A 144,179-nucleotide genomic window follows, 5' to 3' on the forward strand; every position below is an offset into this window, starting at 1 on the left:
ATAAGCTCCCCTAACCCTATATGCTCTCCTCCATAAGCTCCCCTAACCCTATATGCTCTCCTCCATAAGCTCCCCTAACCCTATATGCCCTCCTCCATAAGCTCCCCTAACCCTATATGCTCTCCTCCATAAGCTCCCCTAACCCTATATGCCCTCCTCCATCCTCGCAGGAGAATAAACATAAAAATTTATTTATTTATTTAGATTTACTAAGAACAAAAGAAACTTTTTAAAATATAATAATTAAAGAAAATACTTTTAATTTTCTTGATTCAAACGCAGGAGGTACTGAAGATGAATTCGTATAATGTTTTTCATTTAAATTACGCGAACTTTGGTGCTCATTTATATGATCACTTTAAAGTTAATTTATAACTTTTTTTTTGTTCAAAGTCATCTTTAATATCAGATGACAATACTTTGTTTCTTTCTGCTTTCTCTCTGCACTAATTCATATATACTCAAAATATCCAAATGTAATACTTCTTTTTTGTTGTTTTTTTATACAGAGAAGAGGCAAATGACCTCATGGAGTATTCAGTCAGTGAACCACAGCTTTCTGAACTCATCAGCGGCTATGCGAGTCAAAGCAGTAACGAATCAGGACCCTGTTACATCGATCAAATACCAGAAAAGAATGACATTCCCCACTGCTCGTATGATGAATCAGGTAGTGAATTAAGATTAGAATTTCGAACACTTTTTGATGATGATTATTCTGACTGGTGTTATTTAAATTGTTACTGTTGATTTTATTTCTGGTGCAAGGTCTACTTAGGTCATATTGCGCCTATCAACGATAGGGAGGCTATATATATGGTCACTCTCATGAGACCAATCAGAAATGATTATTTAATTGCATCCGTTTTAGAAAGCAGAAAAAAACTTGAACGCAAACTTGAAAATGGCAAAACATCAAAGGTTCTTTGAGATTTGATTGAAACTAAACTAAGCTCGTTAAATGACATATTTTTGAAATTAAGAAATTTTATCATCACTTAAAGAAATTCTTAAAGCATTCACCCTTTGATTTACATACATGCCTTAAAGAATTTTAACCATAATTCAAGTGATCAAAAACTTAGAATTCTTCTACATCTTTTGCAGATTCAACGGCTCGAGTGTTTTCTGTACTTGAAGATGCAGCGAAAGATGTAATAGCAAGAAATGGTAAATTCAGAACATGTGTGTCGCCATTCATGTCCTGCAGAAATTATCTTTGTAAGTCGGAACAAGAGAATGCCGCGCAGTTCTTTGATATAGAAGACGAATCCTTTCCATACAACTTGGAACTTGATGGTCTAGCGAATTTGGAAGGGTACGTAAATCATTTGTTGTGTATAAGTCTGTTATAGTAGCATGATTTCAATAACTTCAGTTTTCCTTTTTTAGATCTGTGAAATCCCGAAAAACTGATTTTAATATTTGCAATTATCTTTCATTATTTTTGTCGAGCCCTTTAAAAAGTCGCAAAGAAGTAGAGAACAAATAGTTTTTTTTGGCTGTTGATTAAAGAGCAGTTCTGCTATCTCGCCACTCTGAGTTCTTACACTAACGACAGGCAACCGCTCCAAAATAAACGGTGATTTAATTTTGGCACAAGGGTGGTACAATTAACTTAGCAGGGGATTTTTCTTCGCGGTGGCTTCGCTCCTTCCCTATCTTCTGTTTGTCAGCTGGGGGAGGATTCTGTCATATCTTACGACTATGCTGCAAGTGCTGTTAACAAAGCGACTTCCGCCTAACGGAAGTCGCTCAGATATAACGTAAGAACGATGATACCTTGATATACCTCTGAAGAAGTTAAAAAGAAAACGTTAATCGCGAGTGAAACAAAATACTTGGAGATTTCTCAAAGAGAATAGATTATATATCAACACTAAGCTGGTTCTCGTTCTTTTCGCGTAATTAGATCCGGTACTGAATTAAAACCTAGATTTCAAATTTAAGGTTAACGCATCACACCTTAACCTGCCTACTGCATTACGATTAAATTTAATGTGGCCATAAAAAGTAACTTACAAATACAGAAGAATAACTTGAACTACACGTATCAGCGACCTTAATAGTAAACGATTATTATTCGTATAATTTCGTAAATAATAAATTAATAATTATTATTAATTTAACTGCAAAAGATTCCTCTTCCATATTGAGATGGAAAAAGGGTCTAGCAATAGATGCACCTGATTTTGGAGTAAGGCTAGAAGGCTGCCCAAGAATTAAGGGATATAATGAGTGAATTGCAATCGTTTTATATCATTTAATGAGACACCATTTAACTGCAACGTTTGGTGCATTAAAGAAGAATAGAGTTTCAGTTAAAAATAAAATGACAACTTTTGAATCACCCAACAAAGTTTCACACTTTTATTGAGGATTCGTTAACACTAAAAATTAAAAATGAAGATTTAATATTATTTCGTTTGATTTTTTAATGGCGCGTTGGCAGCTTAGGCCATAAAAATTAAGAGTATGGGAAATTCTACTTTCACTCAATCTCTGCTCATTGCAATGTCGATTCTAATAATACTGGACTGCTTATGAAAATAAATTTGCTGGAATTTATGGATGACGGGTATCAGTAAGATGCCTGAAACGTCACATTAAATGTTTAGTGGTTTAGGCTATAAGCTTAATAAACTATATTATTAATTTCACGTGGTATAAGACTGGTTATTAAATATAGTAATTAATCTTCATAAATTAATCTACTTTAAAAAAAAATAAATACGCCATCAGATCAAAAATCTTCATTATATAACTGTCCTCTTTTAGTCAGTGTTTTCTTATATACAATTTGGATCGTCAGTTACTATTCAATAGTTTATAATTCTCATAAACTGTATAAAGGAAGAGCTGCACATTTGAAAATTTTTAGAAAAGCTTTTAATTAATTTGTTTCTTTTATGATTATCCATTTAGGTTACTATAAAAGACGCTCAAAATATCTCCCACTTACGGAATTCATCTCGAATATTTAGTATCATGACGAGATCAGGATCAGTTAGAGTGACCAAAGTATGCACTGTACAGAAGAAGAAGAAGTGAGTGATGTCACTAAGGTCGTGGATCATCAGATCGAAAGCGCATAATGAGTATTCTTTCTCCATTTGAAATCTTGAACATTTCCAGACTAAATATGTGATATTATGCGGTTATTTTATCACGCAGAAATATAAGAATTTTGAAAATGTGATTTGGGGGAACAATATAATTGGTACAACATAAAGAAAATAATTTCTAATTTTTATAACTTTTTACTCCTTTTTTAAAAATTGTGATTTTATTAACTTGTTTTGTGTACAGTCTTTCAGGACTAAAATGGAAAATGTACAGAATGAATGATTTTTTAAATAATATACGCATTTTTGTAACTTTCACTTTATAAATAAATTATAAACTATATTTTGAATTTCGTATTTATTACTATAATTCTGACTACTCATTACACCAATCAGCCAGTCAAAAATCACTCACCGTCAGACATTGATAACATTTGAATGCTTAGAAAAAGATTAAATAAAATTTACTTTTCGTAACCTGCAAGGGCTGAAGTACCTTATCTATGCTACGTAGGTCGACTAACTGCGCACTCTCTTACCTCACGTGGTCAACGGGTCGCATTCAGTTTTCATAGGGGTGGTCATAATTCAGTAATCCCTCAGTGTATATCGTCTGTAAATTGTGTGTGTTCTTAAGTAGATTTTCTGTTTTGATGAATAAAAAACCCAAATTTCCGGGAGAAAAACCATGATATCCTCACCTGAGACCGATTAACTCAGCCACTTTGTGAAAAATGCCATAAAATTACTCCCGTCATCGACGGAACTCGAACTGAGGTGTTTTCCACCTCGTATGGGAAGGTCAGCGATCCTACCAACTGTGCTACCCACGAGGGCGTTGAGTGTCGGCAGTTCACAGTTTCAATCAGATCTCAGAATTTTAACCCATTTACTATTTCCGATGATCCAACAGCAGTTTCCAAATTTTCTGTACGCGAAAGGCTAAGGCTTAGTTCATCGGCTGATTTGTTAACGATTGTCAGATTGGTGTTGTTAGTATTGTAGTTTGGGGATTTTATACTATAGAATCTTTAATTGAAGTAGAAAATCCCATAACGGCATGGTGGTTGTTGTTGAGTTTTAGGAGCATCAGCAACTAAGGTCATGTTACTCTGTGTATATGTCTGTAAACTGCATGTATTCTGAGGTCGAATTTCTGTTTTCTGGAAGAAAAACCCGAATTTCCGGGAGTAAAAAGCATGCTACCCTCGCCTGAGACCGACTAACATAGGCACGCTGTGAAAAAGAAATATAAAAATTCCTCCCGTCATCGACGGGATTCGAATTCAGGTCTTTTCCACCTGGTGTGTGGAGGACGGCGATCCTACTCGCGAGGGCCGACATGGTGGCACTACCCTTGCAGTTTACAAATTGCGGCACAAGTGCCTCTTAGGCCAAATTACTCCTAGCTATGATTTATTTAATGTCTTTATTCCAAAATACAGTTAAATTCGGCCATTCAGAGGAATGCACTTTAAGTGTCGAGACAGTCAATTAGCATGATGTACAAGAATATATGGAAGATGAAATGTTTCTGAATCGGAATATTAAGAAACGTAGATAAATTTGTTCCATTGCACCTACTTTCACTCATTTATTAATGGTAGAACACAATTATGAAAACAGCTAGTAAAATATAATATACAGAACCTTTACGGGATTTAAAATATGCATTTAATCCTGTTCTGAATACGGGTCAATGCGTAGTACTGTAATTTACTGTCCAATGCGATTTCATTTATGTAACACGATTCGTCTTACTGAATATTGAGCTTGGTTGTACTTAGGAATGTATAAACAAATTTAAAAATATAGAATCAAGGTACAGAGCTTTATATTTTCAGTTATTATAAAGTTTTTGTTCATTAGAATTTAGCAAATTCGTAAGACGGACAGATTTGTATATTGACAGTTTTAACCTTAGAATCTTTAAAGATTCAAGACAATCGTTAGTGAATCAAAAGCATTAGGATCGTTAAGAAATCGCGACATTTATATTTCGTTTTATCGCAACGGAAAGTGATCTTGTAATAGGCCAATTTGTATTTTTGAGAAAAACGAAAGATCTAAAACTAAATTTTCCATAGCCATACGATTAGTACATGACCCTATGGAATTAATCAAAGCATAAGCCCTTTCTCCAGCATCCCAGTCTAATCGGATGAAGACCTTCTTTACTTTTGCCCACTTTCTAAGAAGCCTTCTCACTTCCTTACAATGATGTGTCAGGAGCGTTTCTGAATGTCTGTCTAAAAGTATTCTTATGGGATTGCCTTCTTCTTCTTCAATAGTTATAGGCCTTTCAAGCACGTAAGATGTCCGATAAAAGTTCTCCAAATTTCTGCCATACGCTAAACATGCGTATAATTTTATGGCGGCTTTCGTAATGTGTTCGCTTGCAATGTAGCATGAATTGCTCTCACCCATCTGCTCAACATATCCTGATGCTAAATATTTTATGAAGGACAAAATTAGTCTGCCTAATGACGTTGGGGCTCGTTTTGTTCTTTTCCGGATTTCTAATTCTAAATTCAGCAGCTTGCTCTTGAGGTTTTGGGTGCAAACACTAGAAGCGTGGTCCTTTACGCATGATCGGTGCTCAAGTAATAAATTTGCTAAAATATGGTTAGCCTGAGTTCGTACCGTCAAATGCCTACCAGGAAAAGTGCTATCTATTAGGTTTATTAAACTACTTGCTACTAAACGCTGCCTCCCTTTTGAAATAGTTTTCCGCACATCAATCAATTCTTCGGCTACTACCCACGGAAAACTAAGGAAACCCGATGACTTGCTGTAAGTTACCATATACCAAGCAGACGCCATTTTCCTCTGAACTTCTCTAAATTCATTTATCCTCAGTCTATTGTCAGAACGTAAAGCATCTAACTGCTCCCTAAATTTCATTTTTGTTCGGTGCTGTAACTTATTAACTTCTGCTTGTACACGAGAAAGAGGAATCCTTTTATCACTGTGATCATATGCACGTACCATTTCATCATAAATACATCCCACAAGGACGTCTTCTTCTCTTTTAATTTCATAAAAATTTAATATAGACATTAATTCTTTCTCATATTGCTTCTTCGCTTCCACGGCCAGAGTTTCATATTCCTCCCATCCAGGATAGGCAAATTTTAAATCACATTTCACAGTGATGTTTTTTCTACGCAAGTCACAAAGCGTAGCTACCATGACATTAGCATTTTCGTACAAAATTCCGTTAATTCTATGCGATAAATAGGAATTATTCCTCCAACCTTTTTCCATGAAATCTGGATAACAGATAGGTCTCTCGTGTTTGTTCAAAGGAGCCGATTCTCCCGTTTTACCAAAGTCCAAATAGAATGGGTATTTTCTGGCTATGCTAAGACATTTTGGAGAAAAAATGCCCTCAGGCTCACTGTCAGCAAAAGTCAGATGTGCGCTTCCTGCTCTTCCAACACAGTCCTGTTGCATATATTTGCAGACGAATTCTGCCATGTCATTCACCTGAAATAAGAACAACTAAAATGAGGAAAATCATCACACGATATTAGCATAAAAGAATTCGATTAAATGATTTCAATCACAACAGATTTAAAGTGGAAATCAGCGAAAGCAGAAATTTTGTTCTAAATTTGATACAAATTTCTTAAGTGGTTCTTAATTTAAGGATTGTAAATCTGTCAATTATACTGTAAAAGTCATGTAACTAAAATTTTTGGGTCAGTCTCCAAAGAAAGCTAAAAAATTATTTCTGCAGTGACTGGCACAAATTCACAAAAATATCTTTTTCTCTTGAAGGAATTTTATATTGTATATTTTATGAACATTTAAACAACTGCCCTTAAATACTCGAACGCTGATCAGTCTGAGTTATTAATATATAGTAAGGAAAATAATAGGCGAAAATGGGTGTTCATAAAAGACATTACATGAGTAATCTAAGAAATTTGCTTCTGTTCGTGCTACAGACTTACCGTAAAAGGTTTCTTTCTGGGTAGTTCTGACTTACTATCAGGAAAAAACATCGGCACATGATGAGGACCTGGAAAGATAAGATCTCTGAACCATATTACAGCAAACTCGTCCCCATCAAGATCGCCTCCTGTAACAAAAAAATTAATTTATTTTTATTAAACTGTCTGTAATAGTGGACATAGCGTGCATAGAGTGTGTTTGATAGGGGGTTCCTGTGGTTCCCACAAAGATGTTCACGGCGCAGGCAGAGACAGTAGAACAACATCTGTGATGCTGCCTGCAATAGTGAGAATGAAGGAGCCAGCTGAAAGGAGTACTTTAGAGAAAAGATGAAGGCAGAGAAAGCATAGGGACGCAGCAGAAAGGAAGGAACGCCAATGCGAAAACAAAGGAGGGGAAAATGCACGCTACAGATAGGGATGTTCCCAGAGAAGGACAGAGAAGTGCAAAAGCGTGAGTAAAAGTGCTGCCTGCTGCGAGAAATCATCTGGGAGGTTGAAGTATCGGTTGAATTTGACTACGAAAGTGTTCAAATCTCTCTCCAGCACCAGTACCAGTCACTGGTACTGGTGCTGGAGACTTGTCTGATGGAATGATCCGGGTGGTGGAGCAGAGCAGAGGTCGACCGTCAGAAAGGCCATCAAATTCCATCAGGGTGTTCTCTGGTCAGCTGGAAGATGTTGTTGTTTACGGGTTTTATGACGGAGCAGAAGCTGAGATTATAATACGCCAAGTGAAAACTGTATAAAATAAAATAAAAATGGTACAATGTTTTTTTTTTTCTTTTAAGAGTATTAGCGACTAAGGCCATATTGATCCGTATATGCTGTCCGTATTTTAAAATCGAGAAAGGAGTTCGACAAGGAGACACAATATCTCCGAAGCTGTTTACTGCTGTCCTTGAGGAAGCTTTCAGAAGATTAGACTGGTCGCAGAAAGGAGTCAATGTGAACGGAGAGTACCTAAACCATTTACGATTTGCAGATGACATTGTGGTCATAAGCCACGATCCCAAAGAATTAGAGGAAAATCTTAATCAGTTATGCACAGTTAGTAAGGATTTTGGACTAAAGATGAATATGGCTAAAACAAAAGTAATGATGAACAAGTATGCCACGGAAAGGGAAATAATGATTGAACGAGCAGTAATTGAAAAGGTGGAGTCATATACTTATCTGGGACAAGTTATTAGCTGTAATAATGATAAATGGCTGGAAGTCAAGAGAAGAATAAATTTTGGATGGATAGCATTCAGGAAATATAGTCACATACTGAAGAGTAATATCCCAGTTTGTCTGAAACGTAAAATAATGAATCAACGTATACTCCCCACCATGACTTATGGAAGTGAAACTTGGGCACTCACCAAAAGAATGGAAGAAAAGCTAAGAACTACACAGCGAAGAATGGAACGAATTATATTGGGAATCAGACTGTTAGATAAGAAGAGAAACACATGGATTAGGCAGCAAACTCAAGTAAAGGACATTCTTATCAAAACTAAAGAACTAAAATGGTCTTGGGCAGGATACATAGCTCGAAGACATGATGACAGATGGACTAAGAAAATAACAGAATGGTACCCAAGAGGAGCTAGAAGAAAACCTGGAAGACAAAGGCGGAGATGAATAGATGAAATTCATGAGTTTTTGAGTAGTGAATGGATGACCAGTGCTCAAAACAGAAGGAACTGGAAAGTTGCTGGAGAGGCCTTCATCCTGCAGTGGATTGAAAATGGCTGATGATGATGCTGTCCGTAAATTGCGCTTGTTCCGTGGTTGAATTTCTATTTGCTGGAAGAAAAAACCAAGCTATCCTCGCCTGATATCGACTAATTCAGCCACGTTGTGAAAAAGTTCCACAAAAATTTCTCCCTCACTGACGGGACTCGAACTCAGGTCTTTTCCACCTGGTGCGGGGACATCGATTTTTCCAACTGTGCTACCCACGAGGACATAGTATAATTAGTATAATATAACTAATATTATATTATATTAAAGAGTATACGATATAAAACAATAAAACATTCTAGATAAAACTGTATAAATTAATAAGGTGTACAAATTTTAAATATATCTGACATATATTCATTACCCGACAGACGATAAAACACCAAGCACGATAGATACCAATACGTCAAGTGACAGTGTCCTATAGGGAACCGAGTTATAACAGCTTTCGGTTCCTGCGCAGACTTGACTGACAATGTTCGATTACAGCCTTCATCTCGTATGACTTCCTTATAGCCTGCCCGTGCTATGAGTTTTGCTGGGAAACCCGGTTTCTCACTTATTAATTGCCTGCATTTTGCACAAAGAACTAGCAGGTAAGAGATAAAAAGTGTCAGGGATTTGGCTGCGGTGTCTGCCAAATAATTTCCTATGATCAATATGGTTGGAGATCTACCATAAACAAACGTCACATTTAAAGTGAGAAAGGAAGTGCAGCTTCTGCTATAACCGGGACAGGACTGGATGAGGAGTGAACCTCATCGATGATAAGGCCTGCAATGAACTGAGAGAATCGGTATGCGTAGTACATTTTTGGTTATGGATGGTTTCTATATATATTAGGCAACTTTGAATGTTGTTGACAGCATGCCCTTTATGCAGTTTTCGAATGACAAGGTATGTTTGTACTTTTGGTGGGTCCATATCTGCTTTCTGTCTCCTGTATTATCTGTATTATTTATAGGTCGGGCTTTCTCTTGAAGCCCTGAGGTAGCAGTTATTTTACTACTCATGTTTACTCTTTTGGCCCTGGGAGTGTTACTTTCCTCTCCCAGGTTTCCAGTCCCCCAACGTGGAGGCAAGAGCAGTGCCACCTAGTGACCAAGCGGCTACTGCGTTAGATAGATCAGTAAAAGTGAGAATAAGAGAAAAAAAGAAAGGTGAGTTTCCTTTTTGTGTCTTCACTTAGTAATTGTAATGCAAAGAGCTGTTTTACTAAAATAAAACGGAGTTAAGGATGAAAATTAATAAACTGGTATAGTTATCATTACTAATAAATCGCTTGGCACCTGGAACAGAGGGAAAGGGAGTGGACGCGGACGATCACTAATTTTCTGTTTTGAAATGGACATTGAGCAGTTTTCAAAGTTCATTTAGCAATCAGTGGATTCTAAATGAATATCACTGATTTTATTACGTATCATACCATCATTACAAATGCTTACCTCCCATCTCGTCTGGATGCGGCCTGTTACCGAGCGAAGGAAACACGACGCAGTCTTTAATGTGGCGAAGTTCAGGCACATCAATCGCTCGAAGTTTGCGAATATCTCCTGGGTGTAAGGAAGGACTTCTGCTCACTAGCACAGGCCCTGCATAAAAGAGAAAAATAGACTCTTTTAGAACTGTTGTGGAGGTCCTTGTCATTATCATTAAAATAATTAGTTTCTGAATCTAACCTGTTAGATTCAAAAACTTCCCAAAAACATGAAGCATGATGTGCTATTTCTATCAGATGAATAAGTACCTGAAACTTAGTATAAGGGAGTCAGCTAGTAGATGAAATCATAATAGTGCCCCTAGGCGATGTCTGTTTCTTGTGGCAAAGCAGAACATAGTGGTGGGAGACCAGCGTAGGACAACAGAATGTACAATCCCAGCCTCCAGACTAAATTTCTGAACGCGCCACTGGTGACCACCACAGGAAAATTGACTGAAATTGTATGTTTTGATGGTTAGGTTCTACCTAACCATCATAACGGAGTCATAAAGGTGGTAACTACTGTGTCATTCTTCTCTGATTAAGGCAAGGACCTCATTTCAGATTAATGAAAAATAATTTAATACTGCATGCAACAGGGAAAGAGATCACTGCTTAACAAATTATCACAGCACATACCTGAATTCAATATATGAATGATGTCCATGTAAGGAAAAAAAAAAAACAGTAAATACCGTTGCGATAACAGACATATTTTATTGTGCTATCATTGCACTTTTTATATAAAATCCAAGAGATAGCGATAACAGAGATCTCATACCGGACATTAGTGTTTTTAATCTTTGGACATTGTAATAATGTTCAAGGATTAAATACACGAAATTATATGGACTTCCGATATTCTATAGTTCTATATGCAGTTAGCCGTATATAAGATTCTTGAAAGAACAGTTCAAAATTAAGAGCCATATCAGCTTTTTGTCTACTCATGAAGCTGACATCGTCACAGTTTTGAGTACTTGGAAATATATATTCTATAACCTGCTCAATCGGAAGTGTTAGTAATGAATTCCTGCAACAGAAGGCAACTGGCCATTTTACTTTATCTGTAAATTTTTAGATCATTTGTAAAAATTAGCTATATTATATTTGAATCAGAACATAGAGATGACGATCAAAAAGGTTCTTTTATTTACTTACCATTAAGAATAAGAAGTTCTGATGAGTTGTTTCCCAGTTCTTTAGAATACTGGACAAAGACCTGGCCATATTTCAAGATGCCATGCTCATCCAGAACACCAAGCATATTTCTTCCGTACAAAGGTGGCACCAAAATATTCGATCTGGAACGCATGTTTACTGTAAACAAAAAAAAAAAAAAACAAATTAATAAGTATCCACATGAACCTTGGAGCTGCGAAATCAATCAAAAGTATTCTGGTGGTGTATTACACATTACTACACGAACTGCTCTCCTGATTAATCTGTTACCAGTTACACCGGCGTGAATGATAACAGATTTTCATACACGTTATTAGATTTTTTCAGGAGATGCGAGGTGATGGCACTAAAGAGTCTAACGAGATTCTCCTGGAAAGCAGTCCCCAATTAATGTTCTGAGGGATGGATGACAATTTGACATTTGTCTACCAGATGTTGTTCTTGTTATGGTAGTTTCAGGCGCAAGGGCTATTTGAGCCATATTGCGACTCCCAAAGTAATTGAGGTTACATAAGAAAACTATCCGGTGAGCGGTTATAAACGGTCATGCATTTGAATTTGTTTCAAACAGAAAAACAATTAAGGCAGATTTGCGTCTTTACCTGTGATGCGGTTGAGTGAAAAAGGTCCTTGCAGTTCTGATTGTGTGTTTGGGGATTTATTAGGCGCATCGCCATATGTGGCCATAGTGCTCCATACGTGTGGTTAGTGTGTATGCTATTTCTTCTTGGATAAAGTTAACAGTAAAACTATTACCAGTAGATTTCTTTTTAACTAGTTAAATGAGGTGGTATACATTAATCATTTTGAGAAAAGTAAAAATGCTCGAGACCTTTGTTTTATTATCGAAAAGTGAAGTAGGTGTAAGAGGGTCTTCTGTTGTGGCTGGAGTAAAAAGATTCTGGCCTTCTCTTGTATATTTTGTGCATTCAACAAGGATATGTTTTACTGAAAGCACAGTGTTACGGTGATCACACTGAGGGAGTATCTCTCCCTTTAAATTATAATCATGAGTAACATTAGTGTGACCTATTCGCAGACGAGCTAGTATCACCTCTTGTTGTCTAATTGAACTGATGCTGGAATGCCATCGCTCAAGATTTTGTTTAATACTTCGAAGTAGATTTATTTTATAGTCTATACTTCGAAGCTTATTGTTAAGTTGTTACTGCCATGATAACTGCAATTGGCACACGCATTTTTCCTGGATTATTGGTCTATAGTCTTAATAAGGTTGGTTGGTTATTAGGAGTTTTATGGCGCATCAGCATCTAAGGCTATTGTGCGCCAAGTCTAAAGGTATAAAATATAAATATATAAGAAATATGTAAAAATACACAATAAAACAGCATATGGCATAAACACAGTTACAGTGTATTAAATATTGAAGAAATCTAAATAAAACTATACAGATTAATTAGTTGTAAAACCTTGACACATTGTCGTCGTCCGATAAAATCTGCCTGAGAGTATAAGGCCCAGAAAGATGGATAAAACATAAACGGCGTTAATTACTAAAAATTTACATTCTACTAAAATATGACGAATAGTTAAACTTGCTTTACAATGTCTACACACAGGACGATCATCAACCCTCAGAAAATACGAATGCGTCAGGTGAGAATGTGCTATGCATAGCCTAGCAAGAATACTTCTGCCCGGCGAACACTGCACTGACTAGAATGCCAATGCATTATTACAGGCTTAATTTCATTCAGCTTGTTGGTAAGGCACCCATTCCAAGACTCTTCCCAACGCGCTCATAAATTTTTGTGGATCAGTTGCTTGCAGTCTGTATAGGGGACTGATTTTGATTTAATTTGATTTTTTATGGCGCATTGGCAGCTAAGGCCATAATGCGCCAAGTCAAATTTAAAACGCTACTAAACATTTTGGTAGCCAAAGCTACCACGTCAAGCAGTTAATTATTGTCAAAAGATACAAAGTAAAAGTATAAAAAGTATAAACCTTAGATACTTGTATAAAAATTAATAGATTGTAAAAAGGTAAAAACGTCGGACATATTGTCTCTGTCACCTATAATCTGACTGAGTGTCACCTATAATCTGGCTCAGTCAAATTATTAAAAGCATTAAAACACAAGCGACGTGCTTCTATAAAAACAGGACATTCTATAAAAGGATGACTAGCGGTTAAAATAACGTTACACATCTACCACATAGGTGGGTCATCCGCCGTCAGCAAATAGGAATGTGTTAGATGACTATGACCTATGCGGAGCCGAGCAAGAACAACTTCCTCTCTTCGGACCCTGCGTAGACTGGACTGCCATTGCGAAATTACAGGCTTTATGTGATGTAGTTTATTTGTGGCCTGTCCGTGCCAAGAATCTTGTCATTGGGAGAGTAAATTAGAACGTATTATTTGCCTGTAGTCTGTATAGGGGACTGACAGGCAATGATTATCCAGGGAAATGGCTGATTTGGCAGCGGTATCAGCTAATTCATTTCCCTGGATCCCAATGTGGCTTGGGATCCAGCAAAAGCGAATATCAAATTCTAATTCCACGAGAGAAAAAAGAATCTTCCGGATCCTGGACAGGATCGGATGAGGGTTAAAACTCACCGATACTAGAGCCTGTAATACGCTCAATGAATCGCAATAAATCATATACCTCTGGTAGTCGCAATTTTTAATGTGATCTAGGGCTGTTTGTATAGCATGCAACTCTGCAGTATAAATGCTAGTTTCTTGTGGGATCTTATAGGATAATGTTTTGTGAGGGAACACAACGGCAGATCCTACATAGCATTCTAACTTTGAGCCATCTGGCAGAAAGTCAGAATACTGCTGTCTATGTAATGCAAAGAGTTGCTGGTAGACAGATGGCGGTGTAGTAGCCTTCTCCCAGATCTTAAGGGAGAAGTCACAAGTTGAAAAATAAGCATGCCAGGGTGGAAGGAATTGCCTTGGTGACTGGGCAACGTTGTCTACCGTCACGTTTAGCTCATTCAGCAGCCCTTGAATGCGAATACCAAAAGGTTTGTTGGCAGTTAGACGGGGGTTTTCCCAGCGCGGCTCAAAAACGGATGAGGTGGCGAAGCGTTATGTAGAAAATGCCATCTGGTCCAGCAGAATTATTTCTAGAATTCTGGAGAGCTTCTTTGAGTTCATTCATAGTGAACGGAAGGTTATAAGAATAATATTGTTTTGTAACAAAGTTAATTTTATATTTTTCCACGGACATTTTTTTGCGTCTAAATGAGTCTTCATAAGATTGAGATGATAAAGTGACTGCAAATGTTTCTGCTAAAGCCTCTGCAATATCAGTTGGAGAAGAAATATCTGTTCCTTTCCAGAACAGGATTGGGGCTTTGGTTTGTTGACACTTTCCACTGAGAATGCGGATCTTTCTCCAAATTATTCTGGGGTCAGTGTTTCTGCTGATGGTAGAACCGAATCGAATCCACGCATACTGTTTAGCTTTTCTACGAATTCGGCGTGCTTCAGCTTTCAGCCGTTTATAGTTTATAAGGTTCTCCATTGTAGCATTTCGGCGAAAAATGTTCCAAGCTTTGTTTTGTTTCCTTTTGGCAAGATAGCAATCCCTTGTCCACCAACTATTATACCTTTGTTTCGTAAGGTAACTTTTGGTATTGCGCTGACAGCAGCTCCAAGTAGTTCTTCTGCTATATGTCTAGTGGCATTATTAATAGGTGCAGTAAGAATCAAATGGTTATCAAACTGCACTGTTTCGAAAACTTCTCCCAGTTAGCTCGGTGAAAATTCCACGTAATTCTTTGGTTAGATGTATAGTTTGTATCCGTCTGTATTTTGCAAATTAGAGGAAGATGATCACTGTTGTGAAGGTCAGTTAATACTGTCCAATCAAAGCTAGGATAAATGGACGAGGAACATATGGACAGATCCAGAGCAGAGCTAGAATCTGTAGGCAAGTGGATATAAGTATGCACACATTCAGTAGTGTTAAGTGATGGTTATCAAGTACAGTTTCGATCATAATCCCTCTACGATCCATGTTCGGGGAACCCCACAAAGGATGATGAGCATTTAGATCACCTAGAAAGCATACACGTTGGGGCAGTTGATTAAGTAAGTTGTCAAGTTCTGCAATGGAACATGAAACGTTTGGTTATATATAAATGGAGATAAGAGTGAGATTAATTCCTAGAATACGAACGGCTACTGCTTCTAGATTAGTGGAAAGCTGAACGGGTTTAGAAGGTACATTACTACGAACTAATATTGCTACTCCTCCTCTTGCTGGAGACTCAGAACATCTGTCACGTATATATAGCGTATACCGTGAGAAGTGTGGGCTATAATCTGATGATAAATAGGTTTCCTGTAGACAAATACATGCAGGATCATGCTGGGGCTGTTGTTGTTGTTGTTGTTGTTGTGTTTAACGACACATAGGCTGCTAGGGCCATATTGTGTCTTTCTAATAGTGAATATAACTATATTTTATGGTATATTCCTATACGATTTAGGAAAATAAATAGTTCTTTTTCATTAGAATCATCACCCAGAATCTGTAATAAATTTATTGATGACTGTGTATTAGCTATTGATTTAAAGGTGTTTAAGCGGATATTTTGAAAGTAGGGACAGTCCACTAACAAATGGCGAATGGTCAGTTGTACTTGACAGAATGTACATTGTGGAGCGCTGTCACTAGTTAATAGATATAGGTGAGTGAGGTGCGTATGCCCAATCCTTAGCCTTCCTAAAATTATTTCATCTCGCCTGTTTTTGCTGAAGCTGGATTGCCATAGCTTTGGTTCCGGTTTTATTTGGTAGAGTTTATTTCCTGAATAACCTTTCCAGATTAATGACCAACTGTTATAACATGCTTTACGGATAATGTATTTGTAATCTGTATATGGAACTTGAAAATTCTGCGAAGTGGTGGTTTCTGGTTGTTTGGCTGCATGATCCGCTCTTTCATTGCCAGCTATTCCAGAATGACCTGGGATCCAGCAGAATGTCACAGTTTGGTTTAATTCCTTACAGGCAAGTAGCTTAGAATGAATCTGTTTTATTACAGGGTGAGAAGAGTTGTTACCACTTATTATAGCAGTGACAGCACTGAGTGAGTCGGTGTATATTAAACTGGTTGTAATTAAAAATTCAGTTATCCGGTCGAGAGCTAAATTAATAGCATAAAGCTCAGCAGTAAAGATACTGCATTCTGTTGGTAATGAAACAGAAATGGTGAATGAAGGGAAGACTGCTGCAGCACCTACTTGAGTCTCAGTTTTTGATCCATCTGTATAGATTTTGCAGGCCTCTGAGTTAGAAGAGTGAGTTTCATGTAATTGTGCAATATTGGAGGGCGACAAGGTGTTCTTACCCCACTGTTGAAAATAACCGTCGTAATTAACAGAAATATTTGTCCAAGGCGGATCAGGAGGTGTCATGTCCTGAAATATATTGCTGATGTCTATATTCCATGCTTGAGTGAGTTCTCTAAGTCTAAGTGCAGCAGGTCGGTTTTCATTTGGCTTACTGTTGTAAAATGACTCCCATTCGGTATTATACAGATATTTCCAACTAGGGTGGGAGGGCAAACTGCGAATTTTTGCGGCAAACATCAAAAGTAATGTTTTCCTCCGAAGATGTAAAGGTGGCTCATGAGCTTCGATATAAAGGCTCTGAACAGGGGAGGTTCTGAAAGCTCCTAGAGAAACTCTCAGCGCACTGTGCTGGATCGTGTTTAATCGCTCTAAAGTAGTTCTTCTCGCAGAGTCATACACTGGAGAGCCATAGTCTAAGCGGGATCTGATGAGGGCTCGATAAAGATGGATCAGGGTATGTCGATCAGCACCCCATGACATAGATGACACACACCGGAGAATATTCAACTTTTTCAAGCAGATAGTTCTAAGATAAGATACATGTGCTTGAAAGTTCAGTTTCTTATCAAGTACGAGGCCAAGAACACGGACAGTGTGAACAAGAGGAATTGAAATGTTATTGATCTTTAGCTCAGGATCGGGATGCAGTGACCGTAATTTGCAAAAATGAGTAGTGGTGGATTTCTGCTCAGCTAGGCGGTATCCATTACGTAAGGTCCACGATTCTATTCTGGAAAGAGCAATTTGTAACTGTCTTTCAACAGTATTCATACTTTGTGACTGACAGGATATGGTGAGGTCATCTGCATACATGTATATTTGTATGGATTTTGGAAGTTCTTCCAATATGTGGTTGACCCGAATAGCAAATAGGGTAGCACTCAGTATGGAACCCTGAGGAACACCCTCTTCTTGAATGTGAGTTGCTGATAGCATGTTTTGGTATCGGACTTGAAAGGTGCGTAACCTTAAAAAGTTCTGGATGAATTGTGGAAGGTAGCCTCTCAACCCCAACTGATGTATATCTTTAATAATACCATGACGCCAAGTGGTATCAAATGCTTTCTGAATATCTAGGTTCACCATCACCAGATGTTGTCTCATGACAAAAGCGTTACGTATGTTAGATTCAATTTTGAGTAGTAAATCTAGGGTAGATCTGTTTTTACGGAAGCCATATTGGTGATCGGAAAGAACGTTTTGGGAGTCTAGCACCCACATGAGCCTCTTATGCACCATCCTTTCAAAGATTTTGCCCAAACAGCTTGTCAAGGATATTGGTCTGTAATTCTCAATTATGGAAGGATCTTTACTTGGTTTTAGAATAGCACAAATGTAGGAATGACGCCATGAGAGAGGATATGTATTTTCTGAGAAGATCCGGTTATAAAAGAGTAATAGTATGTAGAGATCGGCTTCACATAGATTCTTCAGCATACTATAGTGAATGCCGTCTGGTCCTGCTGCACTATTTGGAGATTTGCTCAAGGATTCTTTGAGTTCAGCTATAGAAAAGGGTTGATTATACGGAAGTGAGAGTCTAGTTGAAAAATTAAATTTATGACGTTCCTCAACAGATTTAATGCGTTGAAAGGAGGTGACATAAGAAGAGGAGGCGGAAATGTTATAGAAAGATTCTGCTAAAGCATTTGCAATGTCAGTAGAAGAGGATAGGTCCTGTCCATTCCATTGTATTATCGGGGACTGCTGCGGAGGAAATTTTCCATTGAGAGCTTGTATTTTTTTCCATATAATTCGTGTGTCAGTATTTTTGTTAATAGTTGATGCAAAGTTTATCCAGGAGTCACGTTTTGCTTTCATTCTAATTTGCCTTGCTTTTGCTCTGAGTTTTTTGTATAAAATTAGGTTGGCAGTAGTTGGGCATTTGCGGAACCGGTTCCAAGCACGGTTTTTTTCTACTTTAGCTTTAGAGCAATCCGTATTCCACCATTGGTTTTTGTGTACATGTTTGCATTGGTCTGATTTTGGGATGGAAATTTCTGCTGCATATAGGATTTGGCTGGTAATGTGGTCAGTTACGTCATCAATATGTTGATGTTGAACATATTGAGTGTCGAGAAGGACACAAGCTGAGTAGTTTACCCAGTCTGCTTTATAAAAATTCCAAGAAGTACGGCCTTTTGGACATGACACAGCTTGGGTTTCAATTGAATTGATAATAGGAAAATGGTCGCTGTGGAATGGATCATTCAACACTAACCATTTCATGCTTGCAAAAAGAGATGCTGAACAGATGGACAAGTCTATGGCTGAGGTTGTACCTGTAGGTAGTTGTATATAAGTTGGAGAGCCAGAATTCAGCAGAGTCAGGTTATGGTTATCCAGGAATGATTCAATTAATTGGCCTCTCCTATCCATGGTGGAAGATCCCCACAATGGATGGTGGCCGTTGAAATCGCCGAATAAGCAGACAGGAGGCGGCAGTTGTGCGATTAGATTGTCAAGTTCAGCCTGGGAGCAAGGATAATTGGGCGAGATATAAATGGATGCAAGCGTTAATGATATTCCCAATGCCATCCGAACTGCAACAACTTCTAAGGAAGTTTGTAGCTGGAGATGTTTTGACGGTATAGTAGATTTTACAAGAACAGCTACGCCCCCACGGGCAGGACCATCAGAATCTCTGTCTCGTCTAAACATGGTGTAATTTTTGAATCTGAGAGAGACTTTTGGTGATAGAAATGTTTCCTGTAGGCATACACCTACTGCATTTGTTTGAAAAAGTAAATCACTCAGGTCATCAAAATTACTACGTAATCCTCTACAATTCCATTGTATGAATTTATTCATTGTTTGGATTTGATTGAATAAGATTGATCTGACTGTTTTTTCTGAGAGGGTTTCAGTCTGCTTTGTTTTGATTTTTCATTCTTTGAAAAGGTTGGGCGTCCTGTTTCTATGGTATCATTAGCATATAATTCTAAAACTGACTCTTCATCCTCTGGTTGAATATCAATTTCCATTTTCCTATTGCATTGTTTCCCTTTTTCTTGGTCTTCAACATTTGCTGATTTTACTGTTTCGGGCAATGATGAGATAGCATCACTTGGGATACTAATTGGTGTATTGTTGGTCTCATTGACTGTAAGTTTCTTTTTGGATGTTAGCAGTGCAGTTTTGGCCCAGGTGGAAAAAGAACTGCTTGGTTCTATGGAGACATCTGTTTGTGTTGCAATTGAGCGGCTACTTCTGGTCACTGATGCGTATGATCTGCTAGGCATGGTTAACAGCACTTGCTTTCTTGCTTCAGGATATGTAACTTTATGCTCCACTTTATATTTCTGGATTTTTTTCCCTGTTTTCCAGAGGTCACATGCTTTAGAAAATGCAGGGTGGCTTTCTTTACAGTTTGGGCAAGTGGGAGTGGAAGCTGTACAGTCTCCTTGGGAATGCTCCTTGGAGCCACAAATAGGACACACAGCATCGCCTCTGCATGCAGTCTGTGCATGGCCGTACTTCTGGCACTTAAAACAGCGAATGGGATTCGGGATGTAAGGTCTAATCTTGCAGTTTAAATAACCTGCTTTGACAGAAGATGGAAGATTCGGAGTGCTGAACGTCAAAATAATGGACCTAGTTGGTAGTAGGTTGCCATCTTTTTTGGTCATTATTCTCCGTGCATGTGTCACCTTTTGTTCGCTAAGCTCTTGTACTATTTCTTCTTCAGAAACAGTTAATAGGTCCCATTCACTGATAACGCCTTTAGACGTGTTCAGGGTGTTATGGGGCGTAACTGACACTGGAATATTGTTGAATGTTGTTAAATTTAACAATTTTTCCGAATGAGATGTTTTTGAGGTTTCAATTAAAAGGTCTCCTGATTGGAGACGCTTCACCATTTTAGGGGATCCAACAACCGATTCTAAACATTTCTGTATCAGAAAAGGCGATAGCTTGCCGACAGGTTGTGTGGACAATGAGTGCATTATGAGAAATGCTGGCATATCTGAAATCTGTTTTTCCGTCCGAAGTCTCTTCGGACGATTGGACTCGTGTTCTGAGACAGAGTTAACAACTTTGCCACCTGTGGGCTCCAGAGATGGATATTCATTACAATCCATCGTTGCTCCTTTTAGCCCTGGAAGAGGGAAATCCTTCTCCCAGATTACCGGCCCCGCCACGTGGAGGCAGGAGCGGTGCCAACCAGTGACCAAGCGATCAGCAGAAGAGGAGAGCAGTACGAATGCTGGGGCATTAAGTATTTTAATTCGTCAAGATTTCTTCTTAGTCCTCGACAATTCCATTGAATAATTTTCTGCATTACTTGGGTTTAGGTTAGGTGGATTGATCTGATCGTTTTTTTCCCTCGATCCTGTTTATATTTCTCTCGCTTTGAAAATACTTTGCGAGTAATATCCATCTCATCATTAGCATGAAGCAGGAGAACGGCATCTTCATTATCTAACTTCTCATCGATTTCCATAGTTCGTTCAGTTGGTTTATTTTGTGTACGATGAGCATCTTTCTCCTTTGATAATGTGCCTGAGTTGGGAACGTCTTGTGGCTTGGATGGCTTTGTATTAGTAACATTTGATGGACCCTTTGTCTTTGTTGCTGTCAGTGTCTCACCATCCGCAAGGATGGATCTAGCCCATTGAGTAAGAGATAATTTAGGAGGAATAGTAATATAAGTCTGTGTAGAAAATTCTTTAGTGTTTTTGACTGCATTGGAATATGTTTTGGCAGGCATCACATTTAGTATCTGTTTACGTGCCTCTTGGTAAGATACATTTTTGTCTGCCTTGTACTTCATTATTTTCTTTCCCATTTTCCATAATTCGCAAGTTCTAGAATATGCGGGGTGAGTACCCTGGCAATTGGAACACTTTTGCATTGCTGCTGTACATTCAGTTTGCGAATGGTCTGATGAGCCACACTGGGGACAGATTGTCTTACCTTGGCATGCTGTTTGAGAATGACCATACTTCTGGCATTTAAAGCATCTAAGTGGATTTGGTATATAAGGTCGGATCTTACAGGAAAGGTAGCCAGCTTTTACTGATTCTGGGAGATTCGAACTGCTGAAGGTAAGGATAACATTTCTTGTGTGTGTAAGGACACCATCTTGTTTGGTCATAGTTCTCTTAGCACCGACAACACGTTGTGCTTTAAGTTCTTCGGCAATTTCTTCCTCAGAAACATTAAGGAGGTCCCATTCCGAGATGACTCCCTTTGAGGTGTTCAAAGTTCTGTGCGGGGTAACCGAAATGGGAAGGCCTCCGAAGGTCGTTTGCTTCAGGAGTTGTCTAGAATGACTCGGATTGGAAGTCTCTATAAGAAGATCTCCTGAGCGAAGGCGTTTGACAATTTTGGGAGTATCTGCTACAGCCTCTATGCTTTTCTGCACAAGAAATGCCGATAAGCTACTAAGAGGTTTCGTTGATAAAGAGTGTAAAATTAGAAAAGCAAGTCATGTGAAAATTAGAAAAAGTAGGTCATGTGAAGAATCATCTTTTTTGATTCTTTTTGCTTGAGATGACTCAAGTTCATGCGAGCACGTAGGCTCTACAGTCGGTGATATTAATGGATCCATAATTGCTCCTTTTCGCCCTGAGTATTGGATTTATACTCAGACTACCAGCCCCGCCACGTGGAGGCAGGAGCGGTGCCACCAGTGACCAAGCGATACGAGATTAGTGGTTAGTTTGTTAGAGAAATTGGTTATATATATATATATAAAAGAGAAAGGTGTCTTTCCTTCCTTTATACGAAGCTTAGTTCTTTATTTAGAAAAAGGCAAAATTAAATAACTTTAAATAAAAAGGGTTTTAACAATCTCTACAATCTGTCGCTTAGAGAAAAGACGCTTTCAAATCACTTTGGAAATATCGCTATGATCACTCGCTTGGCACTCGGGGCGGCCATGAGGTTTGTTATGGTTGATCTATTTGCGACTGCGAAATGGAACTGTTTCGGCTTCTGTGGCATTAGCTTTTTGTTTAATGCTGGAAGGAGTACCTTTACAAGAAGTCTGAGGAGGGTGGAAGAAGTTGAGATTGTTCTGAAATCTTTTAGGCTTGTTGGCGCTTTAATTTTGGGCGGTGGCCTCAGAGAGTATTCCATTGAGCAGGAAAAACTCGGGTGGAAAGAACAGAGTTGCAGATTGAGAATAATGCATCTAGGATATAGGGGCTAAGGCACTTAATTATGAAATGAGGTATCTTTTCACGGCTTGCAGTACTAGATGGACGCAGCGAGTTAACAGCATATATCAGTTGCTGTCTTGTGAGGGAAGTTTTGAAAAGGTCATCAGTAGGAGCAAATTGAGAGTTTTGGAGAGGAATTTCAGCAGAAGCGGAATAGGCTTTGAATCTTGAAATGTAGTCCATCCAGTTATCTAGATCAAGATTTGAATTAATGAGACTGTGTCTGGATGAGTATGGCGCTTTTCCTTTAGACAAGGTAGCATCGGTGTATCTCTTTATTGCTGGTGCCTTGAGTCTTCTATAAATCACACGGAAAAACGCTTGGCACTCGGGGCCCTCCGGAACGACCGCAAGGTCAGGGCAGTTTCCAAAAATCAATCAGTACAAATGTTAATCGTATTTGGTAGTCCCGGGCTTGAACCCTGGTCCACTCAAAGAGCGTGTATTACTGCATTTGCGCTCCTGACTATTCGGCTACGTCAAGGCAGTGGACACTGCATCCCAATGATGCTAATCTGGAGATACAGCAGCAGCATACTGGGTGATCTTTCAACATGTACAAGTGCCCATATTGAGGGGAGGAGTTTATCATATGAAACACATGAAAGTTATTATACACTCTGAATAATGGAAGTATAATCTATATAATAAATCGCTTTATAGCCCATGCTATAAAAACGTCACAATATACGTACTAGTATTCTTTAAATTTTCGATGAATTCAAAAGAGTGTGTGTGTGTGTGTGTGTGGTATGGTTGTTTATTGGCACATTAGCTGCGATGACTATAGTGCGCCTATTCATAGTTATATCAGAAAATAATAAAGAACGTAACAATTCAAATTCATTTTAGTTCCCAGAGCTATTCATAAAAGATTATACACTCTAATTTGTTTCAGAAAGCAGAAAAGTTCCTTAATGTTGGCCTCCTCTCCCATGATATAATGTAGTGCCAGCGGTTCTTGAAGATTAGCCATATTTTGAAGTGTTGAAGAACGATGTGGTTGATAGTGTGGACAGTCAATCAAAATATGTTTGACTGTTAGATGTTCAGAGCAGTGTGAACACTGAGGAGAATCATTGCCGGTGAGAATTCAAAAGAATCTTGAGGTTCAGTAAATGGTTAGAGGATACAAGAAACGACAAAGATCGGAGATTAATAATAACAACTAATTATGAACAAGGTGATTATTATTTCGATAATCTTACCCATTATGTTCTTGTATACTGAAAGCAGCAGGGACCGAAAGAACGGCTCGTCTGTGAGTGAAACACCACATTGAACAAGCTGCCTAAATGGCATCTCTGTGCTAATCGTACTTTTGAGTAGGTCTGCTGCCTTGCTCTCATAAATTAGGGCATCGGTGAGCTGCAACACCGCATCCTGCTGCAACTTGATAAACGCAACCTTTGGCACTCCAAGTTGCTCTAAAATGGTAATGAGCGGCCTGTTCAAGTACACAGCTCCTACAAAAAAAAGGAAAGTTATTGACATATGGGTACCGTTGAATAAAAAATAAATTAGACATAAAAAAACAATTTAGGCAACCCATTCAGTACGTTGCATTTCATGTGCATTAGATATTTATTTCTAAAATTAATTGATTTTTTTTCTCTTTTATAAATAATTAACAGAAGTAAACAATAAATAAAGAACTACGTTGTAAACTAAGGGGAGTAAATTGTATCTTGTAAATTAATTACTCAGTAATGCACTAATAATATGTAAAAGTAATTGTTTTCACTACCCCCCGTCTTAAGTGGTGTATTAGAACTGGACCCCTCACCCACATGGATCCTCGCTTTCTGATAAGTTAATGGATGATGGACGATTCGGTGTATTAAAGGTCAAGATTAAATTGCGGGTACGGATCAGATTGCCATATTTTCTGGTGGAGATTCTCCACTGGTCTCAGCGCACAGCTGCACACGCCCGATTCTAATGATATAAACCCTGAAACCAAGACAGGAGGGTTAGATCCCAGTGATACTAATCTGTAAGCAGAGAAGCATCACTGGGAGGTCCCCTCATCACGTACAAGTGCCCATGTCGAGGGGCTGAAACCTCGGCTGTTAGCGTTGTATCCCGGTGACATATGAAATTGGTAAGGTCGTCAACATATACATATGTTTGCACTGTTTCTGGACCCCTCGACGTGGGCACCTGTACGTGGTGAGGGGACCTCCCAGTGACGCTGCTGGACTTCCAGACTAGCATCACTGGGATCTAACGCCCACACCTAGGTTCCGGGCTTACATCAATGGAATCCGGCGTGTTTGCCGTGCGCTGCGACCCGTGGAAATTCGGAAAGGGGGATCCTGGTGGTTGAGGGGCCCACCAGCTTCAATACACCACTTTGGCCCCTGCTACGACAAGACGGGTGGTCCTGGAAGGCCCGGCTAGGATCAATCGGCTAGTAGGATCGCCTGCGAGGGTCAACCGTGTCAATGCCACGCCCATACCCCTCACGGTCCGAGGGACAGGATTCAGGCTGGCGGCGGTACGGGTATAGTGTCTGGGTAGCCCTGGCGTCCCACTCCCGAGCGCATTTATTGCATGCCGGGTAGTGGGCGTCCCTTTGGGCTCCGTGGTGGGTGGGGAGCCCGGGCACTGAAAAATTTAAAAATCTCTATGAATCCTGAGAAACATATTCCTTCAGGGGCCCCAACCCGGTCCCTATCTGAAACTATAGAAAACGATACTGATAGCAGTATTGCTACAAAGAGGCAGCGAACAGAAATATCATCAGGGCCTGTTCCAAAATTTTTAATTATTCATTCCACCACTGAAAAACCGATTGGCAAAATGTCGCCCTTCTTCATACAGAAAGGGCTAGATGGGTTAGTAGGGTCACCCAAATCAGTTAAGAGGCTCCGTTCTGGAGACCTCTTAATTGAAACCAAAACTGACAGGCAGTCTGAGCAGCTACTCCGTGCAACATCAATCGGAGGAGTACACATAACAGTGACACCACATAGAACACTCAATTCATCGAGAGGTGTCATTTCGGAATGGGACCTTCTCGACGTAACCGAGGAGGAAATCTGCTTAGAATTGAAACCACAGGGAGTTATTGCCGTGAAAAGAATTAGTGCGCGTAGGGATGGGAAACTTGTTAAAACCAGGAGCATTATCCTGACTTTTAACTTGCCCAAACCTCCTGATGAGATTAACGCTGGCTACATCAACTGTCCAGTACGTCCATATGTTCCAAATCCTTTACGGTGTTTTAAATGCCAGAAATATGCTCATTCCCAAATGGCCTGCCGTGGAGTCCTTGCATGCGCTCGATGTGGTGCAAAGGACCACGAAACAACAGCATGTTCAGCCGCAAAACCCACCTGCATTAATTGGGAGGGAGAACATCCAGCCTACTCACGAGCATGCCAGAGGTGGAAAGAAGAAAAAAAATTCAACGGCTGAAGGCAGAGCTAAACATATCGTACCAGGAGGCAAGGAAAGCGGTTAAACCTCTCAACATCAACAAACCTACCTATGCCCAGAAGGTAGCAGGGCGATGCTCCATTGGAACTCAGACGGACATTGTTGTTGTTGTTGTTGTTGTTGTTGTTTTTTGGTGCAAGGGCTGCTTAGGCCATATTGCACCTATCACTGTTATAAATGGTACATATGCATGGTGGTTGTGATGGCATTACTTAAAAACGATCATATAATTCGATAATTTTTGTGAAGTGAAAGAACTCCAGTAGATTAGCGTCGTTACCTATGATATGGCAGAGTGTCAAAGTTTCTTTAAGGTTTGGTAGAAAGCTAAAAGAGACTTGGCGGGCAGTAGTGTATAAAGTACACTCAATAAGAATATGCTTTATTGTGAGTGGACAATTGCACTGTGTGCATTGTGGAGGATCATTACCTGTGAGGAGATAAAGGTGGGTAAGGTGACTATGGCCAATTCGCGCTCTAGTTAAAATTACTTCCTCCCTCCTGTTCATACGGAAACTGGAGGTCCACGATTACGGTTCAGGTTTTATTTGGCGGAGTTTATTTTGCGTTTGGGCTTGCCATTGAATTCTCCATTGTTCTTTACACATTCTTTGAATGTTACTTTTGTAGTCAAGATATGGGACGTAATGCTGTGATAATTCTCTGTCGGATGGATGTTTAGCGGCATAGTCTGCACGTTCGTTTCCTAGTATCCCAGCATGGCCTGGGATCCAACAGAAAATGACCACTCGTTGGAGTTCTTGAAGATGCATCAGTTTGGATTTTATGAGCTTTATTAAAGGATGTGTTTTAGAAGAATTGTTCTGTAAAGCTATAATCGCACTCTGGGAGTCTGTATATATCATGCTTTTATGGATGGTCAGATGGAGGATATTTTCCACTGCAATTTTGATGGCGTATAATTCAGCTGTATAGCTGCTGCATTCATTGGGAAGTGATACAGAAAAGGTTTTATGAGGGAAAACGGCTGATGCACCCACTCCACTCTCAGATTTTGATCCGTCAGTATATATTTTTGAAAAATGCAGATAATTTTGTGTATGGGCTATATGGAGTTGTTGTATATTAACATTTGCAAGAGAGTGTTTTCCCCAGTTTAGAAAATAACTGTCACAGAGTGGCATAATACACCTCCATGGGGGATCCGTACTGCTTAAATCTTGAAGAACTTTATCGGGATCTATATTCCAGGTTCTGATAGTGCTTGAGCTCTGAGAGCAAAAGGTTGAATTGCTCTTGGTTTATTTCTATAGAATGTTGTGAACTGTGGGTAGTTAAGTATCGGTCTAATGGGATGGGTAGGTAGACTTTGGATTTTAGTTGTATAGTTAAGAATTAACATCTTTCTTCTGAGGGTTAGAGGAAGTTCATGAGCATCAATATAAAGACTTTGAACTGGTGAAGTTCTATAAGCGCCTGTAGAAATCCTCAGGGCAGAGTGTTGAATTGGTGCAAGTCGCGCTAGCACACTTTCTCTAGCAGAATCATACACCGGGGCACCATAATCAAGGCGAGATCTGATTAGGGCTCTATACAAATGCAGTAACGTGTGCCGATCTGCACCCCATGATGTAGAAGAAATGACTCTGAGTATGTTCATTTTTTTCAGGCAAGACGTCTTTAGATGTTTAACGTGCTCTATGAAGTTCAACTTACTATCAAAAGTCAGACCAAGCAGACGAATGCTGCTCACAACTGAGATAGTTTGATTTGTTAAGTGTACTTCTGGATCTGGATGCATCTTCCTTTTGTTGCAAAAGTGAACTACTTTAGATTTTGAACAAGAGAGTCTATACCCATTCTGTGCCATCCATAACTGAATATTATTAATTGAAATTTGGAGCTGCCGCTCAATGAAAGTCATGTTTTGAGAACTGCAAGAAAAAGTGAAATCATCGGCATAGAGGTATGAATTCACAGTGCTGGGCATATATTTAGTCATATGGTTTATTCTTATTGCGAATAAGGTGGCACTGAGCACAGAGCCTTGTGGGACCCCTTCTTCTTGTATATATGTTTGAGAGAGAACTTGTCGGTATCGGACTTGAAGGGAATGCAGATCTCTTAGGATACCAAAACGCCATGTGGTGTCGAAGGCTTTTTCTACATCAAGGCATACCATGACGAGATGCTCATTTCGAATGAATGCATTCCTGATGTTTGTTTCCGCTTTGACCATGAGATCCAGGGCTGATCGATTTTTCCTGAATACAAATTGATTGTCAGAAATTATATTTTTAGAGTCGAGAAACCAAGTAAGTCGACGGTGAATTATTTTTTCCAGGGTTTTGCTTAAGCAGCTGGTGAGAGAAATAGGTCTATAGTTTTCAGGAATGGAATGATCTTTTCCTGGTTTCGGAATTGCTATTATATAGGAGTGGTGCCAGGAACTGGGGAAACAATGTTCAAGAAAGATGCGATTGAAAAAAGTGAGCAGTGAACAGACCGATTCTTTATTTAAGTGTTGGAGCATTATGTAGTATATTCCGTCGGGGCCTGCAGCACTGTGTTTTGAGCTAGATATGGCTTCTTGAAGTTCAAGCATTGTAAGCGGCTGATTATAAGGTAAAGTACATTTACTCGTAGATCTGAAGTTCAGTTTGGACTTTTCAGCTAATGCTTTGATCTTCTGGAATGATAGATCATATGCTGTTGAGGCAGATAACTGTGAAAAAACAGTCCCTAGGGCATTGGCTATATCTGCAGGAGAAGAAAGATCCTGTCCATTCGAGTTCAGAATTGGAGAGGATAATTGGGGAGCTTTGCCACTTAGTTGTTTTATTTTCCGCCATATTATTCTTGAATCAGTATTCTTATTAATCGTGCTCGCAAATCGAATCCAAGATTCTCTTTTAGCTTTCTTCCTAATGTGACGGGCCTTTGCTCTGAGTCTCTTGTAGTTTATAAGATTGGCGGTGGTGGGATATTTTCGAAACAGATTCCATGCTCGGTTTTTTTCTTTTTTTGCACCTTTGCACTCTTCGTTCCACCAATAGTTTGTGGTTCTATGGGTTGTTGACTGTGATTGTGGAATCGCAGTGCATGCAGCAGCGAGTATTTGTCTTGTGATGTGATCGGTAGCTGTGTCAATAGGACAGGTTTCGATGATCTGTTCATCAAAGGACACTCGGGAAGTGAATTTTGCCCAATCTGCTCTGTGAAATTTCCATTTTACATAGTTTTGGGAAATTATGGATTGTGCTGTTTGAATTTTACATATTAGCGGAAAGTGATCACTATTTAGCGGGTTGTCGAGGGCCGTCCACTCAATACTAGGGAAGAGGATCGGAGAGCATATCGAAAGGTCTATTGCAGAAGTTGTACCCGTAGAGAGATGGATGTAAGTTGGCAAGCCAGTATTTAGTATAGTCAGATTTTGTCTGTCAGCAAGCTGTTCGATAAGTTGTCCTCGTCTATCTGCATTGGGAGAACCCCACAATGGATGGTGTCCATTGAAGTCACCCAATAAACAGATAGGGGTTGGCAACTGCTGAATAAGATCTTCCAGTTCATGGATGGTATAGGAGTGATTGGGCGAAAAGTAGATAGAAACAATTGTCAAAGTAATACCAATCACAATACGTGTTGCAACAGCTTCGATGGAGGTTTGTAAAGGAATTAATCTGCAAGGTACTCGTGAGTCTATGAGTATGGCTACCCCTCCGTGAGAATTATTTGTAGCAGTTCTGTCCTTTCTAAAGAGTGAATAATTCTTAACTGAGAGTGATACATGACATGTTAAATTTGTCTCTTGTAGGCAAATGCCTACGGGATGGTAGCGATCAATTAACTCGTGAATATCATCAATGTTACTGCGAATTCCTCTACAGTTCCACTGTATGATTTGGTGCATTATTTGGTTTTGTTACTTGAGGAAGATTCTGAGTCTTTTTTATTCCCAGGCTGTTTGTGGCGATCGAGTTTCATTTTCTCTTTTCTTGGAAAGGTTGGGCGTCCGGTATCCAAGACATCTTCTGCATGAAGATCTAGGATAGGTTCATTTGGGTCAGTGTTGTTATCAGTGTCCATATTTTCTGAAGTGATATTGTTTGTCTTCCTATTTGTAACTGAGTCCGTTTTTGACTTTGAAATATCTGATGGTCTATGTGGGGTTGCTGGTGGGACTGTGACAGGGGTGTTGTTGGCTCTATCTACTACCTTTTGTTCTTTTGGAGTCTGTTTCACTGATGGTGACAGTATAGATCGGGCCCAATCTGCAATCGACATGGTTGGGGGAACTGATACTTCAGTTTGTGTTGCTGTTGTTTGGTATTTTTGCATTGCTGCTGCATATGTGTTCTTAGGTGCGTTAAGCATAATTTGTTTTCTTGCCTCTTGGTATGTGACTTTTCGTTCTACCCTGTACTTTTGGATTTTTTTTTCAGTTTTCCATAGATCGCATGACTTGGAGTAGGCTGGATGCACGCCTTTGCAGTTCAGACAGTGCGGTGTTTTGGCGTCACAGTCTGTGTGCGAATGTTCTTTCGACCCACAGTTTGGGCAGACTGGATCTCCTCGACAAGCCATTTGTGCGTGACCAAATTTTTGGCACTTATAGCATCTTATAGGATTCGGGATAAAGGGTCGTACTCGGCAGTTGAGATAGCCGGCTTTGACACTGGATGGCAAGATAGGTGTTCCGAATGTCAGGATGATGTTGCGGGTGGGAACAAGTTCTCCATCTTTCCTGATCATGATGCGTTTGGCTTGTATCACTTTCTGATGTTTGAGTTCTTGGGCCAGTTCATCTTCTGTTACATTTATCAGATCCCACTCTGCAATTACTCCCTTGGAAGTATTTAGTGTTGCATGAGGGGTAACTTGAATGGGTAGTCCGCCAAATATTGTTAGTTTCAACAGTCTCTCAGAATGTGCACGACTCACTGTTTCTACCAAGAGGTCTCCAGATCTTAGTCTTCTCACCATTTTGGGAGAGCCCGCCACATTTTCCAAACATTTTTGTATAAGAAATGGTGAGAGAGTGCTCATAGATTTGTCCGACAGACTATGTAAGATAAGGAATGATGGGCATTCCTGTTGGTCTGTGTCTGTACGCAGTCGTTTAGACTTTGTTACATCGTGAGAAATTTCATGATCAGCATTGTTGATGGTACTGGATGAGCGCCTAGGCTGCTCAAGCTCTGGGTAATTGTCGTAGTCCATGTTAGGCTCCTTTTTGCCCTGGGAGGTTGACTTTCCCTCCCAAGTTTCCGGCCCCGCCACGGGGAGGCAGGAGCAGTGCCGCAAGGAGGCCAAGCGGTTAGATAAGTTAGTTGGTTAGTAAAATAGAGTAAATATATGTAATGAAAAAGAAAGGTGAGTTTCCTTCCTTGTTCTTACTTGTGATTTATCAAGTATAGAACTGAATTATAAATGAACTTCCAGTAAAAAACGATATAACTTAAAATGAACTTTTATCACTGGGAAAGATCGCTATATATTCGCACTTTGAACGCTTGACCTCGAATTCGCTTGGCACCCGGGGCCCAGACGGACATGTCCATCCCTCCAAAAGAATCCTTTACACCCATCGCACGTTATCTTTTAAGCTCCGAAAAACCTGCACAGAAAGACCAATCAGCTGCCACTCCTATATCGGTACCTCCTAATGTTCCACAAGTAACAAAAGCAAAAGAAAAGAATAAGAAAGGGGAAGTACCACCTAGTACCCAGGAAAACATGGATGTCGAGCAGAAGGAGGTACATGATGAGTCAGTTTTGGAACTCTTCGCTGAGGACGAAATGGACACAGGACAGCGTCCATACTTCCCCAGGAAGGATAAATCCAACACTGACAAAATTAAGCCCTCAGCACCTCGGAAGCCGCCTGATGGACCCACCAAGTCCAAATAATGGCTAAATTCCTACAGTGGAATTGTCGTGGATTCCGACAAAATACAAACGACATCAAGGCACTCCTGCAAAAGCACAAACCAGTTTGCTTTTGCATACAGGAGACCTATTTAAAGGCAAATGATGACCCCACCATGCATAACATTACCATCATTCGTAAGGATAGAATTGTGAATGGTCCTGCCCACGGAGGAGTCGCAATCCTCGTCGGCAACCAGATCCCATTTCAGCCTTTGCAGCTTACAACTAGCATTGAAGCTGTAGCAATTCGCCTTACAGTGGGGTTCTTATTAACTGTCTGCTCTGTTTATTTGCCACCTGGGATTGACATCCCCCAGAAAGACCTTGATGATCTTATCATGCAATTGCCTTCCCCTTGTTTAATTCTTGGGGATTTCAATGGACATAATACTCTGTGGGGTAGTGCTGACATCAATGGAAGGGGACGAGTCATAGAGCATATGCTCACTGACAATGATCTCTCCCTCCTAAATGTGGGAGCAAACACCTACTTCCACATGCCTACCGTACTTTCTTTGCCATTGATCTTTCTATCTGCTCCCCTTCTCTCCTTCCTTCATTTGTTTGGGAGGTGGAGGAGAACCCATATGGAAGCGATCACTTCCCCCTTGATAATCACCCTAACTAGTGGTAGACCATGTCTTCCCTTTAGATTACCGCGGTGGAAGCTTGATCAGGCTGACTGGAATGCCTTTCAACATCTGGCAACGTTTAATACCACTATAGTCGGCCAGGAGCCAATTAATGAGGCAGTAAAACACATCACAGAAAGTATAGTCCAGGCAGCAGCAGTTGCAATTTCAAGGACATCATCCCGGTTTCCACTTTTTCCAAAACCATGGTGGAATGGAGAATGCACAGCAGCTAGGAAGGCTCAAAACAAAGCATGGGGAATATTTCGTCGTTACCCCACCACAGGTAATTTAATAGCCTTCAAACGTGCACGTGCCAAAGCACGGTACATTAGACGTCAGAGCCAAAAGGAATGTTGGATCAAATTTTCATCCTCCCTTACTCGGGCCGCCAATCCCAAGGTCATCTGGGAAAAAGTTCGGAAAATGAATGGTAAATACAACTCACACCCTTCATCGATCCTGGAACATAATGGATGTACAATTGCAGATCTAACTGCAATTGTAAATACTCTCGGGGAGACATTTGCTGAAGTATCCTCAGAAACATCCTACCCCCCAGAGTTCCTCGCAGTCAAACAAAGAGCAGAGAAACATCACCTGAAGCTCTCCTCTAACAATTGCGAGGAATACAATCAGCCCTTTACACAATTGGAGCTGAAAGCGGCACTTTTACTATCCAAGGCGAGTGCTGTTGGTCCAGACGACGTCCATTATGAGATGATCAAACACCTTTCATCGGAATCCATGGATCGTTTGCTTTGTCTCTATAATAGAATCTATATTGAAGAGACTTTTCCGGACTCATGGCATATGGCAATCATCCTTCCCTTTCCGAAACCAGGAAAGGATCCAAAAACACCAAACAATTACCGTCCTATTGCTCTGACGAGCTGCTTGTGCAAGATCCTGGAAAGAAGGGTCAATGCTCGTCTTTTGTGGTATTTAGAATTTAACGACCATCTTTCCAGGATACAGTGTGGCTTCCGAAGGAACAGGTCAACACTTGACCATTTAATCCGCTTGGAAACATCTATACGTGATGCTTTCCTGAAACGTGAGCACCAGGTGTCGGTTTCTTTTGATATGGAAAAAGCGTACGACACGGCTTGGAGATATGGAATTCTAAAAGACATACATAACTTTGGTCTTAGAGGATACATTGCCCTCTTTATCAAAAACTTTCTTAAAGACCGGTCTTTCCAAGTTCGTGTAGGATCCACCCTCTCCCGGCCATTCTGCCAAGAAGAGGGAGTTCCACAAGGATCAGTTTTAAGCGTTACGCTTTTTGCAATCAAAGTTAACTCTATAACTGAACAACTTCCTCCAACCGTAAACAGTGCCCTCTTTGTAGATGACTTTAGCATCTTTTTGCAATCATGCAATATGAGGGTCATTGAAAGGCAATTGCAGCATGCTATAGACCACGTCAACCCTTGGGCAGTGACTAATGGGTTTAGGTTCTCGCCACAGAAGACCGTCTGCGTACACTTTTGTCGCAAGCGGAACCTTCACCCTGAACCAGAACTAAAACTCGGACAAGACATCATTCCAGTAGCACCCGAGGCAAAATTCTTGGGGCTCATTTTCGACAAGAAGTTGACATTTTTACCTTATATTCGTCAACTGCGGACAAAGTGCACAAGAGGGTTGAATCTTCTACGCTCTATTTCCTCGAATAAATGGGGAGCAGACCGCTCCACTTTACTCAGCCTCTACCGTGCACTTGTCCGATCTAAACTATACTATGGGTCCCAAGTGTACGCATCGGCTAGAAACAGTGTACTTAGGTCGCTGGACCCAGTTCACCACCAAGCCATCCGCATTGCTACTGGAGCATTTAGAACATCCCCTGTCCAGAGTTTATATGTTGAAGAAAAGGAACCGCCACTGTCATTTCGACGAAAGCAATTGTCTTTAAAATATACGCTTAAATTAAAATCCCTGCCAGACAACCCTACGTGGACATCCGTTTTCAAGCCACGATGGGAAAACCTATATAACACTCGTGAGACTGCCAATCGGCCTTTTGGTATCCGTGTCCAAGAGCTGCTCAGAGAGCTCAACATCATGGTAGACAATGTTGCCCAGTCACCAAGGCAACCACTTCCACCCTGGCATGCTCGCCTACCATCGTGCGACTTCTCCCTTAAAAATTGGGGTAAGCCCATAACTCCATCTTCTATCTACCACCAACTCTATGCTGCCCACCGGGCCGAATACTCCGACTTCCTGCCTGTCTTCACTGATGGCTCGAAGTCGGAGTTGTCTGTTGGATCTGCTGCTATCTTCCCAGGTCTTTCTATATCTGGAAAGATTCCCCAACAATGCAGCATATATACAGCTGAGTTGTATGCTATAGAGTTAGCCTTGGACCACATTAAAACTCATAGGTACCAAAAGTGTATGGTGTACGCTGATTCTCTAAGTACACTGCAGGCTTTATCGGGTAGGAGGCATAATCCTCATCCATTTGTGACCCGGATTCAGCAGACGTTGAATTCCTTGTTTGAGTGTTCATTTGACATTCGTTTCTGCTGGATTCCAAGCCACATTGGGATAGTGGGAAATGAACTGGCAGATGCTGCGGCCGGGTCACCCGAACCCCAAAACAGTTATTGCCTGTTAGTCCCCTATACAGACTACAGGCAGTTAATGCACGATAAATTACTGTCCCAATGGCAACAATCCTGGCATGAGCAAGTCACAAACAAGCTCTATCAGATAAAGCCTGTAATCCGACATTGGCAGTCTAGTCTGCGCAGAAATCGCAGAGAGGAAGTTGTTTTAGCTCGGCTCCGCATAGGACACAGTCATCTTACCCATGCTTGTTTGCTGAGGGCAGATGACTGTCCTATGTGTGAGAATTGTGACACCTATTTAAGCATACGCCACATTTTAACGGAGGGTCCACGTTTTAGACACGAACGTGATTTTTATTTTACCGCTTTTAGTCCTCTGGCTGAGCCTTATACACTCAGTCAGATTTTATCCGACAATGACAATGTGTCTGCTGTTTTTAACTTTTTAACATCAGTAAATCTTTTTAATCGAATTTAAAATTCATTTGGCATTCCTTTGCTCATATGTTTTGTACTTTTACCTCTTTTATATCTCAACCTGGTGGCCTAACTACTTAGGTCACTGAATATTTTCACTTTTTATATATGACCGGTATTTGGCGCATTATAGCCTCAGTTGCTGATGCGCCAATAAACCCCAAACCAAACTGTTTCTGGAATAACTTCTTTGATAGGATTGACTTTCATTACGAATAGGGTTGCACTGAGGATTGCGCCCTGGAGTACTCCTTGTTTTTGATTGTATATTTGACACTGAATATTAAGGTAACGGACTTGAAAGGTCTTTTGCGAATGGAGTGCTGGATGAATTTTTGGTAGATGGTCTCGTATTCTTAGTTTGTTCAATCCATGCAGGATGCCATACCTCCAGATAGTATCAAACACGCTCTCATCAAGAACGTGATGACAATCACGATAAGATGTTCATTTCGAAGAAACGTACTGCGTGTAGTTGCTTCGATCTGTATCATGATGTCTAGCTTTGATCTGTTTTCTGGAAAGCATATTGGCTCTAACTAAGAAGATGCTCTAACTAAGAAGATTATGCGAATCAAGAAACCATGTTAACCGGTCAATCGGCATTTATTCTAAAGTTTTACTAGTTACTGAGGGCAACAACGCAATAATTATTTGGATTTGAGTGGTCCTACCCTGGTTTTGGAGGAGCCAGAACAAACGAGTGCCGCCAAGAATCTTAATTTGTATCCTCAACGTATATTCTATTATAAAGCAACAAGAGGGACTTTGATGAAATGATTAATCATTTGGTAGTGGAATTCATCTGAGCCCTGCATTTGATTTTCGTTTTTCTGAGACTCCACCCTCTTATTTTTATATCAAACGGTTGATTCATTGTATGGTATCTCATGAGTTATGTGGAAATTAATTTTGGATTTTTGAATGTGGGTTTTATATTTTTGAAAGATTGGTCTATGTGACGCTGTTGCTGACAATTCTACAAAGGTTTCTCCTAACAGATATGAAAATTTTCTAATTCCGTTATGTTATGACCTCTCCAGTTCATTTGCTCGATGTTTCTTATTCGAATTAAAGAAAAAGGTTGAGCGCAAGATGCATTCAAAAGACTATTACACCGATAAGAAGGTAGTGAAAGTTTCTTACGAGGAGCACTGATTTTGACAATCTCCAATTGGGCTAGGCTGCGGGATTTGAATTTTATCATGCTCGGCCGAATCGCCATTTTGCAATCCAATTTCGGATCTTCGGTTAACATGCCCTTGATTCCTCCGTATCGCACTTGGTAAGCGGAAGGCTTATACATGTCAGAATATCTTCTGGCAGAGCTGAAATCCTGCTGGTTTAGTTCATCATTCTGGCGCTTTATTTGAAGAGCTTCTCGAATCTAAAACAGATAATACAATTTCCTGTATAATTAAGATGAATAAAACTTATTAAAAAATTACAGCTAATACGCAAACTTTTGAGTCTCAATCAATGGTTTTCTATTGATTAGTCGTGTGTGAGTGTGTGTTTTGGGGGTTTAATGGCACGTGAGCTGCTGGGGCTGGCCCCGAGTGCCAAGCGAGTGATCTAGCGATTTACAAAGTGAATTTGAAAGAGTTTTTTCTAAGGAGAATTTGATAAAGAGATTTCCAAAAGCTTTACTTTCAAAGTTATTTATTTTCTGGCTCTTTGTAAATAAAGAAGGAAGCCTCCTACAAGAAAGGAAAGACACCTTTCTTTTGTATATATAACTACTTTTCTAACACACTAACCACTAACCTTTATCGCTTGGTCACTGGTGGCACCGCTCCTGCCTCCACGTGGCTGGGCCGGTAACCTGGGGGATAAATCAACCCTCGGGGCTAAAAGGAGCACTAATGGAAACCAATGAATTTCCACGTCTAGAGCCCAAGAGTGCTCAATATGACAATCATGAACCCGACCATGACTTCTCTACCTCGAAGAGAATGAAAAAAGATGCAGGCAGACAGGAATCACCAACCTTCCTAATTATCCATTCTCTGTCGGCACAGCCTGTTAGCAAGCTCTCCCCTTTCATAATCCAACGATGTCTGGAACATGCAGCAGCATCACCAAAAATGGTGAAACGTCTCCAATCCGGGGAGTGTGTGTGTGTGTGTTATGGGGGTTTAATGGCGCATAAGCTGCTGTGGCTATAATGCGCCTATTCACATGAAAATGCTAAACACAAAATTTAAGCATAGCTAAAAACATAATTTAGGCATAACAGCTTGGTTGCGTTTACAGAGATACTTTAGAATTTATCATAAAGTCCAATTATTTTCAGATAAGAGAAAAACTCGTTGATGTTTGCATCATCTCCAATAATATGTTGCAATGTCATTGGTTCTCGTAGATTTCTCAGGGAACAGAGGACGGATGTTCTGTCCTGTTGATATTGAGGGCAGTCTATCAGAATATGTTTTACTGTTAAATTTTCTGAACAGTATGGACATTGAGGAGGATCTTCGCCTCTGAGCAGATGGAGGTGGGTCAGATATGTGTGTTCAATACGTGCCCGTGCAAGAACCACTTCTTCTCTTCGCACTGTTCTGGTGCTAGAGCGCCAATGCTTTGGATCCTGCTTCAACTGATAGAGTTTATTATTCTTTTGTGTGTGCCATAGCTCTTTCCACTTCGCGAAACCTGCTGCTCGTATGATGTGACAGTAGTCAGAGGCTGGAACTGGACTGGAGGTTAAATCAAAGGTTGACGGATTTTTAGCATTTTCATCAGCAAGTTCGTTACCCTTTATCCCCGAATGTGCTGGGATCCAGCAAAAGGTCACTGATTGATGACGTTCTTCAATTTGTAATAGGAGTCTTCCGATTTGATTTAACACAGGATGAGCCTTGTAGGAGGAGTTTTGCATTGCAGTTATTGAGCTGAGAGAGTCTGTGTATACAACATATTTTACAGATGGGTTGAGATTCAGGTTTTCTAAAGCTAATTTTATTGCATGAAGTTCTGCGGAGAAGCTGCTGTACTCAGGTGGAAGGGCAGCTGAGATGATAGTAGAGGGAAATACTGCCGCTGCTCCAACGGCTGAATGTGATTTGGAGCCATCAGTATATATGGGCAAAAAATCAACGTATTTCTGAATATGGCTTGCATGGAGTTGCTTCATATTGAGTGTTGGTAGACGATTCTTTCCCCATTTGTCAAGATAAGTATCGAAATATAACTGAGGAGGCGGAATCCATGGCGGTTGGGAGTAATTCATTAAATGTTGCCTGTTGAAAATCTGAACATTCCAACTCTGCATTAATTCAATGAGGCGTAAGCCTGCTGGTCTTATTTTACTGGGTTTATTTCTATAGAGGTTTTGAAGTGGTGGATTAAAGAGGTATGGCTGAACAGGATGATGACCACAATTTTGTATTCGGGCTGCATACTTTAGAAGCAGCGTTTTTCTGCGGAGGTGAAGGGGGGGCTCATCAGCTTCAATGTACAAGCTATGAGTAGGAGATGTCCTGAAAGCACCAAGTGCAATCCGCAATGCGCTATGCTGTATAGGATCCAGCCATTTCAATGTACTCTTACGGGCGGAATCATAAAGAGGAGCACCATAATCCAATCGGGATCTGATCAATGCTCTATATAAGAGCAACAAAGATGTACGATCTGCTCCCCAAGACAAGGCAGATAAAGCTCTTAGTATGTTCAGCTTTTTGAGGCAGGATATACGCACAGATTTAATGTGCTCAAGGAAATTCAGTTTCCTGTCAAGGATTAAGCCCAAGAATTTGATGCTGTTAGTCACTGGAACAGTAAAGTTTTGCATCTGAAGTTCGGGATCTGTATGCATTTTCCGTTGATTACAAAAGTGGATTGCAACAGTTTTCTGCTGTGATAGATGATAGCCATTTAACTCTGCCCACCTTTGGACTTTATTTAAACATATCTGCAGCTGCCGTTCAATGGATCTCATATTCAGAGAATGGCAAGAAATAGAGAGATCATCGGCATAAAGGTAGGTCTCAACAGTATTTGGAAGATCTTTTGTGATGGAATCGATTCTTAGGGCAAACAGGGTTGCACTAAGTATGGACCCTTGTGGCACTCCTTCTTCCTGTAAAAATGTCACAGAAAGCGAGTTGCGGTATTGAACTTGGAACGAACGAGTCCTGAGAAAGTTCCTGATGAATATAGGAAGGTTGCCTCGTAGACCTAGAGCATGGAGGTCACTGAGAATGCCACGACGCCAGGTAGTATCAAATGCCTTTTCTATGTCTATGGAAACCATAACAAGATGTTCGTTTTTCACAAAGGCATTACGAATTGCAAACTCAGCTTTGATCATGAGATCTAAGGAGGACCTGTTCTTTCGAAAGCCATGCTGATTATTGCTAATTAGTTGTTGCGTTTCGATGATCCAAACAAGGCGATTATGGATCATTTTTTCAAGTAATTTACCGAGGCAACTGGATAGAGAAATAGGTCTATAACTGTTAGGACTGGTAGGATCTTTACCGGGTTTCAAAAAGGCAAGAACTGTGGCATGATGCCAAGAGCTGGGATAAATGTTTTCCATAAATATCCGGTTATAATAGACCAGCAGTATTTGTAAATTTCTCTCACCAAGGTGTTGTAACATAATGTAAGAGATTCCATCTGGTCCAGCGGCACTGTTGCGTGTTGTTTTAATGACATGTATAAGTTCATGATATTGCAGAGGCTGATTATATGGAAAGAAAACTGAAGTTCGAAAGTTGATGGCTCGTTGTTCAGTCTTGGTCTTTATTTTCTGGAAATCCGGAGAATAATTTGATGCCGCAGAAACTTCGGCAAAAGTTTTAGCCAAGGCATTTGCAATGTCTTGAGGAGCAGATAGTTCTTGCCCATTCCATGAAAGAATTGGTGAAGGGGTGGTTGGAAATTTTCCAGAAATCTGCCTGATTTTCTTCCATATTAACCTGGAGTTAGTGTTTCTGTTTATGGTGGATGCAAACCGAATCCAAGAATTTTTCTTTGCTTCTCTTTGAGTGCGACGTGCTTTTGCTCTTAGTTTCTTGTAATTGATAAGATTAGCTGTGGTTGGGGATCTACGAAATAAATTCCACGCTTTATTTTTTAACTTCTTAGCTATTGTGCATTCTTGATTCCACCAATAGTTAAGGTGCCGTCGGGATTGGGGATTCGACAATGGAATCGAACATTTAGCTGCAGATATTATATGTGAAGTGATATACTCTGTGGCTTCATCTATCGACTGTGTTTGTATATATTGTTCATCCAGGGTGACAACTGATTGAAATTTGACCCAGTTGGCTTGAGAGAACTTCAATTTCCTGCAGGGTATGATTAATGGTGGTTGTGCAGTGAGCAGGTCGCAAATAATCGGAAAATGGTCGCTGCCCATGGGATCGTCTATAACAGACCATTCTATAATTGGATACAGAATCGGGGAACATATTGATAGATCGATTGCAGAGGTTTGTCCAGTTGGTAGTTGTATGTGAGTAGGTGCACCAGTATTAAGAACAGTAAGGTTTTCCTTATCCAGAAAGGTTTCAATTAAGCGGCCATGGATATCTAATTTTGTCGATCCCCATAAGGGGTTGTGGCCATTGAAATCACCCAAGAGACAGACAGGGGGTTCTAGTTGCATTAGCAGGTTTTCAAAGTCTTGGTAAGAGAAGGTATGACTTGGTGGGAGATAGACTGATACCAGTGTTAAAGCAATCTGGGTTATCAAACGTACGGCGACAACTTCAATTGTAGTTTGCAAAAAAATTTGCTTGGTCGGGATATTTGAGCTGACTAAGATGGCCACACCCCCACGGGCAGTATTTGAATTATTACGATCGTGCCGATAGATTACATAGTTCTTTATGTTGGTGGAAATTTGCGGAGTTAGATAGGTTTCCTGTAGACAGAAACCAACTGGAGAGTAGCGGTTAATTAAGACTTGAATATCGTTAAGGTTGCTACGAAATCCTCTACAATTCCATTGTAGAATGTAAGGCATTACTGATGTTTAGTAGAAGAAGCTGCTTCTGACTGTTTTTTTAATGTGACTGTCTTGTGACGTTCAGGCCTTGGTTTATCTTTTTTTGGGAATAATGGTCGACCGGTGTCCATTTCTTCTTCCGCATATATTTCTAAGATCGGTTCTTCCTGTCTGGATGAGTCAATAGTATCCATAGACGTTTCTTGGATATTCTTTTTTAAATTTGAGTTGCGATTATTCGGTATAGAAGAAATCACTGGGGAAGGAGAAGAAGTTGTAGCTGGTACTGTAAGTGCAGTATTACTTGCCTGGTTCAACTGTTTCGGGACATTGGACTGTTGCTGAGAGAGAACAGTCCGAGCCCAGTCAGAGATTGAGGTGGTAGAAGGGACTGTAACATCAGTTTGAGTGGCTACTGATTGATATTTTTGCGTAATATTGGCGTACGTACGTTTATTCATACTGGGAGCAATTAATTTCCGTGCTTCCTGAAAGCTCACTTTATTTTCAATCTTATATTTAACGATTTGCTTTTCAGTTTTCCATCTATCGCACGTCCTTGAGTAGGCAGGATGGTTTCCCTTACAGTTGGGACAAGTCATTTCTTTTGCCAAGCAGTCAGTTTGGGTGTGGTCAGCGGACCCACAATTAGGACAAACCTGGTTTCCTCTGCATGCCGTTTGAGAGTGGCCATACTTCTGGCACTTAAAACATCTCAATGGGTTAGGAATATATGGTCTAATGCGGCAGAGTAGGTAGCCTGCTTTTATCGATGGTGGTAGATTTGGCGTGTTAAAAGTTAGAATAATATTCCTTGTAGGTGTGAGTATATTTTCTCTTTTCACCATAATTCTTTTCACAGCAGTGACATTTTGATCTTGAAGCTCTTGTGTTAACTCCTCCTCCGTGACATTCAATAGATCCCAGCTGGATATAACACCCTTAGATGTATTTAGGGTGGCATGGGGAGAAACCTTTACTGGAATTCCAGCAAAACTTGTAAGTTTTAGCAGTTTCTCTGAATGTCTACTGTTCGCTGTTTCCAATAGCAGGTCGCCTGATTGTAATCTCCTGACTGTCTTAGGAGATCCTGCCAAACTTTCCAGTTGTTTCTGGATAAGGAACGGAGAGAGCTTACTGAGAGGCTAATCTGCAAGAGAGTGCATTATAAGAAATGCAGGACAATTTGTCGCTGAGGAAGTGGTTTTCAACCTCTTGGGTTGCGACGTATTATGGTCAGGGTCTAACTCTGGCCGAGAGCTTGTCGGCTCGAGAGGCGGAAAGGCATGTTGATCCATGTTTGCTCCTTTTAGTCCTTGGCAGATGAGCTTTTCTGCCAAGACTTCCGGCCCCGCCACGAGGAGGCAGGAGCAGTGCCCGGTGTGACCAAGCGTAGAGTATTAAGTGTTAGTAAAAGAAGTATGAAAAATAAAGAAAGGTAGCTTTTCTTTCTTGCTCTGTACAAGTACTTTTTGTGACAGTAGCTGATATAAAAAATAAATTTCTTAAGGGCAGTAACTTAATATAACTTTAAATCGCTTTTATATAATCACTTTTTAAGCACAGAGAAAACGCTCGATCACATTCGCTTGGCACCTGGGGCCCCAATCCGGGGACTTGCTAATAGAGACTTCTCTCCCAAGACATTCTGAACAACTATTGAAACTCACCACTTTAAGCGGAATTCCAATACAAGTTACTCCACATAACACCCTGAATTCGTCCAAGGGAGTGATTACTGATTGGGATCTACTGAACGTGTCTGAAGAAGAAATAGTACAGGAACTAAAGACACAAAATGTAACTCAAGCAAAAAGAATCATGATACGAAAAGATGGTACCTTAGTCCCAACACGTAACATAATTCTAACTTTCAATTCACCGAATCTACCAGCATCAGTCAAAGCAGGTTACTTAAATTGCCTTATTCGACCCTTTATCCCAAATCCCCTAAGATGCTACAAATGCCAGAAATTTGGTCACTCCCAGACAGCATGCCGTGGCGTTTCAACATGTCCAAACTGTGGCTCCACAACTCATACCCAGTCAGAATGCAAAGCACAAACTCCGCAGTGTCCTAACTGCAGGAGAAGCCATCCAGCATACTCTAAAGAATGTGATCTCTGGAAGATAGGCAAGAAAATTCAAAAATATAAGACTGAAAATAAAGTCTCCTATCAAGAAGCTAGGAAACAAATCAAACTGATCATGCCAAATAGCTCTTATGCCTCGGTTATCCACTCTCACCAATCAGTAGCATGTCAGACGGAAGTGTCACTCTCTCCGGATAAATCGATTGCAGACTGGGCTCGATCAGTTCTATCTACCCAGCCTACATCAAAGCCAAACACAGTAGATCAAAGTATGAATACGTCTCTCTCAGTTCCAACCCAAATCATAACCCACGATAAAGTAACAGAAAAACTGCAAAAATCGGATCCTGTTAAGGTTAATCAACCACCCTCAACAAGGATGGATACCGATGATATGACCACCCAAGACCTTCTTGAATTATATGCAGATGGTGAAATGGAAGATAACAATGATTCAACACGCCCCAACCTTCCCAGAAAAGAAAAACCTAAGCTAGATCGTCACAAACAACCCATTTATAAAAAACAGTCAGATTCATCTTCCTCTTACAAATCCAAGTAATGGAACAGATCATCCAATGGAACTGTAGAGGCCTTCGCAGTAACATTGATGATGTCCATGAATTAATTCAACACTACAGACCTCTTGCAATGTGCTTGCAGGAAACAAATTTGACACCTCAGATATCAATCAAAATCAAAAATTATACCATGTTCAGACAAGACAGAGCTGGCCCTAACAGTGCTCATGGAGGAGTAGCAATACTCCTGGATTCAAGAATCCCCTCCAGACGCATCCATTTACATACCGATTTAGAAGCTGTTACCACTCGCGTTTGGTTTGGTTTGGTTTGGGTTTTATTGGCGCATCAGCAACTGAGGCTATAATGCGCCAAATACCGGTCATAAATAAAAAGTTAAGATCTTCAGTGACCTAAGGAGTTAGGCCACCATGTCGAGCTATAAAAGGAGTAATAGTACAAAACATGAACAAAGGAATGACAAATCAATTTTAAATACGAGAAAAAAGGTTTACTGATTTTAAAAAGTTAAAAACAGCAGACACGTTGTCATTGTCGGATAAAATCTGACTGAGTGTATAAGTCTCAGTCAGATGACTAAAAGCGGTAAAATAAAATTCACGTTCGTGTCTAAAACGTGGACACTCAGTTAAAATGTGCCGTATGCTTAAATAGGTGTCACAGTTCTCACACATAGGACAGTCATCTGCCCTCAGCAAAAAGGCATGTGTAAGATGACTGTGTCCTATGCGGAGCCGAGCTAAAACAACTTCCTCTCTGCGATTCCTGCGCAGACTAGACTGCCAAGGTTGGATTACAGGCTTTATCTGATAGAGCTTGTTTGTGACTTGCTCATGCCAGGATTGTTGCCATTGGGACAGTAATTTATCGTGTATTAGCTGCCTGTAGTCTGTATAGGGGACTAACAGGCAATAAGTGTTGTGGGGTTCTGGTGACCTGGCCGCAGCATCTGCCAGTTCATTTCCCACGATCCCAATGTGGCTTGGAATCCAGCAGAAACGAATGTCGAAAGAACACTCAAACAGAGAGTGTAGCGTCTGCTGAATCCGGGTCACAAATGGATGAGGATTATATCTCATACCCGATAAAGCCTGCAGTGTACTTACAGAGTCAGTGTACACCATACACTTTTGATACCTATGGGTTTTAATGTGGTCCAAGGCTAACACTATAGCATTCAACTCGGCTGTATATATGCTGCATTCTTGGGGAATCTTTCTAGATATAGAACGATCTGGAAAGATAGCAGCATATCCAACAGACATCTCCGACTTCGAGCCATCAGTGAAGATAGGCAAGAAGTCGGAATATTCGGTCCGGTGGACAGCGTAGAGTTGGTGGTAGACAGAAGATGGAGTTGTGGACTTACCCCAATTTTTAAGGGAGAAGTCGCATGATGGAATGCGAGCATGCCAGGGTGGAAGTGATTGCCTTGGTGACTGGGCAACATTGTCTACCGTGATGTCGAGCTCTCTGAGCAGATCTTGGACACGGATACCAAAAGGCCGATTGGCAGTCTGACGAGCGTTATATAAGTTTTCCCATTGTGGCTTGAAAACGGACGTCCACGTAGGGTTGTCTGGCAGGGATTTTAATTTAACAGTATATTTTAAAGACAATTGCTTTTGTCGCAATGACTGTGGTGGTTCAGATGCTTCAACATATAAACTCTGGACAGGGGATGTTCTAAATGCTCCAGTAGCAATACGGATGGCTTGGTGGTGAACTGGGTAAAAAGCCATCTAAGTACGCTGTTTCTAGCCGATGTGTACACTTGGGACCCATAGTCTAGTTTAGATCGGACAAGTGCACGATAGAGGCTGAGCAAAGTGGAGCGGTCTGCTCCCCATTTATTGGAGGAAATAGAGCGTAGGAGATTCAACCCTCTTGTGCACTTTGTCCGCAGTTGACGAATGTAAGGTAAAAATGTCAACTTCTTGTCGAAAATGAGCCCCAAGAATTTTGTCTCAGGTGCTACTGGAATGATGTCTTGTCCGAGTTTAAGTTCTGGTTCAGGGTGAAGGTTCCGTTTGCGACAAAAGTGTAGGCATACGGTCTTCTGTGGCGAGAACCTAAAACCATTAGTCACTGCCCAAGAGTTGACGTGGTCTATAGCATGCTGCAATTGTCTATCGATGACCCCCATATTGCATGACTGCAAAAAGATGCTAAAGTCATCTACAAAGAGGGCACTGTTTACGGTAGGAGGAAGTTGTTCGGTTATAGAGTTAACTTTGATGGCAAAAAGCGTAACACTTAAAACTGATCCCTGTGGAACTCCCTCTTCTTGGCAGAATGGTCGGGAGAGGGTGGATCCCACACGAACTTGGAAAGACCGGTCTGTAAGGAAGTTTTTGATAAAGAGGGCAATGTGTCCTCTAAGACCAAAGTTATATATATCTTTTAAAATTCCATATCTCCAAGCCGTGTCATACGCTTTTTCCATATCAAAGAAAACTGACACCTGGTGCTCACGTTTTAGGAAAGCATCACGTATAGATGTTTCCAAGCGGATTAAATGGTCAAGTGTTGACCTATTCCTTCGGAAGCCACACTGTATCCTGGAAAGGAGGTCATTAGCTTCTAAATACCACAAGAGACGAGCATTGACCATTCTTTCCAGGATCTTGCACAAGCAGCTCGTCAGAGCAATAGGACGGTAATTGTTTGGTGTTTTTGGATCCTTTCCTGGTTTCGGAAAGGGAAGGATAGTTGCCACATGCCACGAGTCCGGAAATGTCTCTTCAATATAGATTCTATTATAGAGACGGAGCAAACGATCCATGGATTCCGATGAAAGATGTTTAATCATCTCATAATGGATGTCGTCTGGACCAACAGCTGTTGTTGTTGTTGATTAAGGGTTTAAAGACACAAGGGCATCAATGGCCAAGATGTGTCTTTCCAAGTTTGATGGAAATCAAACATTAGATTTGTTTATCAAATCTGATTTGCCGAATAAAATTAAGTAATTCATCTATATTCGCGGAATTGTCTAAGATCTGTTGAAGGGTAACTGGATTCTGATTATTGCATGAACTCTGAAAACAAAGCAATCTGGAATTTCTGAATCGAGGGCATACCAAAAGAATGTGTTTTACGGAAAGCTGAACTTGGCATTGGACACAGCGTGGGGGATTTTTGTTTGCCAATAGATGAAAATGAGTAAGATGAGTATGGCCAATTCTCAGTCTGGCAAGTATTACTTCTTCTCTGCGACTCTCTCTGATGCTTGAGTTCCATATTTCTGGATTAGGTTTTATTTCATGTAGTTTATTGTTGACTTCATTTTTCCATATTTGGGTCCATTCATTTTCACTTTCTCTAATAATGATTGGACTAAAATCAGTGTGTGGAACTAGCATTGTTTTATTTGGCAGTTCTGATGCTGCCTTGGCTGCAATGTCTGCTTTTTCATTGCCTTCTATTCCGCAGTGTCCTGGGATCCAGCAAAGTGTTATATCAGATTGTTTCTTTTGACATATGTTGATTAGAAAGTCAATTTCTTGTAGGAAAGGATGATGAGAATGTCGTTTACCCTGTATGGCTGAAATAGCACTGAGTGAATCCGAGTAAATTAAGACAGAGAGGGACGACTCTTGACATATTTCACTTAATGCAAGCTGTATAGCATATAGTTCTGCAGATAGAATGCTGCACTCAACTGGAAGGGATTTTGAAATTACATGCGATGGGAGCACGGCTGCTGCACCTACATGTGATTGGCTCTTAGATCCATCCGTATAGATTATGAGTTTCCCAGTGTGTTGCGAAGTATAGTTGGCATGCAACTGTCGGATATTACATGGTGGAATGGTATTTTTTGACCACTGAGCAAAATAAAGATCAATGTTTATATGATGTCTATTCCATGGGGGTAAAGGCATATTTTCATTTTCCGCAATTTTATTGAGATCGAGTTTCCACTTTTTTATTATTTCTTGAAGACGAATCCCAGCAGGTCTGGGTTCATTAGGCTTAGATTCATAAAGTGTTGGCCATAAAGGTTGGTTAAGGTATACCCAACAAGGGTGAGTTGGAAAGCTTCTTATTTTGGCAGCGTATTGGCAGAGTAGGCGTTGTCTTCTAAGATAAAGCGGAGGGTCGTGTGCTTCTATATACAAGCTTTTTACAGGCGAGGTTCTGTAAGCGCCTAGTGCTGATCGAAGGGCACTGTGTTGAATGGTGTTCACAGACCGTAAGATGCTGTTTTTAGCTGATGCATATACTATGGCTCCATAGTCTAATCGTGACCGGATTAGAGCACGATATAAATTGAGCAGTGACTGTCTGTCAGTACCCCAAGATGTTGAGGATACTGCACGAAGGATGTTTAGTTTCTGGAGGCACGTAGTTCGTAGATAGGTCCATTTTTACGAAAATTTAATTTGGTGTCTAAATTCAGACCCAATAATCTCATGGAGTCTGTCATTGGTATTTCTCTGCCTTTCAGTTTTAATACAGGTTCCGGATGAAGCGAGCGTAATTTACAGAAGTGTATTGCTGCTGTTTTCCCCTCGGTTAATTGATAGCCGTTGCTTTCTGTCCAAGTTTCAATTTTGTTTATTGCTATCTGTAGTTGTCTTTCAATGGTAGCCATGTTGGATGATTTACAGGAAATAGCAAGATCGTCTGCATACATATAAACTTCTACCGTGGATGGGATATCTCTTATAATGCTACTGGTACGTAATGCAAAGAGTGTGGCACTTAAAATCGATCCCTGAGGTACTCCTTCTTCTTGTGTGTGAATTTTGGACAGCTCATTCTGGAATCTTACTTGAAAGGTCCTGAGGTGAAGAAAATTCTGAATGAATCTAGGCAGGTTACCTCTAAGTCCAAGTTTGTATAAGTCTTGGAGGATTCCATATCTCCAGGTTGTATCGAATGCTTTGGTAATATCGAAAGTTATCATTACCATGTGCTGTTTTTTAAGAAAAGCATTTCGAATCTGAGCTTCGACCTTGACGTGGACATCAGTTGTAGATCTATTACGGCGGAAACCAAATTGATGGCATGATATGGCATCTTGATCTTCAACAATCCAAACGAGTCTCTTGTGTATCATCTTTTCCATTATCTTTCCTAAACAGCGGGTCAAAGATATAGGACGATAACTATTGGGAGAGGAAGCATCTTTCCCGGCTTTCGCTATGGCTACCACAACTGACTGATGCCATGTATCAGGGTAAACATTCTCCTCAAAGATTCTATTGTAAAATTTCAGTAGTATAGATTTTGAGTTTGAGTTGAGGTGGCAAAGCATTATATAGAAAATGCCATCTGGTCCAGCAGAACTATTTCTAGAATTCTGGAGAGCTTCGTTGAGTTCATTCATAGTGAACGGAAGGTTATAAGAATGAGATTGTTTTGTAACAAAGTTAATTTTATATTTTTCCATGGAAATTTTTTTACGTCTAAATGAGTCTTCATAAGATTGAGATGATGAAGTGACTGCAAATGTTTCTGCTAAAGCCTCTGCAATATCAGTTGGAGAAGAAATATCTATTCCTTTCCAGGACAAGATTGGGGCTTTGGTTTGTTGACACTTTCCACTGAGGGTACGGATCTTTCTCCAAATTATTCTTGGGTCAGTGTTTCTGCAGATGGTAGAACTGAATCGAATCCACGCATCCTGTTTAGCTTTTCGACGAATTCGGCGTGCTTCAGCTTTCAGCCGTTTATAGTTTATAAGGTTCTCCATTGTAGCATTTCGGCGAAAAGTGTTCCAAGCTTTGTTTTGTTTCCTTTTGGCAAGATAGCAGTCCCTTGTCCACCAATTATTATACCTTTGTTTTGTAGGGTTAACTTTCGGTATTGCGCTGGTAGCAGCTCCAAGTAATTGTTCTACTATATGTCTAGTGGCATTATTAATAGATGCAGAAAGAATCAAATGGTTATCAAATTGCACTGTTTTCGAAAACTTTTCCCAGTTAGCTCTGTGAAAATTCCACGTAATTTTTTGGTTAGATGTATAGTTTGTATCCGTCTGTATTTCACAAATTATAGGAAAGTGATCGCTGTTGTGAAGGTCAGTTAATACTGTCCAATCAAAGCTAGGATAAATGGACGAGGAACATATGGACAGATCCAGAGCACCTGTAGGCAAGTGGATATAAGTATGCACACCGGTATTCAGTAGTGTTAAGTGATGGTTATCAAGTAGAGTTTCGATCATCCTCCCTCTACGATCCATGTTCGGGGAACCCCACAAAGGATGATGAGCATTTAGATCACCTAGAAAGCATACAGGTTGGGGTAGTTGATTATGTAAATTATCAAGTTCTGTAATGGAACATGAAACGTTTGGTGGAATATAAATGGAGACAAGAGTGAGATTAATCCCAAGAACAATACGAACGGCTATTGCTTCTAGATTAGTGGAAAGCTGAACGGGTTTTGATGGTACATTACTACGAACTAATATTGCTACTCCTCCTCTTGCTGGAGAATCGGAACATCTGTCACGTCTATATAGTGTATACCGTGAGAAGTGTGGGCTATAATTTGATGATAAATAAGTTTCCTGTAGACAAATACATGCAGGATCATGCTGGTGCATTAGGTATTTTAATTCATCAAGATTACTTCTTAGTCCTCTACAATTCCATTGAATAATTTTCTGCATTACTTGGGTTTAGGTTAGATGGATTGGTCTGATCGTTTGTTTTTCCCTCGATCCTGTTTATATTTCTCTCGTTTTGAAAAGACTGGGCGAGTAATATCCATCTCATCATCAGCATGAAGCATGAGAACAGCATCATCATTGTCTAATTTCTCATCGGTTTCCATGGTTCGTTCAGTTGGTTTATTTTGTGTACGATGAACATCTTTCTCCTTTAATAATGTGCCTGAGTTTGGAACGTCTTGTTGTGGCTTGGATGGCTTTGTATTAGTAGTATTTGATGTACTCTTTGTCTTTGTTGCTGTTAGTGTCTCACCATCCGCAAGGATGGATCTAGCCCATTGAATAAGAGATAATTTAGGAGGAATAGTAATATAAGTCTGAGTAGAAAATTCTTTAGTGTTTTTAACAGCATTGGAATATGTTTTGGCAGGGATCACATTTAATATTTGTTTACGTGCCTCTTGGTAAGATACATTTTTCTCTACCTTGTACTTCATTATTTTCTTTCCCGTTTTCCATAATTCGCAAGTTCTAGAATATGCGGGGTGAGTACCCTGGCAATTGGGACACTTTGGCGTAGCTGCTGTACATTCAGTTTGGGAATGGTCTGATGAGCCACACAAGGGACAGATTGTCTTACCTTGGCATGCTGTTTGAGAATGACCATACTTCTGGCATTTAAAGCATCTAAGTGGATTTGGTATATATGGTCGGATCTTACAGGAAAGGTAGCCAGCTTTTACTGATTCTGGTAGATTCGGACTGCTGAAGGTAAGGATAACATTTCTTGTGGGTGTAAGGACACCATCTTGTTTGGTCATAATTCTTTTAGCACCGACAACACGTTGTGCTTTAAGTTCTTCGGCAATTTCTTCCTCAGAAACATTAAGGAGGTCCCATTCCGAGATGACTCCCTTTGAGGTGTTTAAACTTCTGTGCGGGGTTACCGAAATGGGAAGGCCTCCGAAGGTCGTTTGCTTCAGGAGTTGTCTAGAATGACTGGGATGGGAAGTCTCTATAAGAAGATCTCCTGAGCGAAGGCGTTTGACAATTTTGGGAGTACCTGCTACAGCCTCTATGCTTTTCTGCACAAGAAATGGCGATAAGCTACTAAGAGGTTTCGTTGATAAAGAGTGTAAAATTAGAAAAGCAGGTATGTCATGTGAAGAATCATCTTTTTTGATTCTTTTTGCTTGAGATGACTCAAGTTCATGCGAGCACGTAGGCTCTACAGTCGGTGATATTAATGGATCCATGTTTGCTCCTTTTCGCCCTGAGTATTAGATTAATACTCAGACTACCAGCCCCGCCACGTGGAGGCAGGAGCGGTGCCACCAGTGACCAAGCGATAAGAGATTAGTGGTTAGTGCTTGGTTTGGTTTGGTTTTGGTTTTATTGGCGCATTAGCTACTAGGGCTATAATGCGCCAAGACCATGTCATTAATAAAAATTGAAACTTTCAGTGACCTAACTAGTTAGGTCACCATGTCAAAATAAATATTAACAAAAGTATAAAAGATAAATCAATTGAAAAGCACAATAAAATGTAAATTTTATATGGCAGTAAAAATGTTTATTGATTTTAAAAAGCTAAAAACAGCAGACACATGGTCATTGTCAGATAAAATCTGACTGAGTGTATAAGGCTCAGCCAGATGACTAAAAACGGTAAAGTATAAATCACGTTCATGTCTAAAACGTGGACATACGGTTAAAATGTGATTAATAGATAAAATGGTGTCGCATTGCTCGCACATAGGACAGTCATCTGCCCTCAGCAGAAAAGAATGTGTAAGATGACTGTGTCCGATGCGGAGACGAGCTAGAACAACTTCCTCCTTACGGTTCCTGCGCAGACAAGACTGCCACGGTTCAATTACAGGCTTTATACAATATAATTTATTCGCAGTCTGTCTATTCCACGAGTCCTGCCATTGGGAATGTATGTTTTGATGTATTATTTGCCTGTAGTCTGTATAAGGGACTAACAGGCAACGGTTATTATTGGGAATTGCTGATTTGGCTGCGGCGTCAGCCAAATCATTTCCCCTAATCCCAATGTGGCTCGGAATCCAGCAGAAGCGGATGTCATATTCACGATCATGGAGAACGTGAATCTTCTGCTGAATGCTAGACAGAACTGGATGGGGATTATACCTCACAGATATTACAGCCTGTAACATGCTAAGAGAGTCGGAATATAAAATGAACCGTTGGTATTGGCATTTACTAATATAGTCCAAGGCTAACTCTACAGCGTGCAGCTCAGCAGTAAATATGCTGCATTCAGAGGGAATCTGCTCTGAGATAGTGCTGTCTGTGAAGACAGCAGCAGATCCCACATATGATTCTGACTTCGAACCGTCTGTGTAGACTGGCGCGAAGTCGGAATATTCAGTTCGGTGTGCTGAATGGAGCTGCAGGTAGACGCATGATGGAGTGTCCGACTTTCTCCAGTTTCTAAGCGACAAGTCGCATGCCGGGACACGAGCATGCCAGGGTGGAAAGGGTTGCTTGGATGTTTGGGCAACCTTGTCTACCTTGATATTGAGTTCGTTGAGTAGCTCTTGGACACGAATACCAAAAGGACGATTGGCAGTCTTACGGGTGTTGTACAAGTTTTCCCATCGTGGCTCAAAAACGAAGGGCCACGTGGGATGGTCTGGCAGGGATTTCAGTTTTAAAGCGTACTTTAAAGACAACTGCTTACGTCGAAAGGATAACGGTGGTTCGTTTGCTTCGACGTATAAACTCTGGACAGGAGATGTTCGAAATGCTCCAGTAGCAATACGTATAGCCTGATGATGGACAGGATCCAGCCATCGAAGTACACTGTCTCTGGCTGAAGAATATACTTGGGACCCATAATCTAATTTGGATCGCACAAGTGCACGGTAAAGCCGTAAAAGGGTGCATCGGTCTGCACCCCAGGATAAGGAGGACAGCGAGCGGAGCATATTAAGGGCTCTTGTGCACTTTGTGCGAAGTTGGCGAATGTGATCCAAAAAGGTCAATTTTTTATCGAATATGAGTCCCAAGAATTTTGTGTTCGCTGCTACTGGAATAGCATTTTGTCCGAGCCTTAATTCAGGTTCAGGATGAAGATTACGCTTGCGACAAAAGTGTACGCAAACGGTCTTCTCCGGCGAGAACCTGAAGCCATTAGCAAGTGCCCAGGAATTCAGACTATTGATGGCTTTCTGCAGTTGTCTTTCAATAACCCTCATGTTGCATGACTGGCAAAAAATGCTAAAGTCATCAACATAGAGGGCACTGTTTACAGTTGGAGGAAGTTGTTCTGTGATGGAATTTATTTTGATGGCAAAAAGCGTGACACTTAATACTGATCCTTGTGGTACTCCCTCCTCTTGGTTAAAGGAGCGAGAGAGTGAGGATCCCACCCGAACTTGGAACGATCGTTTGGCGAGAAAGTTTTGAATAAAAAAGGGGAGATGCCCTCTAAGGCCTAGATTATGTAAATCTTTTAAAATGCCAAATCTCCAAGTTGTGTCATACGCTTTTTCCAAGTCAAAGAACACCGACACCAAGTGTTCGCGTTTTAGGAAAGCATCCCGGATGGATGCTTCCATTCTAATAAGATGGTCCAAAGTGGACCGGTTCCTTCGGAAGCCGCACTGAATGTTGGAGAGAAGGTCGTTTGATTCAAGATACCAAATTAAACGAGAATTAACCATTCTCTCCAGGATTTTGCACAGACAGCTAGTCAGAGCAATAGGACGATAATTGGTGGTGACTTTTGGATCCTTTCCTGGCTTAGGAAAGGCAAGAACGATAGCCTTTCGCCAGGAGTCCGGAAATTGCCCTTCAGTAAAAATTCTGTTATACAGAAGGAGCAGACAATCCATAGATTTTGATGAAAGATGTTTAATCATTTCATAATGGATGCCATCTGGTCCAACGGCACTTGCTTTGGAAAGAGCGAGGGCCCTTTTCAGTTCCAAAATAGTGAAATCCCCGTTGTAGGGATAAATACTCTTATATTTAAAGCTAAGTGCCTGTTTTTCAATTTTATATTTCAGGACCAGAAACTCTGGGGAATACGAAGATGTTGCAGAGATCTTGGAGAATGTTTCCCCAAGAGAATTAGCTATTGCAGTTGGATCTGCAATAGCGCATCCATTATAATCTAGGATTGAAGAAGGGTGGGATGTATATTTTCCCTTCATTTTCCGGATTTTATCCCAGACTACCTTAGAGTTGGTAGACTGGTTAATAGAGGTTGTAAAACGGATCCACGATTCCTTTTGACTCTGACGACGGATGTTACGTGCTTTGGCTCGTGCACGTTTGAAGGCTATAAGGTTGTTCGTGGTAGGATATCGGCGAAATATCCCCCACGCTTTGTTTTGAGCCTTTTTTGCTGTTGTGCATTGTGAATTCCACCAAGGTTTAGGAAATGGTGGAAACCGGGCTGATGTTTTTGGGACAGCATTAGCAGCTGCTTGGACAATATTTTCTGTGATGTACTTAACTGCATCATTGATAGGCTCTTGACTGACTGTACTAAGATCAAAATTTGCCTGGTGTTGGAAGGCAGTCCAGTCAGCCTGATCAATCTTCCACCGTGGTAGCCTGAAGGGAAGACATGGTCTCCCACTGTGTAGCAAGGTTATCACGGGGAAGTGATCACTACCGTATGGATTCTCCTCCACTTCCCAGGTGAGTGAAGGGAGTAGAGAAGGGGAGCAGATAGAGAGATCAATGGCAGAAAAAGTACGGGTAGGCATGTGGAAAAAGGTGTTTGTTCCAGTATTTAGAAGGGAAAGGTCATTGTCATTGAGCATGTGCTCTATGACTCGTCCCCTTCGATTGATGTTAGCACTACCCCACAGGGTGTTATGTCCATTAAAATCCCCAAGAAGTAAGAAAGGGGGAGGCAGCTGCGTTAGAAGATCATCAAGGTCTGCCTGGGAGATGTCAGTCCCAGGTGGCAAATATATAGAGCATACAGTTAATAAGAATCCCACTGAAAGGCGAATTGCAACAGCCTCTATGCTGGTTGTAATTAGCAAGGGCTGCACTGGGGTATGGTTACCCACAAGGATAGCCACTCCCCCATGTACAGAGCCGTCCGCAATTCTATCCTTTCGGAAAACTGTGATGTTGTGCATGGTGGGATCGTCATTTGCCTTGAGATATGTCTCCTGCAAGCAAAAGCAAACTGGCTCGTGCTTTTGCAGGAGGGCCTTGATGTCATCTATATTTCGCCGGAATCCACGACAATTCCATTGTAGGAATTTAGCCATTATTTTGGCTTGGTGGGTCCATCAGGCGGCTTCCGAGGTGCTGAGGGCTTACTTTTATCTGTCTTGGATTTGTCTTTTTTGGGGAAGAATGGACGCTGTCCCGTGTCCATTGCCTCCTCCGCAAAGAGTTCCAAGACTGACTCTTCGGGTACCTCCTTCTGCTCAACATCCATCCTTTCTTGGGTACTAGGTGGTACTTCCCCTTTTTTGTTCTTTTCTTTAATAGTTACCTTTGGAACTTGTGGAGCGTTAGGAGGTACCGATATAGGAGTGGCAGCTGATTGGTCCTTTTGTGCGGGTTTTTGAGAACTTAATAGATACCGCGCGATGGGAGTGAAAGACTCCTTTGGAGGAATGGTCATGTCCGTCTGAGTTCCGACGGAACATCTCCCTGCTACCTTCTGGGCGTAGGTAGGTCTGTTGGTATTCAGGGGTTTGACCGATTTCCTTGCCTCCTGGTATGATATATTTAGCTCTGCCTTCAGCCGTTGAATTTCTTTCTCTTCTTTCCACCTCTGGCATGCTCGTGAATAGGCCGGGTGTTCGCCTTCACAGTTAATACAGGTGGGTTTTGCGGCTGAACATGCTGTTGTTTCGTGGTCCTTTGCACCGCATCGAGCGCATGCAAGGACTCCACGGCAGGCCATTTGAGAATGTCCATACTTCTGGCACTTAAAGCACCGTAAAGGGTTCGGAATGTATGGACGCACTGAACAGTTGATATATCCAGCTTTAATCTCATCAGGAGGTTTAGGAGTGTTAAAAGTCAGGATAACGCTCCTGGTTTTAACAATTTTTCCATCCCTTCGCGCAGTGATTCTCTTGACGGCAATGACTCCCTGTGGTTTTAATTCGGAGCAGATTTCCTCCTCGTATACGTCGAGAAGGTCCCACTCCGAAATGACACCTCTAGATGAATTGAGTGTTCTGTGTGGTGTCACTGTTATAGGGATACCTCCGATTGATGTTACTCGGAGTAGATGTTCCGATTGCCTGTCATTTTTAGTTTCAATTAAGAGGTCTCCAGAACGGAGCCTCTTAACTGATTTGGGAGAACCTGCTAACCCGTCTAACCCTTTTTGAATAAAAAAGGGCGACATTTTGCCAATCGGTTTTTCATTGGTGGAATGCATAATGAGAAATCTTGGGACAGGCCCTGATGGTGATGTTTCGGTTCGCTGCCTCTTTGTTGCAATAATATCTGCCTCTCCGTCTATGTTTTCAGATAGGGACCGGGTTGGGGCCCCTGAAGAAGTAAGTTTATCAGGATTCATGGAAATTTTTAAGTTGTTCAGTGCCCGGGCTCCCCACCCACCACGGAGCCCAAAGGGACGCCCACTACCCGGCATGCAATAAATGCGCTCGGGAGTGGGACGCCAGGGCTACCCAGACACTATACCCGCACCGCCGCCAGCCTGAATCCTGTCCCTCGGACCATGAGGGTAGGGGCGTGGCTTTGACACGGTTGACCCTCGCAGGCGAACCTACTAGCCGATTGATCCTAGCCGGGCCTTCCAGGACCACCCGTCTTGTCGAAGCAGGGGCCAAAGTGGTGTATTGAAGCTGGGCCCCTCAACCACCAGGATCCCCCTTTCCGAATTTCCACGGGTCGCAGCGCACGGCAAACACGCCGGATTCCATTGATGTAAGCCCGGAACCTAGGCTGTGGGCGTTGGATCCCAGTGATGCTAGTCTGGAAGTCCAGCAGCGTCACTGGGAGGTCCCCTCACCACGTACAGGTGCCCACGTCGAGGGGGGTGGTTAGTGCGTTAGAGAAATTGGTTATATATATATAAATATAAAAGAAAGGTGTCTTTCCTTTCTTGATACGAAGCTAAGTTCTTTATTTAGAAAAAGCCAAAATTAAATAATTTTATAAATAAAGAGGGTTTTAACAATCTCTACAATCTGTCGCTTAGAGAAAAGACGCTTTCAAATCACTTTGGAAATATCGCTATGATCACTCGCTTGGCACTCGGGGCCGGACCAACAGCACTCGCCTTGGAGAGTAAGAGTGCTGCTTTCAGCTCCCACTGTGTAAAGGGCTGATTGTATTCCTCGCGATTGTTAGAGGACAGCTTTAGGTGATATTTTTCTGCTCTCTGCTTGTGTGCGAGGAACTCTGGGGGATAAGCTGTTTCTGAAGACACTTTAGCAAATGTCTCCCCTAGAGTATTTGCAATTGCAGTTAGATCTGCAATTGTACATCCATTATGTTCCAGGATCGATGAAGGGTGTGAGTTGTATTTGCCCTTCAATATCCGAAATTTGTCCCAGATGGCTTTGGGATTGGCGGCCCGTGTAAGGGAAGATGTAAATTTGATCCAAGATTCCTTTTGGCTTTGACGTCTAATGTACCGTGCTTTGGCACGTGCACGTTTAAAGGCTATTAAATTATCTGTGATGGGGTAACGGCGAAATATTCCCCATGCTTTGTTTTGAGCCTTCCTAGCCGCTGTGCATTCTCCATTCCACCATGGTTTTGGAAAACGTGGAAAGCGGGACGATGTCCTGGGAATTGCAACTGCTGCTGCCTGGACTATACTTTCTGTGATGTCTTTTACTGCCTCATTAATTGGCTTCTGGCTGACTATGGTGGTATTAAACGTTGCCAGATGACGAAAGGCATTTCAGTCGGCATGATCGATCTTCCAACGTGGTATCCTCGACTGGTGACATTGTCTCCCATTTGAAATGGTGGATAACACGGGGAAGTGATCACTACCATAAAGGTTATCTTCAACCTCCCATGTACTCAGAGGCAGGAGGGAAGAGGAGCAGATGGAAAGATCAATAGCAGTAAATGTACGGGTAGCCGTGTGGTTTGTTTGTTTGTTTGTTTGTTTGTTTGTTTTATGGCGCATTAGCGTCTAAGGCTATAATGCGCCAAGTCAAAAAGATGTAGAATATAAAATTTAAATTATTTGTATATTATTTTAAAAGAATATACGATTTAAAATGTTCATGTAGTATAAAATGATAAAAATATTTTAGATTGAATTATTTAGATTAATAAGTTGTAAAAACTTAAAAATAGCTGACATATTGTCATTGTCGTTTAAAACCTGTCTGAGTGTATAAGGTTCAGACAGATGGCTAAAACATAAACGGCGGTCATTATAAAAGGACGGACATTCAATTAAAATATGACGGACTGTTAAAATGGTGTCACAATTTCTACACATAGGACGATCGTCTGCCCTCAGCAGATAGCAATGTGTCAAGTGACAATGTCCTATGCGGAGCCGAGATAGAACAACTTCATCTTTTCGGCTCCTGCGCAGACTAGACTGCCAATGTTCAATTACAGGCTTAATCTCATATAACTTGTTTGTAGTCTGTCCATGCCAAGAGTGTTGCCATTGGGATATCAGTTTCTTTCGAATTACTTGCCTGTAGTCTGTATAGGGGACTAACAGGCAAGAGTTAAATAGGTTCGCTGATTTGGCTGCAGTGTCTGCCAAATCATTTCCTGAGATCCCAATGTGGCCTGGGATCCAGCAGAAACGAACATCAAATTTGAATTCTGCTAGGGAGTGCAGCTTCAGCTGTATCCGGGTCAGGACAGGATGAGGGTTGAACCCCATCGATGATAAAGCCTGTAATGAACTCAGAGAATCGGTATATATAATATATTTTTTGTAGTGGCTGGTTCGCATGCGATCTAAGGCTAGCTCAACCGCATGCAGCTCTGCAGTGAACACACTGCATTCGTTGGAGATCTGCTCAGATACAGTGGTATCTGGGAAAACAGCTGCAGATCCGACAGACATTTCTGACTTCGAGCCATCTGTGTAGATGGGCAAGAAGTCAGCATGTTCCGAGCGATCAGCTAAAAAGAGCTGCAGGTAGACGGTGGACGAAGTATTGTCCTTTCTCCAATTGTTAAGGGAGAAGTTGCAGTTTGTGACACGAGCATGCCAGGGTGGAAAAGGTTGCCCCGGTGATGGGGAAACATTGTCTAATGTGATGTTCAAATCGTTGAGTAGCCTTTGGATACGAATACCGAATGGTTGATTGGCAGTCTGGCGAATGTTGTACAGATTTTCCCAACGTGGCTGAAAAACGGGTGTCCACGTCGGATGGTCTGGCAGGGATTTCAGTTTTAAAGCATACTGTAGAGACAACTGTTTCCTGCGAAGCGATAACGAGGGCTCATTCGCTTCGACATAGAGGCTATGGACAGGAGAAGTTCGAAATGCTCCTGTGGCAATACGGATCGCCTGATGGTGGATGGGATCCAGACATCGGAGTACGCTGAGTCTAGCGGATGCGTATACCTGGCACCCGTAATCTAACTTAGATCGTACGAGTGCACGATAGAGGCGCAAAAGGGTACATCGGTCAGCGCCCCAGGAATGTGAGGAGATTGCACGTAGGATGTTCAAACCTCTCGTGCACTTCGCACGTAGTTGACGGATGTGTTCTAGAAAGGTCAGCTTTTTATCGAATATAAGCCCCAAAAATCTGGCCTCAGGTACTACTGGGATAGCATTTTGTCCAAGCCTCAGTTCAGGTTCAGGGTGAAGATTGCGCTTTCTGCAAAAATGCATGCAAACAGTCTTTTGTGCAGAGAACCTGAACCCGTTATTCGCTGCCCATGAGTTCAAATGGTCAATGGCAAGTTGCAGTTGCCTCTCAATTACCCTCATGTTGCAGGAATGACAGAATATGCTAAAATCGTCAACATAGAGGGCACAGTTTACAGTTGGAGTAAGTTGTTCTGTAACGGAATTCACTTTAATGGCAAAAAGCGTAACACTTAAAACGGATCCTTGAGGTACTCCCTCCTCTTGACTGAAGGAACGAGAGAGTGAGGATCCCACACGAACTTGGTAAGATCGATTGGCTACAAAGTTTTTAATAAAAATGGGGAGTTTCCCCCTAAGGCAAAGGTTATGTAAATCTTTTAAAATGCCAAATCTCCAAGTTGTGTCGTACGCTTTTTCCATATCGAAGAACACTGACACCAGGTGTTCTCGTTTTAAAAAGGCATCTCGAATGGAAGTTTCGAGCCTGATTAAGTGGTCCAAAGTTGACCTATTCCTACGGAAGCCGCACTGAAATCTGGAGAGGAATCCATTAGCCTCCAAATACCAGATAAGGCGGGCATTGACCATTCTCTCCAGAATTTTGCACAGACAGCTAGTCAGAGCAATAGGACGGTAGTTCGTTGGGATTTTGGATCTTTTCCTGGCTTAGGAAAGGCAAGCACGATTGCCTTATGCCAGGAATCCGGAAACTGCTCTTCTTGAAATAATCTGTTATATAGAAAAAGCAGTTGGTCCATGGATTTTTCAGACAGATGTTTGATCATATCATAATGGATAAGATCTGGTCCGGCAGCACTTGCCTTGGTAAGAGTTAGAGCTGTTTTTAACTCTTCCGTGGTAAAGGGCCCGTTATAGGGATGAGACCTCCTTGATTTAAAGTTAATTGGTTGCTTTTCACATTTATCTTTCCAGACCAGAAATTCTGGGGAGTAAGCAGATGTTGACGAGATGGCAGAAAAAGTCTCCCCAAGTGCATTGGCTATTGCAGTTGGATCTGCAATAACGCATCCATTATACTCCAGGACCGATGAAGGGTGCGATGCATATTTACCCTTCATTTTCCGGATTTTGTCCCATATAGCTTTACTGCTGGTTGACTGGGTAATGGTGGATGTAAAGCGGACCCAAGATTCCTTTTGGCTCTGACGACGAATATATCGCGCTTTCGCGCGTGCACGTTTGAAGGCTAAGAGATTGGCTGTGGTAGGATATCGTCGGAATATCCCCCAAGCTTTATTTTGTGCCTTTTTTGCTGCTGTGCATTCAGTATTCCACCAAGGTTTTGGAAATGGCGGAAACCGGGTAGATGTTTTCGGAATTGTAGCTGCAGCTGCATGGACAATGCTTTCTGTGATGTACGCCACTGCGTCATTGATAGGCTCCCGACTGACTGTACTGACGTTAAAGTCTACCAGGTGTTGAAAGGTGTTCCAGTCAGCCTGATCAATCTTCCATCGTGGTAACCTAAAAGGTGAACATGGCGTCACTTTAAGTAGGCTCGTTATCACGGGGAAGTGATCACTCCCATAAAGATTCTCCTCTACCTCCCAAGTGATTGAAGGAAGGAGAGAGGGGGAACATATAGAGAGATCAATAGCAGAGAACGTACGGGTAGGCATGTGAAAAAAGGTGTTAGTTCCCACATTTAGAAGGGATAGGTCATTGTCATTGAGCACATGCTCTATGACACGTCCCCTTCCATTAACGTTTGCATTACCCCACAGGGTGTTATGTCCATTGAAGTCGCCCAGGAGTAAGATAGGCGTAGGCAGCTGCACAATGAGATCATCAAGGTCTCTCTGGGAGATATCAGCCCCAGGTGGCACATACACTGAACAGACTGTTATTAAAAACCCTACCGTAAGGCGAACCGCTACCGCTTCTATGTTGGTGGTGAGCGCAATAGTTTGATATCGGGTGTGGTTGCCCAGAATTATAGCAACACCCCCATGAGCAGGTCCATCGTCAGTTCTGTCCTTTCGAATGATAGTAGTGTTACGAAGCGAAAGGTTTTCATTTGGCTTCAGGTAAGTCTCTTGTAAGCAAAAGCACACAGGCTCATGCTTTTGCAGAAGGGCCTTGATGTCATCATTGTTTCGCCGGAATCCACGGCAGTTCCACTGTAGGAATTTAGCCATTATTTTGGCTTGGTGGGTCCATCAGGCGGCTTCCGAGGTGCTGAGGGCTTACCTTTTTCAGTCTTGGATTTATCCTTCCTGGGGAAGTACGGACGCTGTCCAGTGTCCATTTCCTCCTCAGCAAAGAGCTCCAAGACTGAGTCTTCTTGTACCTCCTTCTGCTCTACATCCATCTTTTCTTGGGTTGTAGGTGGTATTTCACCTTTCTTATTCTTTTCTTTCGTGATTGCTTTTGTTATTTGTGGAGCATTAGGAAGTACTGATATAGGAGTGGCAGCTGATTGGTCCTTCTGTGCAGGTTTTTGGGAGCTTAACAGATAGCGGGCGATGGGAGTAAATGATTCTTTTGGAGGGATGGACATGTCCGTCTGAGTTCCAATGGAACACCTCCCTGCTACCTTCTGGGCGTAGGTAGGTTTTTTGATGTTGAGAGGTTTCACTGCTTTCCTTGCCTCCTGGTACGATATGTTTAGCTCTGCCTTCAGCCGTTGAATTTCTTTTTCTTCTTTCCACCTCTGGCATGCTCGTGAATAGGCCGGGTGTTCGCCTTCACAGTTAATACAGGTGGGTTTTGCGGCTGAACATGCTGTTGTTTCGTGGTCCTTTGCACCACATCGAGCGCATGCAAGGACTCCACGGCAGGCCATTTGAGAATGTCCATATTTCTGGCATTTAAAACACCGTAAAGGGTTTGGAACATATGGACGCACTGGGCAGTTGATGTAGCCAGCTTTAATCTCATCAGGAGGTTTGGGAGAGTTAAAAGTCAGGATAACACTCCTGGTTTTAACACGTTTCCCATCCCTACGCGCACTAATTCTCTTGACGGCTATAACTCCCTGAGGTTTCAGTTCCAAGCAGATTTCCTCCTCGGTTACGTCGAGAAGGTCCCATTCCGAAATGACACCTCTTGATGAGTTTAGTGTTCTATGTGGTGTTACTGTTATGGGTATTCCTCCGATTGATGTTGCACGGAGTAGCTGCTCAGACTGCCTGTCAGTTTTGGTTTCAATTAAGAGGTCTCCAGAACGGAGCCTCTTAACTGACTTGGGTGAACCTGCTAACCCATCTAACCCTTTCTGTATGAAGAAGGGCGACATTTTGCCAATCGGTTTTTCTGTGGTAGAATGAATTATTAAAAATCTTGGAACAGGCCCTGATGATATTTCTGTTCGCTGCCTCTTTGTAGCAATAATGCTATCTGTCTCTCCGTCTGTATTTTCAGATAGGGACCGGGTTGGGGCCCCTGAAGGAGTAAGTTTATCAGGATTCATAGAGATTATTTAGTTGTTCAGTGCCCGGGCTCCCCACCCACCACGGAGCCCAAAGGGACGCCCACTACCCGGCATGCAATAAATGCGCTCGGGAGTGGGACGCCAGGGCTACCCAGACACTATACCCGCACCGCCGCCAGCCTGAATCCTGTCCCTCGGACCGTGAGGGTAGGGGCGTGGCATTGACACGGTTGACCCTCGCAGGCGAGCCTACTAGCCGATTGATCCTAGCCGGGCCTTCCAGGACCACCCGTCTTGTCGAAGCAGGGGCCAAAGTGGTGTATTGGAGCTGGGCCCCTCAACCACCAGGATCCCCCTTTCCGAATTTCCACGGGTCGCAGCGCACGGCAAACACGCCGGATTCCATTGATGTAAGCCTGGAACCTGGGCTGTGGGCGTTGGATCCCAGTGATGCTAGTCTGGTAGTCCAGCAGCGTCACTGGGAGGTCCCCTAACCACGTACAGGTGCCCACGTCGAGGGGGTAGCCGTGTGGAAAAAGGTGTTAGATCCCATATTTAGAAGGGCCAGATCATTGTTTTCAAGCAATCGCTCGATAATCCGACCCCTTCTGTTGATGTCAGAACTACCCCATAGCGGATTATGCCCATTAAAATCCCCTAATAATAGGAAAGGGGGTGGCAGTTGCTTAATGAGATCATCAAGGTCTGCCTGGGCGGTGTCGTTCCCAGGTGGCAAATAAATGGAGCAAACAGTTAGTAAGAACCCTACTGTAAGACGAACTACTACAGCCTCTAGATTAGTGGTAAGAATAATAGCTTGAAAGGGGTTGTGGTTACCCACAAGGATAGAAAATCCTCCGTCGGCAGGTCCATCCCCAGCTCTGTCTCTGCGAATAACTGAGCAGTTACGTAAGTAAGGATCTTCTTTTGCCGTTAAATACGTCTCCTGTAAGCAAAAGTAAGTTGCTTCATGCTTACTCAGGAGGGCCTTGATGTCATCTCTATTTCTACGAAATCCACGGCAATTCCATCGGAGAAATTTAAATGTACCCATTATTTTGATTTACTGGGTCCGTCTGGTTGCTTCCGAAGGGCTGAGGGCTTCATTTTCTCAGTCCTGGGTTTATCTCTCTTTGGAAAGACTGGACGTTGGCCTGTATCCATTTCTTCTTCGTCTTTCGCAAAGAGTTCCAGGACAGGGTAGTCCTGTACCTCCTTATTTTCGACATCCATTGTCTCTTGAATTGTAGATGCCTGCTCCCCTTTCTTCTTGGTTTCTTTAGTACTCTGTTTTGGAAGTGGTGGAGCACTAGGAGGTACGGATATAGCAGTGGCAGCTGACTGTGATTTTTGGGTGGGCTTTTCGGAACTTAATAAATAGCGCGCAATTGGGGTAAAAGACTCCCTTGGTGGAATACTCATATCAGTCTGAGTACCAATGGTACTTTTCCCAGAAGCTTTCTGGGCATATGAGGGCTTGGCGCTATTTATAGGTTGGATGCGTCTTCTGGCCTCCTGATAGGAGATGTTTAGCTCTGTTTTTAGTTTCTGAATTTCCTTCTCCTCTTTCCACCGCTGGCATGCTCGAGAGTATGCAGGGTGTTCCCCTTGGCAGTTTGTACAACTTGGCTTAGAAGCTAAACATTCCTTGCTCTCGTGGTCTTTAGCACCACAGCGAGCACAGGCGGGGTTGCCACGACAAGCTGTTTGAGAGTGGCCATACTTTTGGCATTTAAAGCACCTCAGTGGGTCGGGGATATAAACCCTCACTGGGCAGTTTAAATAGCCTGCTTTTATGGAACTTGGAGGCCGTGGGGTGTTAAACGTTACGATGAGAACTCGGGTAGGGACGAGATTCCCATCCTTCCGCATCGATATTCTTTTGACAGCCGTCACTCCTTGCTCTTTAAGTTCAGAGCAGATCTCTTCTTCAGAAACCTGAAGAAGATCCCACTCTGATATGACACCGCGTGAGAAATTCAAGGTTTTATGGGGAGTAACGATGATCGGTAATCCCCCTAAAGATGTGGCTTTCAGTAGTTGCTGTGCATGTTTTTGGCTTGCAGCCTCAACTAAAATGTCTCCAGAACGTAGCCTTTTGACAGATTTTGGGGGTCCTGTCAACCCTTCTAATCCTTTCTGGATGAAAAAGGGTGACATTTTCCCGAGAGCCTGCTCTTCGGTGGAATGGAGAATGAGGAAAAGCGGTGTCACAGATGGTGGTGTATCCTCAGTTCTGGCTCTTTTTGGACAAGTGTTTTCTGTGGTTTCGTCTCGATTAGGTAGGGGCCTTGTTGGGGCCCCAGAAGAAATAGAATTTAAATTACTCATAAGAGTAAAGAAAAAGTGTCTGATGCCTAAGTACCTCACCCACCACGGAGCCCTACGAGGGGGCGCCCACTCGTGAACTAGCAGGTACTGCGTACACGAATGGGACTCCGAGTTCGCTTAGAACACCATACCCACGTTTCCAATAAGTCTTTATCCCGTCCCAGGACCAAAGGGAGGGAGATTTATTGGAACGCAGTTGACCCTAGCAGTATAATACCACCCGCCGATTGATCCCAGTGGGGCCGGTCCGGGACCACCCGTCTTGTCGAAGTAGGGGCCAAAGTGGTGTATTAAGGCTGGGCCCCTCAACCACCAGGATCCCCCTTTCCCTTCCACGGGTCACGGCGCACGGCTGCACACGCCGGATTCCAAAGATGTAACCCTGGAACCAAGGTATGGGCGTTAGATCCCAGTGATGCTAATCTGGGAAACCAGCAGCATCACTGGGAGGTCCCCTCACCACGTACAGGTGCCCACGTCGAGGGGTGCCACTCGCGTTGTAAATGGTATTACACTGACACTAGTTTCAATATATCTTCCGCCAAATCAACAATATACCATTCAGGAAATCGAAGATCATGTTTTGCAGTTACCATCTCCATTTTGTATACTAGGAGACTTTAATGCTCACCACCCAATATGGGGTTCCCCTATATCAGACAGACGAGGGAAGCTTATAGAAATGTTGATAGACAGGCTGAATTTAACTTTACTAAATACTGCCACTCCCACGTATATTCATCTCCCTACAGGTTCAACATCTGCAATAGACCTTTCCATTTGTTCCCCAATCCTCTTTCCAAGTATAGACTGGATATCTCTAAGTGATCCTTATAGCAGCGACCATTATCCGATAATCTGCAAAATTCAAACATCTTGTTCCTTCCCAACAGAAAATCCAATTAAATGGAAATTTTCAAGAGCTGATTGGACAAAATACAGAACGCACATATCATTTGACAACCACATTATTCAGTCCTCGCCCATTGACAGTGTTACTGAGCACATCACCAACCAAATTCTGACAGCCGCATCCGCTACCATTCCACAATACCAAGTAAGAAATAGACGAAAAGCAAATTACTGGTGGAATGAAGACTGTAATCATGCGAAAAAAGAGAAAAATAAAGCGTGGAACCTTTTCCGCAAACACCCAACCACCTTCAATCTCATTAGTTATAAACGTCTTAGAGCAAAAGCCCGTTTCATCAGACGTAAAGCGAAAAAAGAAAGTTGGATTAAATTCGCCTCATCAGTAAATAGAAATACCGATACCAGATTAATCTGGAGAAAAATAAAATGTCTAAACAGCAAATTCCCTTCTTTATCCACCCCACTACTGAACTGGAATGGACAGGAGCTTACTACTCCTACAGAAATAGCAAATGCACTGGGGATCGTATTTTCTCAGTTATCCTCTTCAGCTGCCTATGATCAAACATTTCAAAAACTTAAAACGGTTGCAGAGAAATCCAGACTAAATTTCATTGGAAATTCCGCTTTATATTATAATAAACCATTTACCATGCTTGAGCTGCAATAATCCCTTAACAACTCAAAAAACAGTGCTGCAGGCCCAGATGGGATATATTATGTAATGCTGCGAAATTTGGATCAGAGCTCACTCTCCTTACTGCTCATATATTTCAATCGAATTTTTTCCGAACATACCTTCCCAAGTTCCTGGGGTCATTCTTATGTACTAGCAATTGCAAAGCCCGGTAAAGATCATTCTGCTCCACAAAATTACAGACCAATATCCCTTACCAGCTGTCTAAGCAAAACCCTCGAGAAAATGTTACATCGCCGTCTCACTTGGTTCCTGGAGTCCCAAAACTTGATTAAAAACAACCAATTTGGATTCCGGAAAAATCGATCTTCTTTGGATCTCATGATCAAAACCGAGACAAACATTAGAAATGCTTTCATCAAGAAGGAACATCTCGTCATGGTCTGTCTTGACGTTGAGAAGCCTTTGACACTACATGGCGCTTCGGCCTCTTAAAAGATCTGCATTCCCTTGGCCTGAGAGGTAATTTACCATACTTTATTAAAAATTTTCTTCATCGGAGAACCTTTCAAGTTCGTTACCGGAGAACCCTCTCTAAGATCTTTACCCAAGAAGAAGGAATTCCGCAAGGGTCGGTTCTCAGTGCCACTTTATTTTCAATGAGAATGAACCATATAATTGAACTCATTCCGAAAAACTGTAGATTCGTACCTTTTCGCAGATAATCTCTCAATATCCTGTCATTCTCAAAACATGCATTATATTGAACGCCAGCTTCAAATATCAATTAATCGTATCCTGACATGGATGACACAAAATGGTTATAGACTGTCCAGCCAGAAATCTGCTGCCATACACTTCTGTAACAGACGCAATATGCATCCTGAGCCCGAGCTCCACTTGAATAACCATCCTCTTCCCATAGCTAATTGTATTCATCTACTAGGATTATTTTTCGACAGCAAGTTAAACTTCCAAAAACACGTTGAGTATCTCCGGACAAACTGTCAAAAGAAACTGAACATACTCAGAGTTTTATCAGCGACAACATGGGGAGCAGATCGTTACACCCTTCTTCACCTATAGAGAACGATAATTAGATCACGCCTGGACTACGGGGCGCCTGTTTTTGATTCTGCTAGGGAGAGTGTTTTATCTCGCCTCAATCCAATTCAACATTCAGCTCTTAGAACAGCATTAGGTGCGTTCAGAACATCTCCAGTGCAAAGTTTATATATTGAAGCCCATGAACCTCCTCTAAATATCAGGAGAAAGATGTTGCTGTTAAACTATGCAATCAAGATCCAAAGCCAGGTTACCCATCCTAATTGGTCAATACTTCATGATCCGCTGTATATGACCCTGTATAGAAACAAACCACAGACAGTTCGGCCTGCTGGTATTAGGCTAAAACATCTAACAGAAGATTGGGATATACACTTCGATAAAATCTTGCGAGATTTTTTTTTTGAGTTTTGATTGAGTTTTTTTTTGGCGCATCAGCAGCTATGGCTATAATGCGCCAAACCCTAGTTATAAAAAGTAAATGTCAGTGACCTAGTGAATTAGGTCACTACGTCACATTATAAAAACAAGTATAAACTGTAACAGTAGTAAATCTTAAAAAATAATAAGATTTTTTAAATATGAGTAAAAAGGTTAACTAATTTTAGAAAATTAAAAATAGCAGACACATGGTCATTGTCGGATAAAATCTGACTGAGTGTATATGGCTCAGTCAGATGGTTAAAAGCGGTACAACGGATATTGCTAAAATCTCGACATTCAATTAAAATATGATGAATAGATAAAATGGTGCCACAGTTCTCGCACATAGGACAGTCATCTGCCCTCAGCAGAAAAGAATGTGTAAGATGACTATGTCCTATTCGGAGGCGAGCTAGAACAACTTCCTCCTTACGATTCCTGCGCAGACTAGACTGCCACGGTTCAATTACAGGCTTTATACGATATAATTTATTCGCAGTCTGTCTATTCCACGAATCCTGCCATTGGGAATGTACCTTTTGATGAACTATTTGCCTGTAGTCTGTATAGGGGACTAACAGGCAGCGGTTATTATTGGGAATTGCTGATTTGGCTGCGGCGTCAGCCAAATCATTTCCCCTAATCCCAATGTGGCTGGGAATCCAGCAGAAGCGGATGTCATATTCACGTTCATGGAGAACGTGAAACTTCTGCTGAATGCTAGACAGAACTGGATGAGGATTATACCTGACAGATATTAAAGCCTGTAACATGCTAAGAGAGTCGGAGTATAAAATGAACCGTTGGTATTCGCATTTACTAATATGATCCAAGGCTAACTCTACAGCGTGCAGCTCTGCAGTAAATATGCTGCAATCAGATGGAATCTGCTCTGATATAGTGGTGTCTGTGAAGACAGCAGCAGATCCCACATATGATTCCGACTTCGAACCGTCTGTGTAGACTGGCGCGAATTCGGAATATTCAGTTCGGTGTGCTGAATGAAGCTGCAGGTAGACACATGATGGCGTGTCCAACTTTCCCCAGTTTCTAAGCGACAAGTCGCATGCCGGGACACGAGCATGCCAGGGTGGAAAGGGTTGCTTTGATGTTTGGGCAACCTTGTCTACCTTGATATTAAGTTCTTTGAGTAGCTCTTGGAAACGAATACCAAAAGGACGATTGGCAGTCTTTCGAGTATTGTATAAATTTTCCCATCGTGGCTCAAAAACGAATGGCCACGTAGGATGGTCTGGCAGGAATTTTAGTTTTAAGGCGTACTTTAGAGACAACTGCTTACGACGAAGCGATAACGGTGGTTCGTTTGCTTCGACGTATAAGCTCTGGACAGGAGATGTTCGAAATGCTCCAGTAGCGATACGTAGAGCCTGATGATGGACAGGGTCCAGCCATCGGAGGGCACTGTCTCTGGCTGAACTATATACTTGGGACCCATAATCTAATTTGGATCGCACAAGTGCACGGTAAAGCCGTAGCAGGGTGCAACGGTCTGCACCCCAAGATAAAGAAGAGAGCGAGCGGAGCATATTAAGGCCTCTTGTGCACCTTGTGCGGAGTTGACGAATATGATCCAAAAATGTTAATTTTTTATCGAAGATGAGTCCCAAGAATTTTGCGTTCGCTACTACTGGAATAGCATTTTGTCCGAGCCTTAATTCAGGTTCAGGATGAAGATTACGCTTGCGACAAAAGTGTACGCAAACGGTCTTCTCCGGCGAGAACCTGAAGCCATTAGCAAGTGCCCAGGAATTCAGACTATCAATGGCTTTCTGCAGTTGTCTTTCAATAACCCTCATGTTGCACGACTGGCAAGAAATGCTAAAGTCATCAACATAGAGGGCACTGTTTACAGTTGGAGGAAGTTGTTCTGTGATGGAATTAATTTTGATGGCAAAAAGCGTGACACTTAATACTGATCCTTGTGGTACTCCCTCCTCTTGTCTAAAGGAGCGAGAGAGTGAGGATCCCACACGAACTTGGAACGATCGATTGGCTAAAAAGTTTTGAATAAAAAAGGGCAGATGCCCTCTTAGGCCTAGGCTATGTAAATCTTTTAAAATGCCAAATCTCCAAGTTGTGTCATACGCTTTCTCCATGTCAAAGAACACCGACACCAAGTGTTCGCGTTTTAGGAAAGCATCCCGGACGGATGCTTCCAATCTGATGAGATGGTCCAAAGTGGACCGATTCTTTCGGAAGCCGCATTGGATGCTGGAGAGAAGGTCATTTGTTTCTAAATACCATATTAAACGAGAATTGACCATTCTGTCCAGGATTTTGCACAGACAGCTAGTCAGAGCAATAGGACGATAACTGGTGGTAATTTTCGGATCCTTTCCTGGCTTAGGAAAGGCAAGAACGATTGCCTTTCGCCAGGAATCCGGAAACTGCCCCTCAGTAAAGATTCTGTTATACAGAAGGAGCAGACAATCCATAGATTTTGGTGAAAGATGTTTAATCATTTCATAGTGGATGCCATCTGGTCCAACAGCACTGGCTTTGGAAAGAGTGAGGGCTCTTTTCAGTTCCTCTATAGTGAATGCCCCATTGTAGGGATAGAGGCCCTTGGTCTTAAAATTAAGTGCTTGTTTTTCCATTTTATTTTTCAGGACCAGGAACTCTGGGGAGTACGAGGATGTTGCGGAGATGTTAGAGAATGTTTCCCCAAGAGCATTGGCTATTGCAGTTGGATCTGCAATAGCGCATCCATTATAATCTAGGATTGAAGAAGGGTGGGATGTATATTTTCCCTTCATTTTCCGGATTTTATCCCAGACTACCTTAGAGTTGGTAGACTGGTTAATAGATGATGTAAAACGGATCCACGATTCCTTTTGACTCTGACGACGGATATATCGGGCTTTGGCTCATGCACGTTTAAAGGTTATAAGGTTCGTTGTGGTGGGATAGCGGCGGAATATCCCCCACGCTTTGTTTTGAGCCTTTTTTGCTGCTGTGCATTGTGAATTCCACCAGGGTTTGGGAAATGGTGGAAACCGGGCAGATGTTTTTGGAACAGTATTCGCAGCTGCTTGGACAATATTTTCTGTGATGTACTTAACTGCATCATTGATAGGCTCTTGACTGACTGTACTAAGATCACAATTTGCCTGATGTTGGAAGGCAGTCCAGTCAGCCTGATCAAACTTCCACCGTGGTAACCTGAAGGGAAGACATGGTCTCCCACTGTGTAACAAGGTTATCACAGGGAAGTGATCACTTCCGTATGGGTTCTCCTCCACTTCCCAAGTGAGTGAAGGGAGCAGAGAAGGGGAGCAGATAGAGAGATCAATGGCAGAAAAGGTACGGGTAGGCATGTGGAAAAAGGTGTTTGTTCCAGTATTTAGAAGGGAAAGGTCATTGTCATTGAGCATGCGCTCTATGACTCGTCCCCTTCCGTTGATGTTAGCACTACCCCACAGGGTGTTATGTCCATTCATATCCCCGAGAAGTAAGAAAGGGGGAGGCAACTGCGTTAGAAGATCATCAAGGTCTGCCTGGGAGATGTCAGTCCCAGGTGGCAAATAAATAGAGCATACAGTTAATAAGAATCCCACTGAAAGGCGAATTGCAACAGCCTCTATGCTGGTTGTAATTAGCAAGGGCTGCACTGGGGTATGGTTACCCCCAAGGATAGCCACTCCCCCATGTACAGAGCCGTCCGCAATTCTATCCTTCCGAAAAACTGTGATGTTGCGCATGGTGGGATCATCATTTGCCTTTAGGTATGTCTCCTGCAAGCAGAAGCAAACTGGCTCGTGCTTTTGCAGGAGGGCCTTGATGTCATCTATATTTCGCCGGAATCCACGACAATTCCATTGTAGGAATTTAGCCATTATTTTGGCTTGGTGGGTCCATCAGGCGGCTTCCGAGGTGCTGAGGGCTTACTTTTATCAGTCTTGGATTTATCCTTTTTGGGGAAGAATGGACGCTGTCCCGTGTCCATTTCCTCCTCCGCAAAGAGTTCCAAGACTGACTCTTCGGGTACCTCCTTCTGCTCGACATCCATCTTTTCTTGGGTACTAGGTGGGACGTCCCCTTTCTTATTCTTTTCTTTCATAACTACTTTTGTAATTTGTGGAGCATTAGGAGGTACCGATATAGGAGTGGCAGCTGATTGGTCCTTTTGTGCAGGTTTTTGTGAACTTAATAGATACCGCGCGATGGGAGTGAAAGACTCCTTTGGAGGAATGGTCATGTCCGTCTGAGTTCCGACGGAACATCTCCCTGCTACCTTCTGGGCGTAGGTAGGTTTGTTGATATTCAGGGGTTCGACCGATTTCCTTGCCTCCTGGTATGATATGTTAAGCTCTGCCTTCAGCCGTTGAATCTCTTTTTCTTCCTTCCACCTCTGGCATGCTCGTGAGTAGGCCGGATGTTCGCCCTCACAGTTAATACAGGTGGGTTTTGCGGCTGAACATGCTGTTGTTTCGTGGTCCTTTGCACCGCATCGAGCGCATGCAAGGACTCCACGGCAGGCCATTTGAGAATGTCCATACTTCTGGCACTTAAAGCACCGTAAAGGGTTCGGAACGTATGGACGCACTGAACAGTTGATGTATCCAGCTTTAATCTCATCAGGAGGTTTAGGAGTGTTAAAAGTCAGGATAACGCTCCTGGTTTTAACAATTTTACCATCCCTTCGCGCAGTGATTCTCTTGACGGCAATGACTCCCTGTGGTTTTAATTCGGAGCAGATTTCCTCCTCGTATACGTCGAGAAGGTCCCACTCCGAAATGACACCTCTAGATGAATTGAGTGTTCTGTGTGGTGTCACTGTTATAGGAATACCTCCGATTGATGTTGTTCGGAGTAGATGTTCGGATTGCCTGTCATTTTTAGTTTCAATTAAGAGGTCTCCAGAACGGAGCCTCTTAACTGATTTGGGAGAACCTGCTAACCCGTCTAACCCTTTCTGTATGAAGAAGGGCGACATTTTACCAATCGGTTTTTCACCGGTTGAGTGCATGATTAGGAACCTTGGGACTGGCCCTGATGGTAGTTCGGTTCGCTGCCTCTTATTAGCAATAATGCTATCTGGATCTTTGTCAATGGTTTCAGATAGGGACCGGGTTGGGGCCCCTGAAGAAGGTAGTTTATCAGGATTCATAGAGTTTTTTATATGGTTCAGTGCCCGGGCTCCCCACCCACCACGGAGCCCAAAGGGACGCCCACTACCCGGCATGCAATAAATGCGCTCGGGAGTGGGACGCCAGGGCTACCCAGACACTATACCCGCACCGCCGCCAGCCTGAATCCTGTCCCTCGGACCATGAGGGTAGGGGCGTGGCATTGTCACGGTTGACCCTCGCAGGCGAGCCTACTAGCCGATTGATCCTAGCCGGGCCTTCCAGGACCACCCGTCTTGTCGAAGCAGGGGCCAAAGTGGTGTATTGAAGCTGGGCCCCTCAACCACCAGGATCCCCCTTTCCGAATTTCCACGGGTCGCAGCGCACGGCAAACACGCCGGATTCCATTGATGTAAGCCTGGAACCTGGGCTGTGGGCGTTGGATCCCAGTGATGCTAGTCTGGAAGTCCAGTAGCGTCACTGGGAGGTCCCCTCACCACGTACAGGTGCCCACGTCGAGGGGAATCTTGCGAGATCCTATAGATCCTGACCCTCCATGGTCCGTCATCATGCCATTGTTGTAACAAGTTTTTCCATCAGTGGGGTAAACACTCTCTATCAGACTTTACCGTCCGACAGCTACACATTGAACATACTCAACATTATCCTGACTTCGCAAAAATATATACAGATGGTTCGAAGTCTGATAGTGGATCGGGTGCAGCAGTGGTGCTCCCTGATACCACCATTTCTCAATCTCTTCCGACAGAGTGTAGCAGCTACACAACTGAATTATATGCCATCAAGCTTGCATTAGAAAATATCTTCCATATGTCAATTCAAAAGAGCATAATATACACAGACTCGCAAGGTTCCGTATTAGCATTACAAAACAATTCCCCGCCTACTCACCCGTTATTAAAGCTCATCAAAACACAGTTGATACGTCTGAGAGAGCATGAGCAAAAGGTTATCTTCTGCTGGATTCCAGGCCATACCGGAATACCAGGGAATGAAATTGCAGATGACGCTGCCAAAAATCCATCCAGCTCAGCCCCAACAAATTCGCTAGTACCCGTCACAGATTATAAAATGAAAATACAAAGAATATGTAAAGATCAATGGACTCTTCAGTGGCAAACACAACTCCATAATAAACTACACCAAATAAAACCCTTACCAAAATTATGGGCTTCCAGCTCTATAGAAAACAGACAAGAAGTAATTTTAGCCAGAGCCAGAATCGGCCATACTCATTTAACCCATCTGTTTCTTTTGTCAGGAAATGATCCTCCCCAGTGTAATCATTGTCATACACCACTCACAGTCAAACACATACTTCTGGACTGTACTCTATATAATAATGCTCGACTAATGTCTTTCAATTCTTTGTCCAATTTAAAGGAACCTTTGTCACTTAGCCATATCATAGGCGAAAATTCAAATCTTGCAGAATTCGTCTCCTTCCTAAAACGAATAGGATTGTATAACCATATTTAACTGCTTCTAAATCAACAAACACAGACAGTATGCACCACTTCCATAAGTGCAATATGGTCTAAGTAGCCATTGCGCTTTAAACCCAAACAACAACAACAACAACAACAACAACAACAACAACAACAACTGCTGGGGCTATAGTGCGCATATTAATAGGAAAATGATAAAAAACAAATTTCAGATATAATCACTTCATTTGTTTATTAGTTTTTGTTGTAGTTGATATGGGGGTTTGATGGCGCATAAGCTACTTTGGCTATAATACGCCTATTTGTTTAAGAAGTTGAAAAATTCGGAAATATCTGCATCATCTCCAATGAGATTCTCTAAAGTTATTGGTCTACCAAGGTTAACCAATGATAGCAGGGTGGAAGTTCTCTCTTGATCCTAGTAAGGGCAGTCAATGAGAATGTGTTTAATACTCAGATTTATATTACAAAGTGGACACTGTGGCGGGTCGTTCCCTGTGAGTAAACAAAGGTGGGTCAGGTAAGTATGTCCTATTCTTACCCTTGAAAGGACTACCTCTTCTCGTCTTGATGTGCGGACAATGGAGCGCCAAATTTTTGGATCATGTTTAAATTGAAATAGTTTATTATTAATTTGAGAGTGCCATATTGCTGTCCATTTTGACAGGCACGCAGCCTGAATGATTAATGCACAGTCTGATGGCGGAACAGGGATATTAGTTAAGTCTAATGTAGTTGGATTTTTTGCAGCTTTATCAGCCAGTTCATTGCCCAAAATGTCAGAATGAGCTGGAATCCAGCAGAAGGTGACCAGTTGATGGCGTTCTTCAATTTGTAGTAATATGCTTTTTATTTCGCCTAGAACAGGGTGTACTTTATCTAAGGGGTTACATAAAGCCAAGATTGAGCTGAGGGAATCAGTGTAAATTACAGATTTTAAAGCACAGTCAGAAGAGAGATTTTGTAAAGCTAGTTTGATTGAATATAACTCAGCTGAGAAGATACTGAATTCAGATGGCAAGAATGCTGAAATAACGGTATTTGAAAACACTGCAGTCTGTCCAACGTTTGAATTAGATTTAGAGCCGTCTGTATAAATTGGAAAAAAGTTAATGTATCTTTGAGTGTGAGTTTCGTGAAGTTGTTTGATATTTGATGTTTGTGAAATGTTCTTTCCCCATTGAGAGAGGTAAGTGTCACAGGTCGCTATAGAAGGTGGAACCCATGGTGGTTGAGTAAAGGTTGTTACCAGTTGTACAGAATGGATGGAAACATTCCAAATTTGCATCAGTTCAAGAAGGCGAAGACCAGCTGGCTTTACTATGCTTGGTTTATTTCTGAAAAGATTTTCTAATAGTGGATTGAACAGGTATGACTGAGTCGGACGCATGGCACAGCTTTGTATCTTGACAGCATACTTCAATAACAGTGTTTTCCTACGTAAAGTTATTGGGGGTTCATAGGCATCAATGTGGAGACTATGTGCTGGTGATGTTCTGAAAGCACCGTTGTTGTTGTTGTTGTTGTTGATGGGGTTTTAAGTGCAATGGCTACTTAGGTCATATTGCACTTAGAAAGGTTGTTCATACTGCCTGTGTTGGTTCATGTAGAAGCAGTTAGAAACGGCTATACAGTCCTATTCGTTTTAGGAAGGAGAAGAATTCTGCGAGTTTTGATTTTTCGCCTATGATATGGCTAAGTGACAAAGGTTCCTTTAAGCTTGCCAGAGAACTGAATGACACTAGTCGAGCATTATTATACAGAGTACATTCCAGAAGTATGTGTTTGACTGTGAGCGGTGTATGACAATGGTTACACTGAGGAGGGTCATTCCCTGACAGGAGGAGCAAATGTGTTAAATGAGTATGGCCGATTCTAGCTCTGGCTCTGGCCTGAAAGCACCGAGTGAAAGTCTCAGAGCACTGTGTTGAATTGGATCAAGCCAGCGCAATGCACTCAATCTGGCTGAATCATAGATGGGAGCTCCATAATCAAGACGGAATCTGATTAGTGCCCGATATAGCCGAAGCAGAGATGTACGATCTGCGCCACATATTTGGGAGGATAAAGCTCTGAGTATATTTAACTTTTTTAGACAGGAAGTACGTACATTTTTAATGTGGTCTATAAATTTTAACTTGTTATCAAGGGTATGAGGTATGAGGTATATTGAGGGTCTAGCGGCTCCTGGGATTTCTCCCATCTCCGCGAATGTTCTATGTATCGGTGACAGTACCCTGTCAAAGCCAGAGATTTAGAAGTGTGTGGGTCATGAGTAGTGTTATATGTTGTGCCCATTGTTTATCCGGCTTATTGGCCGCCAGGCCCCTAACGGGACCAGACGTTGCCCATACCTCGCCACGTGGAGGCTAGCCGGGTGTTACCATTGAGTCAATTGTACTCTGGCAGGTCCTGCCACTTACTTTCCTGGGATTTTAGTGGCTAGGACCTAAAATAAAATTGGAACGACCGCGGTTGATTTTAAATCACTTACATTATAGCACTAATATGGGGTTTGACGCTGAAAGCCTGTTTCTGAAGTGCCTAAAAGGTTGGGCGAAATTTTTTGGTGTATTTTAAATTTGGACGTGTAGGGCTATACGCTGTGCAAGAAAAAGTGCTGGGAGGGGAGAATGAAGGCTGGGGGGTCAAGGGTTAATCCATCCTAGAAATCGGATGCTATTAGTGACCGGGATGGAGACATTATAAATTTGAAGTTTAAGGATCATGATGAAGTTTGCGCTGTCTACAAAAATTGATGGTAACTGTTTTCTGCTGCGAGAGCCGATAGTCATTGGGGCTGGCCCACTGGTGTATTTTATTAAGTGATATCTCGAGCTGCCGTTCAATAGACCTCATGTTCTGTGAATGGCAGGAGATGGAAAGATCATCTGCATAAAGATAGGTCTCAACTGTATTTGGAAGCTGATTGGTGATGGAATCTATTCTAAGAGCAAACAGAGTGGCACTCGGTACTGATCATTGTGGAACACCTTCTTCCTGTATGAACGTTTTCGAGAGGGAATGTTGGTACTGAACTTGAAACGATCTAGTACGTAGGAAGTTCTAAACAATTATAGGAAGGTTGCCTCGCAGACCAAGATAGTAAAGATCACTAAGTACGCCATGACGCCAGGTAGTGTCAAAAGCCTTCTCGATATCTATTGAAACCATTACAAGATGTTCATGTTTAACAAAGGCATTTCGAATGGCGAATTCAGCCTTGACCATAAGATCTAAGCATGACCTATTTTGACGAAAGCCATATTGGCTATGGCTCATTAGATGTTGTGACTCGATGATCCATACGAGTCTTCTGTGGACAATGTTTTCAAGGATTCTGCTCAGGCAGCTTGAGAGAGAGAGAGCGGTCTATAGCTAAAGAGGTTAGTTGGATCTTTCCCAGGTTTTAGGAAAGCCAAAACAGTAGAGTGATGCCAAGAAGCTGGAAAAACATTTTCTAAAAATATACGATTGGAAAAAACCACAAGCAGGCGTAAAGCTTTGTCATCGAGATGTTGAAGCATGGCATAATAAATCCCAACTGGCCCGGCAGCACCATTGTGGGCTGCTCTAATAGCAGGCGTAAAGCTTTGTCATCGAGATGTTGAAGCATGGCATAATAAATCCCAACTGGCCCGGCAGCACCATTGTGGGCTGCTCTAATGGCATGCAAAAGTTCATAGTATTGCAGAGGTTTGTTATGTGGAAGAGCGCGGGCGGTTTGAAAGTTTATGGCATGCTTTTCTCTAGCATGCCATAAAGTATTGCCCAAAACATCAGCAATATCTAAGGAACTGGATAGATCTTGCCCTTTCCAGGAGAGGATTTTACCAGATAACTGTCGAATTTTTTTCCATATAGTTTTCGGATCACTGTTTCTGTTAAAGGTCGATGCAAAACGGGTCCAGGATTCTTTCTTGGCTTGCCTTTGTACAAATCGTGCTTTTGCTCTTACACAGTACAGTGCAGCCATTATCAACCCACTGCAGGATGGAAGCCTCCTCAATAATTCACGCTGAGGGAAATGGACCATAATCTGCCACGCTGGTCCAGTGCGGGTTGGCAGATCGACCGTATTCAGGGGCTTGAACCCCGGTCTACTCAAAGAGCGTGTGCTATTGCACTCCCGCTCCTGACCACTCGGCTACGAGGCGACTAGGTCTTTGGCTCTTAGCTTCTTATAATTAATGAGATTGTTTGTGGTTGGACATTGCCGAAATAAATTCCAGGCTTTGATTTTTGCTTTCTTTGCTTTTGTGCACTTGTCATTCCACCAGTAATTATAATGCTTGCGACCAGGGGGATTTGATAATGGTATTGTGTCCTTGGCCACTTTTAGGAGATGTGATGTGATGTGATGTAATCTGTTACATTATCAATATTCTGGAGCTGGATTTTTTCCTCATCAAGAGAGATTGATGATCGAAATTTTGCCCAGTAGGCACGAACAAATTTCTATTTCCTGCGGAGTTTGTTTGAAGGAGACTGTGATATTAAAAAATTGCATATGATTGGAAGGTGGTCACTGCCCATAGGATCATTTAAAACATACCACTCTATGGTTGGGAGGAGTATTGGAGAACAAATTGAGAGATCTATTGCTGAGGTGTGTCCAGTTGGGAGTTGTATGTGAGTATGCGCACCAGTATTGAGTAAGGTGAGGTTTTGTGACTCTAGAAAGCTTTCAACGAGTCGACCACGTGTGTCTAGTTTAGGACCGCCCAATAAGGGGTGGTGTCCATTAAAATCCCCTAATATACAGAGAGGTGGAGGTATCTGTATGAGGAGATCTTCAAGATCTTTTAAACAGTAAGTATGGTTTGGTGGTAGGTATATTGAGACAAGTGTTATTGAAATATGGAGAGTTATATGAACAGCAACAGCTTCTATTTCAGTTTGAAGTGGAATATGTCTAGTTGGGATCTTTGAATTTATTAGGATTGCTACACCACCATGGGCAGCATTTGCTGTATTACGATCTCTTCGATAAAGACAATAGTTCTTTATTGAAGGAGAAATTTGCGAGGTTAGGTAAGTTTCCTGAAGATAAAGGGCAACTGGAGAATATCGGTTAATTAGATCACAGATACCATCTGTGTTGCAACGAAAGCCTCTGCAATTCCATTGTAAAATACAAGGCATTATTTGTGTTTAATTGATGGAGATGTATCTGACTGCTTATTGAAGGTTACTGGCTTATGACGTTCTAATTTAGATTTATCTTTTTTGGAGAAAACTGGCCGACCTGTGTCCATTTCTTCTTCTGCATGGATTTCTAGAAGGGGATCTTCCTTTATGGATGTGCCATCTGTGTCCATGGTTGTATCTTGAAAATTTTTAACTACATTTGTGTTTGAACTATGAGATATGGTATCTATGACTGGAGCAGGAGATGCCGCTGGTATTGTCAGAGAAGTATTATTTGCCTGGTCAGAGAACTTGAACTGTTGCTTAGAAAGAACATTTCTAGCCCAGTCAGAAATTGATTTGTTAGTGGGAACTGTTACATCAGTTTGAGTGGAGACTGTCTGAAATTTTTTTACAGCATTGGCCTAGGTTTACAGCATTGGCATATATTTTTGGTTATAGTAGGAGCGACTAATTGTCTCGCTTCTGGGTAACTTACTTTGTTCTCAACCTTGTATTTTACTATTTTTTTCTCCGTTTTCCACTTTTCACATGTCTTTGAATATGCAGGATGGTCACCTTTGCAATTTGGGCAGGTCATTTTTGTAGCTGTACAGTTACTTTGTATGTGATCTGAGGATCCACAATTAGGGCAGACAGGAACTCCTCTGCATACAGTTTGTGAGTGGCCATACTTTTGGCATTTGTAACACCTTAAAGGGTTTGGAATGTAAGGTCGGATGCGGCAAAGTAAATAACCTGCTTTTACAGAGGAGGGTAAGTTGGGTGTATTGAAGGTGAGAATAATATTTCTTGTAGGTGTCAGTTGATTATCTTTTTTAGTCATTATTCTTTTTGCTTCAAATACATTCTGTCCCTGCAGTTCTTGGGTTATTTCTTCATCGGTGACATTCAGTAAGTTCCAACTGGATCTCACACCCTTAGATGAATTTAGGGTTGTGTGTGGAGATATTTTACCTGGAATGCCAGCAAAGCTTGTAAGTTGTAACAGCTTCTCGGAATGTCTGTGGTTGGTGGTTTCTACCAGTAAGTCTCCTGATTGCAGTCTCTTCACCGTCTTGGGAGATCTTGCAATACCCTCCAGATGTTTTTGTATGACAAACGGAGACAATTTATTCATGGGCTGACTAGTAAGGATGATAAAGAACGACGGGCAAGGTTGCTCCATCCGATCAGTCTTTTGTCTCTTTGGATTATCATTCTCAATATCCTTATGGTCTGTGTTATCCATTATTGCTCCTTTTAGCCCTTGGCAAGTGGACTTACTTGCCAAGATTTCCGGCCCCGCCACGGGGAGGCAGGAGCAGTACCGCTAGGAGGCCAAGCGGTTAAAGTGTTAGTTGATTAGTGACCTGGAAAATGAATAAAAAGAAAGGTGGCTTTTCTTTCTCTGTTCTAACTTGTGGCTTTTCAAGTGGAGAACGGTTTTAAAAAAATAAGGCTTTAGAGAAATGCCCGAACTTAAAAATAACTATATTCGCCTTTGAAGAGCACTTTATAATCTCACAAATATCGCTTGGCCTCGAAATACGCTTGGCACCCGGGGCCCGTCAAAATGCTTGCCTTAGAATGAAACGCACTTTTGCCCTTAGCTTCTTGTAGTTAATAAGAGTAACGGTGGGTGAGGATAAATGAAATAAACTTCACCTTTCATTTTTTTTTTCCGTTCTTCACTTTTATGGATTCTTCTTATCAGGGTAATAATTCTTTTCCCATTAGGATTCTGATGGAACTATTTCGTCTTAATTAAATAATCAAAATCGCTCGGATCATACCGGAATTTAGAATAAGCTGTTAAACACGTTTCAGTTAATGAAGGTCTTTTAAAATGCCAAATCACGCTAGCTATTATTTATCCTTTTCATTTAACGCTGGCTGCTGCAAGTACTTACATTAGAGGGTCAGATTTTATAAAAAGGATCTCCATTGTACGTTTCCGGTCGAGCTGAGTAACCTAAAATTGACCTTTTTCTTCGGAAACTATACTGTGTTGATGAAAGTATTTTTCCTCATACCTAATACAAACAACAGTTCTTTCTAGATCGGTAGGATAAGGGTTAATTGCTCAGGAAAGGACGATTACTAGTTATCAAGAATCTGGAAGTATTCTTGACAACTAAAGAATAATTAAAGAAAGGAATTAAAGAATGATTCCGTTGAATAAAATTAGCAGGTAATAAAGTAACAGCAAACGGTTGTAGGTAATCCATAGATCTTAATGAAAAATGTGTTTAATTTGAAACAGAGTGTCGCTCTCAATTCGTCGTTGTTGTAGATTCAAGAGCTTTTTTCGGAAGTTTAGAGCACGTTTATCACTTTCCTATTTTAAATCAGAACCTCTGGGGATGATGATGCAGAGATTTTGAGAAATATTACTCCTAGATTATTTGCAATTACAATCTCATTTGTAATCAGACATTCACGGGCAATATTTTATCTCTAGGATCACTGAAGGGTACTGAGTGGAAGTAGTTTCGCATTTGGCTCATTCGTGCACTCTACGTGCACATCGTAGAGTAACATATTTTCAGAAGACTGTTTGCTCGAAGTTTTCTAAATAAACAGTATATTTAAAAATCCATGTTTGTTGTATATTTCATGAAGTTTTATTCCTAGATTTTTTAAAAATTTATTGGCTTTCATCCCAAACAGAATTCGAAGGTTGCATTGTTCTTAAGCAAAAATAATATATGTATTTATGGAGCGATCGTATTTCTTGTCGAAATCACAGTTCAGTTATATGGAAAGCAAAGTAATCCGAGAAAATTATGCACATCTAAAAAAAGGAAAACAGTTTTAAATGAATTGCATTTCTTACCTCTTCAGCGAATTGTGAAGAAATTTTTCCAACTCCATCCGAGAAAACATAATTGTTTCTCTTAATATCAGGAATAATCTTCATTTCTTTTACGTTGAGTGTAATGTCAAGAGTATCGGCGCACGTAAACGACTGTCCCACTCGGGTCATGAATTTTGCTATGTTGCGTATATCGGAAAAATCTCCCATCCAGTTTCGAATGGAGTGTGCTGTATTTCCATGTTGATCCCTGGCGTACATCCACACTCGATTGCTCCTCATTTGGCTTGTGGAAGCTCCCATGAATTCATACAGTCTGTCGCCAATCACTATGCCGTTGACGAGGACTTCTTTTACAACATTGTGAAAGAACGCTTTCCTGTTTGTCTTGTAACGAACTGAGTGGACGAGCAGTTGCAGATTTTCAGCACGGAACGATACGCACAGAGCATATTCCGGATCAAAGTTCTTTAGCATTCTGTTTTCGAAGTACCACTCAGGTGGAAGGAGGATGTATTTAGTCGGAGTAACAGTCACCTTCCGAACTAAGTACATTCCAGAAGAGGGACGAGTGAAAGGCATGGCATTTGGATTTTGAAAGTATCTATCAAAGAGAACATCAGTAGCCCTCCATACATCGACAATCCTTCCTTTCTCAAATGAGTAGAATAAAGAATAAAATGTTTTAGTCAGTGCTATAGAATCTTTCCGGAAGAGTTTATTAATTTTGGCCTTCCATCGAAACCAGTTCAGCTGGCAAGGGTATATTTGGTCTAATACTTCGTAACTACGCCTAGTTAAAGCTTCCCATGCATACTGCGATGCAAAACAAAATTGCGAACTATCCTGCAAAAAAATATACTTTACACTTCCACTTGGCAGAAAAGCCTTCTTTTCGCGCACAGGAGAATAATAGATGAATCTCAGATTGCGACATCTTTCTCGTAGTCTGCTAAGTGTCCCTTGAAGTTTATGCCTTTCGGGAAAAGAAAGATTAACTGCAGTGCATAAATGAAGGTCGAAACTATTAGTGTAACTCAAGAAACACTCACAGTTAAAATAAGGGGCTCTAACCCATCTAGATTTTGTAATTCTAACGTTTCTCAAGATGTCCGTAAATTGCAACTGGCCTTCAATGAGAGCAGTGAGGTCCTCACTGTTGTTACTCGTTTGGACACACAACAGTGGTGGAAATTCGAGCTGAAAATAAACATCTGTGATGGTAGAAGTATCCCGAATTACGATGGAGCAAATTGTATCATATGATATTTCAAATCGAAGTAAAGACTTATCCTGAGACGAACAACTATGGGTGAGTAACGTGTATATTTGCAACTGCCTGATGTCATGAGCGAACTTACACAATATTTGGTCTGGTGTTACTCCCTCTCTGTTAGTAGCAAGTAAAATGTGATGCAGAACAAAACTTGTAAATCCAATAAGGGTTCCGAATTGCAAACGAGTAGCTCGTACATTACTTTCCGCTTGTACCTTTTTCTTGTACAGATTGTACTGACTAGCTGCTACCAAAGCTTGCAACGTTCGTTGATTTTTGCGTTTACACCAGTGCATACATATGTATTGATACAAACAGTCGGAATTGAATACCGCTCGTTTTTCTGCGTCCGTAACAGCTACAGTGACCCTCGCTTCCTTCACAGTTTCTTCATATGGTTCATCCGGACTTTCTCCAGCAACAGGCAGAACTTTTATTTCACATGGCAACCAAACTACTCTTTCGAAAAACGATTTCAGTACAGACACATAATCTGGAGAAGGCGAATGTTTCTTAATCGGGCTGAAGGTCCTTTCAGTCCATAAACACTTAAATCGTAGTATCAGGCACTCAGTCATCTTCGAGAATTTTTGTGAGTGAAATTTGCAGAGGAATTTTAGAAGAAAGTGTAGTACAACTGGAAAAGAAACAAATAAATAAATAAACTGAACCTAATAAGCAATCATTAAAATGGATTAAAGAGAAAAAATTGTAATCTCTCACTAACATGTTTACTTTTATCCCTACGTTGCTGTGAATTTATGGTTGGTTGGTTTGGTGTTTTATGGCGCATTGATGCATTTATGGATTTGCAGTAGATTTTTACGCGAAACTGTCGATGGGTTGTGTTCGACAGACTTTGCACTGGGGATGTGTTAAAGGCTCCTAAAGCAATCCTGAGAGCAGAATGCTGCACTGGATTGATCCAAGCCAATGTTGTCTTAAGTGCGGAATTATAAACTGGGGCTCCATAGTCTAGACGAGACCTTATCAAGGTTCGATGTAGGTGTTGTTGTTGTTAAATTTGTTGGTGCATCAGCAACTTAGGCTATAATGCACTGATTGCTGTCTAATATCTTCTTCGTTTGTCTTACGAGTGATATGACTCATATATTGTGATATTTATTTATCAATTTTAGAAAGAGAAAAATGTGATCCATATCCTCACGATCTCCTAGAACACACTGTAATGATAACTGGCTGAAGTTATGAAAATGAGAGAAGAAAGCAGTTTCCATTCTTTCAGATATAACGGGCATTCCAGGATAATATGTTTTACTGTTAATGAGCATAAGCAGTTGCTGCATTGTGGAGGATCATCGTTTGTTAGTAGGTAGCTATGAGTGAGGAATGTATGACCAATGTGTAATCTGGCCAGGATGGTTTCTTCCTTTCTGTTTTGTCTCAGACTCGATTGCCATTGCTTGGGTTCTCTCTTGATTTCAAGGAGTTTATTATTTGCTTGATCTTGCCACATGCGTATCCACTCTTGTTTATACATCTGTTTGATAATGGATTTATGGTCAATATAAGGAGTCCTGAAATTAGATGGTATTACATTTGTAGCACATTTAGCAGCTAAATCTGCCTGCTCGTTTCCTGGTATTCCAACGTGTCCAGGGATCCAACAAAATATTAATTGCTGTCCATGTCCGTGAAGTTCTAGTAGCTGTGCCCAAATGTTTTGTACCAGCGGATGACCAGGGAAGAATTTACACTGTAGAGCATTAACAGCACTTAACGAGTCCGTATATATGATGGTTGTTGTTGTTGTTGTTATGGGAGTTTCTGGCGCAAGGGCTACTTTGGCCATATTGCGCCTACCAAAGGTAGTGAAGCTGTATGTGATGACTGCTCTGGGAGCAGTTAAAATTTATCATACATTTGAATTCGTTTCAGGTACAGAAAGAATTCGGAGAGGTTTGCATTATTACCTATTATGCGGCTGAGTGACAACGGTTCTTGTAAATTTGACAAGGAGCTGAAAATACACTGTCGGACATTATTAAACAAGCTACATTCAATGAGTATATGCTTTACTGTCAGTGGTTTCAAGCAGTGCGTACACTGCGGAGGATCTTTTCCTGTGAGCAAAGAAAGATGAGTGAGGTGAGTATGGCCTATTCGGCTTCTGGCTAGAATTACTTCTTCTTTTCTATTTTTACGCAGGCTGGAATTCCATAATTGTGGTTCAGGTTTCAGCTGAAACAGCTTGTTCTGTGTTTGATTTCACCACATAAGTGCCCACTGCTCCATACATTTTTTTTGGACATTGCATCTACAATCAGTATACGGGACAAGGTCATTTGTTGAATTTATGCTGGAGGGATGTTTTGCAGCATTATCTGCGCATTCATTTCCTTTAATACCGCTGTGACCTGGAATCCAAGAGAAGACAACAGTTTGCTGATGTTCGTGAAGACGTATCAGCGCATGTCTTAAGATTTTTAGCAAAGGATTGTGAGGTGTCGTGTTTTTGAGAGCTGAGAGAGCACTTTTGGAATCCGTATATATGATGCTTTTATTGATTGACAGGAGTGAAATATGTTCCAAGGCAAGCTTGATGGCATGAAGTTCAGCAGTATAACTGCTGCATTCTGCAGGAAGTGTAATTGAAATAGTTCTGTTAGGGAAGACAGCAGCTGCACCCACTTTATTACCAGACTTAGAGCCATCAGTATAGATCTTAGTAAAGAGGGAATAATTCTGTGTATGGACAAGATGTAGCTGTTGGATGTTGATATCTGATATAGCACCTTTTCCCCACTGCTCAAAGTAATCATCACAAGAAGGCGTGAAGGTAATCCACGGAGGGTCTGGATCTCTTAACTCACTGAGAATATTATGAAGTTGAATATTCCAGCATTCTGTTAGATTTTGGAATCTGATACCAGTAGGCCGAATTGTTCTTGGTTTGTTTGCATAGTGGATTATGTACTGAGGATCATGTAGTAGTGGCCAAATAGGATGTGTGGGGTGACTTTTAATTTTAACAGAGTATGTCATCAATAACATCTTTCTTCTGATATTCAGTGGAGGTTCGTGGGCCTCAACATACAGACTTTGAACTGGCGATGTTCTGTATGCACCTAGAGCAATCCTAAGAGCAGTGTGTTGGATGGGAGCAAGACGAGCTAAGGTACTCTCTCTAGTAGAGCTATAAACAGGTGCTCCATAATCCAGCCGAGATCTAATTATGGATCTGTATAGACGGAGCAAAGTGTAACGGTCTGCACCCCATGATGTACTGGAGATTACCCTGAGTATGTTCATTTTCTTGATGCAAGTAGTTCGTAGGTTTTTGATGTGGTCTTGGAAATTTAGCTTCTTATCGAAAATTAGTCCTAGGAGACGAATATTGTTCATTATTGGAATAGGATGACTGTCCAAGAGTAGCTCAGGATCTTTATGGATTTTGCGCTTGTTGCAGAAGTGAATAGCTGTAGACTTTTGCTTTGATAGCTTGTATCCATTTTGGGTCATCCACAGTTCAATATTATTTATTGATATTTGTAGGTGCCTCTCGATATAATTCATATTCTGGGAATGACAGGATAAGGTAAGGTCATCAGCGTAGAGATATGAGTCGACAGTGTTTGGAATTCTGTTTGTGATATTGTTGATTCGCATTGCAAATAAAGTGGCACTGAGTACAGAGCCTTGTGGGATTCCTTCTTCTTGTATGTATGTTTGTGACAGAGCCTGATGGTATCGGACTTGGAAAGACCTGTGGCGAAGGAAGTTTTCGATAAAAGATGGTAAATGGCCTCTCATATCAATAGTATAGAGATCCTTTAGGATTCCATAACGCCATGTGGTATCGAAAGCTTTTTCTATGTCAAGACAAACCATGACCAGATGTTGATTTCTAATAAACGCATTTCTTATGTTTGATTCCGCCTTTACCATAAGATCTAAAGATGATCTATTCCTCCGAAAGCCAAATTGATTGCTGCTGATTATGGTTCTTTTCTCCAGGTACCATGTTAATCGGCGGTGCACCATTTTTTCCAAAGTTTTACTCAAGCAGCTGGTTAGACATATCGGTCTATAGTTGTATGGAGCCGAGTGATCTTTACCTGGTTTAGGGACAGCTATTACGTAAGAATGTTGCCAGGAACAGGGGAATGTGTGTTCAGAATAGACCCTATTGTAGAATTTTAGGAGTGAGGACAGAGATTTCTCATGTAGATGTTTCAGCATTATATAGTAAATACCATCAGGGCCAGGGGCGCTGTTTCTAGAGGTATTTATGGATTCTTTCAGTTCAGATAGTGTGAGTGGTTGATTATAAGGCAAAGAATAGGTAGTTTTGAAATTTATTTTGAATTTCTCAGCTTCGGCTTTAATTTTTTGGAATGATGGCTGATAAGCTATTGAGGCGGACAACTCAGAGAACGCAGTTCCTAAGGTGTTTGCAATCTCTGTGTGGTCAGAGATCTCCTTCCCATTCCAGTTAAGAATAGCTGAAGGTGATTTAAGGTATTTGCCATTCAACTGCCTTATTTTTTTCCAAATTATTCTGGAGTCGGTATCTTTGTTAATTGTTGAAGCAAATTTTATCCAAGAGTCTTTTTTGGCTTTTCGGTGGATGTATCGTGCTTTGGCTCTAAGTCTTTTATAATTAATAAGGTTGACAGTGGTTGGGTATTTGCGGAATTGGTTCCATGCTGCATTTTTTTCTCTTTTGTTGTTGTTGTTGTTGTTGTTAGGTTTGTTGGTGCATCAGCAACTGTGGCTATAATGCACTGATTTCTGACTAGTATATCTTTGCTGTTGATGCTGATTCTGATAAAAATTTAAACAAGGTGATATTTATCAATTGATTTTAGGAAAACAAAAACGTCATCCATATCTTGACGATCTTCCAGAATATTACGTAGTGTTAATTGATTGCAATTTTTGGAAAGTAAGGAGAAAGCAGTTTTTCGTTCTCTTAGATATAGCGGGCATTCGATAACGATATGCTTTACAGTGAGTGGACATGAACAGTTACTGCATTGTGGGGCATCTTCCTTTCTTAATAGATAACTGTGAGTGAGGTATGTGTGACCTATGCGCAGTCGTGCTAGTACAGTTTCTTCTTTTCTATTTCCTCTCAGACTGGAGCGCCACTGTTTGGGTTCTTTCTTTATTTCAAAAAGTTTGTTATGTAATTCTTTTTCCCATATATGTTTCCACTGTTCTTTAGAGGTCTGCTGTATAATGGATTTATAGTCAACATAAGGTGTCTTGAAATTGTAAGAAATAGGATTTGAAGCATTTTTGGCAGCTAAATCTGCCTTTTTTCTCTTTTAACCATGTAACAGTCTTTGTTCCACCAATGATTGATCTGCTTGCGGTTTCCTAGTTGAGACTGCGGAATGGCGACTGTTGCAGCTCTAAGTATCTGTGCTGTTATATGCTCTGTGACGGTATCGACGGGAGAAGACTCAATGATGTTATCATTAAAAGAGACATAATTTTTATATTTTGCCCATTCTGCTTTGGAAAATTTCCATTTCGTTTGGGTTTCAGTTGTTTTAGAATGGGTGGTTTGAATTCGGCATATGACAGGATAGTGGTCGCTGTTCAGAGGATTGTCATGTATTATCCACTCGACACTTGGGAAGAGGATAGGAGAGCATAGCGAAAGATCTATTGCCGAGGTTGAACCAGTAGGAAAATGAATGTAAGTGGATAAGCCAGTGTTCAGTAATGTTAAATTCTGTCTGTCTAGTAACATTTCAATGAGCTCTCCACGTCTATCTGAGACAGGAGATCCCCATAATGGATTGTGACCGTTAAAGTCTCCTAACAGGAAGATGGGAGAAGGTAATTGCAGAATAAGGTTTTCCAGTTCCTGAATTGAACATGGTTTATTGGGTGGAAGATAGATTGAGACGATCGTTAAAGCAGTGCCAACCACTATACGAGCTGCGACGGCTTCTAGGGAAGTTTGGAGAACAATTTTCTTACAAGGAACTGTTGAGTCTATCAGTATGGCTACTCCTCCATGAGCATTTTTTGTAGTGGACCTGTCTTGACGAAAAAGAGTATAATTTTTAATTGATACAGATACTTGAGGTGTTAAATTTGTCTCTTGTAGGCATATACCCACAGGATGATAACGGTCGATTAACTCGTATATGTCATCTATGTTACTACGAAACCCTCTGCAATTCCATTGGATTATGTTATTCATTGTTTAGGTTTAGAGTTAGCAGTCGAATCCGTCTGTTTTTTAGACGTGCTCTGTTTTTGACGGTCAAATTTTATTTTTTCCTTTTTTGGGAAGAATGGACGTGTGTCCATGTCGTCTTCAGCATATAGATCTAGAATGGGTTCATCATAGGTATTATTCTCTGCAACATCCATATTTGTGGTATCAGATGATTTCTTTCTGGCATAATCTGAGTGTTCCATTTGACCTGAAATAGCTGGAGCTTGAGTAGTAGGTGGTATTGAGATTGGTGTGTTATTAGTCCTATCGACAGTTTGTTTTGTGGATTGTGGTGCAGATGATAAGAGTGACCGAGCCCAGTCAGAAATTGACACTTTTGGTGGAACAGTTGTATCCGTCTGAGTTGAAACCGTTTGGTATCTTTTAGATGCCTCAGCATATGAACGTTTAGGTATGCTTTGTAGAAGGTGTTTTCTCGCTTCGAAATACGTGACTTTGTTAATTACTTTGTATTTCTGGATTGTTTTCTCCAGCTTCCATTGCTCACAGGATTTTGAGAATGCTGAATGATTGCCTTTGCAGTTTGGGCATCGTGATGATTCAGCATTGCAATCGGTATGAATATGCTCCTTTGATCCGCAGTTTGAACATACTGAATTTCCTCGGCAGACAGTTTGGGAATGCCCAAACTTCTGACACTTGTAGCATCGAATAGGATTGGGGATGTAAGGACGGATGCGGCAGTTTAGGTATCCAGCTTTTACTGATGAAGGTAGGTTCGGTGTAGAAAAGGTAAGAATAATGCTGCGAGTGGGTACAAATTCTCCATCCTTCTTTAACATTATTCGTCTCGCTTGAATTACTTTCTGGTCTTGGAGTTCTTGAACAATCTCTTCCTCTTTGACGTTCAATAGGTCCCATTCGGATATGACTCCTTTAGAGGTATTAAGGGTGGCATGAGGAGAAACCTTAGTGGGGACTCCACCAAATGATGTTAGTTTGAGGAGAGACTCAGAATGTTTGCGGTTGGTGGTTTCAACTAATAAGTCACCAGATTTCAGTCTGCGTACCATTTTTGGTGATCCGGCTACACTTTCTAAACATTTTTGTATGTAGAAGGGAGATAGTGTACCTAATGACTGATTCGTTAAAGAATGCATTATGAGGAAACATGGGTATTCCATTTCAGGTACATCAGTTTTCATCCTTTTGCGGTTTTGATTGTCACAATTTTGTTGCAAATCCATAGGATTTGCAGCCTTTAGAGGAGGGAAATTTTCGTTTTCCATGATTGCTCCTTTTAGCCCTGGAAGGATAACTTTTCCTTCCAGGTTTCCGGCCCCGCCACGAGGAGGCAGGAGCAGTGCCACGAGGTGACCAAGCGGCTGTTAGTTGTGTTAGTGAGAGATATAAAAAAGAAACAGAAAGGTAACTTCCCTTTCTGGGCCTTTGCCTACTTCCTGTAGTGTCAAAGAGCTACTCTAGTATAAAATGAAAGAAACGGTAATCACAACAAAAAGAAACTATATATAGCAAAAGCTTTTTGAAAAGATCGCTTCAATGAACGCACTTTAATCGCTTGGCCACGGAACGCTTGGCACCCGGGGCCATATATGATGGATTTGGTATAAGAGTCTTCTTTGATATTCTCTAGGGCTAGAACAATACCGTATAATTCTGAGGTATAAGTACTGCATTCAGACGGAAGCTGTCTGGAGATGGTGACATTTGGTAATACTACAGCAGTACCAACTTTACTACCAATTTTGGATCCATCTGTATATATTTGAATGGAAGTGCTAAACTCAGAGGAGTGGGTCATATGAATTTGCCTAATGTTGGAATCTGGAAGGTTATTCTTTCCCCATTGCTGAAAGTGTCTATCAATATGTATCGGGGGCATTTGCCATGGCTGGGTTTCCATGCTAGTATCCTGAAGTATGTTAGTGAAATTCAGATCCTAGCTTGTGATAAGAGTTTGAAGCCTAATTCCAGATGGTTTATTGAGCCGGGGTTTACTTTCATAAAGTTTCCTCCATTTGGGCATAAAGAGATATTGCCATATGGGATGATGTGGAAGACTGCTGATTTTGGCTGCGTAATTTAGTAACAGAACTTGTCGTCAAAGATGTAACGGTGGCTCATAGGCTTCGGTATATAGATTTAAGATTGGTGAAGTACGAAAAGCCCCCAGTGCAACTCGTAGAGCACTATGATGTACAGGATCGAGCCATTTAAGTGCACTCGGTCTGGCCGAGTCATATACAGGAGACCCATAGCCTAACCTGGATCTAATCAGCGATCGATATAGCTGTAGCAACACGTAGCGATCTGCGCCCCATGACATGGAAGAAATTACTCTCAGAAGATTTAGTTTTCTAAGACAACTTGTACGGATATTTTTTATATGCTCCAGGAAGTTTAATTTTTTATAAAAATTACACCAAGGAATCTAATACTAGGCTGGAAAGTAATACGATGAGCATCTAACTGTAGGTCTGGATCAGGATGTAAATAACGCTTGCGACAGACGTGTACGGCAGTTGTTTTTGGTTTAGAAAGTCGATATCCGTTGTTTTTGGCCCAAGAGACTATTTTGTTAATGGTACCTTGTAGTTGTCTTTCAATTAGTCGCACATTTTGAGAGTGACATGAGATGGCAAGATCGTCAGCATATAGGTATGCGTCAACTGTATCAGGTATACACTTGGTTATGGCATCAATCCTAATGGCAAAGAGTGTGGCGCTCAACACTGATCCTTGGGTAACTCCCTCTTCTTGTACATATGCTCGAGACAATGATGAATGGAATCGGACTTGAAATGATCTATTGCCTAGAAAGTTTTTAATGAATATCGGCAGATGACCCCGAAGTCCACATTTATGTAAGTCCTGAAGAATCCCATATCGCCAAGTTGTATCGAAGGCTTTCTCTATGTCAACGCATATCATGACTAGGCGCTCGTTTCTGAGGAAAGCGTTCCGGATATTTGTTTCTGCTTTGATAATGAGATCAAGTGTAGATCTTCTTCTCCGGAAGCCATGTTGGTTTGGACTTAGAATGTTTTTCGTTTCTAGAAACCATGTCAATCTAGCGTTAACTATTTTTTCTAATGTTTTTCCCAGACAACTGGTTAGAGAAATAGGGAGGTAGTTTCTGGGATCTGTGTGGTCTTTTCCTGGTTTCGGGAAAGCCAGCACATAAGAATGGCACCAGCTAGCAGGGTAATACTCCTCTAGAAAAATTCTGTTATACAGTTGTAATAGGGCAGTTAATGAATCCTCACTTAAATGACAGATCATGGTGTAAAAAATTCCATCGGGGCCTGGAGCACTATTCTTTAATCGGGAAAGTGCACTGCGCAATTCAATCATGGTCAGAGGTAGGTTATACGAATATGGGACGGCAGTATTAAATTTTAGTTTGTATTTTTCTGTCCGGGATTTTAACAATTGAAATGTTGGTTCATATGTGGCAACAGCTGAAAGTGTTTCAAATGAATTACCTAAGATATTGGCAATCTCCAGAGGTTCAGAAATTTCCTTCCCTCTTACAAGTAGAATAGGAGAAGTTGTTTGTGAGTATTTGCCATTAATTCGTTTGATTTTTTTCCATATTTTAGAAGTATCTGTGGATCTGTTTATGGTGGAAGCGAAACGTGCCCATGCTTCTTTTTTACTCTCTCGTCTTATATGACGAGCTTTAGCTCTGGCTCTCTTAAACTGTAGGAGGTTGGCTGTAGTTGGATATTTTCGAAACAGATTCCAGTACTTATTTCTTTCTTTTTTAGCATTGTTACATGCTTCATTCCACCACATTTTTGGATAAAGCCGGATTTTGGATGAAGATTTTGGAATAGCAGCCTCCGATGCTTTCATTATTTTTCGTGTAGTATACCTGACTGCAGAATCAATTGTGAGGGTTGTTATGACGGCAGTATCTATTCGAGCTATTTCCTGGTATTTTATCCAGTTAGCCTTTTCAAATTTCCAGGTTGTCCTAATTTCTCTCTGGGGAGGAGAACTTGAGCTGAAAGTACAGATGATAGGAAAGTGATCGCTACCACAAGGGTTATCAGTAACAGTCCAGTCTATGATAGGAAATATTGCTGGGGAGCATATTGAAAGATCAATAGCTGAACTTGAACCAGATGGAGAGTGTATGTATGTGTGATCACCAGTGTTTATAATAGTTAGATTATGTTTATCTAAAAAGTTTTCTATGATCTGTCCGCTAGAGTCAAGATGTTGGGAACCCCCATAGGGGGTGATGACCATTCCAGTTACCCATAATACAAAAGGGAATAGGTATTTGCTTTACTATATCATTTAAATCATCAAGGCTGTATGCATGGTTTGGCGATAGATACAACGAAACTAATGTTACTGTTATACCAATGGTGACACGAACTGCAACCGCCTCTAAAGGTGTTTGTATGGGGATAGGTCTACAGGGAACTACAGAGTTCACTATGACTGCTACTCCTCCATGAGCTGAATTAGAGGAACTTCTGTCGTTGTTGTTGTTGTTGTTTATGGGGTTTTAAGTGCAATGGCTACTTAGGCCATATTGCACTTAGAAAAGTGGTTCATACTGCCTGTTTGTTTCATGTAGAAGCAATTAGAAACGGCTATACATTCCTATTTGTTTTAGGAAGGAGAAGAATTCTGGGATGTTTGATTTTTCGCCTATGATATGGCTAAGTGACAATGGTACCTTTAAGCTTGCTAGAGAACTGAATGACATTAGTCGAGCATTATGATACAGAGTACATTCTAGAAGTATGTGTTTCACTGAAAGTGGTGTATGACAATGATTACACTCAGGAGGGTCATTCCCTGAGAGGAGGAACAAATGAGTTAAATGAGTATGACCGATTCTGGCTCTGGTTAGGATTACTTCTTCTTGTCTGTTAGTAATGAGGTTAGAGGCCCATAATTTTGGTACAGGTTTAATTTGAAAAAGTTTATTATGAATTTGTGCTTGCCATTGTAGAGTCCATCGATCTTTACATATACTTCGGATCTTCATTTTATAATCAGTAAACGGTATTAAGAAATTTGTTGGGGCTGCTCTAGATGGATGTTTGGCAGCATCTTCCGCAATTTCATTTCCTGGTATTCCAGTATGACCAGGTATCCAGCAGAAAATAACCTTTTGTTGGCACTCTCTCAGACGTATCAACTCTGTTCTAATGAGCTTTAATAGAGGGTGAGTAGACGGGGAATTGTTTTGCAAGGCTGATAAGGAACTCTGCGAGTCTGTGTAAATTAAGCTCTTTTGAATTGACATATGGAAAATACTTTCTATAGCAAGCTTTATGGCATATAATTCAGTTGTGTAGCTACTGCACTCTGTTGGGAGAGATAGAGAAATGGTAGTATCAGGGAGTACTACTGCTGCGCCTGATCCACTCTCAGACTTCGATCCATCTGTATAAATTTTAGCGAAGTCAGGATAACGTTGAGTATGCGCTATGTGTAGCTGTTGGATATTAATATCTGATAGAGAGTGTTTACCCCACTGGTAGAAATAATTGTCACAAGATGGTGTGATGACAGACCATGGAGGATCAGGATCTATAGGATCTCGTAAAATTTTATTGAAGTGTACATCCCAATCTTCTGCTAGCTGTTTTAACCTAATACCAGCAGGCCGAACTGTCTGTGGTTTGTTTCTGTATAAGGTCATAAACTGTGGATTGTAGAGTATTGGCCAATTAGGATGGGTCATCTGGCTTTGGATCTTGGTTGCATAATTTAGCAGCAGCATCTTTCTCCTGATATTTAGGGGAGGTTCATGAGCTTCAACATACAAACTTTGCACTGGAGATGTTCTAAACGCACCTAGTGCTGTTCTGAGAGCTGAATGTTGAATAGGATTGAGGCGAGATAAAGCGCTCTCCCTAGCAGAATCGAAGACAGGGGCACCGTAGTCCAGTCGAGATCTGATTATGGATCTATATATATGCAGCAGGCTTTGGCGATCTGCTCCCCATGTTGTGGCTGATAAGACTCTGAGAATGTTCAGTTTTTTTTGACAAGTAGTCCGGAGATGTTCAATGTGCTTTTGGAAATTTAACTTATTGTCAAAGAACAATCCTAGTAGACGAGTACAGTCAGCTATGGGAAGAGGATGGTTATTCAATTGCAGCTCAGGTTCAGGATGCATATTGCGTCTAGAGCAGAAGTGTATGGCAGTAGATTTCTGGCTGGATAGTCTATAACCATTTTGTGTCATCCATGTCAGGATATGATTCATTGATATTTGAAGTTGGCGTTCAATGTAATGCATGTTTTGAGAATGACAGGAAATCGAGAGATCATCTGCGAAAAGGTATGAATCCACCATTTTCGGAATGAGTTCAATTATATGGTTTATTCTCATTGCAAACAAGGTAGCGCTGAGAACAGATCCCTGTGGAATTCCTTCTTCTTGGATAAAGATTTTAGAGAGGGTTCCCCGATAACGAACTTGAAAGGATCTCCGTTGAAGAAAATTTTGGATAAAATATGGTAAATTACCTCTCAGGCCAAGAGAATGTAGATCCTTTAAGATTCCAAAACGCCACGTAGTGTCAAAGGCTTTCTCAACGTCAAGACAGACCATGACGAGATGTTCCTTTTTGATGAAAGCATTTCTGATATTTGACTCAGCTTTGATCATAAGATCCAAGGCGGATCGGTTTTTCCGGAATCCAAATTGTTCTTTATTTATCAAGTTTTGAGACTCGAGGAACCAGGTGAGACGGCCATGTATCATTTTCTCAAGAGTTTTGCTGAGACAGCTGGTGAGGGATATCGGTCTGTAATTTTGAGGAACCGAATGATCTTTACCGGGTTTTGCAATCGGTATTACATAAGAATGACTCCAGGAGCTGGGGAGGGTATGTTCAGAAAATATTCGATTATAAAATATGAGCAGCGAAGAGAGTGATCTTTGATCCAGATTTCGGAGCATTACATAATATAACCCATCAGGGCCAGCAGCACTGTTTCTTGAGTTGGTAAGAGCTTGCTGTAGCTCGAACATGGTAAATGGCTGATTATACGATAAAGCAGAATTGTCAGCGTAATTCAGTTTGGATCTCTCTGCAACGGTTTTACGTTTTTGGAATGATTGATCATAAGCATTACAAGAAGACAACAGAGAAAATACAATTCCCAGTGCATTTGATATATCTGTGGGATTAGAGAGTTCTTGTCCATTCCAGTTTAGTAGCGGGGTGGATAGAGGAGGAAATTTATTGTTTAAACATTTTATTTTTCTCCAGATTAATCTGATATCGGTATTTTTATTAACTGATGAGGCGAATTTAATCCAAGTTTCTTTTTTTGCTTTGCGTCTGATGTAGCGAGCTTTAGCTCTGAGCCGTTTATAGTTAATAAGATTGGGGGTGGTAGGATTTTTGCGGAAAAGATTCCATGCTTTGTTTTTCTCTTTTTTTGCATTATTGCAATCTTCATTCCACCAGTAATTTAATTTTCGTCTATTACTTGCTTGATATTGAGGAACTGCGACGGATGCAGCTGCCAGCATTTGATTTGTGATATGCTCAGTAACGCTATTGATGGAACCGGACTGAATGATATCGTTGTCAAATGAGATGTGCGATCTGTATTTTTCCCAATCAGCCTTTGAAAATTTCCATTTAATTGGACTTTCTATTGGGTAGGAACAGGATGTTTGAATTTTGCAGATTAATGGATAATGGTCACTACTATAAGGATCATTCAGAGGTATCCAATCTATACTTGGAAAGAGGATTGGGGAACATATGGAAAGATCTATAGCAGATATTGAGCCAGTAGGGAGATGCACATATGTAGGAGACCCAGTATTCAGTAATGTTAAATTCTGCCTATCAATCAACGTTTCGATCAGCTTACCCCGTCTGTCTGAGGTGGGGGAACCCCATAATGGGTGATGTGCATTAAAGTCTCCTAGTAAACAAAACGGTGATGGTAACTGCATAACAAGATCTTCAAGTTCCTGAATAGTATATTGATGATTGGGCGGAAGATAAATGGAAGCCAATGTCAAAGTAATACCACTAACAACACGCGTGGCAACAGCTTCTAAGGATGTTCGTAAGGGAATACATCTGGCGGGGATGCTGGAATCCACGAGTATCGCTACTCCGCCATGAGCGTTATTAGACACAGTCCTGTCTTGCCTGAATACAGTGTAATTTTTGATTGAGACTGAGACCAGTGATGTCAAATTAGTTTCTTGTAAGCACATTGCAAGAGGTTTATAGTGATGAATTAATTCGTGTATATCATCTAAGTTACTGCGAAGACCTCTACAGTTCCATTGTATAATATGTTCCATTATTTGGTTTTGTAAGAGGAAGCTGAATCTGTCTGCGTTTTATGCGTAGGTTGTTTGTGACGGTCAGATTTAGATTTTTCTTTTCTAGGAAAAGAAGGGCGTCCTGAATCATTTTTATCCTCCATGTCTCCATCTGCATATAATTCAAGAAAATCTTCTTGGTTGGGCATATCATCTGTATCCATGCTTGTTGGTTGTTTCACCTCCACACTATCTGATTTATGTACTTTTTCTGCCACTGTATTGTGGGTTAGGTTTTGAGTTGGAATTGTGAGTGGCGTATTATTACTTTGGTCCACTAACTGTGATTCAGATGTAGGCTGAGTTGATAGTACAGATCGAGCCCAGTCGGCGATCGATTTATCTGGAGAGATTGACACTTCTGTTTGACATGCTACTGATTTGTAACTATGGGCAGCCGAAGCATAAGTAGTTTTTGGAATACTTGATTTTACTTGTCTTCTAGCTTCTTGAAAAGATACTTTATTTTCTGTCTTGTATTTCTGTATTTTTTTTCCTAACTTCCAAAGATCACAATCTTTGGAGTAGGCTGGATGATTGCCCTTGCAATTAGGACACTGCGGAGTTTGTGCCTTGCATTCAGATTGAGTGTGAGTTGTGCATCCGCAGTTTGGACATGTTGCATCTCCACGGCATGCTGTCTGGGAGTGGCCAAATTTCTGACATTTGTAGCATCTCAGAGGGTTCGGGATATAGGGCCGAACACGACAGTTTAAATAGCCTGCTTTAACCGAGGATGGTAGATTCGGCGAACTAAAGGTTAAAATTATGCTACGGGTTGGGACTAAGATGCCGTCTTTTCGTATCATGATTCTCTTGGCCTGAGATACATTTTGATCTTTTAGTTCCTGAATTATTTCTTCCTCGGAAACGTTCAATAGGTCCCATTCACTGATCACTCCCCTGGAAGAATTCAGGGTGTTGTGTGGAGTGACTTGGATTGGAATTCCACTTAAAGATGTAAGTTTTAACAGGAGGTCAGAGTGTCTTGGAAGAGAGGTCTCTATTAGCAAGTCGCCAGATTGAAGGCGTTTCACCATTTTTGGAGATGCTGCTGCATTTACAAGGCATCGTTGTATGATGAAAGGCGAAAGCTTGCTGACAGATTGTGAAGACAGAGAATGGATGATCAGGAAAGCTGGAGCTTCCTGCTTGTTTGCATCCTTTTTTAGTCTTTTCGACAATGAGAAGTCATGATCAGTTTCGTGGTTGTCTTGTTGCGAGCTCTTTGGCTCTAATCGTGGGAAATCATTGGTATCCATGTTTACTCCTTTTAGCCCTGGGAGAAGTACTTTCTTCTCCCAGACTACCAGCCCCGCCACGTGGAGGCAGGAGCAGTGCCACCAGTGACCAAGCGGATATTAAGGTTAGTAGAGTGTGAGTATTTAATATAAATACTAAGAAAGAAAGGTAGATTCCCTTTCTGGGTTCTTACGTAAGACTTTTTAAGTGAAGAACCGCTTTAAGTGAACAAAACAGGAGAAAATCGTACAACAAAAAATACAACTATATCACTTTCAAAGATCACTTTATGAGTCGCAAAGAAAAATCGCTTGTCACTATCGCTTGGCACTCGGGGCCGAACTTCTGTCTTTTCTATATATAGTATAATGTTTAATTGTCATAGATACTGTATTCGTGAGGTTTCTTGAATGCATACTGCAACAGGCTTATATTTACTTAATAGATCGTACAAGTCATCTACGTTAGCACAGAGCACACGGCAATTCCACTGAATAACTGTACTCATTATTTGGTTTTAACTGGTGTCTGCTAACATCCGTGAAGTAGTCTGCTTACGCCTGTCTATTTTCCCCTTTTCCTTCTTTGAGAAAACTGGTCTGCCTGTGTCGATGTCATCTTCTGGATGAATTTCAAGAATTGTATCGTCTTCGCCTGCTTTTTCATCGATGTTCATGGTATCAGATCTGAGTTTGTATTTATCACTTCTTTCAGAGCTCTTGATTTGTTCTTTCTGTTGCTGTTTGGGATTCTTATTTGGAGGAACTGTTACTGGTGTATTTACTTCTTGAGTTACATATCTGGAGGGAGAGTGTTCCTTTGATGAAGAAAGTACTGATTTAGCCCAACCAGATATAGAGATATTTGGAGGGACTGAGCAGTCAGTTTGAGTTGATACTGAGCGTAGTCGTTGAGTAATTGACGCATACGTAGATGATTTAACAGGAATTGTAAATTGTTTTTTTTGCCTCTTGAGATGACACCTTATGCTCTATTTTATATTTCTGAATATTCTTCTCTCGTTTCCATTGATCGAAGTCCTTAGAGAAGGCAGAATGATTTCCATGGCAATTAGGACAGTTTTCAGTTTCCTTGTTACAATCGGTATGTGTGTGTTCTTTAAAACCACAAGCAGCACAAGTCACTACACCTCTGCATACAGTTTGCGAATGACCAAAGTTTTGGCACTTGAAGCACCGTACCGGATTGGGAATGTATGGTCGAACATGACATCTGAGGTATCCAGCCTTTATAGTTGTGGGGAGAATTGGTGTTTTAAAAGTCAGTATAACTGTCCGAGTAGGAACAAGCTCTCCATCTCTTTTGATCAAAATTCTTTTGGCGTGGATTACATTTTGGTTGTTTAATTCCTGGACAAGTTGATCTTCCGATACATTTAGGAGATCCCATTCTGATATTACCCCTTTAGAGGAGTTCAAGGTGGCATGTGGGGTAACCTTTGTGGGAATTCCACCAAAGGTAGAAATTTTCAGGAGTCTCTCTGCATGTCTATGTTCATTCATCTCCACTACTAAATCTCTAGATCTTAATCGACGAACCATTTTTGGAGGGCCAGCCACATTTTCGAGACATTTCTGAATCAAAAATGGAGATAACTTACTCAGTGGTTGGTCTGTGGAGGAATGCAATATTAAAAAGAGAGGAGCAGAATAATCTGTCCCTTCTTTTTTTGTCTCTTGGCATGGGATGGGTTTAAGTCATGATCTAGGTCATGCCTATCTAGATCTGGATCAGTAGATCCGCAGCTGGACTGGTTTGTGTTTTCCATCACTGCTCCTTTTAGCACTGGGAGAGTGTATTTCTTCTCCCAGACTTCCAGCCCCGCCACGTGGAGGCAGGAGCGGTGCCACCAGTGACCAAGCGATAAAGAGATTAGTTGTTATGTGTTAATAAGTTATTCCTGTAACCAAAAAGAAAGGTGTCTTGCCTTTCTATGAAGTGAGCTAACTTCTTTACTTCAGAAGTGCAAAATTAAATAACTTCAGAAAAATAACACTATTCTATAATCAACCGCTCTTTTAAGTAAATCGCTTAGAAGTCGCTATAGTCACTCGCTTGGCACTCGGGGCCACAGGAGATGTGCGGTAGGCTCCAAGAGCAATGGGAAGGCCACTATGGTGAATAGGGTCCAAAGCCCTCAAAATGCTAGGTCTAGCAGAGTTGTAAACTGGTGACGCATAGTGTAACCTTGATCTTACAATAGCATGATATAAATGAAGGAGTGTTTGACGGTCAGCCCCCTATGTTGTAGCTGATAATAATCTCAAAATGTTTAATTTCTTGAAACAGGTGGTTCTAAGTAGTTTAATATGGTCAAGAAAGGTCAATTTTTTATCTAAAGTTAACCTAAGGAATCGAAGCGTAGGCACAATAGGTATATCATGATTCCCTAGCTTTAGAAGTCGGTCAGGGTAGAGATTACGTCTTCTACAGAAATGACCTGCAACAGGTTTTTCAGGTGATATGCGAAACCCGTTATCTGTAGCCCGCGTTGTAATCTTATTAAGGGCTCCTTGCAGTTGTCTCTCAATCATTCTCGTGTTCTGCGAGTGACAAGATATACTAAAGTCATCTGCCTTTAAAGTAGTAAATACAGTGGCCGGAATGACCTTGGTAATTGAGTTGATTTTTATAACGAATAGAGTGGCACTTAAAACTGAGCCCTGTGGAACACCTTCTTTTTGGATGAATTTTCGGGAAAGAGTGGATTGAATACGGACCTGAAAGGATCGCTGCTTCAAAAAGTTCTGTAGAATCTTAAAAGAAGTTACCTACATTGTGAAATAAAAATGAGATGTTTAATACAAATAATGGCAAATAAAAAAAAAGTAAATTGCAGCCATTATCAACCCACTGCAGGATGGAAGCCTCCTCAACAATTCATGCTGAGGGAAATGGACCATAATCTGACACGCTGGTCCAGTGCGGGTTGGCAGATCGACCGTATTTAGCAGTCAGGGGCTTGAACCCCGGTCTACTCAAAGAGCGTGTGCCACTGCACTCCCGCTCCTGACCACTTGGCTACGGAGGCAAATGTCGACCACTAACTGGTTCAATTGGACTACAAAGCAAAGTTTATTTATTTTTATTTTTGGATAATCTTGAGTCTTTGCTTTAATCCATTATGGATGGTAATTATGTACCTGTTTGTACTAACAACCCGATTGTTTTTACCAAAACTAGTTATATGGTTCCTCTATGTTCTGAAGAAGACAGTCTTGGAGTTTTATTCAGGGCAACAAAAGTTTTCAGTTCCCAGACAAACCAAAAATCCACCGATGTAAAACACAAAACATTGGTGGATTTTTCTGTTTTTTAAAGGGTTTTACGGCGCATCAGCGTCTGAGGCTATAATGAACCAAGTCAAAGATGCAAAAATATAAATTGAGAAGCGGAATGTGTAATAAAAAAAATGATGGTACAAGAAAATCGAATTTTTCCGATTTCTATGATATAGTTACAAAGGGATGGTAAGCTCAAGATATATTTAACAACATACATTCAAATAGAGCTTACCTAAGAACAGTTACTTCGAAGAACGCCCATCAGGAACTATGCTAGTATTTTCCTAAATGAAATGCTTCTCAATTCAAGATGATGAATCAGTCCGAAATAAAGGTTCCACTATCCACGTACATAATAGTTAAGATTGGAATTCAATGGCGTATTTTAATTGATAGTAACATACTTATAATGAAACCTTACTGATTTAAGCCCTATTACCGAATTTATACGGATCACATAAACTGTATGATATCAAGACTATTAAACTAATTCTTCCAGTTTAAACGAAACCCAATGTATTCGTATTATCAAAACAAAAGGAAAATTACCTAAGCTAGGAACATAAAATGAAAATAATTTAACCTTTAATTTTAGCTTGCTAAAGCAGTAAAAAGCCGACCGCTGAAGAAAACTTGAAATGATTAATGTTCTGCTGATAGTTATCATCAGCAGTAGAGAATATTTTGATTCTTATACGATAAATATAATAATACCCATAACAGCGACAATGCTAGTCATAAATTGATAATAAATCGTTATTATCAGAAACTTTCAAAGAGTATTGTGTAGATAACACAATTTCACATATCTCTTTGATAAGCGGAGCATCAAAATATACCGTAGTGCCATCTTTCGGAATCAAATGAAAATTGTCATCTAGAACTATGGCTACAATGATGATTCAGATCGAGTTCTGCATTTTGCTGTAATAAGACTATACTTCAGTTGCCAAAGCCTTTCCGACCGATATAATTGTAGTCTGTGCGACTACGCCCTCTTTTCTATAGTCATCGCTTCACTTGTTGTTGTTGTTGTTGGCGTGGAATTTATTGGCGCAAGGGCCACTATGACCATACTGTGCCTGTTACTTTGGAGTGTTGGTCAATATATGAAAGGAGACTATTCTAGAAGTGATTGTATGCGTTAAGCTTCACTTGTAGATAACTTAGTCTTTTATTTTCTGTTCCATTTCTTCCTGAATTATATGAAAGAGACCCATCACTAATGGCTTTTGCCTTGAGTTGTTTAAGGTGGTAAGATAGCTGTATGAGGTAGCTCACCAAGTTGCTTGTTGTCTTCGAAAATCTTCTAGAATGTTGAGTATTTCCCGCTTCAACGTTTCAATGTCTTCTACGTCTCCAGAGGTTTCATCGCTTTTGGTTCCCCAGATATGGTTTTATTTGGTCGGATTTATTGGCGCATTAACAAAAAAGGCCAGAATCAGGTCATATAAAAATTACAGTTAGGATTACAGGACCTAAGTCACTATGTCAAAATGTATAACAATAAAAACGCCGACCGGACTAGCCGGGTGTGTAAAGTGCCTGCCTGGACACACAAAGGTCACGGATTCGAATCCGGCCCCGGGCTTGGATATTACGATGGTGCCGAACTCTCCGGTTGGATCTCACGTCCACGATACACGAAGGAAGCAGGAAAAAACTGGTTCCTTCGTGTATTACTCACATCGTACGATAAAAAAAAAAATAAAATAAAAGGTAGAATTTTAATAACTAAAAACGGCTGCCACATGGTCATATTGGATAATTGACCATGTGTGATCACTCAGAATATGTTTGACTGTTAAATGTGCTGAACAGTGTGGACACTGAGGAGAATCCTCTCCTGTGAGTAGATTGAGGTGAGTGAGATATATATTTTCTATTCGTGCCCATGCAAGTATCATTTCTTCTCTATAATTACAAAAATTACAAAACCTAATTACAAGATTAACATCATTACTATACTGGTGGATTAAATGAAAACAGTACAATAGTGCGCAAAATAACTAATACAAATTAATGACCCGAATATTGTAGACATTTTCGCTTCCCGAACTTGTTATTATGAATTATAATAAGGAGGACCTAATGAATCAAAATGGCCAAGGCAGTGTTAGAGGAATCAGTGAGTTATTGGATGATGCAGAACCTGTTGTGTTGATGACTGGAATTGAAGCTGGTCACGTCTTCGACACCTTCTGGTACCCCTAAGTCTTCACAAGTCAACTCTTCTATTCTGCAGTATGGGGAATGCGTACTGTTGGAATCGTTTGTTCTGAATTGATAGTTACAGGTTGCACTGCCCTCCCCGTCTGTTCTAGGTGAATGAGGAAGGATTGAGTTCACATTTTCAATTCTAGGATGGAAATAATAAGATAGAAGCTTCGAGCATTTAACTGGCTCTTTCTCTTTCTGAAGATGACAACTTTCAGTTGAGATGGCACATATGCTCCTCTTGGGCTGCTGGTCAGAAACCGATGAAGTCCCAAAGCCTCCGGTTCTTTGACTCTGAAAAAAATAAATCTGTAATTATTTTTCATTTGAGAAATCTTTAAGGAATTTTAGAAAATTTAAAATTGATGACTTTAAAATTCCTTAAAGTTATCGAATCAAATCGATAACAACCTTTTATTTTAATATATATTTTTATTTTTTTTTTAACATGAATATATACTTTTTTCGTTCAGCCTATTCTAACAAATTTTAACTTTTATGTGAAGAAACCAGTTTAAATACCGTTGCAGTGTGGTGCCATCTAACGGAGAAATATTCAATTACAAAATACGTTGAAAACTGGAATGCAAACTGGTAGCGTACAACGTACCTTGTAATAATTTAATAATAATAATAATTTTTATGTTAGAAAAACCACGTTTACTTAAATAATTTATTGAATCAAACAGCTATCCATTTTAAAAGCAGATCACTTAAAAAATGGGTTCTCTCAATAGATAGAAAAGGAATCTGGATATTTCGACAAAGGTTGCTCTTAGTTCATATATTTCTGTTTGGAAAAGCAGTACCTTGTGGAAAACACTCGGAATGTTTTTAATTTACATCAAACAGAAGTGTGTTCTTCTCTCTGAGGCGGTAGATTATGAAAGGGGATGAACTCGTTAAAAAATAAATCTTAATACCAGTACAGAGGAGAATTCCTCTAAAAACAATGTTTGTTTCTGGACTTTATGGCGCAAGGGCAACATGACCACAATACTCCAACTATGGTTCAGTGCTCTGTTTTATATCAATATGGATAGAGGTTGAAGTTTCTTGTATAAACAATAAGAAAAATTTCTGAAGAAGAAAAGAAGAATAGCAGTCAACGTTGGATAAGTTTCTAAATGCAATGAAATGAAAAAGAATCATTTTTATAACAAGTATTCATATTAAATTCAACAATATCCAAGAGGTATGGGTTTTTGAGGAGGCTTGGTAGCCACTCGTGAATGTTAAAACACACCTTGATGGTACGTAGTACGTGAATGGCGTTGCAATTCAGGCTGGACTTGAGAAGATATACATGGGTACAGCTTCTGGGAGGATTTCAAACGAGTCCATGGAAGGAAAGATGGCGAGTCGCTGCTTCGTAAAAATCTGTATAGGATAGGTGGAGAAGTGAGGATTTAATCTAGGGAGGGAATGTTCATCCCATTAGAAATCTACTTCAACAGAGTGGGGATGTTCGGTTTTAGGAGTAAAATAGGTCAGACTGGTTCATCTTTTTGAAGTGTACAATAAGCTTAATGACTTTTGGTATCACCATTTTAAGGAGAATTGGAAACGAAATCAACCAACTAAAAATGAAAATTAAAGTCGAACTTTTTTTTTTAAATTTCGAAATTTTAAAAGTTGCAATTATTTACTGAGAATATATTGCACAGAGTAGATCAACCAGTGCATCGCCCATTTTCTGCCAAAGGAAACAGAAATGGATGTCTCAACAGATAACTTATCCAAGTATTACTTTTTTTATAAAAGCATCAGCGATTCTCTTATTATTATTTTTTTTTCTTTGAAGTTCAATACAGGGTTTACTGTTCTACAAGTTACTTATCTTGAGAATATTATCGTTATTTGGTACTCAAAAAGAAATGCAGTTTAAACAAAACGGAATACGCAAGAAAATTAATTAAACTATATAATATAATCACTTAAACCTATTTGAAAATGGAATAAAAATTTTAAACTAATTAATCCACTGAACAGACGCCTCTTCGTCTTCTGTTTTTTCTTTTTTTTCATTTCCAGTAATAAAACGTATAATTACAACACGAAAACAATTTTTAGTGCCAGAAACCGATTTTCTAGGAGAAATTGTCCAGCTAAGCTAATTCGCATTCTGTTAGAGACAATGATTGCCATTATAAAGCAGTTGCGCAGCCAGTCTATTGTTCTCAATGCACGAGAAGAAAAAGAATAATCTCGAACTCCTTGCCACGCAGCCGGTTTATTGTGCGTAAAGTAGAGATGTAAAAGTACTGCTGTTGGGCTCTTCGGATGCGCTCTCAGTTGGTGTTGATGTTTTTTCCTCGTTCCTCCAAAGGAAAGAATAGCGTGTAGGAGTGCCATCCCATGCGTGTAATAAGGCAGGGCTACCTAATTCACATCTAAAGTGTAACTCCAAGATAAAGAAGAGAACTTTCTACTCTGGCGACGCAACCTTGCCCAGCGGAAGCAGCGTGTAATGCATGACCGAACACGCCTTTCTAAGTGCGCCATTTATCAGCAAAAAAAGGAGACGTTTTTAGCTGGGTTGTTCCGTTTCTTTTAGAAATGTAATAATTATCATCCTGACATGGAAACATTTCGCCAGGATCTGGAGATTGGCTTCGATGTTGTTGCAAAGGAATGCGCATTAAAATCTGATGATGTCACTGTTTTAGTACAATCAAAGGCCAAATTATTCCGATTCTAAATTGAGTGGATTATTTTAAATGGATATAACCAGAGTGGTGAAGGTTCCCTTGAGTAGAAATAATCTTTTGGGAGGATTGTTGAAAATGATCGAAGTAAATTACATTGGGAAAAAATAATTTAAAAACATAATGAAGATTTATATTATCTTCCACATGCCGTTTGGGAGAACTGATGTCATTAAGAGGTCTCTGATGATGTAATGTGGGAGGACTGATATCCTGTGTTATGTCCAGTGGCCTCTGGGTTGTCGTTGTAATAGGGTTTTAGGAGCATCGGAAACTAAGGCCATATTGCTCCGTATATACTGCCTGTAAATTGAGTGTGTTCAGTGTGAAATGTTGTTGTCGTTGTTGTGGGAGTTTCTGAAGCAAGGGCTACATAGGCCATATTGCGTCTATCAAAGTAAGGTGTGAAATGTGCGTACCCAATACGCGTCTTGGACAGGACCACATCCTCTTGCTATCTTAATCGCAAACAGTTCAGCAGAATAGACACTGCATTCCTTCGGAAGGGACACAGAACTATAAAAGATAGAAGAAACTGCGGATGCGCCTACTGTACTTGTTTTTGAGCAATCGGTATATATCTGAAAATAATGAGAATTTTAGCTACATGTGCAGCATGGAGTTACTTGATGGTGAGATCTGTTGTGACATATGCATGTGGGGCTTGGGGTTATAAAGTGACTAATAGGCATGTGAAAAGAAGTCTTATTTCAACACAGAAATTTGCCCTTCTGGCGGTGATGCGGTCTTGCAGAACCTTTTCAATGATGCTCTGCAAGTTATTGCAGGAAAGGAACCAGTGGATCTGATTATACTTAAAAGGACCACGGAATATGCGATTTAAGAATAATAAGAGAATAGAACTTATGGGAATAAAATCTTGTAGAGAAGAGGGAAGAGAGTATGGAAGACATGATTTGATAGTAGAAAAGAAAAGGTTGCAGCAAGATATAGATTGTATATGGCAGGAAAGATGGAACAGTTCTGCTAAGGGGCGTGTTACCTTTGCCTTTCTGCCTGGGGTGAAAACTATGAAAGAGATTTCATCTTGGTCTGGTCTAGGAATGTTCCAAACAATGTTAATAACTGGACATGGGTTAAAGAAAAGACTGGTAAAATTTGGTGTAGAAGAAAATCCAATGTGTATTTGTGGGATGGTAGAAGATACAGAGCATATTTTACGGCAGTGTGTAAGATATGATATACCAAGGAATATGTTCATTAGGCAGATTGGCTCCGACTCATACACCTGGACTGACTTGTTTAAGAATAGAGAATGGGATGAAGCTTTTGCTGAGTTCGCTAGAGAAGTAAGCAGGACTAGACAATTGTAAAAAAATTGTATATATGTAAATAATGTTTTTATGGAGTTGAGATTTAGTTGGAATTGGAATTTATTGATCTTATATTTTATGGTTGTATAAAAAGGAAATGTTGAAAAAAAATGTATAAAATATTGATGAATTTTATTGTTTAGAGTTTTATATCGATTTTAGAGTTTATAGTTGCATAAAAGAAAATGTTGTAAAAAAGTATAAAATACAAAAATATTTTAATGAATTTTAAATGTTTAGAGTTTTAATTTGGCTGGAACAAGGATCACAATTTATAGAAGTTTGTCTTTGACGTTTAAAGTTTAATTGAGCTCTAGATAGTGGATATCCGCCTCTTCGGGGCATGGGCGGTAACATATCCTCAATGTTTGATTTATCGTACGGAGGATATGATTAAGCATCAAAGGATTAAAATTGATAGGAGAGAGGAATAAAGCGCGTATGAGTTTATTGCTCAGGAAGCGCAGGTACAAGTAGGTGTTAGGACGGCGATGATGATGGTGAGATCTGCTGCTTGTTTTTCCCCAATTGTTGGATAGAGAGGTCACAGACCGGTGTATAACTAGACAATGGATGGTCATATGTGTTTGTTTCCTGAACTGTATTATCCGTATGTAAATTCCAGTGTTGTCTTAACTGTAGAAACCTTATTCCAATTGGCTTGTTTTCGTTAGGTTTGTTGTCATAGAAGGTTGTACACTTGGGCTCAAATGTATGGCCAGATAGGATGAAAGGGACAGCTCTGTATTTTTGTTGCATAGTTGAGTAGCAACATATTCCTCCTACGATGGAGTGGAGGTTCGTGTGCCTCTATATATAGACTCTGTACTGGGGATATCCTGAATGTTCCTAAAACAGTCCTTAGAGTACTGTGATGGATACTGTCTAGCCGAATTAGTAACCTTTTGCTGGCTGAATCATAGATTGCATTTCAGTAATCCAAGCGAGATCTGATTAATACCCGATATGGTCGAAGCCGAGTGTGTCGGTCAGCACCTCACATTGATGGAGATATTGAATTCTCTGCAGATATTGAATTTTTTCAGGCAAATGGTTCTTAGATATGTGATGTGTTGTAAGAAGTTTAATTTATTGTCCAGAATTAGGTCAAAGAATCTGATACTATGAAAAAGAAGTAAAATGAAAAAACAATCTTATTAAAAGTAGAGTAGGACTCAAACTAGATCCATGAGGAACCCCTTCTCCTGAATATGGATTTTAGAAAGAACATTTAGATGACTAACCCACAATGTTTTGCCCTGGAGAAAGCTTTGAATAAACAAAGGAAGCCTGCCCCGTAGTCCAGACGTATTGTTGTTGTTGTTTTAATTTATTGGTGGAAGGGCTACTAAGGCCATAATGTACCTATTACAATATTATTTGGTATAGGCTTGATAAACAGGTGGATTTAGAATAGATGGAATTTGTTTGTCTCAGGATGGTAAGGAGATCATTTATATCTGGTCGAATTTTCTGTAATGTAAGGAATTTTCTGTAAAGTAAGTTGATTGGAGGAACATAGATGTGTTTGATGGGGGTTTAATGGCGCACGAGCTGCTGAGGCTATAGTGCGCCTATTCATTGGAAAATGATACAAAACAAATTTCAGACATAATCACTTTATGTTTTATTAGAGAGATGTTTTAGAATTTATGATACATTCCAATTTTTTTCAAAGAGGAGAAAAATTCATTCATGTTTGCATCGTCACCAATAATATGTTTTAATGTCTTCGGTTCTCGAAGATTCTTAGGGAAAGGAGGATGGATATTCTGTCCTGATGACAGTGAGTGCAGTCAGGATTTGGTTTGGTTTGGATTTTATTGGCGCATTAGCGACTAAGGCTATAATGCGCCAAGACCAGGTAATATCTAAAAATTTAACATCTCAGTGACCTAATTAATTAGGCCACCATGTCCAGATATAAAAACAAAAAAACATAAATAACAATAACATATAAATTTTAATTACGATTAAAAACCTTTATTGCTTTCAAAAAGCTAAAAATAGCAGACACGTTGTCATTGTCGGATAAAATCTGACTGAGTGTATACGGCTCAGTCAGATGATTAAAAGCGGTAAAACGGGTACTGCTAAAATCTGGACAGTCAATTAAAAGGTGTCTGATCGTTAACATTGTGCCACAGGACACACACATAGGAGGGTCATCAGCCCTCAGCAAAAATGAATGTGTCAAATGACTGTGTCCTATGCGGGTCCGGGCGAGAACAACTTCCTCTTTACGATTCCTGCGCAGACTGCACTGCCACGGTTCAATTACAGGCTTTATATGATATAGTTTATTCCCAGTCTGTCTATTCCACGAATCCTGCCATTGGGAATGTATCTTTTGGTGTATTATTTGCCTGTAGTCTGTATAGGGGACTGACAGGCAGCAATTATTATTGGGAACTACTGATTTGGCTGCGGTGTCAGCCAAATCATTTCCCCTAATCCCAATGTGGCTGGGGATCCAGCAGAAGCAGATATCATATTCACGTTCATGGAGAAAGTGAATCTTCTGCTGAATGCTAGAAAGAACTGGATGAGGATTATATCTCACAGTTATTAAAGCCTGTAACATGCTGAGAGTCAGAATATATAATGAACCGTTGGTATTGGCATTCACTAATGTGATCCAAGGCTAACTCTATAGCGTGCAGCTCTGCAGTAAATATGCTGCATTCAGTGGGAATCTGCTCCGATGTAGTGCTGTCTGTAAAGACAGCAGCAGATCCCACATATGATTCCGACTTCGAGCCGTCTGTGTAAACTGGCGCAAAGTCAGAATGTTCAGCTCGGTGTGCTGAAAAAAGCTGCAGGTAGACAGACGATGGAGTGTCCGACTTTCCGCAGTCAGGAGAATGTGTTTGACTGTTAAATGTGAGGAACAGTGTGGACATTGAGGAAGATCGTCTCCTGTAAGTAGATGAAGGTGAGTCAAATATGTATGTCCTATCCGTGCTCGTGCAAGCACTACTTCTTCTCTTCGTACTGTTTTGGTGCTAGATCGCCAAAGCTGTGGATCCTGTTTCAAATGATAAAGTTTGTTATTGGTTTGGGTGTGCCATTGCTCATTCCACTATGCAATACATGTTGTTTGTATGATATGATTACAGTCATAGATTGGAATAGGGGCAAGGGTTAAATCATAAGTTGATGGATTTTGACAGTTTTGTCAGCGAGTTCATTCCTTTTTATGACCGAATGGGCTGGAATCATCCAGCAAAAGGTCACCGATTGATAACATACGTCAATTTTTAATGGGGCTTCTGATTTGGTTTAACATAGGATGAAACTTGTAAGAAAAGTTTTTATAGCTGTAATTGAGCTTAGAGAGTCAGTATACAATATATTTTAGAGATGGGTAGAGATTCATGTTTTCTAAAGCTAACTTTATTGCATGAAGTTCTGCAGAGAAGCTGCTATACTCAGGTGGAAGGGAAGCAGAAATGGTTGTAGTTGGAAATACTGCTGCTGCTCCAACGGTTGAATGTGATTTGGAGCCATCAGTATGTATATAATAATTAATATGAAGCCAGCTCAATTTCATTTCAGCTCAGACTCCAGAGGTATGAAGATCCGTAGAATACTGAAACGTCATATTGTATCAAAGGCCTTTTCTAAATCAAAACTCACCATAATGAGGTGGTCATTTATGACAAAATAATTTCTAACGTTTGATTCTGCTTTAGTCATCATATCTAAAGCAGATATATTTTGGCCAAAGCCATACTGATTTTTAGCAAAATGTTGTGACTCTAAAAATCAGGTGAGGCGCTTCAGAACCATTTTCTCCAGTGTTTGACTAAAAAACTAGTTAAGGAAATTGGACGATAATTAACTGGATCGAAGAGATTTTTTGTTTCTGGTGAATTCGCGGAACCATTTATTGGCCAAGGCTTCATATTATATTAATTTGTGTATGACCCCCAAAAAAATTCAGCAATAACCTTAATTAAACTACATTATAGTCATAAATTAATACAACGTGAAGCTTAGCCATTGAATAGTACCGACAAAATTTGCCATTTGAGATTCTGAATACAAACAAAAACCCTTTCACCAATATGGCGTTTAACACATATTAAATTTCCTATATGTTATTGTAGTTGGATAAATTCAACAATTTATCCTAGAAGTTTAGTTATTATAAAAGTTCACATTTCTTCTTTCCACAATATAATCAACTAATTACGTTTTCGAAAGCCCACTTCAAGGTTCCTGGTTTAATTCGCATCACAGTTATTCATATATGACAACCTAGAAAAGAGTGGCGCACTTCTCCTTTCTTTATGACTATTCTTAACTTTATTTTAACTACAATTTCTTAATCACAATTCTTAATTTCATTCGCTTCACTTGAGCCATACGGATTATGGAGGTGAGTTCATAGAAACATAAGCTATGGCTAAAAAATTTAGTTGAATAAATAACGGTATTATAAGTCTTCTAAAATTAATACAAATAAACGCTAAATTTAGGAGAATGTCGTATTACTTTATCCGCAATATTTCTTTTACAAGCGAATACTGATGTTGCTGGCTTTCCGAAATTTATTTTTTATGATCACTTAGTGTATTCCGTGGAAATAAGACGCCTTTAAACATTCATCTTCAGAGTATTTCTTTCGCACACCTCACGATAGTACGTAGACATGATGTGGCACTTACAGGACTCGTGTTTCGTACAGCAAAATGAGCTGTCGCGTTCAGTCGTTGAGGGAACAACCCGTTAATATATACATCTCGTGAGCACGGCAAGTAATGCAAGATGCTACACAGTGTTACGAGCAAGCATAATCAAGGCAAGTGAGAAGAGTCACGCAAAGTGAAAGACGCCATTCGGATCGGATAACTTTTACTCTAACTATATAAAAATCCCAGACTCGACTTTACTACCGAAGAAAGGACTTCGTACGGACCAAGCAGAGCAACCGTAATTCTTTATGAGGCAATACCGTCCCCAGACACCCTGAAGCGCTTTGATCTGACGCGCATAAATGTCTCGCGTTTTACAACCCTACCCCTGTCGATTCCATCGCTGCATCCTTTAAAACAGACCGCTCCTGATAGCAGATGTGTATTGCAGAGAAGCCACACGCTCTTGCAGATATTATTTAAATAATGTTTAAAGGAAAAGTCTCTTACTTTACTTATTGGCTGAGTTTAAGAGATAAATATAATTAAAATGTTCTCTGCATACTTAAATATTTTTACATTCTTCTGCATTAAGCAATACTAGAGGCTCATTCTAACTAGAGAATAATAGAGCGTAAGCGATTTTAAGTTTCTACATATTATTACACAAATGTACTTTGCTTACTTCCTGATAAGCTTAAAAATAGGCCTGGTATATGGATTTTCTTCTAAAAAATAATGATTATAAACTTAAAATTACAGTATTAGCTCCTAACATCTGGCCTCACACATTTTCAAATATATTTCAATAGAGCAGAATTTTCAAAAAAAAAAAAAACATTTTTATGAGCAAATTGATGATGGGGGTTTCGATTGGATTACGATTATTGACGAATTAGCCAAGACACAGTTATAGAAAGTTAAAAATAAATAAATTCTAGTAAATTTTGAAAAATTGTTGTTGTTGAGTTTAACGACACATAGGCTGCTAGGGCCATATTGTGTCTTTCTAATGGTGAATATGAAATATTAGCTTCATTGTAATAACTATATTTTACCATATATTCCTATACGATTTAGAAAAGTGTGTGTGTGTGTGTGTGGTATGGGTGTTTATTGGCGCATTAGCTGCTATGGCTATAGTGCGCCTATTCTTAGGAATATTAAAAAATAATCCAGTTTAAATTAGTTTCAGTTCTGTAGCCTATTTATAAAAGATGATACACTCCAATTTGTTTTAAAAAGCAGAAAAGTTTGTTAACATTTGCATCCTCTCCAATGACATGATGTAATGTCAATGTTTCTGAATGATTATCCATATTTTGAAGTATTGCATCTCGATGTTGTTGATACTGCGGACAGTCAATCAGAATGTGTTTGACTGTTAGATGTTCTAAGCAGTGTGGACATTGAGGAGGATCATCGCCCATTAGTAGGTGGAGGTGTGTCAGATGGGTGTGTCCTATTCTCATTCGTGTGAGTACCACTTCTTCCCGCCGCACTGTCTGATTGCTGGAATGCCAGAACTTTGGTTTTTGTTTCAGCTGGAAAAGTTTGTTATTCGTTTGGTTATGCCATAATTCTGTCCACTGTGCATGGCATGCTGCTTGAATTAAGGTATTATAATCGGGCGCTGGAATAGGGACAGAAGTTAGGTCTGAATTTGGACTTTTGGCAGATATATCAGCCACTTCATTCCCTTTTATGCCTGAATGTGCTGGAATCCAGCAAAACTTCACTAGTTGTTGACGATCATAAATCTGCAATAACAAACTCCTGATTTTCATTACAATATGGTGATTCTTTTGAGATGTATTCTGCATTGCTTTGATTGAGCTGAGAGAGTCAGTATAAACTATATATTTTGCAGATGGATGTAAATTCAAATTTTCTAGAGCTAACTGTATTGCATACAGTTCTGCTGAAAAGTTGCTATACTCGGGTGGAAGAGAAGCTGATATGATAGCAGAGGGAAACACTGCTGCTGCTCCAACAGTTGACAGAGATTTGGAACCATCCGTATATATCGGTAAGAAGTCGGCATAGGTATGAATATGGCTAGCATGGAGTTGTTGCACAGTCACTGCCGGTAGGCAATTCTTTCCCCATTGAAGGAAATAGGTATCGGAGGTCAGATGAGGAAAGGTGGTCCATGGTGGATGAGAGTAATTCTTTATCTGTTGCCTATTGTGGAGAGGAACATTCCAGTTCTGCGATATTTCAAGGAGCCGTAGGCCAGCCGGTTGGATTTTACTTGGTTTATTTCTATAGAGATTAACTAGTGGTTGATTAAAAAGGTATGGCTGAATAGGATGCAAAGGGCAAGTCTGTATTTTGGCTGCATATTTAAGTAGTAACATTTTTCTACGAAGATGCAAAGGGGGCTCATTAGCTTCAATGTATAGACTCTGAGTTGGAGATGTCCTGTATGCACCGATTGCAATCCGCAATGCATTATGTTGAATAGGATCCAGCCAGCGTAGCACACTCCTTCGGGCAGAATCATAAACTGGAGCACCATAGTCTAAACGGGATCTAATCAGTGCTCTATATAAGAGCAGCAAAGTTGTACGATCTGCTCCCCAAGAGAGGGCAGATAAAGCTCTTAGCATGTTGATCTTTTTAAGACAGGCAGTACGTATTAATTTAACATGATCTAAGAAGTTGAGCTTACTGTCCAGGATTAGTCCCAAGAATTTCATATTGCTGGCAATCGGAATGGTGGAATTTGAAATCCGAAGTTCAGGATCTGCATGCAATTTGCGTTGACAGCAAAAGTGGATCGCAACTGTTTTCTGTGGGGAAAGACGATATCCATTGAGCTCAGCCCACTTTTGAACTTTATTGAGGGACATCTGCAATTGCCTTTCGATAGATCTCATGTTCTGAGAATGGCAAGAAATAGCGAGATCGTCAGCGTAAAGGTAAGCCTCTACAGTATTTGGGAGTACTTTTGTAATGGAATCAATTTTAAGGGCAAACAAGGTTGCACTCAAAACTGATCCTTGTGGTACACCTTCTTCCTGCGAGAATGTAGCAGAAAGGGAATTTTGATATCTCACCTGGAAAGATCGGCTCTTCAGGAAGTTCCTAATAAATATGGGTAGGTTGCCTCGTAAACCAAGATTATATAGGTCACTGAGAATGCCATACCGCCAGGTTGTATCAAATGCCTTCTCTATATCAATGGAGACCATGACTAGGTGTTCGTTTTTCACAAAGGCATTGCGAATTTCAGATTCCGCCTTGATCATCAGATCTAGGGATGACCTGTTTTTGCGAAAGCCATGTTGACAATTACTCAGTAGATGTTGAGTTTCAATGATCCAAGTGAGTCGACTATGGATCATTTTTTCGAGAATTTTACCAAGGCAACTTGACAGTGATATTGGTCTGTAACTATTAGAACTGGAGGGATCTTTTCCAGGTTTCAAAAATGCCAAAACTGTAGCGTGGTGCCAAGAGGTTGGATAGATATTTTCCAGGAAGATCCGGTTAAAAAAGATTAGAATCATTTGTAAGTTTTTCTCATCGAGATGCTGTAGCATGACATAATATATGCCATCTGGCCCAGAGGCACTGTTTCGTGTTGTTCTGATGGCCTGTAAAAGTTCACAATATTGCAGAGGCTGATTATATGGAAGTGACAGTGAGGTTCGAAAGTTGATAGGTCTCTGTTCTTTGGCAGTCTTAATTTTCTGGAATTTTGGAGTGTAGTTTGATGCAGCCGATATTTCAGCAAAAGTTTTGCCCAAGGCATTGGCTATATCTACAGGAGCAGAGAGTTCTTGCCCATTGCAGGAGAGAATTGGGGAAGGAACAGTTGGAAACTTCCCAGAAAGCTGCCTAATTTTTCTCCATATTAGTCTGGAGTCAGTGTTCCTATTGATAGTTGATGCGAACCTAGTCCAAGAATCTTTCTTGGCCTGCTTTTGAATGTAACGCGCCTTTGCCCTTAGTTTCTTGTAGCTAATTAGATTAGCTGTGGTTGGAGATCGACGGAATAAATTAAATGCTTTATTTTTTTCCTTCTTTGCTTTTGTGCACTCTTCGTTCCACCAGTAATTTAAATGCCGTCGGGACGGGGGATTTGATAACGGAGTTGAGTACTTAGTTGCAACTAAAAGGCGGGATGTAATATAATCAGTAACTTCATCAATGGGCTGTAGTTGAATAGTTTTTTTGTCAAGAGTGATTGCTGACTGAAATTTCGCCCAATTGGCTTTAGAGAATTTCCATTTCCTACAGGGATATTGTAATTGTGGTTGGGTAGTGAACAGATTACAAACAATTGGAAAATGATCACTGCCCATGGGATCATCCAGGGTGGACCATTGCATAGCTGAAAACAGTATCGGGGAGCAAATCGATAGGTCAATGGCAGAAGTCTGTCCATTGGGTAACTGTATATGGGTGTGCGAGCCACTGTTAAGAAGAGTGAGGTTTTCTTTTTCCAGTAAAGTTTCAATCAATCTGCCGCGTCTGTCTAATTTAGATGAACCCCATAAAGGGTGGTGGCCGTTGAAATCCCCTAGCAGGCAGATAGGGGAGGGTAGCTGCAGTAAAAGTTCTTTAAGATCGTTATAAGTGTAAGCATGGTTTGGTGGGAGATAAACTGAGACTAGAGTTAATGCAGTTTGAGTAATCAGACGCACAGCGACAGCTTCGATTTGGGTTTGGAGAGTAATTTGCTTAGCTGGAATCCTTGTACTAATTAAAATAGCTACACCACCTCGAGCAGAATCGGATATATTCCGATCTCGCCTATAGACCGAGTAGTTTTTGACGGAAATGGAAATTTGAGGAGTTAAATAGGTTTCTTGCAGGCAGAAACCAACTGGAGAGTAGCGATTAATTAAGTAACGGATGTCGTCAATGTTTCCACGAAAGCCTCTGCAATTCCATTGTAAGATGTTAGACATTATTTGAATTTAGAGGAAGAAGCTGTACCTGACGTGGCTGTCTTATGGCGTTCTGGCTTTGGTTTGTCTCTTTTCGGGAAGGAAGGGCGACCAGTGTCCATCTCTTCTTCAGCAAATATTTCCAGAATCGGATCTTCCTGTTTTGGTGGATACTCTGCCTCCATCGATTTGTCCTGGATAATCTTTTTCAAAGTCGAACTATCTTTATTTGTAGTGGCATTCACTGGCGGAGATTGAGATTTTGCTGGTATTGTGAGAGGCGTATTATTTGCTTGGTCTGAGTGCTTAACGGCACTGGACTGTTGTTGAGAGAGGACAGCCCGAGCCCAGTCAGAGATGGAAGTGTTTGAAGGAACGGTAACATCGGTTTGTGTGGCAATGGTTTGGTATTTTTTTGTAATATTGGCATAGGTACGGTTAGGTATACTCGGTGCAATTAATTTTCTAGCCTCCTGATAACTAACTCTGTTTTCAACTTTATATTTCACAATTTTTTTCTCTGTTTTCCACCTCTCGCATGTCTTAGAGTAGGCCGGATGGTTCCCTTTGCAGTTGGGACATATCATTTCTTTCGCCACACAATCACTTTGAATGTGATCGGAGGATCCACAGTTGGGACAAACTGGGTTGCTTCTGCATGTCGTTTGAGAGTGGCCATACTTCTGGCATTTATAACATCTCAACGGATTTGGTATGAAAGGACGAGTGCGGCAAAGTAGATATCCAGCTTTTACTGATGAGGGCAGGATTGGACTGTTGAAGGTAAGAATGATATTTCTGGTAGGTGTTAGAATATTTTCTTTTTTTATCATTATTCTTTTTACAGCTATTACATTTTGTTCCCGAAGCTCTTCTTTAATTTCTTCCTCCGTCACATTCATCAGGTCCCAACTAGATATTACACCCTTTGATGTATTTAGGGTTGCATGTGGAGTTACTTTCACTGGAATACCAGCGAAAGTTGTCTTTTTTAGTAATTTCTCAGAGTGCCTGCTATTTAGAGTTTCAATAAGTAAGTCCCCTGATTGCAGTCTCTTAACCGTCTTGGGAGACCCTGCAATACTTTCCAGATGTTTTTGAATTAAGAAGGGGGATAGCTTACTGAGAGGCTGTTCAGATAGTGAGTGCATTATTAAGAATGCAGGTAAGTCTGTCGCGGAGGGATTGGTTTTCAACCTCTTTGCTTGCGACGAATCATGGTCATGGTCATTTTCTGTGGTTGGCCGACAGCTTGACGGCTCTAAAGTTGGAAACATATTTTGTTCCATGTTGGCTCCTCTTAGCCCCTGGCAGATGGACTTTTCTGCCAAGGTTACCGGCCCCGCCACGGGGAGGCAGGAGCAGTGCCTGGTGTGACCAAGCGAAAAGTAGTAAGTGGTTAGTAGTAAACTAGAAGAAATAAAGAAAGGTGCCTTTCCTTTCTTGTTCTGTACAAGTGTTTTTGTTACAAGAGCTGTTTTTAAATGAATAAATTTAATAACGACAAGAACGTAAAATAACTATAGATCACTTTTGGAAAATCGCAGTAATAGCACAGAGAAATCGCTCAGTCACATTCGCTTGGCACCCGGGGCCATTTAGAAAAGTAAACAGTTCTTTTTTTATTAGGATCATCATCTCCCAGAATCTGCAATAAATTCATTTATGACGGTGTATTAGCAATTTATTTAAAGGTGTTTAAGCGGATATTTTGGAAGTGGGGACAGTCCACTAACAAATGGCGAAAGGTCAGTTTGATGTACATTGGGGAGCGTTGTATTGAGGTGCGTATGCCCAATCCTTAGCCTTCCTAAAATTGTTTCGTCTCGTCTGCTGTCCGGGAAGCTGGAGTGCCACAGCTGTGGTTCTTCTTTTATAATGCCAGATATTGTTCCGGGTTGGCCCATGTTCTATTGGGTAATCAACTCTTTAACAGTGCTGCGCCTGTTCGCCTGTACGAGTCGTCGGACCCGGCGATCACCTCTAACATCAACCTTTATCCGACCTTTGCAGTTTTGCCGTCGGGTCGTTGTTTGATCATTTTGACGCCAGTCCTGGTACACTTTACGGCGGCTCTCGAACACCCCACCAGTTCAGTCGTTTGAGAAATCGAGGCACCAGCCCGCCGAGCACCCACTATCTGTCTTTTATCAAAGTCCGAAAAATCCTTCCTTTTACCCATTACGCTCGGAATTTTACTACCTACAGAACCACTGACACCTTATCTATGCTACGTAGGTCGACTAACTGCGCACTCTCGTACCTCACGTGGTCAACGGGTCGCATTCAGTTCTCATAGGGGTGGTCATAATTCAGTGATTACTCAGTATGTATATACTTCGACTTATTACGACTTTTATAGTCAGCAAAACGGATTTTGAAACAAGCGTCAACTGATTTCAAAGTAAATTTGGCTGCGTGGTCAGGACTCTCATTGCCAGGTATTGCAACGTGGCTAGCGACCCAAAAAAATTTTAATACTTTTATGTCCTGAGCTAGATCAGTCAGTAAGTTATGAATATGACCGAGTATGTAGTTGTCATGTTTCTGTGGCTGCTGTAAAGTGAGAATGGCACTGAGAGAGTCGATGAAAACAACACTGGGTAAATTGATGCAATTTTATGGTTTCTAAGGCCATTTGTATGGAATGTAGTTCAGTAGTAGATATCATTTATTGAACAGCACTTTCAAATTTAACGTATATTATGATGATAAATCCAGTAGTTAATTCAAACATTTCACAGACGAGAAACCACAAGTGTACACAGAGGAAGAAAGGAATCCTTTAAGAGACTTTATTTATAATTTCCTTAGTCAAGAGCTGATATAAGCGTAATTTAAGCTGGGCACATCTTAAAAACCAAACGGTCTCTCACACTTATTGATTGGAATCATTGCTTCCGTCATTACAAAGCTAGAAAGCCATTCGCTATTTATTTTTTTAAAGGAATGCCACAAGAAACTCTCTTTTCAGCAATCATTAATGACAAGCAAAAAGCCCAAGTGGAGGTTAATTGAACCTAAAGAGGAACAAACTTTTCCTTAACGATGCTAATTGATAAAGGAAAAAACTGTTTGTGAAGTTTGTTTGTAATAAAGTTGAAGACGAAACTTTTTCAATTAGGGACGAGCCCAGAGGGGAATTTTTATTGATTTCTTGAATGTGTTTACCTCACTGTTGGCCGCAGAATTCAACTGAAGGTCTAAAAGCACACTCTGCGTGTTTGGAAAGAATAAAGCAAAGACATTCGAGGTCTTTTCCATGGAATATTTATGCCAGACATGACTCGGACATTAACATTTAAAGAACCTTCTCTCTATCCCCTTTCCACTCATACCCCCATCCGAGCGGTTTTATTCTCTGCTCTCCTATGCAGTTTCACTGAGACTAATATCTGGATCATAAAACCCCTGTCCCTTCTCTCTGCAGTGTGACAGAATTTTACAATTGTATCTTTCCATTAACTGTTTAAGTACTGCTCTATTTTCTTGGCGAATTCACAAAGCGAGGATTTTCTTGTCACATTTTTTGCTCTGTATGACGTTATTGCAATAAGAAAAGAAGGTAGGAAAATCCCTTGAAGATTTTGGGATATTTATTCAGCCTCGTCAAAACTGTAGATCCAAGATTCTCCTTTGAGGAAAAATAGGATTCCTTTATATTCACTCGGTGCTTATGACATTATCATATTTCATTTTAATGAATTCCTTTGCCCCACGAGTTTAATGGATACCCGCACCTCAATGGCCAGCCTTGAAATCCTTAACACAAATATAATATTCGCCAAAAAAAAAAAAAAAAAAGTTCTTGTTTCAATTTTCAAGAAATTGAACAAGTTAACAGTTAAGACGTTTACTTCTTAGAAGTTGTTTCAAGGCAATGCATTATTATATTTAATTGCAGAGACTTTTTAATTTCAGGTGCTGTATTAACCTCCTCTACCATTCAACAATATTCAGTCAGACGTTACAGAATATTCATGGCCGCAGTTGCCACGGCAACAGATCATTATTATTGGTTTTCGTGGCTTGGATTGCCATTTCTTTAAAAGGAAGCCACATCTTGGCACCGTAGCCATAATTATTAAGCTAATCACTGACCCGACTCTGCATTGTTATTTTTCGCGATGGTAAAGTATGTGCGGCCCACCGCTCTTGAGATATTAAACTGGCGAGTGAGCACCGTTAAAGATCCCTGCCTTTAGAAACAACATTGGAAGAGCTTCTTTAGATGTTAAGGTGTAGATATAATTTTATTCTTGTTACACTCACCCTTCAACAGTGGCCTGCACTGAATTATGGTAATCTCCTACACCGATATTATATGAGAGAATATCCGCAAAAAATTGTTATTTTCCTTAAGTAGATTTTCAAATTCATCCCAACGGATTTACCACATGGAAACAAGATCCTGCCAAGTACGCCGGAGTTCTTGTTTCGGATCTGCATCGACAATAGTTTTTATCCCTAGAAATTCAGTTTCTTTGTTCTTTCTGATGGCATGTGAAAGCGCTGTGAAAGCCGCTTGGAGGTCAAAGGGGATACAACCTGTTAATACTTGTAGTGCTGCTGTTGAGGTCGTTCTCCAAGCCCGAGTCATTTTTAATAAAATCACCCATTGTATCTACAGAATAACGTTCCTAGTGCTGATTATGGACAAACGATGGAATCATACGGCAGCCATATGTTACGAACGGTACAAAAACAGCTGAATAAAGGTGGAGTGCAGGTCCCTTAAGACCCTGGTCTTTGCGGGTGAAGCGAGCAAGCATATTGATATAATTTTTGGCCTTCTCTTTCATGGACTTTAGATGTGGCATGAAAGTTCTGCGATCATCTAGGGTGACACCTAAATATTTTAATGAACGTTGATTCTTGAGTGAATGTCCTTTATAACGAATGGTTGGTGGGCTCATCGACATATAGGCTCTGGACAGGAGATGTTCGAAATGCTCCAGTGGCAATTCGGATCGCCTGATGGTGGATGAGATATAGCTATTGCAGTACGCTGAATCCAGCAGATGCGTATATCTGGGACCCGTAATCTAAATTAGATTGCACGAGTGCACGATAGAGGCGCAAGAGGGTGTATTGGTCAGAGCCCAAATAATGCGAAGACGTTGCACGTAGGATATTCAAGCCTTTCGCGCACTTCGCACTAGTTGACGGATGAGTTGTAGAAAGGTCAACTTACTATCAAATACGAGCTCCAAAATTCTAGTCTCAAGTACTACTGGAATAGCATTTTGTCCAAGTCTCAGTTCAGGTTCAGGGCGAAACTCAGTCGGTTTAGAAAATCGCTATACGAATCGCAGCTATTAGCACAGAAGATCGCTTGGCCTCAAGAATCGCTTGGCACCCGGGGTCTTATATCGAAGAACACGGACAGCGGGTGTTCAAAAAAAAAAAAAATACTTTTTTTGTAACTGGAGTACGATTATATGGTTGATGCTATTCATTTGAAATAAAAAGTATTCCCCCGCTCGCATATACTGTAGGATGAAACCATGAGCAGTAATTTGAGACAATAAAGTTCACCCAGAATTTGGATAGCACGGTATCAGTTTTCGTCGTTGATTCTTCAATAATTGGTTTATTCAATCAGCTGGTGAAAGGATAAACTTTGCTGTTTAATCCATTAGTCTTTTATACTGCATATTCAATCGAATATCTTAATAAAAGCGAATAAACAAAACTAAAAAACTCACATGCGCGAATAGCAACAGGACTATTTGAGAGGAAGCCGCGAGGATAGCAGAATAATGGAGATGTATGAGAGTTTCATAATCAACAGAATGAAGTCACCGTTAACAGTTTCTTACAGCATATTACGCATTTATTGAATCAGTTGTGAATCATCGCTTACAATATAAAGATGGACTTCACAAATTCTCTGTGCGGAGAACGATGCTAACAACAACTGCGTTAGAATAGCTTTTCTTCTTTTTCCAATGTTCTCTTCCCCCCGTGCTCCTTTTCCAACAACAACTCGCATAGTGATATTACGTGTATGCTCAGGTGTACTCGTGCAACTGTCCGTTCTAATGAACGAATATAAGCAATTGCTTATCTTTTAAGGGATCTGAATTAATTATTGGAGCAAAGTGGAGGAAAAATCGGCTAATCTGTGGATATTAGCCGCTTTCTTTTCATTACACCCGCTAAAAAATGCATTCACCCTGAGCTTCCGTTTCCATCTGCTAAGCACGATGCCCATTCAATACGCGACATCCTTTAATTAAGTTTTACTTCACAAAAGATTCAACAACATCTACGAAGGCAATTGGTTTTAAAAGCCGAAAGAGGAACGCAACAAATAAATAAAAGAAAAAGCATCGGCAAGGATGCTAAATGAAGGATTAGCGCTCTGAAAGAAACAACTGCAGGAATGAAAACTACTCGAGCTAGCCGGCAAGGTTTGTCTCGCCCCTCATTTCAGAAACCCGGATTTAATTAGAGTTCCACAAGGCCCGGATGCCTAATTTAATGAAACTGGGAGACAGTTAAGACGCTGTTGCCCTGTCGTCTTGATTTTCTTTGTCCCTCCTGAGGAACAACAACTAAAGAGACGAAATTGTTGCGCCATTAAATGTATTCGAGCAGAAAATGAATGCGACTTATCTGCGGGAACACTTCATTAAACTTGGGACAGGTGAAGACTCGACTGATGCAAACGGCAGTCTGGGAATGAGCGAGCATTCCTCGACCTCCGACAGCCTCTGGGTTTCAACTTTAAGAAACGAGAAACGAAGCCGTTTGTAGCTGTGGAGATCTATTCCCACAGGCTTCTTATCTCTTCACTGTAGACCTTATTTCTGGTTAATTAATTAATGCTCGCTCCTCACAGGGACGCACAGAAAGAGAGAGAGAGATTAATAATCTGCGGTTCTGTTTAGAAATTTAGCATAAAAGAGAGTTAAACGTCAGTTCTGGTTAGGGCCATTCATAAAAAAACAAATTTGACTTTGAACTTTCCCCTCTCATAACACTTAAACAACTTCAACGTCCTCTGCCATTTATTATATAACGAAATCTTCCTATTGAAGTCCCATTATTTATTTATTTCACGATAACACTCGTTACGTAATATTCTTGAAACTAAATCCTCCCTTACTCCCACTAGTAATGTATAATGGCATTTTACCTGACGTTCCCTCACCTCCCTTCTGTGTAACGCAGTTTAGGAGCTTTTGAAATTCGAACTAGGCAACTACGACCATGAGGCATCAGTATATATTATGCATAATTTGTATGCATTCTGTAATACGTATACCGATTTTAGGGATGAAAAACCTTGTATCCTCTGCCGAGATCCTTTAACTTGGCCAATGGTGCGATAAAGCTAATAAAACTGCCCCCATCGAGACGGGATACGATCCCAGGCCTTTACCACACTGTTCAAGAAGGGCAGCGATTAAAACCAACGTGCTAGTTGCAAGGCGCCTCCGTAGCCAGGTGGGAAGGAGCAGCAGTGCGTAGCACACGCTTCTTGATTAGACCGGGGTTCGAGCCCGTCACCACCAAATACGGAGGATGCGGAAAGGTCAAGGAATGACCACCGCATATCCCCGGAGCAATATGGCCTTAGTTGCTAATGCTCCTAAAAACTAATTAACTAACTAACTAACTAGCTAGTTGCAAGAACTACAGATTGAAAATGTTTCCATAGTGCGCTAATGAATTGACTGAGATTACACTATTATATCACGTGGTAGATTTAGCTTGAATCTACAACATTATATAATAGTGTAGCCTCAACCGATTAACAATCGCCTAGACCCCCCCCCTCCCTCTTCTAATTAATGTTTCCATAGTAAAGATTTTATAATTTAAGCGCTTGGACCTTGCATTTCTGTTCATAAATTAAGATGGTTGTATACATTCGCGCTGATAATTCGGCCGTAGAATTCTAGAATTCTCCATTAACTGTTACCAGTAATGTTGTCCTGAATACTGGAAAACATTATGGTTGCGAATAACTGTAAGTTATTCTAAAATAGCTACGAAAATCGAAAACCTTAGAGTTAACGCAATCTTCATACATCTCATGATGGGAAATTTTTTGTCAGCTAGGTGAAGGTTTTCACCATTGTGTTCTAGTATAATTCATAGGAATTATTACTATAAAACAGAAATAAATCTGGTACAATGACTTATTGTAAAATATCCAATGCATGATAACAATTATAAAACCTTGAAGATTTTAAGAGATAAATTCTTACTTTATGAGATCCATTATTTCGAACACTGCTTGCGATGTTTTCCATGTCGTTCGACGTCAACGATACTGCAAAGCGTTCGTTACAACCTTCATTTAATTCCGCCTTCTCTGCCAGAAGAGGTATCGTGGAACGAAATGATAAAAATCCAAAACAAAAACCATACTTCGATTCGAATGTAATGTTTCAGCTAATAAAAATGACTCCCGCCTCAGTCTTGTTTGTGATCACTACGGCATAGAGTTAATAATAGCATTAATGTACCCAATATTTTGGCTCTGCAGTGTGGCTGGATTTTTCTTTCAATTAAAAAGCTTTCAAAAATGTCGTCGATGTCTGGCAGCACATCGCCATGAAGTGGCTGCACAAAGGCCGAGAGTAAAACCAAAAGCTTTTAGACGCGATACCATTAGCGATTTTTTCATCGGAACGACCTCACAGCAGTTACGCTGCTAATAATTTTTAGTTTCATTTTTTGGTTTTGGGTTTTATGTTGCTATCAGCTCGTTAATACTGAAATAAAACTTAAAAAGCAAGTTGCGCAAGTATAGTCGAGCCTTTGGGATCTATTGCTTAAGAAGGTTAAACTGGCAATCGGCAGCATCTACTGTATACGCTGGATATTACAGAGAAAGTGCATAAATTACTGCAGATAAACATGATAGGTCTCTGCTGACTATTTTAATCTATTTTTATTAAATTGTGTTCGCATCAAACGAATACAAAGTACGCAATAGCAATCCATTGTCAACAATAGGCGCCTGCCATCTAGCGGTAACTTTCTAACCGTTTTTTAATTCTGTGAGTCAAATTCCATTATTTGACAATATCGTTCAGATATTTAAAACGCGTTGAAGTGGTCTAAAATTGGTTCTCATACTGCATTCTGAAGTACGTATTCCCCCCACCGAAGAAACTGATAAGTTCCTTCCGTCATAAAAAAGTGAATACTTTCTAAAATTCATTCACTGGACTGCCACATAAGACGCATGCGAAAGAGATATCCAACCGGGAGATGCAAGCCATTGCAGTGATCGATTAGTCTTGTTTTCTGGTAAACTAGAGGGCTATTTCTTGTAAGGATTGTGACCGAGGGTTGTACTCATAAAATTTTCACAAATAAAAATGAAACAAACAAAAAAAAAGAGTTGAAAATGTGGTCTAAATACGCCAGTTGACAGCGGTGATTGATGCGTTGTATAATTATTACCGCTTGTTCCGCTTGTTGCGAAGGGTGTTTCCGCCCGCTCCCGACTACATTTAGAAGCGGTAAATAGTGATAACTATTGATTGAACAGAGAAGTAACAGGGGAGAATAAAGCGCACGAGAAATTCTTGGCGCCTTTTAAATAACTTCTCGCCTTGAAAAATGGGTTCAGCAAGGATTTCTGACACCAATTCGACCCGCATCTAAAGTTCGGTTATTACAAGAAACTTTCAGGCACTTATGTTCTTTGATTTAACCCATTTGAATAAAACAAGAATCAAGCCCAAATACAAGCGAAATATCGCATCTCTTGAATACTAACCACATCGTGACCAGACACAACGAAACCACTGTTCGATAAAATCTTTCATTCTCTAAATAATCTCGTTTTGTAAATACCTCAAGAAATTACGTATATTTCGCTACCAACATTAACATATTCTGCTTTCTGGTCTCTTGTATCACCTGTTTATATGTATAATGAATCGCCGTTCTAATTTGTATTAACTCCTCTCAGGTCTTTTTATTCCAGAAATTGTATTCTAAAGTTGGCAAGATTTAAGAAATACGATTATTTTTATCTGTTCTTAAATGTCAGAATAAGTAAATAGATATTAACAACAGTCATACATCACCGTCAACTCAAAAGTGAGTTGATGATGATGAAAAAAGGTGAGACGTTCAAATCTCACCGTTTGAAGAAACTAGTGGTCGTTGTTATTGTTTTGGACGCAGAAACTAATTGGGCTGTATTAAGTCTTTCAAACGATTTTAGATGACAACAGATTTAAAGATTCATTTCGGCACATCTGATAAATTTGACCGAAGCTTGAACTGCCAAAAAAAGAAAGACATTCGCAATAGTCTATCATGTAATGTATGTTTCCAGGTCATATCGTCATATTTTGGTTTTATTGGAGCATCAGATTATGGGACCCATTATGCAGTTTAGACCGGATAGGCACCAGGATCCCCCCTTCCGAATATCCTCCGGTCGCAGTGCATGGCAAACACGCGGAATTCCTATGATGTTGGCCTGGAACCTAGGCTGTGGGCGTTAGATCTCAGTGATGGTAATCTCGAGACCAAGAAGCGTTACTGGGAGGTCTCTTCACCACGTACAGTTGCCCACGTCCAGGGCACTACTAAGAGAGTGGAAGATTAAGAACGATGAGCAGGCTTGCTCCATCCGATCAGTCTTCTGTCACTTTGGGTTATCATTTTCCATGTCCACATGGTCAGGTTTGCCATGTTTCCTCTTTTTAGCCTTTGGAAAGAGGACTTTTCTGTCAAGGTTTCTGGTCCCGCCACGGGAAGGCAGGAGCAGTGCTGGAAGGCCAAGCGGTTGAAGTGTTAAGTCGGTTGGTGAACCTAGAAAATTATGGATAAATAAAGGTGTTTCCTTTCTATGTTCTTACTTGTGACTTTTCAAGTATAGAACAGTTTTAAAAATAAGACTGCTAAGAGAAATGTAAACTTAGAAATATCTTTATTGCTTTTGAGGCGCACTGTATAGATCATAGAAATATCACTAGTCCTCGAAATACGCTTGGCACCCGCGGCCGGAAGGGTTGTGATCTTCTTGCTCTCTAGCATGTGATGGGGCAGCGATCCTACAAGAATCAGTATTGGTATAGTCCATCTTTGCTCCTTTCAGCCTTTGGCAGATTAATTTTTCTGCTCAGGTTTCCGATCCGGAGACGCAGGAGCAGTACTGGTGTGTCCAAGCGAAAAGTAGTAGGAGTTAGTAATAAAACTATGAGCAATAAAGAAAGGTGGCTTTCCTTTCTTGCTCTGTACGAGTGAGTAACAAATAAATAAATAAATTTTCTCTTTATACTCCGAGACGGCCATAGTCAGGAGTTCACAAGACAGGGAGAATACAATAGCACCGTATTCAGCAGTCATAGGCTTGAGTCCCGGTCACTTAACCAATAAAAATTCCTCGCCTCACTGGCAGGATCCAAACTCAGATCTTTTCCACCCGGTGTGTGGAGGATGGCGATTATATCAATTGTACTACACACGAGGGCTTTTTAAGTTTGAATTTTTCATATTAATTATGAATTCTGAAATACAAGTTTACTTCATTAATTTTAGTAGATACTAGACGTTGTGTTTTGTTTTTTTGTGCAACAGCAGTTAAGGATGTTTCCATCTGTGTCATTAAGAATAATGCGGGAATATCATCGATAATCAAGAGAACAAGAATGAAATCTAGAATTCAGATTTGCCCGATGTTTAAAAAAAATATATAGGATTAAGTAGTAGCGCATTTTGTGCGAGATGCTATTAACGAGGACGGTTGAATGGATTTCTGTTCTTAAAATTAATTCTAATTTAAATTAGGTGGTTTGTTTACTTAGAATATCGCTCGGGAACAGCGAGTGCGTTGTGTTTCATAGGAATTTTCCCTGGGGAATTTAATATTCCCATCAATGATTGCCGTAACATTAACGAGGTAAATCTAATAATGATCTAAATTGCATTCGGATAATTACACTTGATCGTTTGCATCACTACTGACGGGCCAATTGCGGTAATGAAGAATTCCTCAGACAACTCTCTCATATTAAACATCAGCAAAGTGATGTTTTCTCTTCGAAGTGAAAGAAAGAAAGGTCGCTAATTTCGGTAACGAGCAACGAATTTGACTCATTAAGATTCTTAACAGCAGTCTGTGATGTTGCTGAACGAAAAGCAAACAAAGGAACTGAGCAGTTTATCTAGTTATACTTTCGGTTTGTTACCCATTTATCAAGTTGGACTGGCAGGTCACACCGGAGTTTCTTTCGATAATAATGTTTATTAATTAATGAAAGGAATGCCCCACAGTAATTTTTATAACTAATAGGATGCTGAGTGGACTGGAAAACAGGAATTACTCGAGAAATATGATAGTGTGAACTCCAATCGAGGCAGCGGACACCACGTAACGCCTGGAATCGTTAATGAGGGCGTCTTTAGAATCTGGTAAGGCCACCTTGGACTGAAGAAGTGATAATGTCTTCCAATCCACATTTATTCTCAACGGGTATGGCTCCATTCGTCTTATGTCTCAATGCATCTTATATGTGGAATATGGTCAATGTTCCCGCATGGACGCCGAATGTCCATATAAGGAGGAGTCACCATCGTGTATAAAAGGCGTAAATGGGACTGCCGTCATTCAGTCAGAAACACTGCATGCCCTTAGGATCTAAGTGCGTCAGAACTGGCCCAGCAAAGGGTCTATAATGAATAAAGAAGACGAAATAAGTAATTGTTTGGAACCTGTAGTGTTATGCACACACCCTGCATAACACTGGTCAAATTAAAGTAATGCAAATTAATAGTCAAGGAATCTTGCTGTTGTTTTTGTTGGTATTGGACACAAACTACCGAGGTCAAACTGTGTCTGTTCATAAGTTATTTATATGATGCATATCGCTATATAAATTAAATTATATAGCTAATCAGTGACATCTAGTCAATAGTTTTAAATACATTAAAAGTTCTTTTATATTTACTTCAATTCCTAAGAAGTGAGAAAAATCATGTGAGATGTTCAACGCGGTGAGTGACTGAAAAGTGTTTGACAAGATGGTTAAATGTAAGGGACAATTAACAAGAAAATGGTAGAACGTAAGTTGCCCCTGACAGGATGAGCACAGGTGAGTTTTCTTCCAATAATAGATGGAGATGAGCATGATGATTATGTCCAATTCTCAATTTTACCAATATCACTTACTCTCGTCTATGCTGGACTAAAGAGCCACAGCTTTGGATCTTCTTTTATCTGGTAAAGTTTATTGTTAGTGTTACTTTTATAGATCTGTGACCAGTTGTTGTAGAACACCTTGCGAATGACAGGCTTATAGACAATTTAAGGAACCTGAGGATTTTGTGAGAGAATGGGTTGAGGATGTTTAGCGGCAAAGTCAGCCCTTCATTTCCCGGAATGCCAGAATGGTCAGAGATCCAGCAAAAACTGATTGAACACACTGCAGGAGAATAGCTGGGAATGAATGTATTTCAAGATAGGATGAGAATATGAGAAATTCTTCCTTATGGCAGGCACAGCACTGAGGGCGTCTGTGTAAATCATGGCAAGTGAGTTGTTGTTGTTGTTGTTTATGGGGTTTTAAGTGCAATGGCTACTTAGGCCATATTGCACTTAGAAAAGTGGTTCATACTGCCTGTTTGTTTCATGTAGAAGCAATTAGAAACGGCTATACATTCCTATTTGTTTTAGGAAGGAGAAGAATTCTGCGATGTTTGATTTTTCGCCTATGATATGGCTAAGTGACAATGGTACCTTTAAGCTTGCTAGAGAACTGAATGACATTAGTCGAGCATTATGATACAGAGTACATTCTAGAAGTATGTGTTTCACTGTAAGTGGTGTATGACAATGATTACACTCAGGAGGGTCATTCCCTGAGAGGAGGAACAAATGAGTTAAATGAGTATGACCGATTCTGGCTCTGGTTAGGATTATTTCTTCTTGTCTGTTAGTAATGAGGCTAGAGGCCCATAATTTTGGTACAGGTTTAATTTGAAAAAGTTTATTATGAATTTGTGCTTGCCATTGTAGAGTCCATCGATCTTTACATATACTTCGGATCTTCATTTTATAATCAGTAAACGGTATTAAGAAATTTGTTGGGGCTGCTCTAGATGGATGTTTGGCAGCATCATCCGCAATTTCATTTCCTGGTATTCCAGTATGACCAGGTATCCAGCAGAAAATAACTTTTTGTTGGCACTCTCTCAGACGTATCAACTCTGTTCTAATGAGCTTTAATAGAGGGTGAGTAGACGGGGAATTGTTTTGCAAGGCTGATAAGGAACTCTGCGAGTCTGTGTAAATTAAGCTCTTTTGAATTGACATATGGAAAATACTTTCTATAGCAAGCTTTATGGCATATAATTCAGTTGTGTAGCTACTGCACTCTGTTGGGAGAGATAGAGAAATGGTAGCATCTGGGAGTACTACTGCTGCGCCTGATCCACTCTCAGACTTCGATCCATCTGTATAAATTTTAGCGAAGTCAGGATAACGTTGAGTATGCGCTATGTGTAGCTGCTGGATATTAATATCTGATAGAGAGTGTTTACCCCACTGGTAGAAATAATTGTCACAAGATGGTGTGATGACAGACCATGGAGGTTCAGGATCTATAGGATCTCGTAAAATTTTATTGAAGTGTACATCCCAATCTTCTGCTAGCTGTTTTAACCTAATACCAGCAGGCCGAACTGTCTGTGGTTTGTTTCTGTATAAGGTCATAAACTGTGGATTGTAGAGTATTGGCCAATTAGGATGGGTCATCTGGCTTTGGATCTTGGTTGCATAATTCAGCAGCAGCATCTTTCTCCTGATATTTAGGGGAGGTTCATGAGCTTCAACATACAAGCTTTGCACTGGAGATGTTCTGAACGCACCTAGTGCTGTTCTGAGAGCTGAATGTTGAATAGGATTGAGGCGAGATAAAGCGCTCTCCCTAGCAGAATCGAAGACAGGGGCACCGTAGTCCAGTCGAGATCTGATTATGGATCTATATATATGTAGCAGGCTTTGGCGATCTGCTCCCCATGTTGTGGCTGATAAGACCCTGAGAATGTTCAGTTTTTTTTGACAAGTAGTCCGGAGATGTTCAATGTGCTTTTGGAAATTTAACTTATTGTCAAAGAACAATCCCAGTAGACGAGTACAGTCAGTTATGGGAAGAGGATGGTTATTCAATTGCAGCTCAGGTTCAGGATGCATATTGCGTCTAGAGCAGAAGTGTATGGCAGTAGATTTCTGGCTGGATAGTCTATAACCATTTTGTGTCATCCATGTCAGGATGCGATTCATTGATATTTGAAGTTGGCGTTCAATGTAATGCATGTTTTGAGAATGACAGGAAATCGAGAGATCATCTGCGAAAAGGTATGAATCCACCGTTTTCGGAATGAGTTCAATTATATGGTTTATTCTCATTGCAAACAAGGTAGCGCTGAGAACAGATCCCTGTGGAATTCCTTCTTCTTGGATAAAGATTTTAGAGAGGGTTCCCCGATAACGAACTTGAAAGGATCTCCGTTGAAGAAAATTTTGGATAAAATATGGTAAATTACCTCTCAGGCCAAGAGAATGTAGATCCTTTAAGATTCCAAAACGCCACGTAGTGTCAAAGGCTTTCTCAACGTCAAGACAGACCATGACGAGATGTTCCTTTTTGATGAAAGCATTTCTGATATTTGACTCAGCTTTGATCATAAGATCCAAGGCGGATCGGTTTTTCCGGAATCCAAATTGTTCTTTATTTATCAAGTTTTGAGACTCGAGGAACCAGGTGAGACGGCCATGTATCATTTTCTCAAGAGTTTTGCTGAGACAGCTGGTGAGGGATATCGGTCTGTAATTTTGAGGAACCGAATGATCTTTACCGGGTTTTGCAATCGGTATTACATAAGAATGACTCCAGGAGCTGGGGAGGGTATGTTCAGAAAATATTCGATTATAAAATATGAGCAGCGAAAACAGTGATCTTTGATCCAGATTTCGGAGCATTACATAATATAACCCATCAGGGCCAGCAGCACTGTTTCTTGAGTTGGTAAGAGCTTGCTGTAGCTCGAACATGGTAAATGGCTGATTATACGATAAAGCAGAATTGTCAGCGTAATTCAGTTTGGATCTCTCTGCAACGGTTTTACGTTTTTGGAATGATTGATCATAAGCATTACAAGAAGACAACAGAGAAAATACAATTCCCAGTGCATTTGATATATCTGTGGGATTAGAGAGTTCTTGTCCATTCCAGTTTAGTAGCGGGGTGGATAGAGGAGGAAATTTATTGTTTAAACATTTTATTTTTCTCCAGATTAATCTGATATCGGTATTTTTATTAACTGATGAGGCGAATTTAATCCAAGTTTCTTTTTTTGCTTTGCGTCTGATGTAGCGAGCTTTAGCTCTGAGCCGTTTATAGTTAATAAGATTGGGGGTGGTAGGATTTTTGCGGAAAAGATTCCATGCTTTGTTTTTCTCTTTTTTTGCATTATTGCAATCTTCATTCCACCAGTAATTTAATTTTCGTCTATTACTTGCTTGATATTGAGGAACTGCGACGGATGCAGCTGCCAGCATTTGATTTGTGATATGCTCAGTAACGCTATTGATGGAACCGGACTGAATGATATCGTTGTCAAATGAGATGTGCGATCTGTATTTTTCCCAATCAGCCTTTGAAAATTTCCATTTAATTGGACTTTCTATTGGGTAGGAACAGGATGTTTGAATTTTGCAGATTAATGGATAATGGTCACTACTATAAGGATCATTCAGAGGTATCCAATCTATACTTGGAAAGAGGATTGGGGAACATATGGAAAGATCTATAGCAGATATTGAGCCAGTAGGGAGATGCACATATGTAGGAGACCCAGTATTCAGTAATGTTAAATTCTGCCTATCAATCAACGTTTCGATCAGCTTACCCCGTCTGTCTGAGGTGGGGGAACCCCATAATGGGTGATGTGCATTAAAGTCTCCTAGTAAACAAAACGGTGATGGTAACTGCATAACAAGATCTTCAAGTTCCTGAATAGTATATTGATGATTGGGCGGAAGATAAATGGAGGCCAATGTCAAAGTAATACCACTAACAACACGCGTGGCAACAGCTTCTAAGGATGTTCGTAAGGGAATACGTCTGGCGGGGATGGTGGAATCCACGAGTATCGCTACTCCGCCATGAGCGTTATTAGACACAGTCCTGTCTTGCCTGAATACAGTGTAATTTTTGATTGAGACTGAGACCAGTGATGTCAAATTAGTTTCTTGTAAGCACATTGCAAGAGGTTTATAGTGATGAATTAATTCGTATATATCATCTAGGTTACTGCGAAGACCTCTACAGTTCCATTGTATAATATGTTCCATTATTTGGTTTTGTAAGAGGAAGCTGAATCTGTCTGCTTTTTTATGCGTAGGTTGTTTGTGACGGTCAGATTTAGATTTTTCTTTTCTAGGAAAAGAAGGGCGTCCTGAATCATTTTTATCCTCCATGTCTCCATCTGCATATAATTCAAGAAAATCTTCTTGGTTGGGCATATCATCTGTATCCATGCTTGTTGGTTGTTTCACCTCCACACTATCTGATTTATGTACTTTTTCTGCCACTGTATTGTGGGTTAGGTTTTGAGTTGGAATTGTGAGTGGCGTATTATTACTTTGGTCCACTAACTGTGATTCAGATGTAGGCTGAGTTGATAGTACGGATCGAGCCCAGTCGGCGATCGATTTATCTGGAGAGACTGACACTTCTGTTTGACATGTTACTGATTTGTAACTATGGGCAGCCGAAGCATAAGTAGTTTTTGGAATACTTGATTTTACTTGTCTTCTAGCTTCTTGAAAAGATACTTTATTTTCTGTCTTGTATTTCTGTATTTTTTTTCCTAACTTCCAAAGATCACAATCTTTGGAGTAGGCTGGATGATTGCCCTTGCAATTAGGACACTGCGGAGTTTGTGCCTTGCATTCAGATTGAGTGTGAGTTGTGCATCCGCAGTTTGGACATGTTGCATCTCCACGGCATGCTGTCTGGGAGTGGCCAAATTTCTGACATTTGTAGCATCTCAGAGGGTTCGGGATATAGGGCCGAACACGACAGTTTAAATAGCCTGCTTTAACCGAGGATGGTAGATTCGGCGAACTAAAGGTTAAAATTATGCTACGGGTTGGGACTAAGATGCCGTCTTTTCGTATCATGATTCTCTTGGCCTGAGTTACATTTTGATCTTTTAGTTCCTGAATTATTTCTTCCTCGGAAACGTTCAATAGGTCCCATTCACTGATCACTCCCTTGGAAGAATTCAGGGTGTTGTGTGGAGTGACTTGGATTGGAATTCCACTTAAAGATGTAAGTTTTAACAGGAGGTCAGAGTGTCTTGGAAGAGAGGTCTCTATTAGCAAGTCGCCAGATTGAAGGCGTTTCACCATTTTTGGAGATGCTGCTGCATTTACAAGGCATCGTTGTATGATGAAAGGCGAAAGCTTGCTGACAGATTGTGAAGACAGAGAATGGATGATCAGGAAAGCTGGAGCTTCCTGCTTGTTTGCATCCTTTTTTAGTCTTTTCGACAATGAAAAGTCATGATCAGTTTCGTGGTTGTCTTGTTGCGAGCTCTTTGGCTCTAATCGTGGGAAATCATTAGTATCCATGTTTACTCCTTTTAGCCCTGGGAGAAGTACTTTCTTCTCCCAGACTACCAGCCCCGCCACGTGGAGGCAGGAGCAGTGCCACCAGTGACCAAGCGGATATTAAGGTTAGTAGAGTGTGAGTATTTAATATAAATACTAAGAAAGAAAGGTAGATTCCCTTTCTGGGTTCTTACGTAAGACTTTTTAAGTGAAGAACCGCTTTAAGTGAACAAAACAGGAGAAAATCGTACAACAAAAAATAGAACTATATCACTTTCAAAGATCACTTTATGAGTCGCAGAGAAAAATCGCTTGTCACTATCGCTTGGCACTCGGGGCCTGGCAAGTGAGATGGAGAGCACAATAATCTTACTAAGTGCTAAACTGATGGCGTATAATTCAGCAGTGAAGCCGCTGTGGGCTAATGGTAGTGAGGCTTTAACAGTAAGTGAAGGAAAAACTGCATCAGCACCTACCGTACTGGCAGTTTTCGATCCGTCAGTATAGATTTTACAGGCACGGGAGTTCAGAGTAGCGTGAGGTGAGTGTAACTGCTTGTTATTGCAGGGAGTATTACATTCTGTGTGGACAGAGAGTGTATTATCAAAAAGTGTGGCATGTCATGTGTCGTGGCACTGTGCTTCCCTTCGAAGCCTTTTAAGTTGCTTAGAGTTATCATCATTGGATGTTTCTGATCTTGTGCTCGAAGGCTCTAGAGGTGAAAAATTATTTATATCTGTGGTTGCTCCTTTTTTTGCCCCGGAGAATAACTTTCTCCCAGGGTACTGGCCCCACCACATGGAGATAGGAACGGTGCTAAACAGTGACCAAGCGATGACAAGAGCAGGAGAGCAGTACGTTTTGATTTTTTAAAAATTTAAAAGCGGACTGCTAGAAGCTGAGATAGAGCGATTTAAAGCGTAAACACAACACGCGTGCAAGTTACACCGTGGTCGCGTTGTAAGGGTGCTGTAAGGGTACTGATTGCGTAATGCGTCGCTCCTACGTATTTCATTTCGTGTCGTATTTTCGTTGCGATTTTTGTCAATCCATGGACGCAAGTTATTCCCACGTGAAAGCTGCCCGGAGTGCGCCTAAAGAAGTTTCACTTCAAAAGTCCACTTTCTTGTATCATTTGGCCTAACTAATATCAATACTTGCTGTCTTCGCAAGAGTGTTCATTACAGAAAACATCATCAAAGCCTTTAACAGAAATCCCTTTATTGTTCTGCGTGCATTCGGTACACCTTTCATAAAAGTTCGTTCAAAATTTATTCGAATATCCCAAATCGATTCAAGCACATTATTATTAGTCGATACCACGCTGCAACTTCTTCCTTAACCATTTATCTCTAGCTAATAGTACTAGACCGGAAGTCTTAAATCCACTTAAATTAGATGTCAAGAAAATCCTATTAGTATTTTATTTTATTATTGCCATTTCTTAAACTGTTAAATATGCTTTCAAGTACAGAACAACGCGTCTCTTAAACGGCAGTATAAATTTCTTTCGTTTGTACGATTCTCTCAATACACGAGTGAACTGCAAGTGGCAGATGGATAAAGGCGCCTCCGTAGCCAGGTGGGAAGGAGCAGCAGTGCGCAGCACACGCTTCCTGATTAGACCGGAGTTCGAGCCCGTCACCACCAAATACGGAGGATGCGGAAAGGTCAGGGAATGGCTACCTCATATCCCGGAGCAATATGGCCTTAGTTGCTAATGCTCCTAAAAACAAAATAACAAACAAAATAACAAACAAGCAGATGGATAAACTGGACGAAGTTAACTGTGAATTACAATCGAGTGAGTCAACACCATTCAAAGTACATACCTTAAACATTTTTAAGCTGCTCAATGTCGAATTCAACAATAGGAGGGATTCATTCTGATTATCCATTGGTCTCGCAATTTTTGAGTTTTCATTTGGTTATTGTCTGACCATTCTCAAATGCAGTCTGTGTTATCGAAAAGCGTCAAAAACAATATTCGATCTATTCTACAAACATGCTCATATCTGCAGATATGAAAACTACAAAGATAAGTGCAATCGATCGATGTCCATAGTCTATGGCACTAGGGATACTTCTTTATTAGATTCTTTGTCTGTAAAAGAGTTCTGTGCAGAGGATTGCCGAGATAGGAAAATGATTTTGTTCATGGAACGAAGCATTTCGAAGAGCTCCACCTTAGTCCATTGATATTCAAATACAGTCGTTATCAGTCATCTCTCCGCGCGTATGATCATCTTCGCCTTAATGAATATTTAATAGCATTAATAGCAACGGGGAATGGTGCATCAGATTTATCAACATCGCAGTTTCAGCAGACGAATGGTTAGAAACTGTCATAACGCGGCACTAAATTTTTGGTAAGAGGGTGTGCAAACAGTAGCGTGGCGGTAAACACTGCGCAATCGCAATCGATCCCTCTAACGGGGAGCCAAATTTTCCAGTGAGACGCACAACTAAGACGTTCCTCACTCGCCATTCCCTTTAGAGATACAAGGAAAAGCCGTTTAAAACGCCTTCGTTGCATCACGCTATTAGCAGTACAATACTGAAGAAATCATCCCGCCCCGAAGAAAGTCCCTCCGGAACAGTATCACGGGGGAGCGGGTCCATTATCGTCAGACACTCAGTTTTCTTAACCTTTCCCCGGGACGGCACAAGGGGAAGTCGGCAGTAGCCGTCAAGTCTCGAGATAAAGAACGCTACCATTTCCAGGATTAACTAGCCGTGTAATCAGATTTTCCCCTACCCACTCGGCGGAGTTAGTCCGGGGAGTCCTGGGAATTCGTATTCGGAGATTAGTGGAGCTCCGATAAACGACCAGAAATCAGATTACGCACGGAAAAGAATAGCATTAATGGCTGTGATGCCACCGTCTCGTTATTCGACAACTCACTAACAAGCAAACCCTTCTCCATGTATGCGCTTCTTTTTGTGATATCTTCGACCGTCGCTGTGTTTATTTTCTCGTTTGTTTCGGAAAAAGAATCTCCGGAGAATCTTTTCATAACGAGTGGAAATTATTAATTGGAGTCGGATTCACATTTCAGAGAAAACAAAGGCAACCAAACAAAGTCTTCGGAACAATCGTTCGTTGTCGTGACAACGTCAGAGATCGTTAATTATTCCGAAAACTGCAAGAATGAACAGCTGTGTTGATGTAGTCTTTTAACACTTGCATGGTGTTTACCATGCATGTTGCATGGTAAACACAAATGTATCTACGGTTCAAATCCTATCGAAAACTGCAAGAGTGAACAATGCTTTTAGTTTATATAGAACCTCTAAATCCTAACAGTTACAAAAGTGAGCATCAACAATAAACTTAACACGCTGCGTCATTTATAAACAATGAAACAACTCGGCTTTCAATTGTTGGATTAAAAGTCATTGTTGGACTCGTTAAATTGTTGGATAAAAAGTCATTGTTGGACTTGTTCAATTGTTGGATAAAAAGTCATTGTTCTATTTGCTCAATTGTTGAATAAAAAGTCATTGTTGGATTTATTCAATTGTTGGACAAAATTGCGTTGCAGTCAGCTGTATCAAATGATCAATTTAAAGCTTGTTGCCATCTATTGGTAGATATTCGCCCCTATTTCTAACCAGCAAATCTAAATATATTCTGACCTTTTCTATCCTTTTACTATTTATCTCTCCCAGAGTTTCCTTTTAATGCTACATCGAGGAAAAGTGTTGTTAAATCTTCTCTTTGTCCCCCGAGAATTGTTCAGCCGTCCATAACTAAGTAGCTACCCTCTTACTGCGAGATTTATCACCTGTGTAGAAAAGAGAAGATGTCTAAGCACAGATTCAAAATTCACGTCACAGTAACCACAAGAATGAGGAGAGCATTGATACAGCGCGGTTAGCGTAGCCGGGATGTAGACCTCCTGGTATTATCTTTGACATGCATCACAGGAAGATATTGTTCAGGAACTTAAGAATGGCGAATAAAAGTAGAAAGTTTACCCGTTCTTTATCTTAAACAAAAGAATAAAAACTTCTTGCTTCCAAAACCCACATCTGGTCTCCTTTATTTCGTGCGAAGTTTGGAAGAAAAACCTGCGAGTTAAGTTTCTTAGTATATCGTTAAATCAAAGACAAAGGGATGCTTGCAGCAGGAATAAAGAACATACAGCTTTTCAGACGCTCCGAAAATGCGCCCAGGCCACTAAGATAGTTAGACATAAAGTTTTCAAATACGCAAATACAAATTTTATATAATTTAACGAAATATAATGTTTTTGGTATACAGAAATACCCGGAAATTTTCCCTATGAACATAAAACCGCACAGTCCCGGCACAGATGGTTAAGTTATTTCCGTTTTGGTCGACCCCCCCCCCATGCACGTCTTAATGAACTATTTATATTATTAAGCCAAACGTTTTGTTTTAAAGTTTTTAATTTAAACTTCGTCCGAGAGATAAAAGGAGAACCTCGAAAAATATTTATCAGTAAATCTTCCACTGAATTCGCTGAAAGGGGAGCGTGAATGGGGGCATTCCCTTCGTGGGCCCGAGTTTCTCTTACACTTCAAGTAATTTTAATTACCTTCCGGTTCCATTTCCTGGTGGAGTAATTAAATCAACCATCCCTGCAGTTTCACTCCATTTACTGCGCATGCTTTTAGTGTCCCGCTGTTCTGAATGCAAAGAGATTCTTCGGAAGTTGCACGTCTTGTGCTCTCGGTGCAGTAAAAATACTCGAAAAGTTAGTTCCTTCGAAATTGTTTCCTTAAACTTTCTAATTGTGGGACATGATGACACTCGCTGGAACTCATAATGAATATAACTATTGTTTTTTTTAGCTAAATCTTAGCAAATAAATGTTCAGTAAATTAGTTTCCTTTCATTATCATATTTACTGGTTGTTGTTGTATTTGAGGTTTTTGGCACAAGGGCCTCTTGGGCCATATTGTGCCTGTTCTTTATTTAGGTATCACTGATTTCACATTTTGATTAAATGCTATTATAAAAATTAATACGTTTTAAATACTTAAACACATCCTCGAAATTTGCTTCCTTACCAAGAATATGTGATAAGGGTTCCTGCAAGTTGGAGAGGGAGCTAAAGCTGGATTTTCGGACAGATGAAAGTTGGGGACATTCAATGAGAATATGTTTTATTGTTAGGTGCGACGGGCAAAAGAAGCACTGAGGAGGAGTCTCTCCCAAAAGTAAATGCAGATGAGTTGGATATGAATGACCAA

At 40.6% G+C, this 144,179-nt stretch overlaps 1 protein-coding gene across 1 annotated transcript; it reads right to left on the minus strand.

The window, feature by feature from the left end:
- Positions 1-5,069: 5,069 nt before the first annotated feature.
- On the minus strand, positions 5,070-91,670 carry LOC150079011 (uncharacterized). The gene is made up of 8 exons (XM_090382923.1): positions 91,142-91,670; positions 84,232-86,123; positions 37,103-37,343; positions 24,135-24,392; positions 11,397-11,555; positions 10,201-10,347; positions 7,025-7,152; positions 5,070-6,554 (listed from the first exon to the last, which is right to left on the minus strand). Exons 1-8 carry the CDS (start codon positions 91,668-91,670, stop codon positions 5,070-5,072), a joined length of 4,839 nt encoding a protein of 1,612 aa, XP_090239049.1.
- Positions 91,671-144,179: the final 52,509 nt, after the last annotated feature.

This window comes from Mastigoproctus giganteus, chromosome 10 (genome assembly GCF_048544385.1).
Source record: "Mastigoproctus giganteus isolate SK-2022 chromosome 10, ASM4854438v1, whole genome shotgun sequence".
In the NCBI taxonomy this organism is placed as follows: domain Eukaryota; kingdom Metazoa; phylum Arthropoda; class Arachnida; order Uropygi; family Thelyphonidae; genus Mastigoproctus; species Mastigoproctus giganteus.

Coding starts and splice junctions, on each gene's coding strand:
- LOC150079011 (XM_090382923.1), bottom strand. CDS start 91,670: ATGAATAACATAATCCAATGGAATTGCAGAGGGTTTCGTAGTAACATA. Junction 86,124..91,141: donor TTACATTCATTTTCCTACTG/GTTCAACCTCGG, acceptor TTTCTTTTCCAG/TTGTACTACACTTTCTTCTA. Junction 37,344..84,231: donor CTTCACAATTCGCTGAAGAG/GTAAGAAATGCA, acceptor TATCTGTTTTAG/ATTCGAGAAGCTCTTCAAAT.